This window comes from Vidua macroura, chromosome 25 (genome assembly GCF_024509145.1).
Source record: "Vidua macroura isolate BioBank_ID:100142 chromosome 25, ASM2450914v1, whole genome shotgun sequence".
Lineage (NCBI taxonomy): Eukaryota > Metazoa > Chordata > Aves > Passeriformes > Viduidae > Vidua > Vidua macroura.
In genome coordinates, this window is record NC_071595.1 from 6018567 (window position 1) to 6161488 (window position 142922).

General features: G+C 51.5%; 1 protein-coding gene and 1 long non-coding RNA gene across 2 annotated transcripts; one reads left to right on the forward strand and one right to left on the reverse strand.

Moving 5' to 3' along the window:
- Positions 1-19451: 19451 nt before the first annotated feature.
- HIVEP3 (HIVEP zinc finger 3) lies at positions 19452-94124 on the reverse strand. Its single transcript, XM_053998705.1, has 8 exons — positions 94002-94124; positions 93785-93849; positions 82713-88390; positions 78357-78502; positions 39776-39951; positions 30430-30528; positions 23374-24431; positions 19452-20657 (listed from the first exon to the last, which is right to left on the reverse strand). The coding sequence occupies exons 3-8, from the start codon at positions 87825-87827 to the stop codon at positions 19830-19832; spliced, it is 7422 nt and encodes a 2473-aa protein (XP_053854680.1). The 5' UTR covers positions 87828-88390; positions 93785-93849; positions 94002-94124; the 3' UTR covers positions 19452-19829.
- On the forward strand, positions 21532-22385 carry LOC128818919 (uncharacterized). Its single transcript, XR_008440594.1, has 3 exons — positions 21532-21790; positions 22154-22239; positions 22346-22385. It is a non-coding gene; the product is annotated as an uncharacterized LOC128818919 (long non-coding RNA).
- Positions 94125-142922: the final 48798 nt, after the last annotated feature.

Genomic DNA, 142922 nt, shown 5'->3' on the forward strand with positions numbered 1-142922 from the left:
TCACCCCACCTCAGGGACACCAGGCACCTTCTCTGGGCCGCTCAAAGCCACCCTGGGCTGAGTTTGGAGCCCCAGGTCCCTGTCCCACCCTGTTTCCAGCACTCCTTTGCACTCACAGGGTCCTGAGGATGCAAAAAGGCCGTGGAGGTTCTCACCCTCCTCTGCTGATGTTGTTCTGCTCTCTGTAGGTCTGGGAGCTTTGTCCAGCCAGTGATCCCAAGAGCGAAGGAAGGCTGTGTCACACCGAGGCAAAGCCAGGAGCCCTCTGCAGGTCCCCTCTGGGTGCTCTGCTGTCCCTCCAGGTCCCTCCTGGGTGCTCTGTGTGTCCCTGCATGTCCCCCTGGGTGCTCTGTGTGTCCCTCCAGGTCCCCCTGGGTGCTCTGTGTGTCCCTGCAGGTCCCTCCTGGGTGCTCTGTGTGTCCCTGCAGGTCCCCTGGACGCCCTGCTGTCCCTGCAGGCCCCCCCTGGATGCCCTGCTGTCCCTGCAGGTCCCCCCCAGGTGCTCTGTTGTCCCAGATGCCAGCAGCTGGTCCCAGGCAGGGCCCCTTCCCCACGTTGCCATGCCAGCCCCGGTTCCAGGCTCCGAGCTGGGCACCAGGAGGCTCCTGGGGGGAGGTTCCACAGCCCAGCCCCTCGCGGTGCTGCGGGGGGTTCTTGGCACAATCAGTCCCCATTCACGGACCAGCAGCAGCAGCTTTGCCTCTGCTTGGGCCCAATTCCCAAAAGGGCCCCTTTGCTGCTTCCACGCGGGCTGTGGCTGAGGTCTCTGGAGAACAGAGTGCTCCAGGCTGGAATCTGGTTCACATAAACAGCGCTGGGTCATGGCCCGTGCCCAACAGCCTGAGCCAGCCCCAGTGCAAACCCTACCCAGGAGCCCAGCCCCCCTGGGGGGACCACACATGGGCCCACCAGGGATGGAGGACACCAAGGAGTCCTTAAGTCCCAGAGAAACATCAACAGGGGGGTATTTTCCCTTGGATTGTGGCGTTGCACTGAGCTCCTGGTGTGATTTAGGAGCAGGCAGGACAATTTTGGATAGTGCTGACTCCCACGTGCAGGATGGGGCTGTGCTCCCCTGTCTCGTTATCACTGAGAAGGGGAACTCCTTTGGGATAAATGGAACAATTTCTCCTTTCTTACCCCACAAGAGGAACAGGAGGAGGAATTGCCCCTGTGGAGCCATGCGCTGATCCTGGGAATAAAAATTAAAAAATAATAAAAAAAATAACTAAATAAATAAAAATAAAATCCCTTTTCCCAGGGAGGCTCCTGCAGGCTCCAGGCCTATCTGAGGATTTAGGTGCTGTGATCTATAACACAGTCTTGGGCAAAACTCTAAGGTCCAAATCCAACTAAACCTTTATTTCTTAAAGCATATTTGGGCATCTCCTGTGGTACTGGTTTATCCCGAAATCTTAAAAATCAGGAGAAAAATCATCATCAGCTGATCAAATGTTACTGTTCAAAATGAAGCCTAAACTTGTATTTTCTTTCAGAATGAAATGAGAAAGGAGGAGAATGACAGAGCAGTGTCATTTCTGCTGCTTTTGTGGGCCCGGTGAGCCTGTCTGTCAGAGGCAGCCCTAGAGAGCATTAATCATATTTTACTCACTCCTTACTCAAATCACCACCCACAAACACCTCGTGTGAGCCCCGAGAAGGGAAAAGGATCGATACCCACCTCTCTCCCTGGGTTTATCTGCACACTCATCACCAGGAGACCCAAATAACACCAAATCTGCATCTGCAGCACCCCCAGGAGCCCCCCCTGCAGCACAGCCCTGCCTGTGCCAGGGGGATGCTCTGGGGGTGGATCCAGCTCTCCATGAGGAGAGGGAGGCACCCCTCCCTCACCCGGGGCATCTCCTGCATCCCTTTCCCCGGGGGAGCCTCCTCCAGCCTCTGTGCCCAGCCAGCAGAGAACAGCTGGCTCCAGAGCCAGCGGTGTCCCAGCACCCCAGTGGTGTCCCGAGCACCGCCAGCCTTGTCTTGGGTGGCACTGAAATGGTGTCCCCAGGGTCACACAGCATTGTCATAGCTGGCATGGCAGTGGCATCCCCATCACCCCACAGCTTCTCTTAGCTGGCACTGAGATGGTGTCCCCAGCACCGCCAGCCTTCTCTTGGGTGGCACTGAAATGGTGTCCCCAGGGTCACACAGCTTCTCTTGGGTGGCACTGAGATGGTGTCCCCAGCACCCCCCAGCCTTCTCTTGGGTGGCACTGAAATGGTGTCCCCAGAGTCCCACAACATTGTCATAGCTGGCATGGCAGTGGTGTCCCCAGCATCCCCCAACCTTGTCTTGGGTGGCATTGCAGAGATGTCCCCAGAGTCCCACAGCATTGTCATAGATGGCAGCGGTGTCCCCCTTACCCCACAGCTTCTCTTGGGTGACACTGAAATGGTGTCCCCAGAGTCCCACAACATTGTCATAGCTGGCATGGTAATGGTGTCCCCAGCACTCCCAGCCTTCTCTTATGTGACACTGAAATGGTGTCCCCATCACCCCACAGCTTCTCTTGGGTGGCACTGAAATGGTGTCCCCAGAGTCCCACAACATTGTCATAGCTGGCATGGCAGTGGCGTCCCCATCATCTCTCAGCTTTCTTTGGGTGTCACTGAAATGATGTCCCCATCACCCCACAGCTTCTCTTAGCTGGCATGGCAGTGGTGTCCCCAGCATCCCCCAGCCTTGTTTTGGGTGGCACTGAAATGGTGTCCCCAGCACCCCCCCGCCTCGTGTGGGGTGACAGAAATCTTGTTTTGACCCTTCCACGAGTGGCTCGTGCCAGGGAGCTGCGCTGTGGTGGAGCTCTAGGACAGGGACAGCAGAAAGGGGCATCTCCTTCAGGTGGTGGAGCTGGACCAGCTGCTGGTGGGCAGGGCTGGGAGGATGCAAATGGGAGGGGAAGGACAGAGCACCCCAGGAAAATCCTCCCCCCAGGCTGTGTGTCTGAAGGGCTGAGCCTTTGGCAGCTTTAAACCAGACCCTGAGCACAGGGCTGGCCCTTTCCAGCCCCAAATCCCTCACAGGACCCCACAGAAAGTATTCCATCTTTTCTAAAGCTGTTGGGCTGTGTGACAGAGGGACAGAGACTGAGGCAGTGTCACTGTTATTCCTGCTGAAGGGCACATTTGCATCTCTTTGAGGTCACAAAGTGCCACTGGGAGCACAGGGGCGTGTGGGCACCAGCCCAGGGCACATCCATGGGTTTTTCCAAGGGACAACCTGTGTTTCTCCCAGTTTCTCCCAGTTTTTTCCCAGTCCTGGTCCCCTCTTGTCCCTGCTGGTGGTGTTCCCCTCTCAGACCTGGCACTTCCAAGCAGGAGCTGTGGGTGCAGCCCCGTGTCCCCCACACCTTACAGGGACCCCACGGGCACAGCTGGGCCAGGAAAGCTCTGCAGAGACTTTCCCAGCCCCCTGCAATGGCTCCAGGCTGGAATAAGCAGGAGGTAGGATAATAAAAACAATAACAAGCATCAGGCTTTGCCCGCCGTTGGTCCCGAAGGAGGGACAGGCAGAGCAGAGCAGGGATGTGCTGCAAGGAGCCAGACCCTCCCCAGACGTCCTGTGGAGTGCCACCAACACTGAGGAACACACGGTGCTCCTGGAGAAACCCCCTCTGGACCTTACAAGGGAATTTAAATTTTACAGTGGGATCAAAATTTTACATTAGGATCAAAATTTTACATTAGGATCAAGGTTTTACAAGAGGATCAAGATTTTGCTGAAGTTCTCCACCCCGTGGCACCCCTGAATTGCAGGCCCTTAAAAAACCTGCAGTGTTTTTCTTCTCTAAATCAAGACTGAGCTGGAGCCAGGGAATCTCAGACACTGTGCAAGGAGGGGAGCTGCAAAAGCACCGCTGGGAAGGAGCTGCCGGGAGAGCGAGCGGGAGGGAGAATTTGCATTAATTAGTCCTTGCTCTCCTCTCGGACGTGCATCCAATCCGTGCACAGCGCTGGGGTTTTTAAGCAAATGTAGGGGTTTTTTGGGGTTTTTTTTTGGAAGGAAATATGGGCGGTAAGATAAAATCCCACTAGATGGCACTCGGTGGACACGCATAATTCACCTGGCAGCTCCTGTGGCAGAGGGAGCTGGGGGTGCTGCGGGGCTGGGAGCATCCCCGGGCCGGCCAGGGGGGATCTCCTTCCCCTGGTGGGGCTGAGGGTGCTGCTCTGGGGTGTCCTGCTGGGAACCGGGCCCCAAAGCCACAGAGGGATTTGCTGGGATGAAGCGGGGAAAGCACTGAAAATGCTGCTGCTGCTGCCCCTCTGCTCTGGTTCAGCCACACAGGGAGGGTGGCACTGAAATGGTGTCCCCAGCACCCCTCAGCTTTGTCTTGGGTGGCACTGCAGAGATGTCCCCATCATCCCACAGCAGTGTCATAGATGGCATGACAATGTTGTCCCCATCACCCCACAGCTTCCTTTGGGTGGCACTGAAATGGTGTCCCCAGCACGCCCCAGCCTCGTGTGGGGTGACCCTTCCATGAGTGCCGGGGAGCTGCCCTGTGGTGGAGCTCTAGGAAGGGACAGGGACAGCAGAAAGGGGAATCTTCTTGTTCTTCCTCCTCCTCCTCCTCCTCCCCCCATTGCCCACTGCCCCAGCAGGACCCCCTGGCTGAGGTGACACCCATGGGGGACCTGGGGGCATTGCTGGGCTAAAAGGAGCAGGGAAAAGAGTTCTGTTTTGCTTAGAGGAACGTAATTATCAAAGAGGGGAGGGTCTGGGGGCTTCCCAGCCCCACAGCACCGTGCCAGGGCTGGGGGCTGCTGGGAGGGGCAGAGCCCACCAGGGTAACCTGCTGTGTGCTCTGGGCTGGGGGAACAGCCAGCAAACCCCAAACCCCCCTGCTTTATTCCTCCTGGCCTCAAACCCTTCTCTGTGGTGTCCTCAGGGCTGTCTGTGGGACTAGCAGAGCCCACAAGGGTTTTCTCTTCCCCAGAATGATTCTCCTCCCCATCCTCCTGCTCCCAGCCCCACTCCCAGGGAACAGGGACACCTCCAGGCCATCCTGGTGCCACCCCGTGGGGGCCCACGGTGCCCTCCTGGCTCCTTGCCCAGCATCCCCAAATGCTCCCTGCCCAGGGGGCTGCTGGGCAGCAGGGCTGCAGTGCCTGGCGTGACCGACAGCTTCCCCAGGCAATTCATTAGAGCTCCAGAAAAATCATTAATTTCTCCTCAAGAGAAGCCTCTGCCCAGCACACCTGCCTGACAGGGGCTGTGAGGAGCTGGCACGAGCACCCCCAGCCCTGCTAAGCCAATCTTTTCCTGCCTCATCCCTGCAAGCTCATCTTAACTCCATCTGGCAGCAACAGCGTCCCCTCAAAGCCTCCCTTTAGAGATGGCTGGAGGGTGCACCAGACACCTCCACTGGGCTGGGAACCCCACAAAGCCATCAGGGAATCCTCATGCCTGGGACAGCCCCAGGAGATGCTGGGATTTGGGATGAGAATGGCCCCAAGGCCACCATCACTGCTCTGCAGGAACAGGGAGAGTGTGGCCAGTCCTTGGAGGGGTGGGTGGACACTGGGCAGGGAACAGAGCTGGGAAGGGGCTGGAGCCCCAGGAGAGGCTGAGGGAGCTGGGAAGGCTCAGCCTGGAGAAAAGGAGGCTCAGGGGGGACCTTGTGGCTCTGCACAGCTCCTGCCAGGAGGGGACAGCCGGGGGGGTCGGGCTCTGCTCCAGGGAACAGGGACAGGAGGAGAGGGAACGGCCTCAGGCTGGGCCAGGGCAGGCTCAGGGTGGAATCAGCAGGAATTTCCCCATGGAAAGGGTGCTCAGGCCTTGGAACTGCCCAGGGAGGTTTGGAGTGCCCATCCCTGCTCAGCAAACATCTCACTGAGGCACTCAGTGCCGTGGCTAAGTTGCTGCGGTGGTGCTCAGCCAAAGGTTGGACTCGATGGTCTTGGAACCTTTTCCAGCCTGAATGATTCTGTGATTCCGTGATTGTGGTGCCTGCAGACCCTGGTGAGGTGCACCATTCCCCACTCTGTCACCCTGCTGGGGCCTGGGAGACTGGGAGGGAGAATTCCAGGTGGCTCTGGCTCTGGCTCTGGCAGAGCCCGAGGCTGCCGTGGTGAGGCCAGAACCAGACGTGGTCCTGTGCACACCGAGCTCTTCTCCCTGTGAGTGGCTCAGCCCTGCAGAGCCCTCCGTGCTGACCACACCTGTGCTCTTCATCCCTGTGCAGGGGGGCTGAGGGGTTTCTGTGAGGATCTGGAGCCTCTGTGTGGATCTGGAACCCCTGTTTGGATCTGAAATCCTTGTTTGGATTTGGAGCCCCATTTGGATCTGGAGTTTCTATGTGGATCTGGAGCCCCTGTTTAGATCTGGAACCCATGTTTGGATCTGGAACCCTTGTTTGGACCTGGAACCCCTGTTTGGACCTGGAACCCCTTTTTGGATCTGGAGCCCCATTTGGATCTGGAACCCCCGTTTGGATCTGGATCCCCATTTGGATCTGGAACTCCTGTTTGGATCTGGAGCCCCTGTTTAGATCTGGAGCCCCTGGGTGGATCTGGAGCCCCTGAATGCACCCCCAGCCTGGAGGTGACTTGTGCTGCTCCCTGGCTGAGCCCAGCCCCATGGCCGGGAGCCCAGGCAGGTCCATGCCTGCCCACCCCCCAAATGTGGCTGCAATTTGTGCTGGCTCCGAGCAGCAGCAGTCCCAAAATGGGAAACACAGCCCCTTTTCCTCGTGCTCCACAGGCAGGAAAACCGAGCCGCGGTTTTGCCTTGGATGCTCCCAGGGCTGCCTGGCTGGGAACAGCTCATGGGCCAGGAATGTGGGATCGCTGCTGTTTTCCCACTTCAACCCAGAGGAAAATGGATCAGCTGCTAATTAGCAGCAGGGGAACTCGCTGCAGGTTTATTAGGATTTTCCCCTTCTCCATAAGTGCCTGATTAACAGAGAGGCTGCGAAACACCCGGAATTCTTTCAAACCTGCACAAAGAGCATGGCCGGTGCCCCGAGGATGAAAAAATCAGGGGGAAAGGATGGTGCAAGGGCAGGAAAGGAGGCTGTGAGTTTGCCTGAAGGGCTGATGAATGCCAAGCAGCATCCCTGGCTCTGCCGGGCTCTCCCAGCGAGATCCCAGCCTGGCCACATCCCTGCCTGGGTTTGATCTGCGGGGTGACCTAACCTCGGAGCGAGCCGAGGCTGTAATAAAAAGGCTGGCGGCTGCAGCGAGCTCCAGCCGGTATCACAGCAACAGCAGGAACGTTTCAGAGCAGGCTGGGCTCAGCCGCAGCCTCTGGGGTTCGGGAACAGCTCTTTAATGTCTGCAAAAGCGCTTTGAGAGCCGGCGATGGGAAATGGGGAAGGGGAAGGACGGGGGTTGTTGGGAACAGGGATGCGGCTTCAAGCAGCTCTGAACGCAGCAGCTCAGAGAAATCACACCCGAGGAGGAGCTCAGGGGCACAGCTCAGCTCGGGTTCCTCCCCAGGATACGGCTGGAAAATATCCAAGGAGATCCAGGGAGCTGAAGGACCTCCAGGATGCTCCCGGTGGGAAAAAGGTGAAGGGGAATTCCTGATGACCCAGCAGCACCCGAGCTGCCAGGGCAGTGCCAGGGCAGAGTGAGCTCTTGTTTATCCTGTGCTGGGCACATGGGGACTTTGGACACCCTCCCTCACCCCCAGAGCTGCCTGCACATCCCTGGAAGGATCCCAGAAACTTCTGTCCCCTCCAGAACAATTCCTCTAGACCCCTAAAAGTCCCCAGAGAGGGCACACTGGAGTTTGTGGCCATCACTGTGACCCCCAGGATGGAACTGGGCTGGGACAATGTCCCTGCTCCCTCATGCACATCCCTGGAAGGGGGAGGCAGAATGAGGGGAGCCCAAAAATGAGCCCCCTGCACAGAGGGGATGTGCTTTGCCACCCTCAGGTGCCCTCTGGCCCTATCCATGCCCTTAAACCTGGCCAGGCTGCAGGACGCAAATCCCCAGGAGATCCAGCGCTGCCATCCTCCCCTTGCAGCAGCTGCCGGCACACTTTGGGAATGGAGCTGTCTGGAGAGGCACAGAGCTCCACAGCTCTTCCTTGCCAATGCCATAAAGGATTTACAATGTCATAATGGGAGCTCTGGTGTCCAGCAGAGCAGAGACTGTTGGATTTCACAGCTTCTCCTCCTTACTGAAGCAGTACCCCTGGGTTATTGCACTTATTAAATTAGGAGCTGTAAAGCAACTGGGTAAATAATAAATTGCTAGGAGGAAATAAAAAAAAAAAAAAACAACAAAAAAAAAAAAAAACCCCAAAAACACACCACCCATTGCAGTTATTAGTCCTGATGAGTGAATTAGGTGTGGAAATAGCAGCTTTGAAGTTCGCCTCATTAAATCACACACCAATTCAGCACTTATTAGGTCTCCAGTCAGACATATAAAGCCCTGGAAGATGGGGTTGCTGTCAGCAAGAGCCATCACTGCTGCTGCTCCGGGCAGCTTGAGAGGCTCCTGCTGCTGCCTCGGCTGGGTGACAGGGATTTAAAGCCGCAGCTCCTGGTCTTCTGTGAGAGTTTGGGAGTTGTGGGGTTTGGCCCTGAAGGAAGAGCTCAGAAAGGGGGCGATAACTGCACAAACGTTCACAGAGAGTCAGGAAGGCATGGAAAATGGGATGGGAGGGGATTTTCACAGCAGGATCAGCTGGGATTTCACACAACCCCAGCCAGCACTGCAGTGTCTGCCTCAAGAGGTTGGGCTCTTCCACTGAGCAACAGAAACCCACATTTCAGAGGCTTCTCCCCATACCCTCATCCATCCATCCACCCATCCATCTATCCATGATTCCATCCATCCATCCATCCATCCATCCATCCATCATCCATCCATCCATCCATCCATCCATCATCCATCCATCCATCATCCATCCATCCATCATCCATCCATCATCCATCCATCCATCATCCATCCATCCATCCATCCATCCATCCATCATCCATCCATCCATCATCCATCCATCCATCATCCATCCATCATCCATCCATCCATCATCCATCCATCCATCCATCATCCATCATCCATCCATCCATCCATCCATCATCCATCCATCATCATCCATCCATCATCATCCATCCATCCATCCATCCATCCATCATCCATCCATCCATCCATCCATCCATCATCCATCCATCCATCATCCATCCATCCATCCATCCATCCATCCATCCATCATCCATCCATCCATCCATCCATCATCCATCCATCCATCATCCATCCATCATCCATCCATCCATCCATCCATCCATCCATCATCCATCCATCCATCCATCATCCATCCATCCATCATCCATCCATCCATCATCCATCCATCATCCATCCATCATCCATCATCCATCCATCATCCATCCATCCATCCATCCATCCATCCATCCATCCATCCATCCATCATCCATCCATCATCCATCCATCCATCATCCATCCATCCATCCATCCATCATCCATCCATCATCCATCCATCCATCCATCATCCATCCATCATCCATCCATCCATCATCCATCCATCCATCATCCATCCATCCATCCATCCATCATCCATCCATCCATCCATCCCTCATCCATCCATCCATCCATCCATCCATCCATCATCCATCCATCCATCCATCCATCATCCATCCATCCATCCAATCCATCCATCCATCATCCATCCATCATCCATCCATCCATCCATCCATCCATCCATCCATCCATCCATCATCCATCCATCATCCATCATCCATCCATCCATCCATCATCCATCATCCATCCATCCATCCATCCATCCATCCATCCATCCATCCATCCATCATCCATCCATTTATCATCCATCCATCCATCCATCCATCACTCCATCCATCATCCATCCATCCATCCATCCATCATCCATCCATCCATCATCCATCCATCCATCCATCCATCATCCATCATCCATCCATCCATCCCTCATCCATCCATCCATCCATCCATCCATCCATCATCCATCCATCCATCCATCCATCATCCATCCATCCATCCAATCCATCCATCCATCATCCATCCATCATCCATCCATCCATCCATCCATCCATCCATCCATCCATCCATCCATCATCCATCCATCATCCATCATCCATCCATCCATCCATCATCCATCATCCATCCATCCATCCATCCATCCATCCATCATCCATCCATCCATCCATCCATCCATCCATCCATCCATCCTGGCTTCCTTCCCCAGAACCCTCATCTCCTCATCTCCCCACACTTGTCCCCTGCCAGCTGGCACTGAGTGACAGCTCAGCAGCGCCCACATCGCAGGCCAAAAGCCACGGGCACAGAGCTCATAAAAGAATATGAAAATCCCTTCCTCGAGTGCAATACTCACCTTAAAACTCCACCTGGTTTTTATCCAGCCCGACTCCTTCTATAAATTTGCACCCTAATGGGTTACAGAGATCTTTAAACCAGAGATCTCTGCTGGAGCTCGGTGTCACACAGGGCCCTGTTGGCCTCGTGTCTCCAAAGTTGCAGGGTTAAAGGAATAACACATTTTACAGCCTTCATTTCCCCATGTGTTAGGAAAGATAAGATCACGGTTTCCAGCTCTTTTTGCAGCCACAATAGTTGGAAATCTGTTTTTATAGTGAAAATTTTGGATTCTCAGAGAATGAGCTGATTCCAGGGGCAGAACGCTGCGAGGGAAAAGCGCTGTGGGAGTGAACGATCCAGAGCCAGCAGTGCTGGGAATTCCCAGAGCTCACACGCTTCCAGGACCAAAGGTTTAACCAAATGCTGGGACCACAGAGCCAACCCTCCCTCTGGGAGTTTGGGATTTCATCTCCTAAACCAAATATTCCAGCTGGAATGCTGCATGTAGCCCCTTTAAAACTGAACAACTTGGGCAGAGCTGTGGCCTAAACTGCAATTTTCAGTGAAAATGGGGAAAGACCTGCTGAGATAAATAATACAATGGATGCGCCCTCACCCACTGCCATCTCCTGCTGAAACCACACCCTTTGTGCAGCTGAGCTGGAATTCCAGGAAGAAAAAAGCAAATTCATCACACAGGATGTTTTTAGGTTGGAAGTGGCTGCTGGTTACCTGGTTAAGGGGAGTCCCAAAGGCAGGGCACCGGGTCCTTTCAGTCTGGGATGGGTTTGACCCCCAGGCCCCCAGCTCCTGAACACAAAGTCTGGCTGGTGTTGAGCACCTGGGAGGCTTTAACCCATCCCTCACTCCCTGACTTGGGATCACAGGATAACCCAGGCTGGGAGAGCAGGGTCAGCCAGGCAGTCAGGCTCTGTTACTCCAGCCTTTATCTCATCTGGGCTTGAAAACTTTGCTTATTCTCCCTTTGGAAGGGTCAGGGCCACGTTCCTGAGCAATGTGAGCAGGTCCCCCGGGAAGGCAGTGGAGACTCCTGCATTTCCCAGGGGTGCTAATCCCTGCTGGCAGGCACACAGGGACACACTTCCAGGTTTTCCCCCATAAAACAGAGGATAGAGCTGCTTGCATCCTGCTAATGATGAAATCCAAGCTTTCCACTTCATCCTCTGGGCACAGGAGCTGTGGGTTTATGGAGGACAGTGTGGCTGGACAGTGTTCAGGCAGAAAGGGACCTGGGGGTGCTGTTGACAGCCGGCTGGACATGAGCCAGCAGTGTGCCTTGGTGGCCAAGAAGGCCAATGGCATCCTGGCCTGCATTAGGAACTGTGTGGCCAGCAGGAGCAGGGAGGTCATTCTGCCCCTGTGCTCAGCACTGGTGAGGGCACACCTCGAGTGCCATGTCCAGTTCTGGGCCCCTCAGTTTGGGAAGGACATTGAGATGCTTGGGCGTGTCCAGAGGAGGCAACGGGGCTGGAGAGGGGCTGGGAACACAAACCCTGTGAGGCACGTTTGAAGGAGCTGGGGTCATTCAGGCTGGAGAAGAGCAGGCTCAGAGGTGACCTCATTGCTCTCCACAACTCCCTGAAGGGAGGTGCAGACAGGTGGGGTCGGTCTCTTCCACCAGGCAGCACTGACAGAACAAGAGGACACAGCCTCAAGCTACGTCAGGGGAGGTACAGGTTGGATATTAGGAAAAAAAAAAATTCACTGAAAGAATATAAAGTTCTGGAATTGTCTTCCCAGGGAGGTGGTGGAATCACCATCTCTGGATGTGTTTAAAAAGACTGGACGTGGCACTTGGTGCTATAGTCTGGTTGAGGTGTTAGGGCATGGGTTGGGCTTGATGATCCTAGAGGTCTCTTCCAACCTCATTGTGATTCTGTGATTCTGAGAAGGACACGTTAGGAGACACCTAACACAGTTTGAAATGAAAAGCACAGGCTGAGACCCCGGGCATGCCCTGGCAACTCCTGCACCTCGCTTTTGTGCCCCTTTTGAGGCTGGCAGGGGGCACTGGCGACCCCAGCAGGACACAGGGTTTGTTGCCAGGTGAATTTTTGGTTTGTTTTGCTGCCTGTCTGAGCAGTGCCTGTTAGGAGGATGAGGTCACAGCTCGGCTGCCAGCTCTCCCCGGGAGGGATCAGCTGCAGTAACCCCCAGGCTGCTGCTTTGGGCATTGTTGTCCCAGGTTTTGCCCACACTGCACAGGTCCCACCCCTGGTGATGTTTGGGCTGCTGGGACTCAGCCCTGCAGGCATGGCCATGCCCTTCTTGTGCCCAGCAGTGTCACAGGCAAGGCACAGCCCAGTCCTGATGCCATCCCGCGGCTGCCCTCCCTCCCTGGGGCTGCTCTCCCTCCCTGGTGTTGCCCTCTACCCCCGGGGCTGCCTTCCCTCCGTGGGCTGCTCTCTGTCCCGGGGTGCTCTCCATCCCCGGGGTGCCCTCCGTCCCTGGGGCTGCCCTCTATCCCCGGGCTGCTCTCCATCCCCGGGGTGCTCTCCATCCCCGGGCTGCTCTCCATCCCCGGGGTGCTCTCCATCCCCGGGCTGCTCTCCATCCCCGGGCTGCTCTCCATCCCCGGGCTGCTCTCCATCCCCGGGGTGCCCTCCGTCCCTGGGGCTGCCCTCCCTCCCTGCCCCGTGCTCAGCCCACCCCTCAGCCTGCCCCTCACTGCCTTCCCCGACCCCTTCTGCCTCACAAAATCCTGCCCTTTGTGAGATGGCTCTCTGGGGATGGTGGGATTCGATCAAAGGTTTGACTTGATGCTCTTGGAGGTCTTTTCCAGCCTTAATTGATTCTACAGTTCTCTGATTCTTTGATTCTCTGTTCCCTTTTCCTTGCCTCCCTCCCTGTTCTCTGCTCTCAGCAGCCTCCTCCTGTTGTCATAACAACGAGCACCAGCCCGGGTGGCCGTGCCAGCCCTTCCAGCTCGAACAGCTCCTCCTGGGAGGGAGCAAAGCCCCAAACCATCTGGCCGAGGTGGGGCGGAGCCCCGGCAGCCCCGGGCAGAGGGACGGGGGCTGTGTCCCCTCTCTCACTGTCCCCAGCACGGCTGGGAACACGGGGCACAGGAGGAGCTGTCCCCGGCTGCTCTGTGCAGCGCATCCCAGCCATCCCTCCTCCTCCTCCTCCTCCTCCTCCTCCTCCACCCAGCTCCCTGGGGACCCAAAACCCTGTTCCTCTCAGCCCTCTTCTCACTGGAGGCCCAAATCCCTGGAGCCAATTCCCAATTCCTCTCAGCCCTCTCCTCAGTGGATCCCAAATCCCTGGAGCCAATTCCTGATTCATCTCAGCCCTCTCCTCAGTGGATCCCAAATCCCTGGAGCCAATTCCTGATTCCTCTCAGCCCTCTCCTCAGTGGATCCCAAATCCCTGGAGCCAATTCCCAATTCCTCTCAGCCTTCTCTTCAGTGGATCCCAAATCCCTGGGGCCAATTCCCAATTCCTCTCAGCCCTCTCCTCAGTGGATCCCAAATCCCTGGAGCCAATTCCTGATTCCTCTCAGCCCTCTCCTCAGCAGAGCCCCAAATCCCTGGGGCCAATTCCCAATTCCTCTCAGCCCTCTCCTCAGTGGATCCCAAATCCCTGGAGCCAATTCCTGATTCATCTCAGCCCTCTCCTCAGTGGATCCCAAATCCCTGGAGCCAATTCCTGATTCATCTCAGCCCTCTCCTCAGTGGATCCCAAATCCCTGGAGCCAGGTCCTCCCCTCCCCATGTGACACCCCCAGCATGCAGCACCCCCAGGCACAGGCAGGTTTTTGATGGGGCAAAGGGGAGCAGGGCAGGAGCTGCCCAGGAGGATTTCCAGGTGAATAAAGGGAATTGATGGGCAGAGTGCAGCTCAGTTCCTTGGGAGGAGCAAGTAGAAGGGGGAAATTCCAGACTTTTTTTATAATAATCCTATTTTTTTCCCCTTTGTGTCGAAGGCCAGGCTGGAGGAGGCTCTGAGCACCCTGCTCCAGTGGGATCTGTCCCTGCCCACAGCAGGGGTTGGAACTGGGTGATCTTTGAGATCCTTTCCAACCAAACCAGTCTGGGATTGTGGAAATTCAGCCTGGCCTCTGCAGAGCACCCATTGCTCACGGCCTCAGCTCTGTGAGGAGGAAAAACTGGGCAAAAAAAGGAGGAAAAACTGGAAAAAAATACAATTGTGGCATTTCCATGAGGGCAGCACTTCCCCTGCAGGGATGGGATGGCTGCAGCAGAACCAGGATTTATCCAGGTGTGCCTCCAGGGACCTGGGAAATAAAAGAGGAATTAAAGAGTGCCACTCATACACGTAGTGATATGTTGGGACTTTAAAATTTATTCCAACATGCTGTTTTTTTAAAAATAAGCCCAGACCGAGCAGACAATCTGAGCTGTAGTAAAGGCAATATTATACTTGTAAAAACTTCTCATTCACAGTACAGATGTCATTTACAATAAGGGTCACAAACATCAAATACTGAGTATTTTTCTCTTTTTTTTTTTTTTTTTTGTTTTTTTTGTTTTCTTGTTTTTTGTGTGTTTTTTGTTCAGTTTTTTTTTTGTTGTTTTTACATCAGACTGTGCTTTTTACCTGCATTTTTTTTTTTTGCACTGATATAACCATACAGACATTGCAAGATGCAAGTGTAGAAACTGGAGTTCAAATAAAATTACAGGCAAAACTACCAAATTCCATTGGACGCTGTACATATTTACAGTACCATTTTTTGGAATGTATTGCCATTTTAAGAACATATAGAAACTTTCTACAGACTATTCCACTTACAGAATACATACACCTTTTAGAAAAAAAGGCAAATATTTATCTTACATGAGACCATGTATATTAAATTTGCGTACACATTATTATTATTAATTATTATTATTAATTATTTTTTACATTACATTTACTAAAGTGATCGTAAGTGCCATCATATCTCAGTAATGAAAACAGATTGGTTTTATGCCATCAGGACTGATGTTTTTTAGTTTATTTTTTTCTTTTTTTTTCTTTTTTTTTTTTTTTTGTAAATAACTTACAATACGGTTTTATTTGTAAATACTGTGCAATAGACAGAAATGTTAAAAGGAGAGGAAGGAAAAAAAGCAGATGATGAAGAGAGGAAAAGCAAGGAGAGCAGGGAAGGGCTAGATCAAATCCTAGAGGATTTTGTGTGGAAATCGGGATAATCTGAATGACTTCTCCGAGGATATTGCTTGTTCAGGTCTGTCCCTGTGGATTTTGGACAAAACCCGGGGCAGGGAAAGCTGCAGATTCGTTGGGGAGGGGGAGGCAGAGCCCCAGCGCCGGCAGGAAGGATTTGGGATCTCTGGGTGAACACAGGTGGGAATTACCTGTCCTGCCCCAGGGCTGGGCTGGATTTGGGATCAGAGCAGGGCGTGGGACTGGTGGGACAATTGGGACACCAGGGCTGGGATGTCACCCCATAGGAGCAGGTGAGGAACTGCATTTCTCAGTGGAAAGCTGGGAATTCACAGCTGTTTCATGATGGATTTGTTCCCTGCTGCAGCTCCTGGGTGTCCAGCCAAGGAGCTGGCAATAATCCGAGCTCTGCCTCGAGGATGGGGTGGTTTTGGGGAGCCCTCTCCTCATCCCACGGTCTGCTTGGCCCTGCAAGACCCCGAGCTCAGTTTAGGAGCTAAATCCCTGCTGCAGCACAAAGGAGTTGCTGGAACTCCAGAGGTGCTCAAGATTAAGGTCCAAGAGCTTTCTGAGCTCTGGATGTCAGTCCTGGTGTAAGAACACTGTCAGGGAGTGATCCCAGAGCTTGGGCCAAGTCCTCTGCGTGCAGGAGGATTTCTGGCTGCCAGAGCATCCCTGTGTGATCCAGGAGCCAGCCAAACAGCTCAGCAGGGAGGGAAATATCAGTGAAAATAATCAGTGAAATATCCCCGTGGGACTGGGGCTGATGGAGCAGCCACACCACAGAGGAGCAGCCAGGCCGTGTGTCCTCATGGATTATAAATTGGAGAAGCTCTGCCATGAGAAAAGCAGGGGATTTTATTTCCACCTGCTGCTGAGTAGGGAGGACTGGGCTCTGCATTTTCATTTACATTATTAATACATTCTCTGGTAAATTATCCCACTAATTGCTCTGCAAAGCAACAGAGCCACCCTTGCAGCCCTTGTGGGAAGCAAAAAGGGATTTGCCGTCCCTGTTTTGCAGGCAGAACAGACATTCAGAGCGACACGAAAAGCTGTGACCAGCAATCAGCTTTCACCGAGGGTGACACAGGGAGACCAGAGGGGATCCGGCTGGGAACGGCAGCCACCGCTGAGGGCTGGGAACAACACCCAACCCTATGAAAATCCCGGGAGTGACATTCCTGTGTGCCCAGGGTCGCGGTGACTCCGCTGCCCGGAGCCGCCGTGCCCGCAGACAGAGATGCTGGTGCTGGTGCTGCGGGTCCCTCCCGCGGAGCTCTGAGCTGGCAGTGCGACCATTAGCCCTTAATTAGCAATTAGTTATTTTTGGGGGGAGCCTTCTCGCCCCTTGGGTACAGCGTGAAGCACCATTTCACCCCAGCCACAGAAGCCAAACTGGGTTGGGACTCAGTTTTTGTGCCCATCTCCTGAGTTTGCGGCCGTCCCTGCCTGCCCCGCTCCGTGGCTGCCGGGGGTGGGGAGGGGATCCGGGCAGGGAATGTCCCCGGGAGCACCTCAGTCCTTTCCCAAACTCCTTTTCCTGTTTTTTTTTTTTTTTTTGGCCTCGGGTGAAGGGATCTGGATGACTACACACAAACTGCCCGGATGCTCCGCAGCTGAGGTGAAGAAAGCTTCGAGCTGCTGGAAAAGCTTAAAAATCCTGATGATGACAATAATAAACCCCCACAACAACGACAACAAAATAATCAATAAACCAATGTAAAGACTTTGGGGTTTTCTTGGGCTTTTTCCCCCTTGCCTCTTTCCACAAATGACAGAGGGGAAAAAAAAAATCCACACAAAGTTTAAATAGATTAAAGATTGAAATGCAGTTACAGAAAGAAGCTGAGCAGATTTGATCTAGCCCAAAACTTACGGCAAATGCACCAAAAAACCAGACACAGCTGCTGCAGTATTTTATGTACCACACATATATATATATATTTATATATATATACACATATATTTTTATATATATATATATGTGTGTGTGTAAAGTTAAATAGAAAAAGGTACCTTGGATCAAGTTAAGAGTGTGACAAGGGGCAGAAAGTGGCAGAAATCAGGGAAATCGCTCGATTTCGTGGATGGTTTCCAGGGATGCTCACACCAGCCCCGGCCGAGCACTCCACTCCCACTCACCCTGGGATTAAGCGCGTATTAAGCACGCACTTAAATCCTGAGGAGGGTTTAAGCTGGTGCTTAAGAGCTCGAGTGAATGGAGCCGAGCTGCAGCCCCTGCTCCTGCCTCTGCGAACTGGAGCAGCTTCCAGGCTCGGGGCCAAAAAAGAGGGAGATGGGGAAAAGGGAAACCTGATAAAAGTGCTAATTAGGGGATAAATGGGTTCTGGACGTTGTTTTGGGTCAGTGTCACAGCCTTAATGGTATTTCCATGATATCTTTTTTTTTTTTTTTTTTTTTTTTTGTACTTAATTCCTTTTACAAGAAAAGAAAAAAAAAAAAAAAAAAAAGGAAAAAATGACAGAAGATAATTTAAAAATTTCTATTCTTTGCCTGTGAAATGGGAACAGTTCGTAGCTCATCAAGTCTGGCAAGGAAATATGTTCTCATTCAGGATTTTATTTGATTCCTTTTAATATTTTTTTTGTGTTTTTATTTTTTTTTAAAAAGTGTATTACGTACCCGATAAACTGGAACAGCTCTGAAAGAAGAAAGAACTGGTCCACTGGTTAAATATTTATATCTTTTTTTTTTTTTTTTTTTTTTTAATTAAAAAAAAAAAAAGAGTTTTGTACAGATTCCATCGGCCAGAAAACCCTCTGAAGTAGTAAAGAACCTGCTGGGGCAAGCGACTTGAAGCTTTGTGGTTTAAAAAGTTGTGACAGAGGAATGGCTCTGTCGGGGTCACTCTGGATTTGGTATCGGATTTATTGGCAGTTGAGGTCTTTGCTCTGCCAGGGACGCTCATCCCGAAAAATCTGCTCTGGAAAAAGCTGCTGCGCATGCATGACAAGCTGATTTTGCAAGCATTCACCATTCAGCATCAAAATTTTATCTCCCAAAACCAGCCAGAAACAGGGCCTGTGCGTGGCAGAGGGGCTGAGCTGGGGATGTCCCGCGTCAGTAAATAAATAAAGGTGACAGCAGGAGCCAGAGTCACCGAGAGCCCGGCAGAGGAGCAGAGCCCGGAGCCCTCCTGCATCCCTGGGGCTCCCAAAGCAGCCAGGAACGAGCCTGGGGGGAGATGGATGGGATGGGATGGGATGGGATGGGATGGGATGGGATGGGATGGGATGGGATGGGATGGGGGGAGCTTGTCCACAACTCAAACATGCCGGAGGGAGAAGGGGTTTCAAGGCTGAGTTCCTCCCCCTCTGACACCAAGGGAGGGTTTGCAGAGGCTCCCCCAGCCCAGGGAGGCTCAAGCACACGCAGGGCTTTGCCGGGCGCTGCGGGAGGATTAAAGCAAAGCAAGCAGGAGGCTCGTCCAGCGAGAGACCCTTCCAGGCACGGGCTCTACATTCCATACATTCCTACCTTCTCGCAGGTAAATCTTTGAAGAAGAATCTTTTTTTTTTTTTTTTTTTTTTTTTAGGTTTTTTTTTGTCCCTTTTCTTTTTTCTTTTTTTTAGAAAAGTGCTTTGCTGGGTTCTGCAGGAGGGAGGGGTGCTCGCGGTTCGTTTTCCTCTTTTTGAGGGACACTTTCTCTCCCTGCACACAACGAACCTCCCCTGCTCAAGGAAGTGCTACTTTCAGTCACAAGGTCAGGGTAAACACGTTTTTCAAATGTAAAGCAGTTTCAACTGTTTAAAGCACAACCATAGGGATGCGAGGAAAAAGAAAACCAAAAAACCAAGCACTTTGCAAGAATTAAATAAAGCATGTAATAAATACGATTCATAAACTTCTGTACACAGGAGCAAGGGTTTGGGTTTTTTTCCTTTTTTTTTTTTTTAATCATTTAATCAATATAAAAAAAAAGTTTTTTTTCTGTTTTGCTTTTGTTTTCAGTGCATCTTCTTCCTCTTTAAAATGCTTAACCCTTTCCTTTCTGCATCTCTCAGGCCCAGGATTACGCACACCTAAATGGCAAAAAAGACAAGGTCTAACAAACCCCCTTTCCAAAAAACTCTAAAAAAATATTCACAGCCTCAAACAGTTTTGTACATTTCAAGCAACAAAAGGTATAGAAAAAGGCACAAGTAACTGCATACATGTGGAGATAATACCAGACTGGGACAAAGAAAACCAGGAATTTTCCATGGGTTTGGTCATTCACTAGAGTGCTTCTTATGATTATACTAAAGGAAATAGTGTTGAAAATGTCTGTTGATTTTACAGAGGAAGCCTAAAGGTGGAACAGCTGGCGGAGGCTTAAGTACTTCCCGCGTTTTCATCCACCTTTTTGTGAGTTTGACCTAAATCGGAGTGCTCTGGGTGTGGGCTGCTCCCGCCGGGCTCTCCGGAGAGGTTCCTGGGGCGCAGGGCCTGGGGGTGGCCAGGGGGGGCTTCTGAGGGGCTGTCCCTGGCCAGCGAGGGGACGGCTGAGATGAAAGTGCAGGCTGGTTCCGAAGGGGTGCTCGAGCTGCCCGATTGCTGCTTGCCCGTGGCTTTGGAGGGTTCCTCCCCGCTGGCCGAGGGCTCCGGGCAGGGCTCCTGGCGGGTGCTGGGGCTGCCTGGGGACGCCGAGGGCCGCGGCTGCTCCGCCGGGCTGGGCTCGGCCTCCGCCGCGGGCCTGTGCTCCTCCTGCTCCCGCTGGAGCTCGCTAGTCCTCATCTTCTCCTGCGAGAAGCCACCACCCGCCGGCTCCGGGGACAGGGCGTACTTGGAGACCTTGGCCACGGGGGACACGGACGCCGATGACGGCTCTGGAGGGCTTTGGGGCTCCCCGTCCCTCGTGGCGGCCTGGCTGAGCCGGGCGAGGCCGCTGGCTGCGGAGAAGTGTCCGGCTTGGAGGGACAGCACGGGGCCGGGCACCAGGCCGGCGTGGGAGCTGGGCCTGGCCTGCACCATCTGGATGCCCCCGATGGGGATCATGGGGTACGGGGTCCTGGCGAGCTGCTGCGAGTGCAGCGGGAGGTGGCTGAAGACATTCTCCTCCCCTCGGCCGGGAGCGTGGAGGTCGTGAGGGGCCTGCAGGGGCCGGGGGCACGCGGGCGGCGGCGTGCCGGGGGAGCAGGGCGGGCTGCGGGGTTCCATCTTCTGTGCCAAGGGGGAAAAGAAGAGCTGGGTCAGTGTGACACACGGGGATGGCCTCAGCAGCAGCAAGGCTCGCTGCAAGGACCGGGGTTAGGGTTTTATTGTGATTTCAGGGAGGTCAGTCAGCGGAGGGAGATGTGGAGCCCCAGACCTTGAAGGTGAGGAGCAGCACAACCCACAGCGTTTCCCTTCTGGGACAAATATGCCCATGGTGTGTTGGGGCACAGATCCAGGGATCTGGCTTAGGCCTGGATCGGTATAAAATCAGAGAATTATTTGGTTGGAAGGAACCTTTAAAGGCCATCTTGTCCAACCTCCTGCTGTGGGCAGGGACATCTTTAACCAGACCAGATTGCTCCCAGCCCCATCCAACCTGGCCTTGGGCTCTTCCAGGGACCCCCCTGGACACCCCGTGCCAGAGCCTCCCCACCCTCTGCGTAAAGAATTTCCTCCTGAGCTCTAGTCTGGATCTCCCCTCTTTTAGTTTAAAACCATCACCCCCACTCTCAGAGCTGACTCTGGGACACTGGCAGAGCTGCCAGTGTTTGCTGCCAGCTGAGCTGCTTGGGATCCCTGTCAGTGCAGGGGGTTCCTGAGAGCCCAGAATGAGGTTATTTAATTTATTTATTCATTCATTAGTTCATTTTCACTGTGCTTTCCTAAAGCAGGATTGCATCCTTAGAGCTGCTGAGTGCAGGGATGCTTCCAGTGAGAGGTGGCATCACCTCCAGCACACCCAGCAGTGGGTCCCCACCACCACCCTCATGGGGTGCTCTGTGCAAATCAAGGGTTCAGACCCTACATTTTACCTTTTCCTCTTTCTCTCTCGGTGCTTCCCATAGTTTCCTAACGTACATCATGGAGAGATATGTGGCTAAACAGAAATGGATTAATTAGTGATGAGGTTATGACTAAATCCCTGCACAGGACTCCCAAGAAGAGGAAGCAACAGAAACTGAAATCAACTTTCAATTAAGATGGGGTTGGAGATGAAGTGTGAGGATCCACTGGAGGGCACATTTCTTTGTAGGATTATGGGGAATAATTCCCTGATCCTGTGAGCTGGATCTCTGAGGAGACAGCAGAGGAAAGCAGCAAAAGAGAACAGGAAAGAGAAAAAGGAAGAGCCGCCAAAGGTAGTGCGCGCTGGGTCAGCAGTGACAAGCCCCAACACCGCTAAATGTCACTTATCCACAGGAAGCCTTGGCTAAATCACTTCAGGGATGCTGGGAAAGCCCAAACAAATAATTCAGTGGTGCAACAATCACCACGAGGAGAGACTGCCCTAAGCAAGGGTCAGTGGGAAGGGAGATGGTTGTGGCGGGACTTGGCAGTGAGCCTGACACTGGAACTGAGCTAAGATCATCTTCAAGCTCTGTTTGGGACCCGATAAACCCTCCTCTGGTCTTTCTGTCTCCTGTGGCCTTACCAGGAATGTTAATTTTGCAATGAAAGCCCGGCTGTCCATCGTGCTGATAAAGGGGAATTTTTCCATTTAGGTTTTTGCTGTTGCTTTGGAGGCACACGGAGAAGTAACAGTGGTGGCTCTTGGTGCAGAAAAGGAGCAGGAAAACGAAGCCAAAAGGTAAATGTGAACAAAGGAGCTGAAAGGTGGGAATGTCAGACAAGCAGGGCTTAAAACATTGTCTCCTACTGTGGATTTGGGGGCTGAGGGGATTTGTTCCAAGCAGAGGCAGCGGGAAGTTATCCTGACAGAAGAGTTGAAGGATGAGGGTTTCCAGAGCCCTGGGATTCACCACAAGAAGCAAACTGACAAGAAAGGGAAGCAGCATTAAAGGAAGCCAAGGTTTGGTCCTAAAGTAAAGGAGAGTCTCTGAGAAGGTGAGACAAAGTCTCAGAGTGGAAGGGAGGAGGAAGGAGGCACCCACCACAGGACAGAAGGTTAGCATGGGCATGGGAGAAAGGTCTGGAGAAGCCCTGGCTCGGCATCTGGGCTGGCAGGGGTTCTGTAAAGGCCTCTCTCTCTTCCCAGTGCAGCCCCTGAGGGCTGGAGTCTCTCCCCACAGCGAGGAGATCTCATGTTCATCAGACAACTGACAGCAGAGCCAGGCACTCCAGCAGGAATGGGAAATATTCCCCACATCAATCTGCCTGCAGCTCTGGGAGGAACAGGCAATTTCCCTTTACCCACAGGATTTGATCTGTCTAGCAGAGAGATTAAATAATGTTCTGGACCCAGTGGGAAACCCCTCTCTGTGCTGAAGGGAGAAGTGAATGAAACGAGAGCTGTCCAAACAAACATTTCTCAGCAGCTCATCCAGCAGAGCTGGCTGTGGGTGGCTGTGGGCTCAGCCAGGGCTGCTGCAGAGCTGGCTCTGGTCACTGACCACTGGGAAATGGTCACAGCTCCACCCCAGCCGGGGAAACCTCGGGGATGGGAATAAAATTCCCAGGAACAAAAAGGCTCTTAGCGACAATTAGTCATTAAGAGGTTGTTCTTGGTGATCGTCCCAGCAGGACTGGCTGCCTCAGCAGTGGGAATAACCCCTTGGAGAAGGGATAACTTTATTTCTCTCCAACTGAGAAGGGCAGGACTCAAATGGGTGCAAAACCCACTGCTGTCCCCTGTCCCTGTTCTCTGGGTCACCTGTGACAGTAGTCACAGAGTCCCTGTGCACTTCTGCGTAACAGCCTTCACCAAAAACCGTGTCAGAGACCACCCTGTGGGGACCAGAGGGCAGCAGGGCACTGGACTTACCAGCTTGGACTCGTAGAGCTGTAAGTTTTTGCCAAAGAACCTGTGAGGTAGAGGCATCGAAGAGAATATCCCGGGCTGGGCTTGATATGAGCTTGGAACTTTGTCCTCTGCTGATTTGCTAGTGCCAGGCAAGTCCTCTTTGCCAGGGGGTGGACACCTGGACAGCTCCGAGCAGCCTGGAGACAAGACTTTCTTCAGGGAGAAGTACCTCAGGGATGCCATGTCTCTGCTGGGCGACGAGTGCCTGGCAGGGGCCGCTTCTCCATCTGGGGGGAGGGCTGTCCTCGGGGACAGCTCCCTCCGGGGGGACAGGTGCCTGCTGGGCGACAGCTCGAGCCTTGGGGACACACATCTCAGGGGAGAGGCCTCCCTCCGGGGAGAGAGGCGCTGGCAGGGGGACAGCCCCCTCCCTGGGGACAGGCACCTCAGGGAGGACAGCTCTGCCGTGGGGGAGAAGCGTTTGGGGGACGTTTCGTTTTTGGTCAGTAAGTGCTTCCTCGCTATCATTGGTCTGCTGCTGCCACCCCCTCTGCCACAGTCCTGGCTCGGGGACCACCTTTTCCTCGGGGAGGTGTCTTTGGAGGTCGACAGGTCCACGACCAAGGACATCTGTGGCCTTGTGACAGACTCTCTCTCAGCAGGAGCCAAGTGCTCGGTGGAGGTCAAAGCTGGTCTGTGGAGGCTCAAGAAGCTGTGGCACACAGCAATGTCGCTGCTGTCTGCTGACCACTTGGTCTCCAGCCCTGAGGAGGAGGAGGAGGCCTGCTGGCCTTCCCCTGCTTTTGGGGCGCTGGAAGCAGCTTCTTGAGCTGTGGATGTTTCGGTGCCTTCCTCTGGAGAAGACGGGGAGCCCCCCGAGGAGTGCAGCAGGAGGGTGCCGTGTTTGCCTTCCGGCAGCTTCAGCGCTGGCTCATCTTGGCTCTCCTCTTCCTCCTCGTCTTCCTCGTCCTCATTGTCGTCATCGTCGTCAGATTCCTCGAGGTCTGAAAACTGGTGCTCCTCGATGGGCTCAGATCCCTCCCGCCCCTCAGAGTCCTGGAAAAGGTCTTCACTGGTTCCTGGGGGCAAACACAGAACAGAGAGTATAAAACACACGTCCAGGGGCTGTTTCTGTGCTAAATCTGCTCACCAAACACATGTAAGGGGCTATTTTTGAGTTAAATCTGCACACCAAACACATGTAAGGGGCTATTTTTGAGTTAAATCTGCTCACCAAACACATGTAAGGGGATATTTTTGAGTTAAATCTGCTCACCAAACACATGTAAGGGGATATTTTTGAGTTAAATCTGCTCACCAAACACATGTAAGGGGCTATTTTTGTGTTAAATCTGATCACCAAACACACGCTCAGGGGCTATTTTTGAGTTAAATCTGCTCACCAAACACATGTTCAGGGGCTATTTCTGTGCTAAATCTGCTCACAAGCTCTTAGGGCACCAGAGGAAAGAGGATCTGGCTGCTCCTAGGTCTGATCATCTCCTGCTTTGAAGCTGCAGCCTTGCCCTCTCTGCCAGCTCCACTGCTGATGATCCCAGTAGATCCCAGTCAATCCCACTGTACCCCAGTTTCAGTTCCAGCTCTGCCAGCACACGCAGCCCTCGGTCCCTGCTGGGCACCTGCCACACACTTTATTTGCTCTAAAATGCCAAAAAAAAACCCCTTTAATAGATGAGAACAGCAGCACCTTCCCCCTTCAGTGGGGTTTGATGATTATTTGTTACAATGGTGACTCCAGAATATCCCCCGCTGCCACCAGCTCCATGTGTTGGGCCTTTTCCTGCCTAGATTTCGCGACAGATAATATTCAGCAAGGCAGGACTTCTGCTAAAAATCAAACAGGGTGGAAGGAACCTCTGTGGATTCTCCCTGGGTAGGACAAATTCCAGCTGTGGTTTGAGGACAGAGGGTTTGGGGCTCTGTAAATCAGAGCTTGTAGGCAGTGAGAAGGATAAAAAAGCAAATTCGACAGGCTTTTACATGTTTCTGCAGGTTAACATGCATTTCTCTGCTGCCTGAAGGGCCAGCAGGAGCTTTCTGAGCTGGGTACCGAGCTTTCAATGCTCAGAGAAAAACCTGCTTTTCCCCTGGCGGGCGTGCAGAGCCGCTGGCAGCAGGGACAGCCCAGCCCGGAGAGGTCCGTCGGGAACAGCCGCTGGATGTCACTGCAGCCCAGCAGAACGGCACTGCCGGGTCCCCTGTGCCGGAGGGGCTGGGAGATGTCCGGCTGTGCCCAGCGGGGCACCCGGAGCTGCTGGGACACACTGGGATCCCACACCCGGAGCTGCTGGGACACACTGGGATCCCACACCCGGAGCTGCTGGGACACACTGGGATCCCACACCCGGAGCTGCTGGGACACACTGGGATCCCACAGCCAGAACTGCTGGGACACGCTGGGATCCCACACCCGGAGCTGCTGGGACACACTGGGATCCCACACCCGGAGCTGCTGGGACACACTGGGATCCCACAGCCAGAGCTGCTGGGACACACTGGGATCCCGGTCTGGCAGCAGAGCCAGGACGCTGCTGGGACACCTGTGTGTGACACCTGTGACACCTGTGTGTGACACCTGTGTGTGACACCTGTGTGTGACTCTTGTGTGTGATATCTGTGTGTGACACCTGTGTGTGACATTGTGTGGCACCTGTGTGTGACAGCTATGTGACACCTCTGTGTGACATCTGTGTGTGACACTTGTGTGTGACACCTGTGTGACACCTGTGTGACACCTCTGTGTGACATCTGTGTGTGACACTTGTGTGTGACACCTGTGTGACACCTGTGTGACACCTCTGTGTGACATCTGTGTGTGACACTTGTGTGTGACACCTGTGACACCTGTGTGTGACCCCTCGCAGCCCTGCCCTCCCCAGACTCAGCCTGGCTCGCTGTGCCCAGCCCGGAGCTGTCCCCATTCTGAGCCTGCTGCCTGCAGGGACATTACCGGCTTTGGTTAATTTGGAATGCCAGGCCCTTTAGGAAGCATTTGGCATCCCCAGGCTCGTGGGTTTTCCCACAGCTGGCTATCCAGGAAGAGTCTGCCTGAACTGCAAGGGAAAGCAGCTGCTGTCCCAGGTGGAAATGTTCCTGCAACATCCTGGGGCAGAGCCTGGGTGGAAATGTCCCTGCACTGTCCTGGGTGGAAATGTCCCTGCACTGTCCTGGGGCAGAGCCTGGGTGGAAATGTCCCTGCACTGTCCCCAGGGCAGAGCCTGGGTGGAAATGTCCCTGCACTGTCCTGGGGCAGAGCCTGGGTGGAAATGTCCCTGCACAGTCCCCAGGGCAGAGCCTGGGTGGAAATGTCCCTGCACTGTCCCCAGGGCAGAGCCCAGGTGGAAATGTCCCTGCACTGTCCTGGCTGGAAATGTCCCTGCACAGTCCTGGGTGGAAATGTCCCTGCACTGTCCCCGGGGCAGAGCCTGGGTGGAAATGTCCCTGCACCATCCCTGGGGCAGAGCCCGGGTGGAAATGTCCCTGCCCCGTCCCCGGGGCAGAGCCTGGGTGGAAATGTCCCTGCACTGTCCTGGGTGGAAATGTCCCTGCACAGTCCTGGGTGGAAATGTCCCTGCACTGTCCTGGGGCAGAGCCTGGGTGGAAATGTCCCTGCACTGTCCCCAGGGCAGAGCCTGGGTGGAAATGTCCCTGCACTGTCCCTGGGGCAGAGCCCAGGTGGAAATGTCCCTGCACAGTCCCCAGGGCAGAGCCTGGGTGGAAATGTCCCTGCACTGTCCTGGGTGGAAATGTCCCTGCACTGTCCCTGGGGCAGAGCCTGGGTGGAAATGTCCCTGCACTGTCCTGGGTGGAAATGTCCCTGCACCATCCCTGGGGCAGAGCCCAGGTGGAAATGTCCCTGCACCGTCCTGGGTGGAAATGTCCCTGCACTGTCCCTGGGGCAGAGCCCTGGGTGGAAATGTCCCTGCACAGTCCCCGGGGCAGAGCCTGGGTGGAAATGTCCCAGCACTGTCCTGGGTGGAAATGTCCCTGCCCCGTCCCCGGGGCAGAGCCGCCCCAACAGCGCTCCCTGCAGAGGGATCCTGGCTCGCATTGTGAAATCCTCCACGGTGACGGGGCTGCTGCGCCCGGGCTGTTTGCAAACTCCCAGAGGAACTGAGCTCAGAACAAATATTATTCCAAACTCCCAGCTGTAGGCTGAGCCGTGCATATTTCCTGCTTGGAACAGGAATGCATTTCACTGGCAGAGCTGGGAGCCAGCCCCTGACTCTGGTTTTGGGGTTGGGGACAGGCAGGAGCTGTGCCTGGGCCTGGTGCTCTCCTTTCTCTCCTGGTTCCTCTCCTCAGGTGGGACAGAGGAATCCATGTGACCGTGAATGCCAAATTTGCCCCAGTCAGAGGTCAGGAGCAAAGGGAAAGTGAAGCCAGCCTCAAACTGAGGAGCTGTTTGCATTTGGCACCACAAATTCCAGCGAGGGAAGCATCCCAGAGAGTCCTGGGACAGCCCCAGGGAATTGCTTTGGCCTCCTGGCACGATCCCTGCAGGCAGGGACAGAGCTCAGACCTGACCCTGGCTTCCAAAATTCATCCTGCTGAGCTCACGGGGAGAGAGGGCAGGACAGGAGAGAGGGAGGGATGGAGGAAGGAAGGAGAGACGGAATTAGTGGGAATGTGTCCTGCTGACAGCTTTGTCTGAGGTTGCCTCTCATTCCATGTGTGTTATTTATTCTTCCCACTGGTACCACCCCACGGAGCCCAGCCCAGGCAGGAGTGAGGAATTATACTCCAATCTCCTTTTATAGTAACACCCCTTGCTTTCTGCTGCCCCTTAAATAGAAATACAAACAATCAAGTGAAATACAACTCCGGTTTAAAATAATCCAGGGAGTTTTAGGAACTGCTGCTCCCTCCCTGCCCGCCCCCAGAGGAAAGCACAGCAACCTTCCTGTGCTGCTTTGTGTCACGTGGAAATTGGAGCCTTTATTATTATTATTATTTAATTAAAACAGCCCATTTGGTTCTTGTTCTGAGCCTCTTTGCAAGAAAGAGAGAGGACACAGGGGAGGGCTCTTTGCAGCCCCTCACCCTGAGAGCAGGGGCTGTGATCACAGCTGGGATCTCGAATTTCTCATGCACCTTTCTGCCATTCCTGTGTTATTTTCTCATCCATCCAAACAGCCCCGACCATTAGAGGACAAAATCCCATTTTCTGCCGATCTCCTTGGCTGCTGTATTTAACCCTGACATTTGTGAGCAATGGGCCTCTCTGCTCATGGAGCAGAATGTTCCCATTCCCAGCAGAAGTCCAGTGTGGCTTTACCAGGTGGGAGAGAAGCTGGGAGGAAGGAAAGGAAAGCTCCCCTGGCCCCATCCCTGCCGAGGGCACCTCTGTGCACCCCTGAACAAACCCACAGGGCTCTGCAGCGACGGCAACGGGAAATGGGAACCGGGAAACTCCCCTGGGTGACACTCTGGGGACTTGCTGTGACTCCAGACTCCCCCGGAGTGCTGGCAGAGGTCCCGAGAGCCCAGCAGGCCCAGGGGCAGCGCTGCTCCTGAGAGAGCCTCCCAGAGCCGGGGGACAAGCAGCCTGCAGCCTCGGGCAGGGAGGGACAGGGGATTCACTGATGTCACACTGCCAGAGTGTCACTGCTGCTGTGGCACTGCCCCTGTGTGACACTGCTGCTGTGTGTCACTGCCCGTGTGTCACTGCTGCTGTGACACTGCTGCTGTGACACTGCCCGTGTGTGACACTGCCCGTGTGTCACTGCTGCGTGTGTCACTGCTGCTGTGACACCGCCCGTGTGTGACACTGCCCGTGTGTCACTGCTGCTGTGACACTGCTGCTGTGACACTGCCCGTGTGTGACACTGCCCGTGTGTCACTGCTGCTGTGTGTCACTGCTGCTGTGACACTGCCCGTGTGTGACACTGCCCGTGTGTCACTGCTGCTGTGTGTCACTGCTGCTGTGTCACTGCCCGTGTGTGACACTGTCCGTGTGTCACTGCTGCTGTGTGTCACTGCCCGTGTGTGACACTGCCCGTGTGTCACTGCTGCTGTGTCACTGCTGCTGTGACACTGCCTGTGTGTGACACTGCCTGTGTGTGACACTCCTGTGTGACACTGCCTGTGTGTGACACTGCCATGTGTGTGACACTGCCTGTGTGTGTCACTGCCCGTGTGTCACTGCTGCGTGTGTCACTGCTGCTGTGACACCGCCCGTGTGTGACACTGCCCGTGTGTCACTGCTGCGTGTGTCACTGCTGCTGTGACACCGCCCGTGTGTGACACTGCCCGTGTGTCACTGCTGCTGTGACACTGCTGCTGTGACACTGCCCGTGTGTGACACTGCCCGTGTGTCACTGCTGCTGTGTGTCACTGCTGCTGTGTCACTGCCCGTGTGTGACACTGTCCGTGTGTCACTGCTGCTGTGTGTCACTGCTGCTGTGTCACTGCCCGTGTGTGACACTGCCCATGTGTGTCACTGCTGCTGTGTCACTGCTGCTGTGTCACTGCCCGTGTGTGACACTGCCTGTGTGTGACACTGCCTGTGTGTGACACTGCCTGTGTGTGACACTCCTGTGTGACACTGCCTGTGTGTGACACTGCCTGTGTGTGACACTCCCTGTGTGTGACACTGCCATGTGTGTGACACTGCCTGTGTGTGACACTGCCATGTGTGTGACACTGCCTGTGTGTGACACTGCCTGTGTGTGACACTCCTGTGTGACACTGCCTGTGTGTGACACTGCCATGTGTGACACTGCCTGTGTGTGACACTGCCATGTGTGACATTCCCCGTGTGTGTGACATTGCCCTGTGTGTGACACTCCCTCTGTGTGACACTCCCTGTGTGTGACACTGCCACGTGTGACAGTCCCCGTGGAACATCCCCCGGTGTCACCAAGGCCACCCGCGGTGCCCCTCCCCTGGGCACAGCTCCCAGCACGGCCCCACGCCCACAGCAGCCCTGGAAGGAGCCTGGGGGCGCAGAGGTGCCCCCCGCGTGTGGCAGGATGGGCTCTGCCCTGGCTGCTCCTGCCCCTCTCTCAGCACCCACAGCAGCTCTGGACAGGGGAGGGCTGGGGCTGGCTTTACCTTCCTCGGCTTCCAGATCCACCAGTGAAGATACCAACACGCCCAGCTCCTGACATTTTTTGCTGTGGGCCTTTGACTTCATGTGTTTAGTCAGATTCCCTGGAAAGAAGCAGAAAATCCATTTTACTCAAATATGGCTCCTTTTTTCCCCTCTTTCATTTTCCCCCTCTTTTTTTTTTTTTTTTTCTCTTTTTCTTCATATTTTTTTTTTCCTTTTTGACCCTCAGCAGTCACAAGTCAAAACCCTCTCTGAACCAAAGGTCCCTGAGTGTCCCCAAGCCTCTGCCCATTGCAAATCCCCCATGAGACGGGGCCAGGTCCCCCCTTCCCTCCCTTTGCTGCTGCCCTGGGCTGCAGGGCGAGGTGCTGGCGGGGCTGTGGGACCTTTCAGGGGTTGTGCAGCCTGAAGAAACTGCTGGGGCACACGTTTGGGGCTGGGGGAAGAAAAGGCCTGGGCTGCTTTCAGCCGTGAGAATGCAGCTAACTAAAAATGGGAGGAAAGCAGGGATGGGAAACACACCCCAGTGTGGCATCATCATCATCCTCCAACCTCATCCCACCAGCCCCACCTGCCTGGAGGGGAGAAGATCCTCAGCACCACAGGGCAGAGCAGTTCTACCCTGGAAATGTTCCAAAAACACGTGGATGTGGCACTTGGGGACACGGGGCAGTGCTGGTGGCCTTGGCAGTGCTGGGGAAGGGCTGGGCTGGGTGATCCTGGAGGGCTTTTCCAGCTTTAATGATTTTATGAATTTACCATAAAATGAGGATTTGAGCTGCCAGCAAGAGGGGAAAACCACACATTGCCATTTTCCCCCCAAAAGAAGGGCTCAGGTGCTCTGGAAACGTTCCAAATATGTGTGGATGTGGCACTTGGGGACATGGGGCCGTGCTGGTGGCCTTGGCAGTGCTGGGGAAGGGTTGGGCTGGATGATCCTGGAGGGCTTTTCCAGCTTTAATGATTCTATAATTCTACGATAAAATGAGGATTTGAGGTGCCCTGTATTCCCATTTTCCCCCAAAAGAATGGCTCAGGTGCTCTGGAAACATTCCAAAACCAAGTGGATGTGGCACCTGGGGACGTGGGGCAGCGGTGGCCTGGGCAGTGCTGGGGAAGGGTTGGGCTGGATGATCCTGGAGGGCTTTTCCAGCTTTAATGATTCTATAATTTTATGATAAAATGAGGATTTGAGCTGCCAGCAAGAGGGGAAAACCCTACATTGCCATTTCCCACCCAAAAAGAAGGGCTCAGGTGCTCTGGAAACATTCCAAAACCAAACGGATGTGGCACCTGGGGACGTGGGGCTTTTCCAGCTTTAATGATTTTATAATTCTACAATAAAATGAGGGTTTGAGCTGCCAACAAGAGGGGAAAACCCTACATTGCCATTTCCCACCCAAAAGAATGGCTCAGGTGCTCTGGAATGCACCAAAGCCAACTCAGCTGCTCGAGCAGGAGGAGCCTTGGACACCCTCTGGAAGTCAGAAACCTCCTAATGAGGCTTCCTCAGGGCCAGGATGGATGTGGGGTCACTGGGGCTGCTCTGGGATAACTCCTGAGCATCAGAGGGCACCTCTCTAATTCTGCCTCTCAAATTACAGGGAGGTTAGTTAGACACTAATTAACCCCACTTACAGCCAGGGAAATGCTGAGCAAAGGGGAGGCTGGAGGAGGGAAAGCAGGCAGGTGGAGCAGGCAAGAAAATGAAGGGTAGGAGAATTAAAGCAAAAATGTCCCATTTTCCTTCCCTTTTCCTCTCCTACAGCTCTTCCTAAAATCCCAGACTGGGATTGGGAAGGATCTAAAAGTCCATCCAGTCCCACGGTCAGGGACACCTCCCACCATCCCAGGGTGCTCCAAGCTCCATCCAACCTGGCCTTGGGCACTTCCAGGGATTTATGGGCTGCGGGGATGAGGAGGAGAAACCTGGGCCCTGCTGAAGGAGTGTTTGAATTTCTCATCCCCTGCTGTGCCCTCAGCCTTGCTGTACTGACACCTGAGGGCACTGAGGAGCACCAGGCTTGGTTTTCTCACCAAACAATAAAAAAAAAAAAAAAAAAAAAAAAAAAAAAAGAGGAAAACCAGAATTCTCCCACTTTGTTACAACCTCCAGGCAGGACTGAGGTCCTGCAGTGCAAGGTGCCCAGTCCTTGAGCTGGGGGGAGCACAGGGGGCCTCTCTGAGCCTCTCCTCTGGAGATCAGGGATAAAAAAGCCACTATTCACTGGAGCAGAGCGTTACCCGTGGTGCCCTCGCCTCTCAGAGCGTGCCACAACCACCCAGCTGCCACCTTGATTTCTCCTTAGCCCATGAATTATTTATTTCAGCCCATTTCATACAAAATGGAGCAGCTCCAGCAGGAAACACCACGAGAGACAAAGGCTGACTCTATATTCCTGTGTATCTGGCACCCAACCTGGACGTGGATTCAGGGGATGTTTAATAACTTGAATGCTGCGAAACAGCTCCAAATAAGAGAGATTTATTCTTTTTAAGCCTCATGTTTAACTGCCCTTACCCCCTGGTCGGGACACTCAGGTGTGAGGATGAGTTCAGCCTGGCTCAGCTCCTGCTCCAAACCAGAGCCCCTTTCCCCAGCCCAAAGCAGGAGTTTTGTAGTGGCCCCAAACACACGCCGTGAGCCAGGAGCGTGTTCTCATGGACACCTCTGCTCCCAGTGAATCACCATGGCCCGAAAATGAAAAAAAAAACCCATCCACAGTCGCAGCTGTGGCCTCATGGAGCTGGAATTTCATTCTGGAAATGAGAAGCAGCGAGAGCACAGCCTGAGCCAGTGAGCTGCAACCCAGCCTGTGCTGCTGCCTGTGCAGCTCACACCTCCAGCACCCCCATCCCTGCTCAGCCACAATCCCTGCCTGGAGCCCCTCCAAGGGCAGCAAACACAACATCGGCGGCGCCTGCTGTGAGCAGGGGCTTTGTGGGCATCCAGCTGAGTGGGGAGGGGACATCCCCAGCATGCTGGTGCCCCAGAACCAGCCCATAAATCCTCTGTGCCACCAACAGCCAAGCCTGGAAAGGAGGGACCAGGAGGGAGCCCCAGAGCAGGAGGGAGCAGCAGGGAGTCCCAAGGAGAGGGAGCTGTGCAGTGCCAGCCTTTGCACACTCCTCAGTGGCACTCCAAGGCCACCGTGGCCACCTCAGGTGTCCAAAGGCCACCGTGGCCACCTCAGGTGTCCAAAGGCCAGCTGGCTGGACACACCAGTGTGTCCCTGTCCCTGTGCAGCTGCAGGAGCTCCCAGGGCCCTCCTGCCCCTCTGCTGGGGCTCAGCTGCTGCTGGGCTTGGCAAGATGTGCCAGGAGCCACCAGTGTCACCTCCTGTCCTGTTTCCTGTCCCTGGGCAGGGCAGTGTGTGGCTGCTGCCCTCCTTTCCCAGCCCCCAGTGCCAACAAATTCCCCCCAAACACCGAAGGACCAGCTCATCCCAAGCTTTGTTTCCTTCCTCTCCAACTCCTTTTCCCTCTGCTCTGTCTCTCCCTTCCTCCCCCTTGGTCAGACCAGGTAAAGCTGCTGGCCAAGATCCTCCTGCAAAGCTCTGGGTGCGAATTTTGTTGGAGAAATCTCAACAAAAAAAGGATGCTGCATCCTTGTAGGGAAGGGAGGCTCAGCAGGACAGATCCTCATCTGCCCCCTCTGCATCATTTTAAGGAAATTAAAAGCTGGAGGCTCCTTTCCACGGGCTGAGAAGCTGAGTGATCATCCTGGGAGCAATCTGCAGGACAAGGATATTTATCTGATCAGGGCTCTTCTTCCAGTTTGTGTTTTTTTAGACCCCTTAATTAACGCTGGCAGGATTAAAGGCTCGGCAGATTTCCAGTAAAATCAACACCACTTTGCCTAACTGGGAGCTGGATCTGAATTCTACAAGGGAAGACTCACAGCTACTTGTTGCCTTGCAGAGTTCTGGCTCCCAAGTTAAAAAAAAAAAAAAGGAAAAAAAAAATAAAAGAAAACCACACAGCATTGCTTCCTTGGAAACCGTGGAAAAACATCTTTGAGGGAGCAAGAGAGACCAGCAGGGAGGCTGGATTTAAATAGCAGAGGAATTTCACTGAACCCTAAGCAGGTAAGTGCTCCTTATTGGGGATTGTTTACCAAAAACCTCCCGGATTTGAAATCAACTGGCTATATTTAAAAAAATCCCTGAGGAATTCCTGGGAATGGTGAGGCCACAGGAGGAGCAGGGGCAGTGTGAGCACAGCTCCCATTACGCCTGCCCAGAACTATGTGCTACAGCTGCCTCAGCTCTGCCCATGCTGGGAGCTCTCAGTGGGACTCAGAGCAGCTTAGATGCCTGTGTAGTTTGGAGAAAGCTGTGACTCCAGCCTTCCAAAAGCACCTAAAGCAGCTTAATAGGGACTAAAAGCGATTTCCCAGTTAAATTTCATGAGGGAAATTAATTTTTATTTTTTTTTCTGGAAGAGCCATTATCATATTTTTAAGGAGTTAAAGCAGAACGTGGGGAGGTGAAGCATTGAGATTCCTGGGGAAATGATCCTGCCTGTGCTGGGGATGATCCCTTCTATTTCTGTTGTTAAATCTGATCAATTCAGCAACAACCAAAAAGAAAAAAAAAACCAAAAAAACTAAAAACCAACAAGTAAGAGCGTGCAGGAGGCAGCAACGTAACACAAACAGCCAGAGCTTCAGAGGACTAACAATTGTCACATTCCTCTTTGGAAAGCACTTGCAAGGAGAGCAGCAGCTCCTCTGGGAGGAGGAGATTGCCATGGAGCCAGGCTGGGAGAGCTGGGGGTGCTGCCCTGGAGAGGAGAAGGCTCCAGGGAGAGCTCAGAGCCCCTGCAGGGCCTGAAGGGGCTCCAGGAGAGCTGCAGAGGGACTGGGGACAAGGCCTGCAGGGACAGGAGCCAGGGAATGGCTCCCAGTGCCAGAGGGCAGGGCTGGATGGGATCTTGGGAATTGGGAATTGTTCCCTGGCAGGGTGGGGAGGGGCTGGGCTGGAATTGCCAGAGCAGCTGGGGCTGCCCCTGGATCCCTGGCAGTGCCCAAGGCCAGGCTGGAGCACCTGGGACAGTGGGAGGTGTCCCTGCCATGGCAGGGGCGGCACTGGATGGGATTTAACGTCCCTCCCAACCCAAACCATTCTGGGATTCTGTGATTTTGCTGGGGGATGCCCTCACACAGAGAACCAGCCATAACTGATGCTCTGTGTTCCAAATAAATCCTTGAAACGGGTTTGATGTGGGATTTAAATAATGCACAGGCCTTGATTTAGGTCTCGGTGTGGAGCTGATGTCCCCAGGTGAGACTTTGTGAGGAGGAAAGCTTTCATTTACAGAATTCACTGGGCAGAGGAGTTCCATTTTTTAAAAAAAAATCAATTATTATCTTTTATCCCTATTGACATATGGATTAAAGAAGTGAATTTGCACATGCAGCCTGCCTGTATCGACACAGGCCAGAAAATATCAGCCACCTCCTGGATCAAACCTATCCCTTTCATCAGCCAAGAGCTGATATTCCAGAAAGGCACCCAGGATTTGCAGATTTCTACACGAGCAGAATCCCCAGTGAGGCTGAGACTTCAATGGCTGCACTGGCTGCACAAAACACCAGTGAATATTTCCCTGGAGGTCACCATCCTTTGCTTCCAGCCCTGATTCCTGGATTTTCTTCCCTTTGCCTGGAGAGTTGCAGAGCCCTTTTGCTCAGTGTTTCATCTCCTGGCTGCACCACTGGGACATTTTCTGTTCCTGCCTCACATCCCATGTGATGTCCAGGCAGGAAATCCCTGAGGGTAACTCTGTCCCCATCCCAGGGGACGTTTGTGACGTCCCCAGGAGCACAGGGACAACTCCCAGCGGCTCCCCAGGGATGCTCAGCCCCTCCAAGGGCCCTTGGGGTATTTTGGGGATGTGCCCATCCCTGTGCCCTGCTCTCCCAGCAGGGAATTCTGCCAGCTGTGCTTTCCAGAGGAGACTCAGGCTGCTGGAGCTGCACTGTGCAGCCCTTTAAGGGCTGGGGGGGAATGCATTTAATACATTTAATTTAATATATTTAATATAGTCACATGTGCAGTACCCTCAGTGCTGTCAGGGGCTGATTTAAGGAACTGAAAATGAATTTATTGAAGGCTCTGGCTGAGCAGTCTGGAGTCTGGGAAGTGTGAGTGGCACAGACTGTGAAATGGGTGTCTCCAGCCAGCAGGACCGTGTCCTTTCACAGCTCCCTTCAAATTGAAGTGGAGCTCCTCATCCCTTCTGACCTCCAGGCAGCGGCAGCCACCCAGAGCCATTCCCAACATTTTGTCCAGAATTTCTGAGGAAACTGGAGGCAATCAGGACCCCGTGAGAGGGTGATGTGGGTCTGAAGGAGGACAGGAAAGAGCTGGAAAAGGGGAATTAATGTGCCAGCACTGCCCCTCATCCCAGCTCAGCCCGAGCAGCGGTGAGAGAGGGGAAGGGAAAAGCTCTCCCGACCTTCCTGAAAGGGAAAACAGCTTTTTCTTCATTTCCTTCCTGCCCAGAAAACAGTGCAGGAGCTGCTGAACCTCCTTTAAAGACCCTCTTGGAGGCCACAGTCACAAAGCTCCACCGCAGTGGAGGGAGAGACACCTCATTAAAGAGGCACCTTTAGATCTGCTCCAGAAACACCAAATCAAACAAAGCTCTACAAACCAAATTTCCAAGGCTGTTGTTCCCATCAGCTAAGTGAGCACACACAAAAAAAAAAAAAAAAAAATAAAAAAAAAAAAAAAAATTAATCTCATGGATTTGCTTTAAAATAATAAAAAAATAAACTTTCCCCGTGGTTCTGTAAGCCAAAGGAACAGCTTTGCTTCCAGTGACAGAAAGGCACAAAAAGCAGAAAATCAGTGAATAAGGGGAAATATTTATAGCATTTTCTGTTGTAAAAGTTTTCCCAGTTCTTGGAACGCGGACATGGATTTTCTAGAGTGGGAGGGGCGGGGGGTGAGGTACATTTTAACCAGATAAAGCTCCTCATTAAAAATAATAATAATAATAAAATCCCATTTAACTGCTTCCAGCCTACTCGAGAGTTTAGAGGATTAGATCATGCTGGAGAGATCTACCCCAGCCAAAACGAAGCCAGCTCCACAGACCTCCCCCTGGAGCTGATGCTGAAGGCTAAAATTAACTCTGGAAAGCCGATTTCTAAAAAAGCTCCGTGTTTGTGCAAGCGCAGCCCGGCAGGAGGGAGAGCTGCAGCTTCTGCATTCTGCGTGCCCGGGGCTGCCAACCCCACCCAGCCCAGGGAGGAGCCCGGGCCCTCCAAACGAGCTGGGAAACACCGGCTCTGCGAAGCCCCCGCTCCTCCGGGTCACTTGTGATGAACAAGGGTTTGAAATTGCTTTTTAAAAAATCACCGGCAGGGGCATGAGCAAAAAAAAAACAAACAAAAAGGATTTTCTTCCTGCCCTTGCTGGTGATTTTTTAAGCGATCTCAAACTCTGGTTTTAATGGCTCTCCATCACCAGCTGATGCTTTTATTAATGCACACCGAGCTTTTTCCCACTTTTCCAGAGCTCCCAACCAGCTTTTGTCCCGTTTTTGGGCAGTCTGAGCACACCCCAGGGCTCTGCCCTTCACCCCTCCCAACTCTTCCAGAGCTCCTTGTGCCCCCCAACCAGCTTTTGTCCCATTTTTGGGAGGTCTGAGCACAACCCAGGGCTCTGCCCGTCACCCCCTCCCAGCAAAGAACCATTCTCATGCAATTCCAGGTCACTGTCATGCAAGCATTTATCCATAAATCCCCGATCCAGGGGAGCTCTGCCCGTTCCATGCCCCCACAGGCAAACGGGTACTTTGCCACTCAAATCCCAACGGAGTGTTGATGATGTTTGCTGTGTGGAAGGAAGCATTTCCATGCTCCCTTGCCCATGCCAAGCAGAAGAAGGGAAGTGTCTGTTTGCCATGTGCAGCCAGAGCTGGCAGATCGTGGCCTTCAAGGGAGCAGAGATGAAGAGCAAAGCAGCCAGAGAGGTGGTGCAGAGGATGGTTTGATGCCATCATCCTGGGCAAAGCCCTACAGAAGCATGGTGGGAGTGAGGTGAGGTGATGGGAGAGGCTGAGCGGGCTCAGCTCTCCAAGGGAAACCTCGGAACAAAGTCAAAGCAAGAGGGGACGAGAAAGGAAATGAATCAGAAACAGCTCCAGGATGGGAGGGAGAGGAAGAACCGTCGCTGGGATGTGCAGCATGAGAATCTGGCCTCAAACCCGGTATCACTTCCCGTTCTGCCCCAGTCCCAGTGACCCCCAGCACGTTGGCACCCAGAAATCCCCGCCAGCCTTCCCAGCAAAGCCACCGGCTCCAGGCACTGGCCACTTCCCTTGTTCTGCTCTGTCCCCTCTGGGCCAGCACAGGTGCCACAGAGCACGCAGCACGCCGTGCCCCTCCCCACAGCCACGCTGTGCCACTGCCTGGGTGGCACCGGCTCCTCCTGGGGTGCTGAGCCCTCCCAGCTGTGTCACCCTCTGAGACTGATGGAGCTACAGACAACGGGCGTTTGAGAACATCCTGACCTGGAAGGGACCCACAAGGATCCCCCCGTGCAGCTCCTGCATGGGGCAACCCCCAACACCCCCCAACGTGCCCAAAGGCATTGTCCAAAGGCTCCCTGAGCTCACGTTTCTCTGTCAAGCTGTAACCAAGAATCCGAGCCCCACACTTGCTGCTGCCTTCTCCCACGACTTGCCGCCACCAGAGATTTGCCCAACCCACGGTGCCAGACCCCTACAAGAAGTTAAAGGCACCCGGGCACCTCTGGCCCATTTGGAATGCCCCATTTCTCTTGGAAGAGACTTTTTTGTTTTGCAGGCTCCTGCCAGCGCTCACTCACACCCTCGCTGAGGCCATGGCAGAGCACACCTGGTGGCATTGATGGCTCGATGTCTTGGGATGAAGGCCTTTAGGGAAAAGGTCCATTGATGTGATACAGAGAATGTGGAAGCCACATGCAACTGCAGAGGATGAGAATGGGCAGATCTGGAGAGCACCAGCAGGAAAAGCCCCCCAGAGCCTGGATCCAGGGGCTCAGCCAGGAGCCTGGAGCTCCTGCTCTCGCTCTGGGGTGGTTTTGTTCAGAAAGCCCTGCCAGAGAAGCTGCATTTCAGGACTTTTCCCTTGGAGAAGCACAAGGAGGATGTCAGGGATGCTCTGCTGCAGCCTGGCTTAAGGCAGAGCTGCTCCTCTTCTGGAAACACCAACCAATTTCCAACTCCCTCATCCCCCTCCCTCCAACTCCGGGGCTTTGGCAGCCCCTGGGAATGCCTTCCCTCGCCCTTTGCCGATGCCCCCAGCAGGCTGGCCCTGAGCAGAGGAGCTGGGAGCTGGCTGTGGCTTACCTTTGGTTTTAAAAGCAAAGTTACAGTACTTGCAGACGTACGGCCTGACGTCTGTGTGCGTGCGAATGTGTTTCTTCAGCATGCTGGGTTTCTTGCAGCGAATTCCACACTCCTCACAAACATACTTCCCTCTTCCACGGCCTCGCACATACACATACTCTTCGTTTGATTTGTACCTATGAGCAACAGGTGGCGTGATAAAGGGGAAAAAAAAAAAAAAAGAAAAAAAAAAAAAGATTCCCACCTCAACAGAAGAAGTCACAACTTTGCTGGGTTAGTTCAGAGCGTTATTGACACCACAGGTCTTGGTTGCTGTTTGGTAGCTCTGGGTGATTAGGCTAAATGTGAGTTATCACCCAAAGCTCGTGCCCAGGTGCCTCCAGACGTGTCCAGGGTGTTCTCATGTCCTGCATCTGCTGCTCTGTGCACACCAAGAGCCCAAAGCTGAGCTGAGTCACGGGGACACCCCACTGTGCTGGTGTCCCCCATCCTCAAGCACAAACTGAGGCACTCAGGCCGGGCTGGACAGGGTTTGGCCCAGCCCAGCCCAGCTGCCCCTCACTCCCTGCCATTTAAAACATGCCCAGTCTGCCTCTGCAGGGTGCTGGGAAAACTCATCCCAGCCAAAGCTCCTGGGACACAGCTCCCACCCGCCAGGCTGCAGCGAGAGCCACCTGAGATGTCACTGATGCCACGAGCCCCCCTGTGATCCCTGCACAGCCTGGATGAGACACCCAGAATGGACACAAAGAGAATGAAACATCCTTTTTTTTTAATAAATAAATTGTGCTACCACTAAATGTAAACGCTGCAGACTCCAGGCTCTTTTATCTTTGGCACAGGATTGCCATTTAGGTTTACCCAAGAGAACGAGATTGGTCATCCTTCCTTCCCATTATATATTTGATTTTCTGTCCAGGCATTAGTGCATGGGGAAGGCTGCAGGATGGGGGGGGGTTTAAAAACCTTTATAAGACTGAGACAAATCTTTCAGCCTCCTGCTGCTCAGTAAATGAAGTCTGCAATTTCCTGTACTTGCAGCACAAGAAGAATAAGGTAACGTGAAATTGCTCCCCTCAGATCTTAAAGAGGCCAAATTTTTGAAGCATGGCACTTCTTGCAAGTCATTTTTCTACCCAGGAGGAATTAAGTCTGGTCTTCAGAAATCTCCAAACATCCACCCTGGAAAAATCAGGCTGCCTAAAGCCTCTTAATAGGAGATCCAAAGGCATCCAACACCATCAGTCAGGTTTTAGTGTCTTCCCAGTGAAGCCTATTCCAAACCAGAAGGGTGAGAAAACAGCAGCCAGACTGAGGAGAAACTTGAACAGAAACAACTGCACTGGAATAGATTGAGCACTTCAGTAAGTGAATATATAATAAATACTAAAACTTATGTATTTATAATGTACAAAAACAAGGGTCATTTCAAACTGAGTAAAAAAAAACACACAAAGACCAGCCCAGAGCTGAGAGGATGGGAATGGCCTGCCCGGGATGCACCCATGGAAACCCCTCTCAGCTGCCTGTAGGGTGGGGTTAGAAGTGGGTGAGCCCCACTGCAGGGACCCCTGGATCTCCCCCACACTTTCCTGCTTTCCCTCAGGAAGAGTCCAGGCAGTTCCAGCTCCGTGGGGGTGTCTGGGGGAGCTGCAGCTGAAATTCAGGCTGATCCTCCTGGCTGCAGGAAGCGAGCTGGGACTAAACCCTTCCCAGTCCTGGCTGAGCCCCTTGGCTCTGTTCAGAGCTGTGGGAGATGCTCAGCAGGGGATGAGCTGCTCCTGAGTTCAGGGCTGAGCTCACGGGTTCAGCTTTGGACACGGATTAGAGAAAAGAGAGGAAAACTCGGTGTTCAGACGGCCCCAGTCCAGGCCTTGGTGTCCAACAGCTCCCTGTGGGAGCACAGTTTGTGTTTCTGTCCTTCAGCATCAGCAGGAGCTCCCTAGATCATCACCAGGGTCACCTGGTGGCCCAAATTCTTCATTTAATCTGCTGTGACTGAAGTCACATCAATGCCACCCCATTGTGCCGTTCCCAACCATCAAAACCCCCCAAAAACCCTAAAAAGAACCCCATCAAAACCCATCATCACAAGGTCCTCATTGTCTGGCCAGAGGGGACTGAGCTGGTGTCTGGAGAGCTCACACAGTGCCCCAGTCTCCATCCCAGTATGCCCAGTTTTCTCCATTTAACCCTAAAGGATTCCAGGGCACGTGTTTGTTAGGGGTGCTTCATGTCCCTTCTCTGTTCAGTCCACGTTAAGTATCAGAAGGAGCAAAAGGAATCAGGAATCCTGATTTTTTTTTTTTTGTTCAGATTTGTACTGCAGGCTTCCTTCTCTGCCTCCTTCCTGCCTGTCAGTGTGCTGGGAACCACCTGGCCATTTAAAACCTGGAACTGCTCCTTTATCAGCCTTGTACTTGCACTGCCCTTAATTACACCCTCCCATGGAAATGTTTGTGCGTCCCTTCCTCAGCCTCATTAAAGCCATCGGGGCTGCATTAAAGCAGACATGTGATTTAATCTGGAATTAGGCATTGCACTTTATCTGACACTCTGCCAGGCTTCAGCACAGATATTTCCCCACAGCTCCCCAGGACCACGTGGAAAACAGGCAGGGAGAGGGGAGAGAGAGGAAAAACAAGTTCATCTCAAGGAACACCAAACCAAAGAGGAAAACAGCAGGAGGTGACAGTGCCATAACCCAGAGAAGGCTCTGCAGATGCCATCTGCCTGCTCTGAGGGCTGCAATAGATTTATGGACATAATTCCTTCAATGTGATCCCGTTTCCCCTGCTCTTGTGCCCATATGATTTGCATCAGAAAGATAAATCAGGCACAGCTCACTCCGTGTGAGGATTTACCCCGGGCACGGGACCTTCCCTGCTGCACAAGGTTTGCTGCAAGCAGAGCTGGGGATAGCCACAGTGGGATTTGTGGCAGCAATCTGGGCTTCTCTGCCAGAGCCCTGAGGAATTCCTAATCCCATCCTTAGCAGCAATCTGGGCTTCTCTGCCAGAGCCCTGAGGAATTCCTAATCCCATCCTTAACAGCAATCTGGGCTTCTTTGCCAGAGCCCTGAGGAATTCCTAATCCCATCCTTAACAGCAATCTGGGCATCTCTTCCAGAGCTCTGAGGAATTCCTAATCCCGTCCTTAGCAGCAATCTGGGCTTCTCTGCCAGAGCCCTGAGGAATTCCTAATCCCATCCTTAGCAGCTCCCAGCCCTGCAGTGCCGTGCTCCTTTCCAAGCTGGAATGATTGGGAACGCGGGGGTTAATGGTCATCACGAGCCCAGACACTGATTTAGGGAACAATCCTTTCAAACACACACAGAGAAATCAAAATTCAGCTCTTTGATGCATTTTTGAAAGGTTCTTCGGTGTGTTCTGCTGGCAGATTTGGGGCCAGCACTGCAAACCCTCCTCAGAGCAGGAGGAGCTGGCACAGCCTCGGTGGTGCTGCTGTCACCCCCGGCAGCACCAGAGACCTGGCAGCCCCAGAATGGGCTCGGAATCCCTGTCAGGAGGCACAGGAAACCCAACAATGGGAAAACACAAACCTGGAGGAGGCTTTGTCTCAGCTCCTTCCCTCCAGCTGAAACCCAAACCCGTGAGGCATTCATTCCCTCGCAGCCTGTAGGAGGTTCAGTTCTCGGGATCGGCTGTTACAAATTCCCGACCATCATTTTTAGCCACAAACACTTCTTTTTTCTTCCCCTCAGTGCTGTGAGCCATATCCAAAATCTCCATGTGGCTGGAAACCACAGGATAAACCCTTGGACAGCCAGGAGGGAAGGAAGTTTGGTGCTTGGCAGGCAGGGAGGCAGAGCAGGTTTCTGGGGGACTCATTGCTCACGGCTGGGCTGAATCACCCCTTCCCTCCTTGCTTCCTTTTTCAAGTTTTTTTTTGTTTTTTTTTAATTTTTTTAAAATTCCACCAGGATTTTACCTTGTCTTGCAAAGGCTTTGCTGATGTGACCTTGCTTGTCACAGCCTGGGCACAGTGGTTACATTTTAATTATTAAAGTTTTAAAAATTAGTCTTAATTCTGTGAATTTTCATGATTTGAAGCTCGATGCTGTATCAAAGAACAGCCCTGGAGGCTTTCACAGCAACTGAAGAAGTATTTCCTCGACTGGTTTTGACATTTGATAAAATCCCTTGTTTGCTTTTTGGATTTTGGGTGCACAGGAACAGGAATGGGATATTTGATCCCTGTCCTGAGCTGCTGGGTTTGGTTCCCTGGCAAGTGAACCGAGTCAAACTCCGGAGTTTTTGCCTTCGGTGTCAGATTTTGGGTTTGTTGATGGCACATTTCATCTGTCACCAGGCTGCCCACTCATCTGGCTTGGCTAAATCCTTGGGAAATTCCTGACAGGCTGCTCTGGGATTAACTGATCTCATTTCTGCTTTATGTCTCCTGCAAAATCTGCCAGATCAGGGATAAATGTGTAACTCCCACAGTGCCGCTAATTACTGATCGTTAATTGCCTTCCTCACAGCTCCCTGGTACAAGATGACCACTCTGAAGCGGAGTGTGCAGCAGAATTCCTCAGCCTTTCCCGAGGAATCCCTGGGACTGAGGGTGACACACACACAGGTGTGTCCTCAAGGCCAGACACTCACCCTGAGATGTCCCTTCGCTCGTGCCAAGTTCCAGCAGGGCAAACAGAGGGATTGTTTACAAACCCCACACCAGACAATGTCATTTCCAGTCTCTAAAAGCATCATCAACCACTCCAGCATCCCAATTTTCCAGACAGGGATATTGCACCCAGACAAACAAGGCGCTTCCAGAGCAGCACGACAAAGCTGGGTATGGAGCTGGGAGGAGCTGGCACAAAATCTGCTTTTCCCTGGCTGGAACAAAGGATCCTTCCAGCCAGAGCCTGCTGACCTCCAGTGAAACTGCAGGGGACGGTGGGAGCTGGGGGAGCCCCAGCACCAGGGACACCCCACGGGGTGACTGTCACCATCAGGGACACCCCACGGGGTGCAGGGGTGACTTTCACCATTGGGGACACCCCACGGGTGCAGGGGTGACTGTGACAATCAGGGACACCCCACGGGGTGACTGTCACCATCAGGGACACCCCACGGGGTGCAGGGGTGACTGTCACCATCAGGGACACTCCACGGGGTGCAGGGGTGACTGTCACCATCAGGGACACCCCACGGGTGCAGGGGTGACTGTCACCATCAGGAGCTGGCACAATCTGGACATGGTGACATCAGGAGCTGTCACCATCAGGAGCTGACACTCCATGGGGTGACTGTCACCACTGGGGACACCCCACGGGGTGCAGGGGTGACTGTCACCATTGGGGACAACCACAGAGTGCAGGGGTGACTGTCACCATTGGGGACACCCCACGGGGTGCAGGGGTGACTGTCACCATCAGGGTCACATCCACGGGGTGACTGTCACCATCAGGGACACCCCAAGGAGTGCTGGGGTGACTGTCACAATCAGGGACACCCCACGGGGTGACTGTCACCATCAGGGACACCCCACGGGGTGCAGGGGTGACTGTCACCATTGGGGACACACCACTGGGTGCAGGGGTGACTGTCACCATCAGGAACACACCCACAAGGTGACTCTCACCATCAGGGACACCCCACGGGGTGACTGTCACCATCAGGGACACCCCAAGGAGTGCAGGGGTGAGTGTCACCATTGGGGACACACCCATGGGGTGACTGTCACCATCAGGGTCACTCCACGGGTTGCAGGGGTGACTGTCACCATCGGGGACACCCCACAGGTGCAGGGGTGACTGTGACAATCAGGGACACCCCACGGGGTGCAGGGGTGACTGTCACCATCAGGGACACCCCAAGGAGTGCTGGGGTGACTGTGACAATCAGAGACACCCCACGGGGTGACTGTCACCATCAGGGACACCCCAAGGAGTGCAGGGCTGACTGTCACCATCAGGGACACCCCACGGGTGCAGGGGTGACTGTCACCATTGGGGACACCCCACGGGTGCAGGGGTGACTGTCACCATTGGGGACACCCCACGGGTGCAGGGGTGACTGTCACCATCAGCATGCCCTCAATCAGGATTTCCCTCCTGAAGGGTGTCCAGCCTTCCCGACTCCTGTGCCCTTCAGGATGGCTCCCCAAGGGATTCTGACAACCTAAAATCTGCTTTTGGGGTGCCCAAGGTGGCAGCTCTGTTGTCCCCTCTCCTTCTGCACCACGACTGCAGAATCCAGGAAGAAACCCTAAATCCATGAATGAATGGGATAAATGCATCCTGCTCACTTCCTCTCTGTGGGAATTCAAGCACAGATAGGAGGAGGAGGGAGAATTTTATGGCATTGCAAAAAAAAAAAAAAAAAAAAAAAAAAAAAAAAAATCAAACCCCCCGAAAAAAGCTCACCAAGAAAACCCAAAAAAATCCCCCTCCCAAAAAAAAAAAAAAAAAAAAACCCAAAAACCCCAACAAGCAAAACACCCAAACCAAGAATTATCACCCAAGTGACCCCTTCTGCTTTTTATCCTGTCCCTGGTGGGTCCCCACAGCTCAGACTCTACCAAAGGTGATTTTCCACATTTCTCTGAGTGGGAAACAATGAAGTGGGAGTGTCCCCACAGCGCTCTCCTTGTGCCCACAGCACAACTCGGTGGCACTGGGGGTCAGTGGGACATGCCAGCTCCTCTGAACCATGGCCAGGGGTGGCCAAGGCACTGGCCAGAAGCACATCAGTGATTTTCCAGCTTCCCTACAAAACGTGGGCACTGGCAGAGTCCATCATTCACAGGGAAACCCCACAGGAATTGCTGCCTGTAGCACTGCCCTGGGAGCAGGCAGAACACCAGGACAGGGTGGGGCAGTGCCACCAAACCCAAGGAGATCTCTGCTGATGTGGTCCCATCACTGTGTTCAGGGTTGATTTGCTTTTTTTTTTTTTTCCCCATTTCGAAATCCAAATGGTGCCAGCAAACCAGAAAAACTGGGAGAGAACCAAGCTCTGGTGAAGGGGGTGGATGGAGAGGTGAATTTGGGAGGAAAGCACACAAAAAGTGAATGATTGCCCTGAAGGACAGACAGGAGAAGGTCCAGGGATGGAAAAGGGCATGGCATGGTCAGGATGGGGAGAGGTTTTTTATGGACAGTTATCCTGAGAGCTGCAGAGTGAAGGAGATGGACAATGTCCTCAAGGAGGTGTCCCCTGCACAAATGTGAGAATTTTATGAGTGTTCAGCCTCTAAAGCACCTCCCTGGACACTGCCTGCAGCTGTAAACCCACCACAAAGCACTGACACCTCTGTCACACGCAGAACTGCCTCCAGAGGGGTGAAATCACAGAAACCATCCACCAACAACCCAAATCCGCACAAGGAGCTTTTCCTGGGGTAAAAACACAACAAGAGAAGGACTTTTAATGGCATTTCTCCAGTTTGGTTTGGAGGAGCACTGTGGTGGGAGGATCTGTGAGTGCAGGAGCTGCTCCGGAGCAGCTGTGCCTGATCCCTCACCCTGTGCCTGATCCCTGATCCTGTTCCTGATCCCTCACCCTGTTCCTGATCCCTGATCCTGTTCCTGATCCCTGATCCCGTGCTTGATCCCTGATCCTGTGCCTGATCCCCGATCCTGTGCCTGATCCCTCACCCTGTGCCTGATCCCTGATCCTGTTCCTGATCCCTGATCCCTGATCCTGTTCCTGATCCCTCACCCTGTGCCTGATCCCTGATCCTGATCCCTGATCCTGTTCCTGATCCCTCACCCTGTTCCTGATCCCTGATCCTGTGCCTGATCCCCGATCCTGTGCCTGATCCCCGATCCTGTGCCTGATCCCTGATCCTGTTCCTGATCCCTGATCCTGATCCTGTTCCTGATCCCTCACTCTGTGCCTGATCCCTGATCCTGTTCCTGATCCCTGATCCTGTTCCTGATCCCCGATCCTGTGCCTGATCCCTCACCCTGTTCCTGATCCCTCACTCTCTGCCTGATCCCTCACTCTGTTCCTGATCCCTCACTCTGTGCCTGATCCCTGATCCTGTTCCTGATCCCTCACTCTGTGCCTGATCCCTGAAGCTGTCCCTGATCCCTCATCCTGTGCCTGATCCCTGATCCTGATTCCGTTCCTGATCCCTCACTCTGTGCCTGATCCCTGATCCTGTTCCTGATCTCTGATCCTGTGCCTGATCCCTCACCCTGTTCCTGATCCCTCACTCTGTGCCTGGTCCCTGATCCTGTTCCAGATCCCTGATCCCATTCCTGATCCCTCACCCTGTGCCTGGTCCCTGATCCCGTGCCTGATCCCTGATCCCATTCCTGATCCCTCACCCTGTGCCTGGTCCCTGATCCTGGAGCTGCCCCTGCAGGGGTGTGGGGTGTCCAGGAGGGACCCTGAGTGCAGAGAGCCCAGACAGAGCCAGCAAGGGCTGGGTGTGGATGGAAAGCTGCAAAAGCAGGAAAAAAAGCGGCAGGAACAGCTCCATGTTCCTCCTGGCAGCGCCAGGCCCGACTGGTTCCGTCTGGGGCCGTGGCACTTTCTGCTCTAACAGAGGTGGAATTACAGCTCTGCTCATTAGGGCTGCTCCATCCTCTGTGCTGAAATCATTTAATTGTCATATCCATGCTGAAATCATTTAATTGTCACTGCAAACCTCTGCACGGGCACAAAACCCCACAAAACACAGGCAGCCCCACAGTGCCCCAGACTGCAAACCGTGGCTCAAATGCAATCAGAGAGGGGAGCAGGAGGGAAAAATGGAAGTGCAGAGCGAGGTGAGAGGATTTCAGTGCAACGTGAGCGTGCTGTCCCTGCCAGGTGCTCAGCTTCAGCCACCAGAGCGTGAAGTGCAGGGCTGCACTGATTGTGTGCACGCACTAATTAGTCCCTGCTGGGCTTCCCCCATTACATCCAATTTTAGGAGCAGACAGGCAAAGCAGGAGCTTCCCCAGCCTCTGCCTGAGGACAGGGCTGAGTGTCCCTGTCCCCAGATGATGTCACACAATGACCAGAGAGCTCCTGCAGAGCCCCGAAACTCAAATTAACCCAAACTCCTCAGGAACCCCAAAACCCAAATTAACCCAAACTCCTGTAGAACCCCAAAACCCAAATTAACCCAAACTCCTGAGGAACCCTAAAACCCAAATTTACCCAAACTCCTGCAGAGCCCCAAAACCCAAATTAACCCAAACTCCTGCAGAACCCCAAAACTCAAATTAATCCAAACTCCTGTAGAACCCCAAAACCCAAATTAGCACAAACTCCTCCCCCAGTCCCTGCAGAGCTCTAAAACTCAAACTCCTGCAGAACCCCAAATCCCAAATTAACCCAAACTCCAGCAGAACCCAAAACCCAAATTAGCACAAACTCCTGCAGAGCCCCAAAACCCAAATTAACCCAAACTCCAGCAGAACCCCAAATCCCAAATTAACACAAACTCCTGCAGAGCCCCAAAACCCAAATTAACCCAAACTCCAGCAGAACCCAAAACCCAAATTAACACAAACTCCTGCAGAGCCTCGAAAGCCAAATTAACCCAAAGTCTTACCCCAGCCCCTGCAGAGCCCCAAATCCCAAACTAAACCCAAACTCCTGCAGAACCCCAAATCCCAAATTAACCCAAACTCCTGCAGAACCCCAAAACCCAAATTAACCCAAACTCCCCATCCAGCCCCTGCAGAGCCCCAAAACCCAAACTAAACTGAAAATCCTGCAGAACCCCAAAACCTAAATTAACTCGAAGTCCTGCAGTGCCCCAAAACCCAAACTAAACCCAAACTCTTCATCCAGCCCCTGCAGAGCCCCAAATCCCAAACTAACCCAAACTCCAGCAGAACCCCAAATCCCAAATTAACCCAAACTCCTGCAGAAACCCAAAACCCAAATTAACCCAAACTCCTGCAGAGCCCCAAAACCCAAATTAATCCAAACTCCAGCAGAACCCCAAATCCAAAATTAACACAAACTCCTGCAGAGCCCCAAAACCCAAATTAACCCAAACTCTTGCAGAACCCCAAAACTCAAATTAATCCAAACTCCTGTAGAACCCCAAAACCCAAATTAGCACAAACTCCTCCCCCAGTCCCTGCAGAGCCCCAAAACCCAAACTCCTGCAGAACCCCAAAACCCAAATTAACCCAAACTCCCCATCCAGCCCCTGCAGAGCCCCAAAACCCAAACTAAACTGAAAATCCTGCAGAACCCCAAAACCTAAATTAACTCGAAGTCCTGCAGTGCCCCAAAACCCAAACTAAACCCAAACTCTTCATCCAGCCCCTGCAGAGCCCCGAAACCCAAATTAACCCAAACTCCTGCAGAACCCCAAATCCCAAATTAACCCAAACTCCCACAGAACGCCAAAACCCAAATTAACCCAAACTCCAGCAAAACCCCAAATGCCAAATTAACCCAAACTCCTGCAGAGCCCCAAAACCCAAATTAACCCAAACTCCAGCAGAACCCAAAACCCAAATTAACACAAACTCCTCAGAGCCTCGAAAGCCAAATTAACCCAAAGTCTTACCCCAGCCCCTGCAGAGCCCCAAAACCCAAACTAAACCCAAACTCCTGCAGAGCCCCAAATCCCAAATTAACCCAAACTCCTGCAGAGCCCCAAATCCCAAATTAACCCAAACTCCTGCAGAACCCAAAACCCAAATTAACCCAAACTCTTACCCCAGCCTCTGCAGAGCCCCAAAATCCAAACTAAACTCAAACTCTTGCAGAACCCCAAAGCTCAAATTAACCAAAACTCCTGCAGAACCCCAAATCCCAAATTAACCCAAACTCCTGCAGAACCCCAAAACATAAATTAACTCAAAGTCCTGCAGAACCCCGAATCCCAAATTACCCCAAACTCCAACACCACAGGGACAGGAGGAGGGAAGAAGAAATGCAGCAAGGAGCTGCTGCAGGCTTTGCACTGCTGATGGTCGCTGCCTCCACCCCTGCAGGCCCATTGCTGATGGGTTTTGGTTGTTCTGAGGATAAATCAAAGCTGCAGCACTGCTGATGCAAAATTGTACATTATCAGACTAAGCTGATAATAACTCTGGACTAATGCAATTTTGAAATTAATCACAGCTACACAGAGCTATGATTAATTGCTGTGGCAATCAATAGCTATAGCATCATAGCTGTATTTGAAAATATATATTATTATATTTTATATTATAAATAAATATATTAAATTTTATAATAAATATATAAATATATCTTTACTATATATTAATTTATATATGTTATATATGATTATATTTTAATAAATATATTATTGTTTATAATAAATCTATGGTATAGTATATTTTTATATTTTATATCTTTTTATATATTATATATTTTTTATTTTATAATAGCTGCATCATAGCTCTATTAGAAAATATATATTACTATATATTTATATTATACATAAATATATTATTGTTTATAATAAATACATAAATATTTATTATTAGAAAATATGTTTATATATTTTATATATTTTATATATTATTATAATATCTATTTTATTTTATAATAGCTGCATCATAGCTCTATTGGAAAATATATATTACTATATATATTATACATAAATATATTATTGTTTATAATAAATACATAAATATTTATTATTAGAAAATATGTTTATATATTTTATATATTTTATATATTATTATAATACATATTTTATTTTATAACAGCTGCATCATAGCTCTATTGGAAAATATATATTAATATATTTATATTATACATAAATATATTATTGTTTATAATAAATATATAGATATTTATTATTAGAAAATATGTTTATATATTTATATATTATTATAATATATATTTTATTTTATAATAGCTGCATCATAGCTGTAATTTTGAAATTAATCCTTTAGCTACGCATAGCTGCACCTACACCGCAATGTCATAAAACTGTCTTATGTGAATGAAACATGCTTCCACATGCTACGGAAGCCCAACAAACGCACTTTGTTTGAAAATATTCAGATTTGGTAGCAGGTCTTTAATTTGTGATTGCATTGTGTGTCTGTGTATTGTCCTTATGCTCTGCCAACACGTACTCTGTTCACTGGTAAGGATAATTTCCCAGTGTAACCCCGTTCCTCCAAGACAGACTTCTTCAACAATTGTCCCAGATTACATTCCCAGCGCATTTAATTCTATTTTTTTCTGTTTCACTGGGGCGGGTTTTGCCTCCCCAGCAGCAGTCAGACAGGTTGGACCACGGCACAAAAGTTCATATTGGTGAGCACTCACCCTCAGCCCTGGGCACTGCTCCAGCAGCTCCCTTGGAAGATCAAACAGAAACAGAACAAAACATGAGAGGAAAAAAGGAAAAAACAACCAGCGACTCATCCAGCTGATTCATAAAATATTCACAGGGGAAGTCTAGCACAGAAATCCCCACAGATAACCGGCCTCGCCCCCAGTTCTGTGCGCCCCCAGGATGGACTGAGCACCTTCCAGAGGGGTGACATCAAGGACTGGGGGTGACATCAAGGACTGGGGGTGACACGGCCACCCCTGGCTCTCCAGACAGCTCCTCCTGTAGCCCTCGCCCCCGGTGCTCTGCCTGCTGCTGCTTGCTTAATTCCAGGCTGCTCGTGTCCCTCTGTCACTCATCCTGCCTCTGGCTCCTGGCCTTACTCCAGGGATTTATCCCCAGCACTCTGCCCTCCCTGCAGGGTCTCACTTCACGCTCTCTGTGGCACTTGTTACGCTGAAGAGATCCTAAATTTCCTGAATAAATTGTTCCGGATTGAGGTCAGTTGTGGAAACAAATCCACAGGTGGTCCCAGGGCTGCTCCAGGGCTGGAGCCCCTCTGGAGCTCTGGGAGAGCTGGGGGTGCTCCCCTGGAGAGGAGAAGGCTCCAGGGAGAGCTCAGAGCCCCTGCAGGGCCTGAAGGGGCTCCAGGAGAGCTGCAGAGGGACTGGGGACAAGGCAGGGAGGGACAGGAGCCAGGGAATGGCTCCCAGTGCCAGAGGGCAGGGCTGGATGGGATCTTGGGAATTGGGAATTGTTCCCTGGCAGGGTGGGCAGGGGCTGGGCTGGAATTGCCAGAGCAGCTGGGGCTGCCCCTGGATCCCTGGCAGTGCCCAAGGCCAGGCTGGACACTGGGGCTGGGAGCACCTGGGACAGTGGGAGGTGTCCCTGCCAGGGCAGGGGTGGCACTGGATGGGATTTAAGGTCCTATCCAACCCACACCATTCCCTGATTCCATAATTCTAAGTGATGTGATATTTCCAAATTTCTATTATTTTTTTAGCATCAGCAAATGCATTTTATGATGAAATGCCGGGAAGGGGAAATGAGGAGCCTTTTGGCACTCACTGGAGTGGGTGAGACATGAACTGCAGTCAGAGCTACAGAACATGGCATTGGAATAGAATTTATTTGAATCCGAGCTTGTTTTAATAAAATTAGGGACTTGAAGACCTTTCCCCTGACCAAGTGCCCCTGTTCACTGGTGCTGGTGGCCACGGATCCTCCAGGTCCTTGTGTTTCCTCACTGTCTGGCCAGGGATCCCCTTAAATACCCCAAGTACTCTCAGTGACTGAAGGGAATTTCCAGCCCTAATTTGTGTCCAATTTGTAAAGTATTTCCTGTGACCCAAAAGATTTCCCTGGTGCCGCTGCCTCACTCAAGCAAACTTCAAAAGCTGCAATTCCTTTCTCCCAGGGGAGTAATCCAGGGATTTGTGGTCACTTCCAGCTTCCCCTCAGCCTCAGCCAGCTCCAGCAATGCTGACCCTGTTGTTATTAAGGGATGGATTAGGAAACACTGATTTTTCTGTACAAATGAGCACAAAACTGGCTCAGACCAGACCCCTCCTCTGGGCTCTGTCTGCTTTGTCACATCCTTTTGCTTCCCTCCTGTCCCACGGGGGCTCAGCTCCTCTTCCTGGAAGTTTTGCTGGAAGATTTGGCCGGGATGCTCTGGCAGTGACCTCCTGCGTCTCCCCTCCCACTGCTCCCTCAGCTCTGGGAGCTCCACGGGAGCTCATTTAGAGATGATGAAAGGAAAGAGAACTTCCTCTCCACCAGCACAGGCTGGAGAAGCTCTCCCTGGGGATTGTCCCTCTCTGAGAAGGGGCTGAACCCACCCTGGAGGGGCCCAGGGCTTGGCAAGGGGTGCTGGTCAGGATCTGTGTTTATCCCCAGCCTTTGTTCCGTAGCAACAGAGACCCAAACATTTCCCCTTCCAGCAACTCCGGCCCCGCAGGGAATGTAGGATTTCTCCTTCTCTACCAGTGCCAGGAACACCCATCCATGGCCTGAACATCCCAAACCCTGCCTGTTATTCCCAATACCCCAATCCCCATCCGAGGGCCGGCCCCGTGACACTGCAATAACAGGAAGGGCCTGGATTTCGGAGGATTTGCGATGTGAACTTGGCATCCTGCACATGATTGAACAACTCCCTCAACACAAACACTGGATTCCCAAACACCTTCACCAGCCAGCCCGGACAACCCCGCTGCCAGTGCCAGGAGAAGCTCCAGGAAATGTTCCAGGAGAAGCTCCAGGAAATGTTCCAGGAGAAGCTCCAGTAGAACCTGGTGGGGAGCAGCAGGATGATTTTCCAGCAGAAATGGCCCCCTTTGGGATCTCAAGTCCTTCCCAGGGTGGGACTGGCAGCAGCAGCCGAGCCCTCTGAGGTTTCTGGGGCTGTGCAGTTCCCAAGGTGCTGGAGCACATCCCTGCCCTCGCTGGCACCATCCTGGGAGTTTCCCACCAGCTGATCCTTCTGGGATCCATCCTTGGCTCTGCTGGAATTCAGAGGGGAATCAAATGGTTCCACGAGTCTGACACCTCCCCAGGCAAGGCCCAATTCCCCAGGGAAAGCTCCTAATACGTAATTATGATAATTAATAATGATAGGCCGGGTTTATTTCCAAAGCACGGGAGCCAAACAGCCTCTGGCTCTATTGAAACGTGGCAAACAAAACCAAGCCCAGCTGCCCCATCCCTCTTTTCCTGAGGTAACAAAAATCTACAACAGCACAGGAGAGACAACCTGAGAGCAAGCAGCAAAAAAAATCCTCAGAAAGTACCAAAAAAATATCAATTTCTGCTCTGTTCCTGCCCTCATCACCACTGGGCATTGATGGCTGATGAATTTCTGATCTCCAGATATAAATACCAGTGACAGAATTCCCAAAGCCACTCAGGTTATTACAAGCCCTCGACACCCCAGAGGATCTGATGGATTGTGCTGGGATTATCACCTCCGAGCAGCCCATCCCATCAACCTTCCTCCTGCTCCCCAGCACCCGGGGCTGTAATTATTAATGAAATTCTGAACCTTGCTCTGGTGGAGACAGAAATGCTCTGAGCCTCAGACACAGCCCAGGCCCTTCCCCATCCCTCAGACTGGATCCAAGACAAACCAATTTGTAGGAACTGATTCAATTATTTCTCGTTTCCTGCCTCCTGTCAGAGGCGGGCGAGGAAATGAGGCCTGATCCCAGGGAGGCCTGAGATACCATCAGTCCCTCCGGACAGCAGGAGCTGGAGGATGGAAAGTTTTGTCCTCCAAAATCCCAGAGCAGCTCCAGACAGGTGAGAGACTCCAGGTGAGCTGGGGGGGCTTTGCCCCTCAGGCCGTCACCTGGACTAAGGGAATGAGGGGGATGAAGCCCTACTCATCCTCACTGGTACAGAGGAAGGCCCTGGGTTGTGGAACACCTGGAAGGAGGCCCTAAATCATCAATCCTGCTGAATCCACGAGCACCAGGATGGTCTTTTAGCGCTCCTGCAGTCACAAAGTGGGTCTCAATCCAGGCCTGCACACAGAGGCTGCGGGCAGGGCTGGGCGCAAGCTGGGCTCCCCCATCCCACAGGAATCCTTGCCTGAATTCCTGCCAGGCTGGCACCTGGCTCCCCACCCCGAGAGCCCCTGGGCGACCCTTCCCAATCCGGCCAGAATCCTGCATCCCTAAGGAGCATCCCCCATCAGCCGTGGGGTCTCCAGCCGAGTTCCAACCCCCCGAGCTTTTCCAGGGGCTCAGCTCTGGGGGTGCCCCTTTCTCTGGGACTGGAGTCACAACTTCCATCTCCAGCTGGAATTAGGCTGGGATTTCCTTGATTTCCCTCGATTTCCTGGGGCAGCCCAGGCAAGGGGAGCTGGATCCGGCTGTTCCCTGCACATCATCCATCAGGGATTGGGGCAGCTCCAATCCCGCAGGAAAAGCCACGGGGGACGTGGGGCTGGAGCTCCTGGAGCTCAATTCCCCAGGAGGATGATGATGATGATGATGATGATGATGATGACGTGTGAGGAGCTGAGCAGAGCCAAAGCTCTGGAAAGGACCTGCACTTCAACCCCCTCAGCTTCTCAGTGGGAACTGAGGAATGCTGGATGCCACAATTGGGGAGGGAAAACCTGGAAAACCCTTAATGCCATCTTGCCAGGCATTTCCCTGCAGCTGAACCTAAAAAAAACCCGGCCCAACTCTGTCCTAGGACAGAGTTTGAGCTGGGTTTTAGCTGGTCCATTAACTGATTGCTGTGCAGAAGGTTCTGTGTATATAATAATATTAATAAAATTAGTAGTAGTAGTAGTATGCCACTAATTATATGAATATTATAATATATAATATATAATATATAATATATAATATAGAATATAGAATATAGAATAAAATACATATTATATATTATATATTATATATTATATATTATATATTATATATTATATATTATATATTATATATTATATATTATATAATGTATTATATGATATAAGATATATGGTATATGATATATGATATCTGATATCTAATATCTAATATCTAATATATAATATATAATATCTAATATATAATATATAATATTAATAATAGCATATCTAGTTATATAACTAGCTATATATAGCAATATATAGTTATATATAAGTTATAATTATATAGTTAAAACTATATAATTATATAGTTTTATATTATATTATATAGTTAAAATTATATAATTAAAACTAGCTAATTGTATAGTAATATATACCAAAATATTATATATTAATATATTTTAATGTATCTACTATATATATAATATATATAATATGAATCTATTATATATATACAGCTTTTCATATTATATATGATAGTTAATAATAGTAAAATAATATAGAATCAAATAATAATAAAATATAAAATAATTATAATGGTGATAATAGCGACAACCATATAACTAGGTAGTTGTATATGGTACAATAAAAATATAAATAAAACTTAACATAGAAATAGAAATAAAAGTAAAAAGAAATTAAAATAGAAATAAAAATAAAAATATAAAAAAGAAAAATAAATGAAAAAGAAAAATAAAAAAGAGAAAGAAAGAGAAAGAGAAAGAGGAAGAGAAAGAGAAAGAGAAAGAGAAAGAGAAAGAGAAAGAGAAAGAGAGAAAAATAAAAATAAAATAAAAATAAGAATAAAAATAAGAATAAAAATTAAAATTAAAATTAAATTAAAAATAAAAGTAAAAATAAAAATTAAAGCTAAAAATTAAAATAATAAAATTAAAATAAAAATAATAATAATATTCTGCCAAGAGCACACTCCTCTGCAGTTCAAGCAGCAGCCAGGCACCCCCTGAGTGATTCCTTTGGGAAGTCCCTGAGCCATGGGAGGTCTCAGTCGGGTCCTGCTCTTTTCCCAAACCCTTCCCGAGGCTTTCAGCAAGGCCGGTGCTGGAACCCTGGGAATTTGAACTTTCTGTGCTGCCAGGCACCGCCCCCAGGAGAACTCTGCACTGACCTGAGGGCCTGGAGAAGCCTCCAAATTGGGATGGCACAACCGGGATTATAAATACGTTGTTTCAATAAAAGCGTGCAATATCACATAGTGAAAACCTTAAACTTCGGAATATAGTAATATACGTAAAACAAAATAAAAGCTTTAGAGGAGAAACTAATCCTTCTTCACCTTCTTCTTCACAAGTTTAAGTGGTATTGTATACTTAGATGGAAAAGTCCACATTGTGAACCACAAGTAGTTAGCTACTAAGTGAAAAATAAAAATAATTTAAGTGTCATTTCTTAATTAGACAGTTCATCCTTAAAAACTCTTATTAAAAAAATACAACTCCATTTTTAATTTATTATAAAAATACTACAGAACTCACAGTTGGTAAAACTATAATATAGATAAAAACTAATAAACATCTAGGTCCAACCAAAAAATAACATTTAATCCCAGCCCTAACAAAAAATTATAATTATAATGAAAATAATAATAATACTTATAATAAAAATATAATAAATTAGAATTTTAAAAGTAAAATAAAAATTATAAAATAATATTTAAATTTAATTGATAATTTTAGAAATAATTATTAATTATTTAATAATTTGTTTATTATTTATTCATTTTTTTATTATTAGATTTTATTATTAAATAAAATGAAATGAAAATGAATATAAAAGCCCAAAACTCCACCCAGCAGGGATGCAAACACACCGGGCAGCACAGAATTCTCTCCCAGGAATGCAGAGCTGCTGGGAGGAGGAAGAGGAGGAGGAGGAGGAGGAGGAGGAAGAGCAGCTCCCAGGGCAGCGATGGAAAATGCCCCGCTCCGGCCACCTCCCCTGTGGGCTGAAACGTTCCCTGCCTGGAAAGTTTCCCGTGGAAAGCTCGCAGAGGGAACACACAGCGAGCAGAGCTCGCCTGTGTTTGTGCAGGAGGGGTTTGGAGGAGGGGCACAGCAAAACAGGATGAAAAATAAATATCTGATAAAGAAAAAAATAAAAATGGAAGTCCCCCGCGGGGCTGCTGCTGGCACCGAGGGGCTGTCCTGGGAACCTCTGGGTCCGTGCTGCCTGAGAGCTGTCCCAGGGAAACAGAGATTCTTGGAGTTCACTTAAGGTAACAAAATGAATTCAGCATTTCTATTTTAGCTTGTAGGGTTATGTGTTGAATTTTAACCTTTTACCTAAGACACCTCTGCCATGGTACAAAGGGCAAAGGAAAATGCAAATTTCTGGAGCTTCTTGCATAAAGAGCAATACCAGAGGAGGCAAAGAACCCAGATAAAGAAGCTCCTCTGTCTCCAAGCCTATCAAGACTTACAGACCTACTCAGATCAGCACCAAAGGACCGAAAATGCGCAGAGAGGAAAAGTTCAAAATTTAAACCATGAGGAAGACCACGATCTTCAGCCTCAGGACCACCAAAAACCCCCGTGCGACCACCACAGCAAACCAGGCGTGCCCAGAAGGGCGGGGACTCATTTAGCGTGAGAGGTGAGGACAGGCGGGGCCAGGGGTTGAATGTGCATGGAAAGGTTGTGCAATGTGTTCCATATGGAACACCTTTGGGAATGAAGGTGTGGGTCAGACCGAGGCTGGGGACACAAGTTTTTGGAGAGCAATCTCACTTGTGCCCACTTCATAACTACGCCAGGGTGTGGGGTCTATTTATTTATTCCGCGTATCGCCTCACCAGCGGTTTGTGGGGATTGCATCCCTGCTGCCTCAGCTTCCCTTGCCGGGGCAGAACGGGGCTGGCAGCCAGAATAACCCCCAGGAACGGGCAGATCCTGGTCCCCCCTTCAAGGGGAGAGGCCACCTGGATGTGGGTTTGGGCAAGTTTGGCTTACAGAGAAAACTCAGAGTGACAGGAAGAGAGGAAACAGCCTCAAGTTGTGCCAGGGGAGGTTCAGGTTGGATATTAGAAGTAAATTATTCATGGGAACAGCTGCCCCGGGCACTGGTGGAGTCCCCTGTCCCCTAAAAGCCCCCAGTGGTGGCCTTGGCAGTGCCAGGTGGACTCAATGAGCTCAGAGGGATTTTCCAACCTGACATTTCTGTGATTCTGCAATCAGGGGAGCAAAGGCCATTCCCCCTGGACTTCAGGAAACTCCTTCCTGCATTAACACTTCAGGACATTCCCCTTAAAAAGAAAGAAACTGGGACATCTCCCGGCCCCAAACGCTTGCTCTCTATTTCGTGTGTGCAGGGGAGTCTGTCAGATGTGCCAGGATCCCATGGTCAGTTCTGCTGGGATTAAAACAGATCCATTTTTAGCTCCACAAAGTTACAAAACCAGCACCCTTGGCCACCCTAAAATTGCAGCACCTCTCTCAAGGCAGGGAGGGACACACAGGTGGCCCCTCAATGTCCCCATTTGGGACAGGTGGCTTTGATTCAGACCAACACGGAGCTGCCAACAACCAGCAGCTCCTGGGGTCACCAACCCAGCTGGGAATTCCCTGCACGGAGCCAGAGGGACTTGGAGCCATCTGATCCCAGGCACAGCTCTCAGAGCCCTGCTCCAGGGGTGACCTCAGCTGCTGGAGGCCCCGGTGGCTCTGGTGACACGAGTCACCCTCCCTCAGGGAAGGCAGGAAGGCCATGCAGACAAAAATATGCAGAAATGAGCGGCTGCTGTTCCTGCTGCCACGTCCTGTGCTCTCCAGCATTCCTGGCAGGGTGGGAGTGGGAGGATCAGGGGCTCCTGAAGGAGTTGGGGCAGAGTTAGGAGCTGTTTTAGGCCGATGCTCTTCACTGAAAGGAATAAAACCTCCCTGGGCTTCAACAGACACAGCCAAGGGTGTTTCATGCTGGCATTCTCTGGAGAGTTGGGCTGACAACAGCACCAGGGCCAGGAGCTCTCTGCTGGAGAGCCCAGCTGAAGATCCAGCACCCACAGAACCTCCCAGAGATCAGGAATTCTCTCCTGGAGAAGTCCAGCTGCAGATCCAGCACCCACAGAACCTCCCAGAGATCAGGAATTCTCTCCTGGAGAAGTCCAGCTGCAGATCCAACACCCACAGAACCTCCCAGAGCTTGGGAATTGTCTCCTGGGAAAGCCCAGCTGCAGATCTAATACTCACAGAACCTCCCAGAGATCAGGAATTCTCTCCTGGGAAAGCCCAGCTGCAGATCTAATACTCACAGAACCTCCCAGAGCTTGGGAATTCTCTGCTAAGAAAATCCAGCTGCAGATCCAGCACCCACAGAACCTCCCAGAGCTTGGGAATTCTCTGCTAGGAAAGTCCAGCTGCAGATCCAACACCCACAGAACCTCCCAGAGATCAGGAATTCTCTCCTGGGAAAGCCCAGCTGCAGATCCAACACCCACAGAACCTCCCAGAGATCAGGAATTCTCTCCTGGGAAAGCCCAGCTGCAGATCCAGCACCCACAGAACCTCCCAGAGCCTGGGAATTCTCCCCTAGGAAAGTCCAGCTGCAGATCCAACACCCACAGAACCTCCCAGAGCTTGGGAATTCTCTGCTGGGAAAGCCCAGCTCAACAAATTTAGCTCAAGATCCAACAGGAGAGGAGCTGAATTCATAATAAATTATTGTAATTAGGAATACTCTGCAGCCAGACTGGCACGGGGCAGCTCTAAATCTCCCAGCCTGGGTCAATAATTCTCCTTTATTGTGTCCCTCTGCTCTCACACACACCTCACTGTAATCCTCAGTGCTGAGGGGAAAAGGAAAATACCCACAAACCAACAACAGAGCCACGGAAAAAAACATCACCCCCTGTACATGGTGCACATCAAAATACACAGTGCTTGGCCTTAGTGAATTCCTGGGAAAGAGAAAAACCTGCTCAGCCTCCAGCCTGAGCTCCCCAAGGCTCCTTTCTCTGCTGGATTTCTCCACTTCACCCCACCTGGGAGCTCCCCAGTGACCAGCCCCAGTCCCAGCTCTCCCACCCCGCAGCAGCATTCCTGCCAAACACAGGGCTGTGGTTTTAGGTCCTTGCTGGGTTCTTATTCAAAAAAAAATTCCTATTTTATCAGTCCCAGCTGGCTGGCACACCCCAGGCCAAGGCTCTGCAGATAACCCCACGCTTGGAACGGCTCCTGGGGTTTTGTGAGGGGACTGAGCCACTCACGAGAGCCCTGTGAGTGCTCAGGCTCTTGCAGCCTTCAAGCCACCATAATTCTGCCATCAAATTGTTTAAATAAGAATGTCAAGACACCCACAGACGTTGAAAAGCACTGATTTAAGTGCTGATCTGAAACATATGGGAGAAGAATTTGAGCTCTGAAAGCGTCGCTACTGTGCTGCTCCCACAAGAGCAGCCACACGAACCAGGTTGGTCTGGGGGCTACGAGGAGCCAGAGCACCCAAAACCCAGAAAAATGTATAAAATTTGGCTACATCCATCTGATTATTCCCTTAGATCAAATACACCATGTTAGGAACAGAAACAAGGGCACCCAAGCATTCAGAAACACCCGAATTTCCAAAAAACCAGACGCCAGGTGAGCATCCCCAGGAGAGTTTGCCAAGACCCTGCCCTTACTCTGCTCCTCTTCCTGTTTAAAAACCTTGGGATTCTTCAGTCATATCTCAACAGCAGCAAGAGCAGCTTATCATCTTATTATTATTTTATTTTTTTTAATCTTTTTTTTTTTTTTTTTTTTTTTTTTTCCGAGGCTCTACAGAGCAAGAAACCCTCGGTTCCAGCTGGGCTGGATTCATATTTTCAACACAAACACAGGAATTCCTCCCTAAAGAAGGAGCCTGCACCCCCTCGGTACTGTGGGACTCCCTGAGCAGCAGCAGCTCCTGCAGGGCTGGGAAATGCCTCTAAACACCTGCAGTGAGAGATCACAGCTCTCCCACTGCTCCAGCCTGGAGAAACCGAGCTGGGCTGGCGGCTGATCCCAAAATCTGGGACTGAGGCTGGCTGCAGGTTTGGGGGGAATCTGCCTGCAGGTCATCCCTGGGGAGCTCCTCCTCAAAAAAAGGACTGAAACTAAAAAGTAGGTAGAAAATCTTCACCATAAAAAAAAAAAAAAACCAAAAAAAAACCCCAAAATAAAACCCCAAACAACAACAACAACAAAAAAAAACCCAAACAGAACCAAAAAAAAACCCCAAAAACAAAACAAACCGAAAAAAAACCTGAACAGTTTTTAAATAGTGAAAAGCAACTTGGGATATTAAAAAAAAAAAAATGATCTGCAGTCCTGCGTCCAAATTGGATCCTTGCCTCCAGCTATTCCCTGGATTTCTGGAGCAGCAGCAGCAGCCTCTGCCCAGCTCCCTCTGCCCCTGTTGTTCTTCACTCCGTGTGCTCCTGGCACATCCCAGAGCCTCTGGAACCTCTCCAAGGCCAGCAGTGTCCCAGGAGGAGCAGTGATCCTTCCTTCCTTCCTGGAGTCCGTCCTTCTTTGTTTCCTTCCCTTCCCTTCCCTTCCCTTCCCTTCCCTTCCCTTCCCTTCCCTTCCCTTCCCTTCCCTTCCCTTCCCTTCCCTTCCCTTCCCTTCCCTTCCCTTCCCTTCCCTTCCCTTCCCTTCCCTTCCCTTCCCTTCCCTTCCCTTCCCTTCCCTTCCCTTCCCTTCCCTTCCCTTCCCTTCCCTTCCCTTCCCTTCCCTTCCCTTCCCTTCCCTTCCCTTCCCTTCCCTTCCCTTCCCTTCCCTTCCCTTCCCTTCCCTTCCTTTCCCTTCCCTTTCCTTCCTGTTCCTGGAATTTTCCTTTCCCTCCTTCCTTCCATCCGGCGCCTCCCTGGGCCGGGCAGCCCAAGGATGAAATCCTCAACCTGCAGAGCTCCAGTTCCACCAGGACAGAGCTCACAGCTGCTTCCCCTTCCAGCTACAACCTGGGAGCGAGTGGAAGATCCTCCTGTCCCAGTGCTCCCAGTGCCACTGCTGGGTTCTGTGCCAGTCCCCACAGCAGCGTGGGCTGTGTGCTCCCTGCCAAACTCTGCAGAACAGGAAAACTTCTCCAGCAGGGAAATCTCAAACTGGGATGGGGGATGGCCGTGACATTCCCATTCTCTGGACACAGAGACACAATTCTGTCTCTCAGGAGAAGCACGGAGAGAAGAAGAGAAAACAATCTTTATCTCTGCCCCTTTGTTTCCCCCATGTGGAATGTGGTGTGGAGATTGTTCACCTGCAGGGATTGCTGGGCTGGATTCTGGTGAAGGCTGTTTGGGCTCAGTGCCCAGTGGGATCCAGCTGTGCTGGGCTCTCAGCAGAGTCACAGTTTGAGTTAGTTAGAGAGGTGAGTAAGAAGTGAGTATGTAGAATGGGATAGTATCTCTTTAAATAGTATATTAATGGAATATAGTATAGTTTTAATAAAGCTGTCCTTCAGCCTCCTGATCTGGAGCCAGACATCAGCATTTCTTCCCTGAGTCTGCTGCATTTTTTACTATAGATGGCTTTATTCCCACTCTCAGGAGTCCCTCTCTAGGTGGATCCCTGGTCAGTGGGTGGATTTTATAGGAAATACACACCCAAATTAATTTTTAAAAACATAATTTAGCCACATTTTACTCTCAGACCTTTATCATTTCCATCATTCCCAAGAATTCCACATCCCATCTGCCATTCCCAGGACTCTCTGGTAGTCGATACTAAACAGAACTGAAAACCAACTACATTGGGAATATTAAAAGAAAAAAAAAAAAAAACAACAAAACAAAAACAACGACAACAACAAAAATCAAAATCCCAAAAAAAACAAAGAGAAAGAAACCACACACACAAAAAAAACCCAAACTCAAAACTAAAAAGACACCAAACAGGAATCAGATCAACATCAGCCTTGCACAGAGAGCTGTCTCCCCAAAACAATGCTTTCATCATTAGAAAGTGACAGAAAAGGCAGTCCCAGCAGGCAGCTCAGAATGACATTCCCAGAGTCATCTTCCTGCCCCATTCCCAGGGGAGCACGGATGGAGTGTCAGGCGCTGGGCCCTGGCTCTGCCTGTTTGCACATCAGGTTCCTAAGGGATTGCACAGGGCTTGGAATCCACCAGAGGCCTCCCAGAAATCCCATCCTGTGGGAAATTTGTAGAAAGCTCTCAACGTTTTAAAAAAAAAAAATGTTTTTAAAACGCCTCTCAGTTGCCCCATCCCTGGGTCAGAAAAGGGATTAATCCAACAGCATCCCTGCCCAGGAGAGGCTGCCTGGCTGTGCAGATGTTAAGAACTGCCTAATCCTGAGTCAATCTGATAAAAAACCTTTGCCTGCTCTGATTTTGCACGGATGAAGTGCAAGCCCCGGAGGCTGGAGCTCTGCCAGCAGCCCATGAATGCTCTGCTCACAGGCACAGCTCATTATTGCAGACATTTGGCCCCTGTCACCCCGCGGCTCCGAGTCAGGCGTTGTGTCATGCCTGGGAATCCGGGATGAGGAAGGACAGCCTAGGTGATCAGGGATTTGCTGCAGGACTTCACACAGATTCTCCTACGTTTTCATTTTCAACCCCCTGACAAAGGAAAGCATCTAAAACCGCAGGGAAGTGTTGATTCCTAGGGAAATGTTGATTCCTAGGGAACTGAGGGCAGGTGCTCCCGTGGAAATGCAAACAAAAAACCACCAGGAGTGTTTTAAGCTGGTACCTGCATCCAGCCATTCCTGGGAGTTTGGCATTTCCCCATCCCAAGGTCAGCTCTGACCCTCAGCCTTTTTTCCCTCCTCTGCTGGCAGCAACTTGAGCCATTTTTCTCTCATTTCTGAGCCATTTTCCTCTCCATTCCATTCCCCCCTCTTTGTTGTGAGAGCTCAGAGCTTCCAGCCTGTCCCTCACCTGCTGGATAATTGCAGCTCTTCCCTTCTGACCAATTTCTGCCTCTCTCCATCCCTGTCCAGCGGCCAAAATTGTCTGTCACATCAAATCCTGCTCCTTTCCACCCAAATCCCCTCACCTGTGGGCCCAAGGCTCTGTGAAATGCTCCTGCCTGTTCCTTCAGCTGCTCTTGAACAGCTGAATTTGCTCACATTTGCTCCCAGCTCATGACATTTCCTCCCTGCCCACAGCCCTGCAGACCTGGAACACCCACGGGCATTTCCCAGCCTGAATGTTCTCTGTTCATGTGGGTTTCTAATTCACTTACATTGAAACTAAATTCATTTGGTTTATATCTTGTATTTTAAAATGGTATAAAAGTCATATCAGCACAGAGGTTCCATCCTCAGACTCTACCCCAAGTTGCCCTTCTCCCCCTCCCAGACCCCAAAAACCTCAGCCTCACTACAGGGAATGACCCTGAGTTGTGCACTCAGGGTTTCATAGCAAACCCCCGATCCCAAAACGAGATGAAATTACACAAAAGTTCAGGAAAGAGGCAGCACCTGCAGCGCTGTGTCCAGTTCTGGCCCCTCAGTTTGGGAAGGAGGGGTCCAGAGGGGGTAACAAGGCTGGAGAGGGGCTGGGAACACAAACCCTGTGAGGAAGGGCTGAGGGAGCTGGGGGTGCTCAGCCTGGAGAAAAGGAGACTCAGGGCTGACCTCAGCACTCTCTGCAGCTCCTGAAAGGTGCCTGTGGCCAGCTGGGGTTGGGCTCTTTCTCCAGGAGCTGACAGAACCAGAGCACACAGCCTCAGCTGCCCCAAGGGAAATACAGGTTGGGTAGCAGGAAAAAGCTTTTCATGGCAAGAGTGATAAAGTTCTGGAATGGCTGCCCGGGGAGGTGGTGGAGTCACCCTCCCTGGGTGTGTTTAAAACAAGCCTGGATGTGGCACTGGGGGCCAAGGTTTAGCTGAGGGGTTGGGGCTGGGCTGGACTCGATGGTCTGGAAGGTCTCTTCCAACCCAGGGATTCTGTGAATTCCATGAATTCTGTGAATTCCATGAAAGCTCCAGACTTGGGCATGGTCTAACCAGCCCCAAGGAGAGCCAGGAAGTCTAAAAATGCAGCACCACACCTGCCATCCTTGATTTGCCCCCATTTTTGCCAAGGAATGACTGAGACAGGGTGGGCTGCAGGACCACAGGTCTCTGGCAAGGCATGGAGGAGATTCCCAAGCAGGGCAGTGCTCCCTTTCTCCCTCGCTGCTCCCTGAATTCACCTTTTCCCTGCAGAAGAAAGGGAAATCCTGCTTTGAACACCCCAGTTTTGTGCCCACCTCAGAGCAGGAGCTGCTCCTCTTTACCCACCTGGGCTGATCCTTGCATCTACCACGTCTTACAGGCAAATAAATTGCTTGGAAAAATGCAATAATGAGTAGATTTTGATTCCTTTAGTGCTCAGTGTGGCACTGGGGCACCCTTCACTCCCCACAGGTGTACCCAGCCAGGTACCCCAGGCACCTGTGAGAGGCAGCAGAGGCATTTTCCTGCTTGATTCCATTTATTAAGTCTTGATTGGAGCTGGGAACAAACAGGAATTCTTGTCAGAGAGAAAATAAAACCCGTGGTGAGTGGAGTAAGATGCTGGGAAAACCCCTGGGGATGCTGGGCTCACAGGAAGAGCATCCTCCTCTTCCTTCTCCTCCTCCTCCTCCCCCACCAGGGACCACGGGGGAATCCCAGGGCTTGGATGCTCACAGGCTTCTTAGGGGGAAGGAAATCCGTGCAGAAACTTGAGCATCCCACACGAGGTCAGGCAGGAAGCTGCAGACAACAGTTTTGAATAATTGGCTGTGGGAAATGAGCACCCACGAGGACGGGTCAGGGAACGGGGCTGGCTGCGCCGGCAGAAAAAAATGGGGAAAAATAACGAAGGAAACCAGACAACAACCTGGGCTGAATCACAGAATCACAGGATAATGAGGTTGGAAGAGACCTCTAAGATCATCAAGTCCAACCCATGCCCTGACACCTCAACCAGACTATAGCACCAAGTGCCATGTCCAGTCTTTTTTAAACACATCCAGAGATGGTGATTCCACCACCTCCCTGGGAAGACAATTCCAGAACTTTATTATTCTTTCAGTGAATTTTTTTTTTCCTAATATCCAACCTGTACCTTCCCTGATGCAGCTTGAGGCTGTGTCCTCTTGTTCTGTCAGTGCTGCCCAGTGGAAGAGACTGACCCCACCTGTCTGCAGCCTCCCTTCAGGGAGTTGTGGAGAGCAATGAGGTCACCTCTGAGCCTGCTCTTCTCCAGGCTGAACAACCCCAGCTCCTTCAAACGTTCGTCACAGGGTTTGTGTTCCCAGCCCCTCTCCAGCCTCGTTGCCTCCTCTGGACACGCTCAAGCATCTCAATCCTCTGAGTTTGTTGGATTTCCTGGGAAAACAGGAATAAACTGCAGAAGGAACCCACTTTGTCAAGTGAGGTGTCCAGGTCAGGAAACATCACCAATTCCCAGCGAGGAATATTCCGATATTTTAAAGCTGAGGAGTTTGTGCGTCCCCTCACACACCAGGGAACGGGAGGATGGGGAGGAGAAGGGTTTATCCAAGAGTCCTGGTGAGTCAGGAGCCCCAGTCCCAGTTCCAGCACTCCGGGAGCTGCTGCCGAGGCCGGGGAACAGCTTGTGCAGGAACTCTGGGCACAAACCCAGCTGCTGTGCCAGGAGAGGCAGGGGGGGACATCCTGAAATCCCAAAGCTTGGCCAGGCCCCGGCACCCAAAGCAGGAACAGCCCAAGCCTGGAAAATCCTTTCTCATCCAGCCAAGGGCTGGGATGGAGCTGGGAAGGGGGACTGTGCTTATGTGTCGCACTACGACACGAAATGACTCACGTATTCACTCGAGATGCAAAAGAAGGAAAAGGAAGCAAAAGGAGGGAACTTTATTTCTGACTTTGCAATATATAGAATTCTAAAAGTGCCAGTGGATTGGGGGATGAAATTGCCACCTCTCCAACACTGGTCAAACCAACAGCCCATCAACTCTCTCCTCCCGCGAAGAAGAATGCAAACCAATCATTATTGACGTGAACATGCGCGAGAACTCCAGTGGAAATATGTAAACATCAGAAGGCATGGAAAACGTTTAAAAGAACTTTAAAACTTTCAAAAGAACAGGGCGACACTTGTGGACTCAAACGTGCAGGGTTTAATGGGGTTTGGGGGGTTTAGTGGGGTTTTGAAGGGGTTTAATGGGGTTTTGGGGAGGTTTAATGGGGTTTTGGGGAGTTTAGTGGGGTTTTGGGGAGTTTAATGGGGGTTCGGGGGGTTTAACGGGGTTTTGGGGGGTTTAGTGGGGTTTTGGGGGGTTTAATGGAGTTTGGAGGGGTTTAATGGGGGTTCGAGGGGTTTAATGGGGTTTTGGGGGGTTTAATGGGGGTTCGAGGGGTTTAATGGGGTTTGGAGGGGTTTAATGGTGTTTTGGGGGGTTTAATGGGGTTTGGAGGGGTTTAATGGGGTTTTGGGGGGTTTAATGGGGTTTTGGGGGGTTTAGTGGGGTTTTGGGGAGTTTAATGAGGTTTGAAGGGGTTTAATGGGGGTTTGGGGTGTTTAATGGGGTCTTGGGGGGTTTAGTGGGGTTTGGAGGGGTTTAATGGGGTTTTGGGGGGTTTAATGGGGTTTTGGGGGGTTTAGTGGGGTTTTGGGGAGTTTAATGGGGTTTGAAGGGGTTTAATGGGGGTTTGGGGGGTTTAATGGGGTTTTGGGGGGTTTAATGGGGGTTCGAGGGGTTTAATGGGGTTTTGGGGGATTTAGTGGGGGTTTGGGGGCTTTTATGGGGTTTGGAGGGGTTTAGTGGGGGTTTGGGGGGCTTTTATGGGGTTTGGGGGGTTTGGTGGGGTTATGTCTCTAAGGAGACACCAAAGGAAGAAGGTTGGATGTGGGTGATGCTGAGTTGCTCTGCACAGACCCTTCAGGTCCGTTCCCAAAGGTACCAACCCAGAGGTTATTGCCCTAAAAGCAAGGAAAACACCAAGCTCCAAGCCCGGAGCTCTGACAGCATTCCCTGCCCCAGGCATGGGGATGAGATGACCTTTAGGGCTCCTCCCACCCCAAACCAGTCTGGGACTCCGTGTTTGTAACATCTGGGGTCGTGCCTGAAGCTCCAGCTGTGGTTCCACAACCCAGAGCTGCTCCCGACAGAAATTAACCCCCTGATTTAAAGTGAATAACCTGAGGTTGTTTCTGCATTATAGAAAATTTCTTCAGTAAAAAAAATAACTATGTATATATATAATTATATATCATATATCATATATTATATATTTTATACTATATATAATATAGTATATATTATATATAATATTATATATGATATATTAAATATTATATATAATATAAAATATATTCTATATTTTATATTATATATTATATATCATATATTATATATCATATATATCATATATCATATATTATGTATTTTATATTATATATTACATATTATACAATAATATTTGTTAACAACATATAAGTGTATAATATATATTCATTATCATATCTATAATAATTAAAATATAATAGAATGTAATATGATCGAATATAAATAATATAATATAAATAATATAATATAATATAAATAATATAATATAATATAATATAATATAAATTTATAATGATATAGTAATAGTATATATAATATATAGTGAATTTATCATAAATATAATAATACTTATAATATTATAATAAAATAATGATATACTATGATATATAATTATATAATTATATAATAATTAGAATGGATACTAATTATAATATTATATTATATCTTTTATCTTATTTTTCTTCTAATATGATTTTTTTTTGTCCTTATAGAAAATTTCTTCTCCAGGATCTCCTGGCAGGCAGGCCTGGCTGCTGAGGGGCGGCTCTGGCAGGGATGGTGCTGCAGCCACCCCACAGCTTCCCTCTGCCCGCTCTGGCACACAGCCCCAGGCCAGGCCGGGCTGGATGGGGCTTGGAGCACCCTGGGGGATGGGAGGAGGTGGGATTTCAGTCCCTTCGATCCCAAACCAGGCTGGGATCCCATAAGAGCACCCTGGGGGATGGGATGAGATGGGATTTCAGTCCTATCCACCCCACACCAGGCTGGGATCCCATAAGAACACCCTGGGCTATGGGATGAGATGGGATTTCAATCCCTTCGATCCCAAACCAGGCTGGGATCCCATTGAGAGCACCCTGAGGGATGGGATAAGATGGGATTCCCAACCCTCCCACCCCACACCAGGCTGGGGTCCCATGAGAACATCCTGGGGGCTGGGATGAGATGGAATTTCAGTCCCTTCAATCCCAAACCAGGCTGGGGATGGATGAGAACATCCTGAGGGATGGGATAAGATGGGATTTCAGTCCTATCCACACCACACCAGGCTGGGATCCCATAAGAACATCCTGGGCTATGGGATGAGATGGGATTTCAGTCCTATCCACCCCACACCAGGCTGGGATCCCATGAGAACATCCTGAGGGATGGGATGAGATGGGATTTCAGTCCTATCCACCCCACACCAGGCTGGGATCCCATGAGAGCACCCTGGGCTATGGGATGAGATGGGATTTCTGACCCTCCCGCCCCACACCAGGCTGGGGATGGATGAGAACATCCTGAGCTATGGGATGAGATGGGATTTCCGACCCTCCCACCCCACACCAGGCTGGGGTCCCATGAGAGCACGCTGCACCCAGCTGAGTGGCCAAGCTCAGGGCCCAGCAAGCGACACCTTTGCTTTGCTGCTCCTGCTCTGACTCTACAGTTAAATTTCTGCCTTTCCTCCTCTTCCCAGTGCTGTTCCCACCCTCTCTCTCCATCCAAGAAAAGATTTCCTGAACAAACCAGTGGAAAAAATTGATTTTTCGCTTTGACTGTTCCCCAAGTTACCAGGGAAAATATTTTCTTTTTAACTAAACCAAAAATTAACAAGAAAAATCCAAATTTTCATGAAGACGCTTTATGGGAAGAAAGAAAAAAAAAAACATTTTCTTTCTGTGGAATTGAAGTTTTTTGTCATATTGGCTTTTAAGTATATTTTAATGCAAGAATATAATTATTTCCAACGCAAAAAGCACAGATTCCTTTCATTTTCCAAATATTTTTCTCTCCTTGCTGTTTTTCTCTCTTCTTATTAAGGAATGCATTTTTCAAGCAGCTGAGCTGCATCTTAAACAATTCCTCCTTTCATCTTGCCAGCATTGGGAAAATTTAAAAATCCCTCCTTCCTTAAATTGCCACGCTGTGTTTTGTCTCCTTTGGATTAGGTTTTTAAGTCGAAAAAGTGGGAGTTTTGTGCTATTCAAGAAAAAAAAAAAAAAAAGTGTAAAGATGCTGAACCTTGGGTTCTTTTAGGAGAATCGTGGAATATCCAGAGTGGGGAGGGATCCAGAGGGATCATTGATGCAGCTCCTGGACCCCGACAACCCCACCCTGGGCACCCCTGGAGCGCTGTCCAAGTTTCTCACCCATCCTTTATGTCCCCCATCCCTCATTCTCAGAGAATCATGGAATGTGCTGAGCTGGAAGGGACCCACAGGGATCATCAATCCCAAATCCAAACCCCGCCCAGACCCCACAACAATCCCACTGTGGGCATCCTGAGCTGGAATATCCACAGGGATCATTGATGCAGCTCCTGGACCCCCAACAGCCCCACCCTGGGCATCCCTGGAGCTCTGGCAGCCTCGGGGCCGTGCCCATTCCCTGGGGAGCCTGGGCAGTGCCAGCACCCTCTGGGGGAAGAACCTTTCCCTGAGTTCCAGCCTGAGCTGCCCTGGCCCAGCTCCAGAAGCTTTCCTTGGCACCCAGGATAGATCCTGGTGAGTGGGAGCATCACAACCCTTCAGGCTACACCCAAACCCCATGGAAAACCCAGCAGAGAACCAAATTCTGGGAGGGAGATGGGGCCTGGTGCCTCTGGAGGGGATTTTGGAGAGCTGCCAGCAGCTTTTGCTCAGCAGAGCTCAGCCCAGTCCAGGGTTTGCTCTCCCTTCTTCCCAGCGTCCCACCACGAGGGGGTTAATGGTGTTTGGGGCTGATGGGTAACAGGGCTGTCCCTGGGGGGCTCAGAGGGATATGAACCCCCCCTCTGCACTGCTGGTGAAGTCCTGGCTGAAAAACAACCAACAATTCCACACATAAACCCCACTTTTTAATTAAAATATCCTTTATGAAGGCAGCATAAACTCCAGTGCACAGGATGATGCTTGAGGCTTTAAATTGGCGTTGCAGGGAGAGCTTGGCACACCCGGGATGGGATTTCATGGGGGGCAGCCCTGCCCGCGGAGGGGGTTGGGATGAGATGGGCTTTAAGGTCCCTTCCAAACCAACCCAAAGCACGCCGTGATCCCGTGATTCTGAGACTGCCAGGAGGGCTCAGCAGTGCCTGCTCAGCACTTCCCAGCACAGGGGAAATCCAGCAGCCAGAACCCCAGGAGATGCTCCAGTGGACGCTGAGTGGTCAGTCTGGCACCAGCAGCCTCGTGGAAAAGTCTGAGCACCAATTTCTCCTGGCCATGCAAAGTAAACAGACTCAGGAAAACCCCTTTCACTCAAAAATGTAAATTACAGGAATTGTTTGCTTATATCTAGGAATGGAGCAAAATATTCAGGCTGGGAGAGCTGGGGGTGCTCCCCTGGAGAGGAGAAGCTCCAGGGAGAGCTCAGAGCCCCTGCAGGGCCTGAAGGGGCTCCAGGAGAGCTGCAGAGGGACTGGGGACAAGGCCTGCAGGGACAGGAGCCAGGGAATGGCTCCCAGTGCCAGAGGGCAGGGCTGGATGGGATCTTGGGAATTGGGAATTGTTCCCTGGCAGGGTGGGGAGGGGCTGGGCTGGAATTGCCAGAGCAGCTGGGGCTGCCCCTGGATCCCTGGCAGTGCCCAAGGCCAGGCTGGACACTGGGGCTGGGAGCACCTGGGACAGTGGGAGGTGTCCCTACCAGGGCAGGGGTGGTTGGGATTTAAGTTCCCTCCCAAACAAACCGTTCCAGGATCCCGTGATTCCTGGTTAAGCCCAGCCCTGCTCCACAGAGGTGTGTTCCCATTTCAGGCACTGCCCTGGGGCTCTGCCAGGTTTGCAGGTAAATCTGGGGCCTTTGTGCAGGGCTAGGACTCCAGAATCCTTGCGGTCCCTTCCTACCCTGGATAATCCCCGATTCCACATTTTATGTTAAATAAAGGAGCTGCCCTTGGCTGTCCCTGGTGCTCAGGGCAGCTGGAAGTGCCTCGGATTCCTCCTTCCCTGGTCCCCTCAAACCCTGCCTTTGGGACGAGCGACTCCTTCCAAAACAAACACGGAGAATTCTCAGAACTCATCTCAGCCGAGGAAATCCCCTCGCAGGGCTTGGGGTCACAGCTGGGGAACTCTGCTCGTTCAACACAGAGCCTTTGTCCGGGGAGCAGAGCCCGGCCGGGCTGTGCCAGGGGATTTCCACAGGTGCGCCCCGAGGGAGCTGCACTTCCCGGGCTGGCCAGGGGAGTGGGGTGACATCAGCCCCGAGAAGCCACCCCAGCTCCCACAGCAAAGAACTGGGAGGAGAGGGGGGCAGGGAGGCTCAGAGCAGCTCGTGGGTAAGCCCAGGTGGGGATTTTCTCCTTATTCATCCACTGATTAGGGGTCATGTTCAAATCTGATAAATCAGCACCATTTTCTCCGTTTTCCTTCAACCAGAAGAAAATCTTTTGCTGTTGAGGCTGAGGGAGGCAGATTTAGGGTTCTGTGGTGTTCCTGGGTGCCTAAAACCCCAAAAGAGGGAAGGGAAGGGAAGGGAAGGGAAGGGAAGGGAAGGGAAGGGAAGGGAAGGGAAGGGAAGGGAAGGGAAGGGAAGGGAAGGGAAGGGAAGGGAAGGGAAGGGAAGGGAAGGGAAGGGAAGGGAAGGGAAGGGAAGGGAAGGGAAGGGAAGGGAAGGGAAGGGAAGGGAAGGGAAGGGAAGGGAAGGGAAGGGAAGGGAAGGGAAGGGAAGGGAAGGGAAGGGAAGGGAAGGGAAGGGAAGGGAAGGGAAGGGAAGGGAAGGGAAGGGAAGGGAAGGGAAGGGAAGGGAAGGGAAGGGAAGGGAAGGGAAGGGAAGGGAAGGGAAGGGAAGGGCTCCATGGCAGCTCCAGCCCTCAGCCGTGGGGCTCAACAGGGAAGGTGAAGTCCAGCCTCAGGCACACCCCCAGTCATTCAGGAAGGGGCTTCACCCAGGCTCGAGGGAGATGAGGGTTCAGGACCCCAGTTCAGGAGATCCCATGGCCGGGCACCTCCACCTCTGTCACATTTTGGTGACGACAAAGAGGGAAGAGTTTGGATTCCTCCGAACTGCAAAGCGGAGCAGCCTTTGGGGCACAGCTCCACTCTGAGCATCCCTCTGAAGTGAAAAACAAGAGCCCTTCGTGTGGATGTGTGGGTTTTTTCCATGGGGTGGTGTAAAGGGAAGGTGCTTTTTAAGGTGGGAATGCCAGGATACTCAGATGTTTGTGCCTCCGATCATAATGTTACAGCCATAAGTGTTTTATTCCCTAAAGCAGTAAAGAAGGACCAGTTTTCCAAAGAGAAAATGTAGTTTTCACTGTACATGGCACTGCTTTGGGGATGTCAGTTAAGGTTTTTAGCTTTATATATCTTGGTACTGTTTTTCCCACTGGTTGTAAATAACTAATTAACTAAACCAACTAATTGTCCCCGTAACAGCACAGAGGGCTGGGCTGTGGATGGAGCATCCCCACCCCTCTGCTCTCAGGTTCCATCGTGGGAATGGCAGCAAGCAGGGAGCACGTCCCTGAGCAGACCCTGAGAGCAGCACAGACCCCACTCCCACACCAGGTCGATACCAGTCTCTGGTTCCATGATGTCAGATTGCAGAATGGGCACCCCAGGGGGGTGGTGAAGGTGACACCGAGCCACCAAGGAACCACAGCACTTCTCCTGCGGCGCTGCTGGCCAGCCTGACCTTCAGAGATCATGTTCCCTGCTCCAGACCACCACAGCATCCCTCAGGACGAGCCCAGTGGATCTTTTGATTGGCTCCTTGAGGAGCTCAGGCATTGACCTGGCTGTTTAATGGTTCTCCCAAACACAACCCCAGGAGCCTGTGCAGCCTCCAGCCCGTCCTTGGGGTGTCAAATGACTCCAACCTCCCAGCCAAGGGCTGGGGCCATCTGCTCACGATGGGGATTGATCCAGCCTGACAGAATTCCACGATTACAAGTAAAAAGCTGCGGCTGAAGTTACACGTGGAGTGACCTCAAGGCACTCAATTCCTCTCCAAGAGGAATTTGTTCTTCCAACAGAAAACTCCATGGACCCCAGCCCCAGTTTAATGTGGAGAGGTTAAGGCAGGACCATGCACGTCCCTCCTGAGGCTTCCAGGCACCAGAGAGGCTGCGAGGGTCTGCAGAGCCCCTTCCCATCAGGAGCCTGTGCTGGAAGGGCTGGGAACTCACCAGGAGCTGGAAACCTCCACAGCCAGCTCCTCCCGGGACCCCAGGGCCACATCCTGAGCTGGCACCACAAATCCTTCACGCGGAGAGCGGGGAGGGAAGGACTGAGCCCCATACCCGGCACTACTGAGCCCCGATCCCAAAGCCAGGCTCAAGGAACCCCCAGGCTCAAGGAACCTGCAAGTGCTGGATCCAAACCCTTTCCCAGGGGGAAACAAAAGGAGGCATCCACTCCCAGAGCTGTGGAGGAGAAACTCCAAGGGAGAGCAGGGGAGCCAAGCTGCCCCCAGCGCTCATGAGTTCCTTCCTGACAAGTGGGAATGGTGAAAAGAAGAAATTTGGCTTTTTCTGGTCTTCCCTGAAAGCCAAGGAATAAAATTCCAGCCAGGAGGCTGGAGAGCAGCAGGAGAAATCTCAGAGATGGTCCTGGAAGTGCTCTGAGGGGGAAAGTGATGGGACTGGGGAAGCCAGATGACTCTACAGAAGGAAAAGTGCTGAAGATGGCAGAGAGAAAGGCAAGAGCTCCAAGGAAATAAAAAATGAGGGGAAGAAGGAGCTAAAAGAGTTGACCTTTTGTGAATTTCTTATAATCTCACTCCTTGGTTGAGACAAAAAAGCATGGGATGGATCCAAAAGCTTTGAAGCCAACTGCATCCCCTAGAAGGATGGGCCTGGCCAGCAGCATTCACTGTGAAACCAATAAATAAGGGGCAAAATGAGTCAAGGAAGAAATTTTTATAGGGAAAAAGAGCAAAATAAGAGAGTGAAATAATGTCTTGAAAATGGCTGCACTCGGTGTAAAACATTTTCAAGAGATGGCCAGGAAAGGGAGTCTGATCCATTTGGGAGCTTGCAGAAGAGACCAGGCACCCTGTGGATTTATCTGCAGGAAAAGGTCCTGGCAGACACCTGGGAAGGAGCAGCAGGAAAAGGTCCTGGCTGCTGTGACACCAAAACCTTGTGGGAATGAGTCAGGGAGCACACGGAGCAGCCTGGGAGCACAGCCTGTCCTGCTGGCCCTGGGCACTGCCCTGACATCCAGACACGGAATTCAGGCATGGAATTCATTGCTGGGACCTCCTGGTGTGTCCCAGCCGGAGGGACACGGGCAGAGCCACAGGGAGTTTAAAATCAAACGCAGCACAGGTTCAGGATGGCTGGCACACTGCCTGGTGCTGGATGGCACAGAGCTTTGGTTTGTGTCTGCCATGCAGAAGGACACGGCCTGAGTGTGCCCAGCCCTCTGCTCTCAGAGAATGGCAGCAAACAGGAAGAGCAATTAAATTTTTTTAAGAAATAAACAGCAGCATTAGACCCTGACAGCGGCACAGACCCCGCTGTCCCTTGGCTGTGCTGGGACTGGGGACAAAGCCACCCCTGTGTGAGCACAGCACGAGGGGTGCAGCACTGAGGGCCCCCCGAGCTGCTCTGAGAGGGGCAGGGGGATTTTCAGTCATGGTAATGCTGAGCTGCTTTAATCAGGGCCAGGAAGGAATGCAAGAGTCCCCCTGAGCAGCCACAGGGAGCACCCAGTCCAGGGGAACTGAGGTTCCCATGGGACTGAAGGGAACAAAACCCATCCCAGTGGGTCCCAGGGGTCCCATCTGCTGCGGGAGGGTGACAGAGATTTACTGAGCCCATCAAATTTCTCATTCTGCTGCTCCTGAGTCGTGTCAGGCCACAGCCACGGCAGCGTTGGCCCTGTTTGGCTCTTTGCACCCCCCACTCCCTGCCCAGACCCGAGCTGGGCGCACAGAGCCCACAGCTGGGGCAGAGCTGAGTTCTCCTGACCAACAAGCAGCTCTCCTGTCCCAAAGCACTGATTTTCCCTCTTGCTTTGCTAGTTTGACCATCTGCTAGAAAGGTATTTTAAAATAAAAGCAAATTTCATCTGGTAACAGCAGAAAAACCACAAGCACAGCCTAATGAAAGCCTTTTTCTAACACACAGAAACCAAGACCACCCAACAGCAAGGGCAGAACTGATAAATCCTGCTGGAAATTGCTTGCACCAATTTGGCCTCCTCTGCAACACCCAGGAAGGATGGTCTTTAATTGCAACCCACACATTGCTTGTGAGATATTTTTTTTAAATTTTTAAGAAATAAACAGCAGCATTAGACCAGTGCTGAATTCCTGAGGCGCCTCTGGATTACCTGGAGCCGAGGTTTAGGATACACATCAAATTAAGGCCTTGCATCCATTCTGGTTTGAGCTATTTCAGTTGGGTGGGATGGAAATCACATGAACAAAACACTTCTTTTGTTCCCCACCCAAACCCCAGGCATCAGGAAAGACCTGCCCAGATCCTCCTCGGAATGGGAACAACCATCAGGAACATCATTTCCAGGAGAAGGCTCTGGAAAGATTGAGGAGATGCAGAGTGCACCTCTGTCACCTCAGAGACAGCTGCGAGATGGATTTGTGCTCTTCACTCAAACACCCGCTCAGAAAAGAGATCCAGGTGACTGCTGACTTCAAGACAGCTCAAAAATAGGAAATTTATGCACTCCAGATCTGGAGGGCTGAGTTTCATAACAGTGGCTGTGGAAAATAAACTGAAATCCAGCTCCATTTGCTCACCTCCAGTGGCACCTTGCCATCATTGTAACAACTCGACACGAGTGTGAGACACAAGAAGAGAAATAAAACGAGACACTCACCCTCCTTCAAAGATCTTGATCCTCACCGGCTCCCCTCGCTTGGTCACAAGAGCCTCTTCTTCTGATTTTCCCCTTTTCTCCTCTTCCTTCTCAGCTCTAGTTATATCTTTTCGACCTTCATTAGAAAGGAGCGAAGGCAAATGAACCTATCTCCCCAAAAGAGCAAAACAATCCATGATTACAGACAGAATCACTGGCAGGCACACACAGAGCAAACAGCCCCAGCAGAGCCAGCGGCGTCCCCAGCGCCGCTCCTGACACCAGGGGCTGGAACTGGGGCACCCCCCTAACAAATGGGGCCCTGCTGCTGGATTTGGGGCCCTGCGGGTTGTGGTGTTATTTACTGTGACCCCTGACAAGTTTTTTAATTGCTCCCTCCAGGTTATCCAGCCTTTGCCAACTGGAAAAATGAAGGATGAAGAGAAGTGTGGTGGCTGGGGTGACTCTGAGCATGTGGGGTCTCTGTTCCCAAATCTCCGTCCCTGGATAATCCTCTCTCTGCAATGCACATCTGAAAGGTCTGGAGAGGAGGCATCCGCAGAATTTGTGCACTGAACCTCCGGGTTTCCCCCACATTCGCACACATTCACACAAATTTGGATTTCAGCCACCCTAGCCTGACATAAATCAGCGCTCCTGGGTGATTTCCTTTCACTGCAACCCCGCTGCCAAGGGCGCAGCCCAGAGAAAGCCACAAAACCCACGGGAGAAAAGAATCCTCAACCTCCCCACATGTTCCCAGGGCCAAATCTGCTTTTTCACTGTTAAATTGCCACTCGTTGAGGGGGTTTTGTGTCTAAACCTTGTCTAGCCCAAGGTTTAAGTCATGCCCTGACACCTCACCTACACGATGCACACTGTTTGTTATAGGATGGACCTAAACATCAAAGCTGCCTCTGTGGGTGGGATGAGGGAGAGCTCCCCACACCTGGAATGAAATGTTGGGATGTTGCCCCTTAAATCCTAACTGGACAAACCCAGGGAGAGCTCCCCACACCTGGAATGAAATGTTGGGATGTCCTAAATCATGGGACAAACCCAGGGAGAGCTCCCCACACCTAAGGAATGAAATAATGGGATGTTGCCCTCTAAATCCTAACAAAACAAATGTAGGTGAGCTCTCCAACCTGGAATGAAATGTTGGGATGTTGCCCCCTAAATCCTAACAGGACAAAGCCAGGGAGAGCTCTCCACACCTGGAATGAAATGTTGGGATGTTGATCCCCTACAGCCCAACAGGACAAACCCAGGGATCTCCAGGGAAAGGAAAGCAGATGCCTTTCCCCCAGGTCACTTCTCACACAATCACTCTGACATTCAGCTGAATCCGTGTCCTGGATGAGGATCCTGGATCCATATCCTCACAGTATCTGTAATTGATGGAAACAGGCTGCAGGCAGCTGAGAGCAGTTTTTGGAGGGGTTTTGGCCTGCAGGCAGCCCCTGAAGCCTGAAGCAGAGCTGGTCACCCTTGGCTCTGGCTGGCAGGAGTGGCAGCTGCCCAGGTGACTCACCTGCCTCACCTCAGCCTTGTCTGTAGGGGGATGAATCACCCCAGTGGAGCCTCTTTGTCTCCCCTGGGTTTGGGGGAAGCCGCAGAGTGAGCAGCTCCAACAGAGTCCTACAGAATCCAGTGGGATATAACCCAGCCCCCCCAGCTGCTGGAACTGCCACGGGATGCTCAGCAGGAGGAGGGATGGACTCGCTCAAAAGTTGCTTTGCAGAACTGGGGTCAAGCATTTCAAATTTGCCCAGGAATTTCAGGAGCTCAGCTCAGAGCGTTAAATGCACCCAGGGCTGCTCTCTGTCCTTGGGGCCAGATCAGCCCCATGTCCACACCATCCACACACCCATCCTAGAAGCCTCCTGGGAATGGTCCCTGTGCTGTCCCATGTCCCTAAAAGTGCCAGGAATTTCATGACAAAAGGCCCAGAGCAAAACACTGCCAGGAACCATTTGAACCATTTAACAGCAGGAATGGTCTTGAGCTGGTGGCTGTGGGCATGGAGATGACAGTGAGGAAATCAGCAGCAGGAGACACTCAGAACCCTCAAAAATTAAACTTTTAGGGTTGTGACTTCACCTCCTGATAGGAGCTATGGGCTCAGAACACTGCTAGGGACAACCTTCCCAGGTTCACTGAGGAATACAAAACAATTGACTTGCTAGATGTAGCACGAGGTTTATTTATTGCAACTTTCGAAAGCACAAAAACATTGACAGATGAAAGGCACCAGAGAGCCAAAATCATACAGTCACTACTATCCCCTTTTACAATCTTGTTGGAATTTACAGAGAGTGCAAGCCCCAGTACAGTGTCACCAGCCATCCCTACATGCACGCTGGAGCCCGCAGCCACTCCGGAATTCCGGAATTATCTGCTCGGCAAATCCCACTGGAAATTTAAACCCCAAGCCAAGGACGGAGACAGCACGTACAGAACTACTGTTTGCTGCATGCAGAACTGTACAAAACACCAGAGCTTTTTTACATCTCCTGGGAGGCCGACTGACAACCTGGGGTTACATAAAGGAGGGAATCTCGAAGGGAAGGAGCCAGAGCAGGGTTAGCTGAGGGTTGGACTCCAACCCTGGAGTGATGCTACTGCTGCTGCACGTCCTGGCAGCCGCTGCTTCCCCACCCGTGTTTTAAACCCTGCACGGAGGATTTCACTCCCACTGATCACAAATTAGTGCTGTGCTTGGCAAGAATTCGATTTATCTCGGCTGCAGCTCTCAGGGGTTCTGCCAGCCACGCGGGGAGGAGGGCTGGGTTTAGGATCCGCTCTTTCCCAGGTGAACCGGGCAGGGTGAACTCTTCCTAACCCTAACCTGAACCTGCACCACCAGGCAGCTTGGAGGGGTTGGTTGAGGGAGTTTAGGAGGCTTTGGGGGAAATGCATGCAGTGAAATGTGGGTTTGGATGAGTGAGGGCTGAACCATTCCCGTTTAACCTCTCCCCTCAGGGCGGGAGGGTCTGGTACCTCTGGACACACACTGGGTGTGGGTTTTAGCACCATGGCAAAGAGCAGGGCCCAGGGCAGCACAGGCACTTCCTTTAGGGATTGAAATTGAGGATGCTATGGCACCACTCAGATAAAACCCTTGGAAAAAATAGTGCATAAATCTCAGCGTGGTTATTGCACTGCTCAGGCAATTATCTGCCCCTGTGTCCATAGAAATCTGTCTCTTGGATTTCTGCAGGAGAGTGATGGAAATGCTGAATAGAAATAAAGATTTATTGAATCAAAGCGATTCTACTGTGTATTTAAGACATATTTATAAGCAGCAGCTGCAGCAGCGATTATGATAAATTTAATATTCAGAGTTCATTTCATGACACAGAAATAAAATGAATAATCCATCAATATAAATTGACTTGAGATGAATATCAAATTGCAAAATCTTTAGAGCGATTCTGTTTGCTAATCTACATGAACATGATCTGGATTAAAGGGATCTGTTTGGTTCAGCACTAAGCAGGAAGGGTAAAGTCTGGCTTTAAAATGAGATACATAAAATTAGGCAGCTCACAGGAGGGTCTTAAAGACTTCTGTGCCCTTGTGGGCAATGCCTTGGGGGAGCTCTGCCCCTGGGAAGCCACTGTGAGATCCTAACTGTAAAACCAGGCATAAAATATCCTTAAGTACCTGGAAAAGCAGGTGGACAGCTATGGACCAAACGGACCAAACCACAGGGGTGTTAAACACAACGTGTCTGACCCACTGAGGCACTTTTATAAATGCCACTGTCATCCTTTGTGCTTCTTCAGGGGCCTAAATACACTTGCAAATCTCCCTTTAATATTTTTTAAATACTTTTAAGCATGCCTCTCCATGTTCATTAATGTGAGCTGAGCAGATGCACAACCAGACAGAATCCCATTTCCCCAAGGTAATTCTTTTTTTTTTTTTTTCATTTCTAACATGCAAAATGTAGGGAATAATAACAGCGTTTAAACAAAAAAGCCAAAAAAAAAAACCCAAACCAAACCAAAAAGCTGTAAAGCTGTTTGAAATATCAAGACAAATGCAAATGAAGTCTAATCCTTTGTGCTGGAGCAGTGATGGTTCGTGGGGTGGTGGTGGTGGTGGAGATTCCTACTTTTTGGGTTACAAAGCAAGTAGGAACTAGAGAACATAAACCTGGCCTCGGAGCAGGCTCTCCTGCCTCCTGGGATGGGGTTTCAGTGGCGTTTGGGTTCTTCACTCTAAGAGCTTCACCGAGAACAGGCGCTTCCCAAAGCGCCAGCGGGACGAGTAAACCCCAACCAAGCTCAGCACAGCCACGCCCCGGCCCTCAGCCCCCTCTACCCACGCATCCAAATGGATCAGGAGAAAGAGATAGGATTGCATTACCTCGGTCATTTTGGGCTTCCTGGAGCTGGCCGGGACCAGCCTGCCCGCCTCAGGCCGCGGAGCGGTGGCCATGGTGTAGGTCTCCTTGCTCACCTTCTGCTTGGACCTCAGCAGGGCCAGGGCTGCCTTGGTGGACACCCCGGGCAGGTTGGGGTTGTAGAGGCTGATGCACCAGCTGGCGTACACCGAGGAGCGGCCGTCCGCTTGCTGGGTGTGATTTGGCTTTATGTAGTTTAAATAGCACCAACTGACATTAGTGGTTGTGTGGAGACTGGGGAACTGCAGGACCTTCTTGGTGTCTGTGCCTTCCTGAGCCTTCCCCGCGCTGGCGGCGCCCTCGGGCACGGGGGCAGTGCTGGCAGGGGTTGGTGGAGGCTGCTCCACCGGTTCTTTGGAGTCTTCCTTCTTCACGGGCTGCAGAGGCTCCTGGCTGGGGAACTGTTTGCCAGCTGGCTGCTCGTACTCCTGCAGTGCCTCAAAGCTCGGGGAAGCCGACCGGGACACTGCCTGCTGGGAACTGCTCGGGGTTTCCTTTGGCTCTGACTGCTCCACGGACACGCTGGATGGTGTCTCAACCTCCACCCTGTCTTGGCTTTCTGCAAGGAAGTGAGATTTATCCTGCTTTTTCCCTTCCTCTATTGCACTGGGTGGCTTCACCACTTCCAGCTTATCTTCTGCTTCAGACACTTCCTCCTCCTTCACTCTCTTCTGCTGCTGTGTCTCCATCGTCAGCTCCAGGCTGCCAGCTGGGGACAGCATCCTTTTGCTCCCCCCAACTGTGGAGGGGCCCCCTTCCAGGCCGAGGACGCTGTCTGAGGGGCAGGTGAGGGGCATGTAGCCCTTTCTCTCTGGTAAAGGCAGGGGCACTCTCAGGTATGGGCTCTGGAAAAGGCTTCTCTGCTCCTCTGTGATCATCTGGGCCAGGTCAAAACCCAGCCCGTGGACATCAGCGCTGCACACCAGGGCGCCCTTGGGCTGGCGGTCATCGAATTTGGGGAGGACGATGGTGGAGGAGCTGCACTGGGACTGCGTGACCAGGATCTGGGAGAGCGTGGTGTACATGGCGCTGCCGTAGGAGGGCATGTTGGTCTGGATGCGAACGGGGACAACCAGGGACACCATGGGCTCTGTCCGGGTGGGGACAACGAGCTGGGTCACGGTGACAGACAGCGCGGGACTCGCTGTGCAGGTCAGAGGGTGCAACCTGCTGTCCGAGTCGTAATCCGTGCACGGGGACAGGCTGGAGCTTCCTGCTGCCGAGAACAAACTGGATTTGATCTGTGGCAAATGTCCACCAGCATCACCTGGCAAGTGGAGGGCAAACTGAGACTGGAGAGGCAGGAAAAAGGCTGAGGGGATCGGGGAGGAGCCAGGGTAGTGCACGGGCAGGAATGAAGGGTGCCTGAAGGACACCTCGGCGGGGTGAGACATCAAGGGAGGAGCGATGTGGAGCGGGCCCGGGTGGATCAGCGTTTGCGGGAGGGGCAGCGGCGGGGTCTGGAATATGGAGGGAGGGATCTGAGGCATGGAGAACTGGGCAGAGAGGATGTCGGACATGGTGTGCGCAGTGAAGAGCTCTGCAGACTGCCCCGGCTGCGGCAGGAGGTGCTGGTAGGGGAATATGGAAACCTGAGGGGCCATGAAGTGCTTCTCGTGCAGCGTCAGCTGTGGCACGGGGTGGTGGAACACCTGCAGAGCCTCTGTGTATGGCGGGCTGTAGGATGGCTCGGGGCTGTCCTTTGGCTGGCTCTTGTCACTCGGGTAGGTGCCGTGAGAGGGCAAAGGGGAGGACGTGGTCGGCTGATGGGGCAAACTCGTGGCAGGAGATTTACTTGAAGAAGGAGCTGGATCCTCCGTGTCCGGCCAGCCCAGCGGGGCCGGGTCTGGCTCGTGCTCGGGGTGCCTGGTGAGGGACGCCTGCCGCACCAGAAAGCATTTCCTCCTCTCCTGGGAGGCCGAGGAGGTGGAGGGGCCGGGGGTGGAGGCAGGGGTGGACGACAAGCTCCCGTAGTCGAAGGATTTGCTGCGAGTCTCTGACATCTGGGAAGGGTGGGACACGTTGGGCGTCTGCTCGGAAGCGGATCTCCGCATTTCCCTGGAATGGTGATGGTGGCTGGGGACCATCAGCATATGGGAGCCAACGCTGGGAGGTTTTGGGTGGGATTCGGAGGGCTGGCTACTCGACTCTGGCTTGGTGTGGTCATCCCGGTCAAAGGAGACGGAGTGGCTGGAGCCGTGGGATAGGCTGCTCTCCTGACTGGGGCTCCGGGTGAGAGAGACGGACTCAAAGCTGGACTCCCCGGAGGACTGGGCCATTTCTGCCAGCCGGAGCCGCTTCTTCTTGGGTGGGAGTTTCTCCGCAGGGAGCTGCGAAAGAGTCTGGCTCCTCTGCGGCCACTGGAATTCCTCGGTTTTCTCTGGCTCCTTCGGAGGAGGTTCTGGCTCTGTTTCTGGTCTGTCCGGCTCTTCCGTGACCAGAATCTCAGGGACCTGGATGTTGGGCTGGCGGACCAGCCTGGGCTGCAGGGAATGAGGGGGGCGGCTGTGCTGGGGCGTGGGCTGAGATGGGAACTGGGACAGGGGCTTGTCCTCTTCCAAGCTGCTGGGCTGCTCGATGGAATCTGACTTCTCAAAGGAGCTCGTGTGCTGGATGACAGAGATCTCCTTGGAGGTTGTTCTCCTCTCCTTGCCCTCCGCGCTCGAAGCTGGTTTGGTGTTCCTGGAATGGAAGCTGGCACTGGCCTCGGAAGGTGCGGATTTTCCCGAGTCTGCTGGTGACTTCATGGATTCACGGGTCAGGTTTAGAGCCACCTCAGACGAGGCCAGGTTTGCAAACTGAGTGCCTGGGCCGGTGCTGGAGGAGGGGGTGTCAGACACTTCGAAAGCTGGAGGTTCCTCGTCGTCCCCGAGGCTCTTCTCCTTCCGCCTCTTCCGCAGCGGGGTGAGCTCCAAGGTGCTGCCCAGCTTGTAATGCATCATCTGGGGCCACACGTCGGGATCCGCCGCGCTCTTCTCCGCCTCTGAGGAGGTGTGGGACGTGGCAGAGCGGGGCTTGGAGAGCTGCAGTTCTGAGCAGTAGTACTTCTTGTGGGCCTCGTAGTTGTCCCTTTTCTTGTAGCGAGCGCCGCACACGTTACACTCGTACATGAACCCTTTTGCCTTCGGGCCCTTGCGGGACTTTTTGGTAAGATCGCTTTCCTTGGTTTCAGGCTCCTCGGGAGGTTTGGGAACACTTTCTTTGCTGGCAGAGCCGACCTCCTCCGAGGCGTATTCCACTCCCAAGGGTAGCTCGATAGCTGGTTGGCGTTTTAGCATTCGAGGGTGGGAGGAAAACGCTTGGCTGCGGCTTAAGACTTCCGGCTCCATGATGTGATCATCGAATGAGTAACTACCTCTAAAGGTGTGTGGGGAGCTTATAGTGCATGCAGCAGAAGGCATTGAGTGGCTTCTTAGGAGAGGCACTGTCTCTGTGGCACTGTGGGATTGCTGAAGTGACAACAATGATTGTTCGGGCTTCATTTTTTCACCGTGGGACGCCAACACTTTCGCTGCATCCAGCTGGCTGCTGGAACCAGACTTGATATCGAACTGAAACGGTTCTCTGTACGCACCGGACTTTGGGGATTCAATGCTGCTACGCCTTGATAGGGAGCTTCTTCTGGGCTTCACGCTGTCGATTTCACTGGTATCCACGACAGCTTCGTTAATGGTAATTAGCTTAGTGATGTGTTCGATCACCTGTGTTCTAGGCACAGACAGTGGGACCATGCTGGGCTTCTCGTCGCCGGACAGGTGTGGGAACCCCTGGGTTGTGTTTGCAGCCAGCGCCGCCGTCCTCTGCCCAATCCTCCCACACTTCCCGAAGATGATCTCGGCGTAAGATTTGGCGTTGGTGTTGGGAGGGCTGATCTGCTGCTCCGCGCTCTCGGATCTGGAGAAGTACCCGGACTCCGTGCTGCCTTTGCTGCCGGGGCTCAGGAACGCCTGCTCGTCGATCACCTTCTTGCGCTCGCTCAGGCGCAGCGCCAGCTTCTGCTTGATGGTGTGGGTGTCCTCGGACTTATGGCTCAGGGCGTGCTCTGATGATGGCTCCACGAACTGGGAGCTGTCCTCGAGGGACTGGGACATGCTGGAATGGGACAACGAGCAGCGGTCGTGGCTGGAGCCTTGGCTCCCTGTGCTCAGCAGGCTGCTGGAGAGCAGGGTGTGCTTCTGCCTGGGCGACAGCTCCACGGCGTGACCCGACATCGCTGCCGTCTCCTCCTCCGAGTCCGTGCTTTCCCCTTCTGTCGGCTCCTCGAAGTCCTCCCCACCGATCCGCTCCATCTCCAGGCTCGATGGGTACATCTCTGCTCCGATCCCTGAGGCCAGCCCAGCTTTAATCCGGTGAGCATGGGACTTCCTGTGTTTGTACAAATTGCTCTTCGTCTTGAAGGAGAAGCCACATGGAATGCAAGGGTAGGGCCTCTCCCCGGTGTGGGACCTGATATGTTTCTGGAGCACGCTGGGCTTGGCGCAGGGCCTGCTGCAGTACTGGCAGATGTACTTGCCCGGCTTCTGGGGCTTCTTCTCCTTCTTGTGCACCTCCTCAGCTTGCTTCAGGGACACCTGGGCGGGGCGGGGGATGAAGACCTTCTGCACGGCCGGCATGTCCTCTGCGGGAATGATGGGCGGCTGGGACGGGAGGAGCTGGCCGTGGTGGGCGTGCAGCCCGGGGGACGGGAAGGAGCCAGAGGGCCCTGGCCTGACTGGATCAACTAGCTGCCATGTGGGACCTTCCAGGACATGCTCCGGCTTCCCCGGGGACATAAATGCTGGTGCCAGTGCGTGCTGCTGAAGCTGCGGGACGTGGGCGGGGTGGTCAAAGGAGGAGGGCTTGGGTTGTTTCTGGTGGCCGGGCTTCTCCTGAGGCTCCTCTCGCGGAACGGGCAAAGAGCCGGAAAAGTGCTGCTGCGAGATGATATCTCGGAGAGGGGTTCCTTGGGAAGGAGCAGAGCTGCCCTGGTACGTAGCTGGGGATGAAATACTGCCTTGGAAAGCCTCTCCTTTGGGAAGCCTCTTTCTTGGACTTTCCTCAGCCTTTTTTGTGCTCTTCTGGCTTTGTTCAGGATCCATGACCTTAAAAGGGTCTTTGAATGCTATTTCGGGAAGGTTTTGGCAGGCTTCATTTATGAATAATAAAGGTCTCCTCTGTAGATTCCCTGTTTTGCCTGCATTTGCTACGAAGCTGGAGCCACCAGGAGATGGTTGTTGATTTAAGATTTTACTAAAGTGTCACTAGTTGCTATTTGATTCAAAAAAAAAAACGTTTCAAGGTCAATAAAGTTCACATTGGTAACACATGACAAACTACTTCAAAGAGAGAAAACTTTCCAAAACTTTCAGTCCAAATATTTTCCTTGTGAACTTGGTTAAGGCTTTAAACCTTGCCATTTTATTTCAGTTGACAGTGGCAAGCCTTCAAAGTCAAGATGCAACCCACAATGTGTCTCTTGTTTGTTATGCAAACCTTTGAAAACTTGAGACTTTAGTGCTCATCTCAGAAAGATCCTTTTTATTTTTTTTTTCTCTCTCTCTCCTGTGCAAGGAAAATAACACTGAACGGTGGATGTCCCCCTGTGTCTTCCTTCTGTTCCACTTTGGAGTTCAAAAGCCTTGGAAAAGTATTTCCCACATTTCTGTAATTACATCCAAAAGAAAAACAGACAAAAAAAAACTACTTTAGCTTTTGTGTGTAAGTAATTAACCGCTGCTCATTCTTGGGGGGGGGGTAACAGTAAATATTTTGTACACAAATAATTCAGAGCAACTCATTGAATGTCTGCCTAAACCTAAACATAATTTGCACTCAGGCAAACCTCAGGGACTCGGTTTAATGCTCACAAAACCTGGCTCTGAGGCAGCAAACAAAGACAGGAACTTGAAACAGAGACAGTTTGGAAAAATGAATTAAAACGCTTTCAAACTCGAGTTCCTCTTAATCTCCTGCAAACATTTAGGGGTTTAAAGTTTTTATAATTGTATTTCCCTTCCAAACTGACTGACTCCAAAGCTCTGCCTCACACCTCTTACATCCCTGACAAATAACAAGGCGTCTTCTCTGGAAAAGAGCTGCTCTTGAGCTGTGCTAATCTTCAGTGCCACCTACAACAAAGGCAGGTAAAGAGGAGCTTTTATTGAACTGTTGCCTCTTCAATTTCCTGCCTTTTGTCACCAAACAAAGGTGCAAATCCAATTTCTGTGGCACACCTGTGGGGTGTCATCGTGAGCTGTTTCTAAAGGGAAACTCCCTTGAAATGAGTGTGGACGGAACCTCTCAAACCCTATTAACCACCCTGGTCAGCAAACACAGCTCCTGATGGGACATTCCGAGAGGGAATTGCACTGGAATTGCACCCTGACCTCAGTGGAATCAGCCAGTGTCCCCAGGAGATGGAGTGGAAATGGGTGGGATGCTCTGAAGGAAAAGCAGGGAGGTGCTTTCTAAATGAAATTAATTGATAGGTGTGATTTATAATGACAAATAAATGATTATCCTTCTTTCTGAAGGTACTGCCTGCCTTGCGGTGCAGTGCCTTGCTAGGACAGGATCCCACTGGATTAATCAGAGGAAATCACTCCAAGCCCTGTGCTCCCTGGGGATGGGGCTAAAGTGCCAGTCCAGCAGAGGAGGAAGGAGCAGGGGACTGAGATTTGAGCCCAACTTCCTCTAGAAGGGTGAAGAGCCAGCAGGAGAAACCACAAAGTCCTCCAGGGATTCCTCGCTCCTCATGCACTCCTACAGCCCTGTGGACTCAGTGAGAAAAGGGACCTGGGGTTTGAGGGGATTGAGCTGAATTTAGCAGTCTAATGATGCTGGGACACCCTGGGACACATCGTGACCAGCCAGACTTCACAAACTCCCTGAAAACTGTCTCCTCAGATGGCCCAAAGTAGGGTGCAAGTCCTTGGACACAACCCCCTCATGGAGAGAGGCAGGGACGCAGTGGGGACAATGGATCCCCCCATGAGGGCTCAGTTCAGGGACATGGGTTCTCCTGAGATGTCATTTTTTACAGGCTGGGTAAGTGGCTTCTCCTTCTGCCCACCTGTGACACCACACCTCAGGGAAATGACACTAAATCAGTCCTAGCCTTGAACTTCACCTTCCCTTTCCTCAAATCCAGGTCCTGCTCCCTTCCAGCACCACCTTCAAACCATCCCAGCACCTGCAGAGCACCTGCTCTTGCCCCGACTTGCTGAGGAAGTCAGGCTCATTGCTGTGAGAAGGATTTAATTACAGTTTGAAACCCCTTTTCAGAGAGCCCTCAATGCTGACTAACCCTGGCCGTGGTCTGGGCTAGACTTTGAGCCCAGCTTTTATTCAAGATCAAAGAAACTCGTGGAGCTGATTTATCACCTTGATTTCTGCTGGGCTTTGCCCCACTCGTGACACACTGAGCTTTTTAACTTGGGAGAATTGGATTTAAGAAGAGAACATTAACTGGGTAGAAGTGGATTTAAGCAGGGATTTTTTCTGCAAGAGCAGAGTGAGCTGTCACAAACTCAAATATTCACATTTAAGAACTCCCAACTGATCAACATTATAATACTGAATTTTCTCCTATAGGCCACATATCAATTCCTAAGTGTTTAATAATTAGGCTTGCAAAGAAAATTCTTGAGTTAATTCAATATCACCCCAAATGTTCAGACCATCCTCATTCTCCTCTGCCGAACACATGGGCCCCAGCTGATTTTTATTTTTTAGGAATTCTGCACAATTCAAGAACAGGCCAACAAACAACCACACCTGGCTGCCTACAGCAGCAAGCAGGGCCATTCCAGGCCAGTTCAGGCTACTCTGGACATCTTTATTCCATTACTGGGAATGAGGCTCCTGGAGTACCAGTGGCAAAGGATAATTCTCCTGGCTGGATGCAGTTAATCCAGGCTGAGACTTCTCCAAGGAAAATTTAACAGTGCAACAAAAAAAAAAAAAATGGGAGAAAAAAAATGAAGCCTGGGAGGGTTTCTCCACTAAGGATCCAGAGAGAAGGAAGAAGAAAAGGGGAAATTCATGAGGAGCAGCTCGGATCCCTGCTCTGGGACAGGGACAGCAGCCAGGGCACGGCTGGAGCTGGGCCAGGGCAGCTCAGGCTGGAGCTCAGGGAAAGGTTCTTCCCCCAGAGGGTGCTGGCACTGCCCAGGCTCCCCAGGGAATGGGCACGGCCCCGAGGCTGCCAGAGCTCCAGGGATGCCCAGGGTGGGGCTGCTGGGGGGTCTGGGCAGGTTGATCATCCTTGGTCCCTTCCAGCTCAGGATATTCCACGATTCTACAAGCCCACACTATTTCTATTCTCACTTCCCCTCAGCATCCTGAGTGTGGCACTGGAGCAATGGCAGCAAATCCTAAAGGAAAAAGCCCCATGGATTACAGGGCACACGGATCCCAGCTGCTGCCATGGCACGTCTGCAGCCCAGTCCAGGGCACAGGCACTAAAAGTGAGGATTCCAGCTTTTATTTCTATTCAAACAGGATTTCTCAAGGTCTCACTTGAAATGCAGTGGAGTGAACATGGCCAGAAACTCTCATTCCATTCCCAGTGCCAGGAACAAAGGCTGCCCCCCTGATGGAAGAAATCAGTGACAGAATTCCCTCTGACTTTAATGGGATCAGATTTTTACCCTAAAGCCTGGGAGAAAATGCTCAGAAAGATGTTCTTCCAGAAATTCGCAGTTGTGGGGATTCTGAATTACCTTATTATGGCTGAAATGGATTTGTGCAGAGGCCCAGGCACACATTTTCCCCCAGTCCTAAACCTCCCCCAATCCTAAACATCTCCCATTCCTAAACCACACCCAGTCCTAAACCTTATCCGGTCCTAAACCTCACTCAATCCTAAACCTCACTCAATCCTAAACCTCAGCCAATCCTAAACCTCAGCCAGTTCTAAACATCTCCCAGTCCTAAACTGCTCCCAGTCCTAAACTTCTCTCAATCCTAAACTTCTCCTAATCCTAAACTTCTCCCACTCCTAGACTTCACTCAATCCTAAACTTCTCTCAATCCTAAACTTCACCCAGTTCTAAATCTCTCCTAAACTTCACCCAATCCTAAACTTCTCAGAATCCTAAACTTCACCCAATCCTAAACCTCACCTAATCCTAAACATCTCCCAATCCTAACCCTCTCCCAGTTCTCCTGGAGGGTTTGAGGAAGAGCTGACTGGTTCCAAGCCTCTGGGACCATCACGCCACCCACACAAGCTCTTCCCCACCAGATTTGGGGTTGAAACCCCTCCTGAACGGGATGAGAAATGCTGGGCCTGACACCTGAGCTCCAGCTCTTCCATCACTGATCAGACACCAGGATTTTCCAATGACATTTGTGGGAAGTTGTCCCAGCCCTGCTTTTTCCATACTCTTCCAACCACAACAGCATTTTCCTCTCTGCTTACACCCAATTTTAGCCTGTTTATAGGGATGCCAGGCTTATGGAGAATGTCTGGTGGGCTGCTAGAAAATCTACCTGTTCATCGGTCATGATAATTGTGAAGCCAAATTTTAGACAGATTTCATGACCAACAATATCAAATATTAAAAATATACTTATTATATTAAAAATATACTTTAAATCTTGCAAATTTTGTGCAAGTGAGGGAAATAAGCACAGCAAAAGCTCCTTTTTCTATTCCACTGAGGGAACTGGCAGCCACTAAAATGCCATGTGGAAGGATCCAGCATTTACCCCTTTATAATTAGGGATTAATCAATCTGGAGATGCACATCTGATGAAAACAAATACTTCATTTTTTTTTTTTGTAGTAGCTGATGCCATCATGCCATCACAATCAGAAGCTAACTATTTCTTAATTACATTATAGGCATTTCTTGCCCTATCAGCTTTAGCCACACCATGCTGTAAATGCCTTAAAGCAAATAATCTAAAACTACCCCTTGTGGGTCCCACTACAGTGCATTTTTCACAGTTCTATTTCTCTAAATTTCTAGCCTTATTTACAAGGCCATCCTTTAAAGCTTGTTTCTAGTTCCATTTCTCTTCCAATGTCTGTCCTATTCTGTGGCATTTCTTATCTCAAGGTTTGCATACAGATGCACACTGTGTGAGCCTTCTATCAAACTTTTAGAATTCTCTACAAATTCATTTCCCACCGTCTTCCTCAGTCCTTACAAAAAACCTTGAGCCCATGTACAAAAACAGCTGAGAAGCACAGGGTGGAGAAACTGGAGCTGCTTGGAGGTCATGGAGATCCCAAATTAGCTTTGAACAAATGAAGTGATTGATGAAGAGAGGGATTTAATGCAAACAGCAGCAGGGGCAGATCCCCTGCAATCACCTCTTGTAACTCGACTCAGAGTTCACAGAATTCACAGAATCACAGAATTCACAGAATCACAGAATTCATGGAATTCACAGAATTCACAGAATCCCTGGGTTGGAAGAGACCTTCCAGACCATCGAGTCCAGCCCAGCCCCAACCCCTCAGCTAAACCTTGGCCCCCAGTGCCACATCCAGGCTTGTTTTAAACACACCCAGGGATGGGGACTCCACCACCTCCCCGGGCAGCCATTCCAGAACTTTATCACTCTTGCCATGAAAAGCTTTTTCCTGCTACCCAACCTGTATTTCCCTTGGGGCAGCTGAGGCTGTGTGCTCTGGTTCTGTCAGCTCCTGGAGAAAGAGCCCAACCCCAGCTGGCCACAGGCACCTTTCAGGAGCTGCAGAGAGTGCTGAGGCCACCCCTGAGTCTCCTTTTCTCCAGGCTGAGCACCCCCAGCTCCCTCAGCCGTTCCTCACAGGGTTTGTGTTCCAAGTTCTCATCAGCCTCGTTGCCTCCTCTGGATGCTCTCAAGCATCTCAACGTCCTTCCCAAACTGAGGGGCCAGAACTGGACACAGAAATATAAAAATGCAGCATTTGGGAGGACTCACAAGGCAGAAGTTTCTCAAATGAATTAAAGTGAAAGCAAAATAAACTGGACAAAGAAAGGCAGGTCCTGCTGCCAGGTGGAGCCCACTGCAAAGGGCAGGGAAGGCAGCGAGCGTGGAAGAAGCAGAGGTTACTCACATTGGGATGGGGAGTGTGGAATTTTGGTGCTGTCCCTCTCTTGTTTGCCCACGGCTGAGCTCAGTCTGTGGAAGGAAGAGCAGGCAGGGCTCAGAGTGAGCAGATCTTGTAATTCCACCTCAGCAGGAGCAGCCGGGGCCCTGCTGGAGACAGGCCCAGGTAACCACAGCAGGGCACACACAGTGCCAGAGCTGGGGAGCCCCTGGGGTGCACCCACCTCCCTGGGGTGCCACCATGCTCAGAGAAAACAGCACTGCGGGCTGTTCTCCTGCAGCCCAGGTGTTCTGCTGGAGCCCTGCTCAGTGAGAATTGGAGCCTTTCTGTGCTGCCAGGCACCGACCCCCAGGAGAACTCTGCACTGACCTGAGGCCGTGGAGAAGCTTCCAAAATGGAATGGCAGAACTGGGATTGTGGGGGTGGAGTTTGAACAGAAGTGTGTGATGTCACAGGGTGGGAAACTGAGAGTTTGGGGTTTAGAATACAGTAATAGATATGGGGCAAGATGGAGGTTTTGGGGTGGAGGCTGGGCCTCCTTCTCCTTCTCCTTCTCCTTCTCCTTCTCCTTCTCCTTCTCCTTCTCCTCCTCCTTCTCCTTCTCCTTCTCCTTCTCCTTCTCCTTCTCCTTCTCCTTCTCCTTCTCCTTCTCCTTCTCCTTCTCCTTCTCCTTCTCCTTCTCCTTCTCCTCCTCCTCCTTCTCCTTCTCCTTCTCCTTCTCCTTCTCCTTCTCCTTCTCCTTCTCCTTCTCCTTCTCCTTCTCCTTCTCCTTCTCCTTCTCCTTCTCCTTCTCCTTCTCCTTCTCCTTCTCCTTCTCCTCCTCCTCCTTCTCCTTCTCCTTCTCCTTCTCCTTCTCCTTCTCCTTCTCCTTCTCCTTCTCCTTCTCCTTCTCCTTCTCCTTCTCCTCCATGGGTTTGGGTGGTTTTGTGTCATTGGATGAAAAGCCCGCATTGCAGGTACGGGTGGTTGGTTATTGGGTTAAAAGTGAAAATAATTTAGGTGTCATTTCTTAATTGGACACTTTATCCCTAAAAGGCCTTGTAGAGAGAGATGGGGCTCCATTTCAGTGTGTTGGAGTGAAGTGCTGCAGAACTCAGGGTTTGTGGGACTGTGACAGAGATAAGAACTGACAAACACCTGAGTCCCAACAAGAAATACATCTCATGCATTTAATCCCGAGCCTGGTAAAAAAAGAAGATAAAACTCAACAGAGTTCCTCCTCTTGGATCAGGTATTTCTCCTGCTGGCCCAAGTATTCCCCCTCCTGGCCCAGTTATTCCTTCTCTTGGAGCAGTTATTCCCCCTCCTGGACCAGGTGTTTCTCCTCCTTCTAGGTGCATTCCACCTTCTAGACCAGTTATTCCCACTCCTGGCCTAGGTATTTCTATATTCCTCCTCTGGACCAGGTTTTCCTCATTTGACCCAGCTATTCCTTCTCCTGGCCCAGCTGTTTTCCCTCATGGATCAGTTATTTCTTTTCCTGACCCAGCCCTTCCACCAAAGCTCTTATTTAGGCTCAAGTTTTGCATTTACACCACTTCAGTTGCAAGGAAATCTTTCAGTTGCTCCACAGACCTCCCAGCACCTCCCAACACCTTTCCTGTGAGGAAAAGCTGGGAGAATTGGGGGTGTTCAGCTGAATAAAAGGTTCTGGGGAGATCCGAGATCCCCTTCCAGGGCCTGAAGGGGCTCCAGGAGAGCTGCAGAGGGACTGGGGACAAGGCCTGCAGGGACAGGAGCCAGGGAATGGCTCCCAGTGCCAGAGGGCAGGGCTGGATGGGATCTTGGGAATTGGGAATTGTTCCCTGGCAGGGTGGGGAGGGGCTGGGCTGGAATTGCCAGAGCAGCTGGGGCTGCCCCTGGATCCCTGGAGAGCCCAAGACCAGGCTGGACACTGGGGCTGGGAGCACCTGGGGCAGTGGGAGGTGTCCCTGCCATGGCAGGGGTAGCACTGGGTGGGATTTAAGGTCCCTTCCAACCCAAACCATTCGAGGATTCTGGAATTCACATGTTTGGATCCTCAGACTTGAGCAACATCTGCTGAGCTGCCATGGATCACTGAGGGGAGAAGAAAACCCAGGGCTAAACCGGAGAGATTTGGGTTCAGTTCCCACTTTGGTTACACATTTCCGGTGTGAAACTGGGCAAGTTCATCTCTGCTAGGCCTGAGTGAGTCCCCATTTCCAGATGGGGACACTTCCCTGTTCCACAGCTGGGCTGTGACTCAGCACTGAGTGTCTGAGGGGCCTGCACCCTCCGGGAAGGGAGAGAGAGACCCACCGAGATAAAGAGGGATCCTCTTAACTGGAAACAGATGGGGAGACAGCCAGGAGACTTTCTCTGCTCATTAAAAAAAAAATCCAGGATTAAAAGGCTGTGCTTATTCACTTTTATTTTTATCCCACAGGGTTTCTGCAGTTTTCCCTCCCACCTTTCCAGGCAAAGAAGGGCCCTGAGGAAAATACGAACAAACCCAACTCTGCATTTATTCAAGGCAAAGGGTTAATCTAGAGAATTTCATCACTTCAAAGAGGCTTTCCAGAAAAGCATTTGAGTCACAACAGAGAAATTATTGCAAAATCTGCATATTTGAGAGCTAAATATTCCCAGAAATATCACCATCAAAACTAGAAGGGGGGGAAGAAAAAAAACCATCAAGCCCTGTGCAGCCTGAGGAGCAGCAGCCACAGAAGGGCAGGGATGGAGCAAAGCATCAGCACTTCCATGAATTCCTTGGAGCCAGCACTCAGCTCTGCCCAGGGCCAGGGCCCTGGCTCAGCCTCCAGGCAGCCCCAGCTCCCTCCCAGCCCCAGCCCAGCTCCTGCTGCTCCGTTTCCATCACTAAAAGTGGGATTTGCAGCCTGGCTCCCAGTCCTGCAGGCACTGCCAGCCCACTCCCTTATTCCAGAGGGCTTCCCAGGGGTTTCTTGCATTTATAAGGACACGAATACTGTTTTCTTGCAACCAAAATTCAAGAAAATCAAGTCTCTTTAGAGACATTCAAGATGACCCTTGAGGTCCAGTGCCTGTGACTGTGAGGAATTCTGAGCATTCCCAGCTCATCCCCTCCATGGGATTGTGCAAATCCCTGCTGCTCTCCCTTCTCACAATTTAAAAGTCACTATTTAATAGTTTTGAACTACTCCTGCCTAATGATTCCTTCAGAATTCCTCAGGACTCCCAATCCCGGGATGGGGAGGCAGCTCGTGGTGAGCAGTGATTCCATCCAAGGCAACGTTCCTTGAGCACAGGGAAGGCAGGAATGGCCTTTCCCTGGGAATCTGTCCCCTGCAGAGACTCCAGGTTGAACCCGGGGATTGAGAAACCTCCCAGAATGTTTCTGCATCCTTTCAAACCACAGGAGTGGGGAGAAAAAAAAAAAAAGGAAGGGACAACGGCAGTTCAGAGGGAGTTGGAGATTCCTGCTCAACCTCAGGATTGCAGTGGGAAGGAGTGGATCCCACATCCCTGGATCCATGGCCAGGAGCTATGGGGGGGTCAGTGGGAACGGCTCTCCCTGATCTTCCCTGGATGAGCCTCTCCTCGGATACTGCCCTGATTTTCTTCCATGGATACCCAGAAATCCATGGATTCACACACACCAATCCATGGATTCACACACACCAATCCATGGCTTCACACACACCAATCCATGGATGCACACACCAATCCATGGATGCACACACATTAATCCATGGATTCACAAGCATTAATCTATGGATTCACACACACCAATCCATGGATTCACACACCAATCCATGGATGAAAAGACATTAATCCATGGATTCACACACCAGTCCATGGATGCACACACCAACCATGGATGCACACACATTAATCCATGGATTCACACACACCAATCCATGGATTCACACACACCAATCCATGGATTCACACACACCAATCCATGGATTCACACACATTAATCCAGGGATTCACACACCAATCCATGGATTCACACACACCAATCCATGGATGCACACACATTAATCCATGGATTCACACACACCAATCCATGGATTCACACACCAGTCCATGGATGCACACACCAATCCATGGATGCACACACCAATCCATGGATTCACACACCAGTCCATGGATGCACACACATTAATCCATGGATTCACACACACCAATCCATGGATTCACACACACCAATCCATGGATTCACACACCAATCCATGGATTCGCACACCAATCCATGGATTCACACACCAATCTATGGATCCACACACATTAATCCATGGATTCACACACCAATCCATGGATTCACACACCAATCCATGGATGCACACACCAGTCCATGGATGCACACACCAATCCATGGATTCACACACCAATCCATGGATTCACACACCAATCTATGGATCCACACACATTACTCCATGGGTTCACACACCAATCCATGGGTTCACACACCAATCCATGGATGCACACACATTAATCCATGGATGCACACACCAATCCATGGATGCACACACCAGTCCATGGATGCACTCACCAAATCTGGCCATCCCCATGGGTTCAGGACTGGCTCCACACTCCCTGCTCCCTTCTCCATGCGCCTCTTCCGAAATCCAACATCCCATGGATGCCCACACAGCCCATGGAGCATCTCCAACACCCCACATGAAGGCAGGTACAGGAAGGGTCTTTTCTAAGATTATTTCCCAGTTTGAGAAGCTGGATCTTGCTCCAGGGTGAATCCCACCCTTCTGCAGAGGACACACCCAAACTCCAGCCCCCGAGATGGAGGGAGCTCCTTCCATTCAGGAATTCCGTTCAGGAAAGTGATCCTGCCTCCTTCCGTTTCCCGGAACTGGAGCAGCCCCAGCAGCTCTGAAGCTGAGGGTGGAGGATGACCCCACACCAGGCACTGCCCTGCTGCTCCTGCTGCAGCTGAGCTCCAGCATTGCCATGGAGCAGAGGGAAAAGCTCCAAGAGAAGCTGAGCCAGGACAGATGAAGCCCAGCGGGGCTCAGGCTGCCCAACTGTTCAGAGAGAGACCAGAGGGCAGCCTGCAGACACCCACTCTGTGCTCTGAAAGCACTGCTGGGATGAGCAGGGCTCCCAGACAAGCCCATTTTCCCCTGGAGCCAGCCTGGTTTGGGAGCTGCAGCAGGTCAGGGAGAGCCCAGCTCCTGGAGCTGGCACTGGGATGTGCCAGAGCCTGGCTCATCCTTCAAGCCCAGCACAAATCTTGGCTCCAGCAGGAGCTGAGATCCCAAACTCCCAGCACAGGAGCCCAGCAGTGATTCCAGCACTCAGGGAGAGAAGCAGAGCTCAAGCAGCCCCCCGGCTTTGTCCCAGCCCTTCTCTGATCTCCTCTCCCCTGAATGAAGGCCAGCCAGCCCCAGGTGCTGGCTGCTGCTCACACACCTGGGCTGAGCTGTCCGTGAGGGACCAATTTGGAACCTCCTCTCCCCTGGAATCCAGGAGAACAACTCCTGGAGCAGCAGGAGGGCTGCAGCCTCAGCGGTGGGATGGCCAGTGAATGACCACCCAAAGCAGAGCTGAGGACAGCCAGGAGGCAGCAGCAGGGACCTCGTGGCTGTGGCAATAACGAGCTAATCCCCATTCCCAGAATATTCCCCAGCGCTTTATCCACACGGATTTGACCACCCAGGATCCAGACCCCGCGCCAGCCCACCTAACTCCTGCAGGATTTCCACAGAAACAACGAATCATTAAAGCTGGAAAAGCTCTCCAGGACAAGTCCAGCCTTCCCCCCAGTCCCACCATGTTCCCAAAGCACATCGCCACTCGTTTTCTGAGCACTTCCAGGGATGAGATTCCACCGCTTCCCTGGGAAGTTCGTTCCAAAAAGGACACGGGGAGAGCTCTGCAATAAAGTTGCAAATGTGTCCTTTTCAGCTGGTAGTAACTCAGCCTTTGCTGGCTCTCCACAGCGGGGGAACACCAGGGAGGAGCAGCTTTTCCCAAGTTTCCTCCAGCTGAATTAATGCCATTTCCTTCCCAGCTTATTTGGCATTCCAGGGCTTCCTGAGAGTAGCATTCCCCTCAGTATTCACTAAAAAAAAAAATTGGGAAAAGGAAAAAAAAAAAAAAAAAAAAAAAAAAAAAAAAAAAAAAAAGCCAAAAGCCCCCAAGAATTGCCCTGGGTTGCTGGCTGCATTGTTTGGCTCAGTCCCTGATTTCCTGACCGTTGGTTGCTGTGGGAGCTGGAGCACATCCATAACGGGAAAAATGAGGAATTTTGGTGTGTTTTGCAAATATCATGAGAGAGGGACACTTTTGGCAGCTTGCAGAAGTGCCCAGGCTGCTGGAGGGCTGGGCCAGGGAGGCTCTGCCCATCCATGTGTGAGCAGGGCTGCTCCTGCCCATGCAGAACCTTCCTGGGCCATGATCCAGAGGAGTTTTCCCTAAGGATGCACTGGCAGGACACAGCCAGGCCGGTGATGTCACCTGCAAGGCACAGCAGCTTTGTAGGACTGAACAAAACCAAATGAGGGCTTGGAAGGCAATGAAAACAATAAAAAGGAAACTTTTAACATGCAAATTCCAGCTCTGCTCCTCGACAATTTTTCTCTTGCACAAACTGCTCTTTGTCTCGTTAACGACAAAGCAGAAGCAATTAAGCAAAGTGCAATAAGACTTAAACTGAATGGAATTAAAACCGACTCTGAGATTATTGTTCAGCCCCGCTGAAGGGATCCTTCCAGCTGATATCACAAAAAGCTGCCAGTTTGCTTTGGATACAGGAGGGAGGAGCAGGAATTTTTCTTTTCCCTGCTGCCTGCAGTACCACACAAGGCTGCCCTCTCTTCATGGACACAATTCCAGCTTTGGAATTCCAGCTTTGTGTTAGCCAAGTTCCTAGGTGCTCTAAAGAATAGAAGGTACTGTAAAAATACAAATCTATTATAAATTCCCTCCATTAGGATGGTGCAAAATCATTTTTGCTTGGGAATTTTTTGTTTGGGAATTCCTGCACCTGTGAAAGTGTGAAAATCAAAATAAATGAGATTTTCCACTTTCTGGACACAGCAAGAACATGCAGTGCTGTATTGTGCCAGTCTGTATCTTATTTAATTAAATATACAGAGGAGATGCTGAAAGATTTCTGTTTAAATGAAAAAATAATCGGAATCTGAAAAGAAATTCAACAAGGATACTTTCCTAAATGATTAAGGACCAAAGGCAATGGGGCTTTTACCTGCCCTCAATGAAAGGCAAAAATAGAAATAAATAATCCTTTTATTTCCTACAGGCAAACCCAGAGTTTTTGATCCTTTCTCCAGGCTGGAAATCTCCTTTTTCCAGAGCCTCGTGGGGAGCATATCCTGACACTCATTTACATTTTTTCACATAACAGAAATGGCGACAAACCCAGAAATATGAATTAGACGCTGTGAGCAAGTCCCTGCCTGTCGCCAGTGCCACCCTCAGCCCCTTCGCTGTGTTCCCGTTCTGTGGCAGGGGAGCTGGGGGGGGAGTTGGATTAATTAACACACCTTTTCTCCAGGTAAATATTTTCCCAGGCAAGGTGGAGCTGCTGGAATGGGATTCACCAGGGAACACAGAGCCAGCTGCACCAGGTGGAGTTTTCCCTTTCCAAACCCCTCATTTCCAAAGGATAGTGCGGCCACTTATTTCTTGTATCTATTTATTTCTATATCTATATTTTTATCCTTCAATTGCCTGTGCACACACAGACACACCTCCATGTGCAATTCTGGTTAAAAATTCCAAGCCAAATCCCAGTTCTAGGCAATTCTAGACAGATCCCAATTTCAGGCAGCTGGGAAGGGTGTGAAGAACTGTCCCCCCTGGAAGATCCTGATGTTCCCCACAGCAGATCCAGGGGGGGAAACCTCCCATTTTGGAGCTCTGGAATGCACACAGAGAGCACAAATAACTCGAAATCAAGATATGCATTTGTTTAACAGGAAAGGGAGAGAAAGCATGACTGAGTTTGGAGGGAATGTCAGGAGCTGTGCAGGGAGAGCAGAGTCAAGTCTGGGCAGTGTTTGCTCCCTTGTCATCACAAGCTCCACAGAACTGCCTTGTCTGCTCATACAAAAATACACCTTGTGCCAGGGAAACAGGCAGGGCTTAACGAGCACCAGAACGTGTTTTGGGTCATTTCCAGGTTACTGGCCTCTTCTTAACAGATCCTTCTTGTAGATGAAGGCAAATATTTATGTAGGGACCCCATTGGCTGCGTGTCCCTCTCCTGGTTTTTCCTCTCATAAACCTGTTCCTCAGGAATCCACAGCACCAGCACTGGCTGGGGGCAGGGGACAAAACCCAGAGCGGGATTTTCCACGTGCTCAGAACCCCAGACAGGATCTCCTCCACACCAGGGAGTCTCCACCCTTTCAATCCCATTGCATCCCTCAGAAATTCCCCATCCCTGACTCCCACACAGGGATGCAGCCTGGCCAAATATTTCTTCCAGCATCTTCTGCTTCCAGTGGATTGGGGTGGCTCTTTGGGACACCTGAGGTGGATTTGGATGGGGAAGAGCTCTGTGCTTTGGTGGGACCAATCTGAGCGTCCAGCAAAGCTGCAGGACAAAGAACAATCATTAACTGAACAATTCTATATCAAAGTAAGAACCTGGAGGCTCCTGCCTGGGGTGGGACAGCCATTCCAAGATTTAAATGCACCAAGAATCCTGGTGCTGCCTTTTCCTTGCTCCATTTCTTCAGACAGTGCCACCTCCTGACATTTTCCTTCCCTTTATCCCTTAAGGGTTTGAGGGCTCCAAACGGGAACAGAGCTGAGGATGCAGCCAGGAGGACAAAGCCACGCAAGGGAGATCACCCCAGCAGCTCACAGGGGATTGGGGTGAAGGATGAGCAGGAGGATCTGCCCCAGCCTCACCCCATTCCCACCCTATGGGAATGGTGATCTTCCTCTGGGGCCACTGGAACACACCAAGGGAAGAGCTCATGTGAGAGATTTGTGTTTGCTGCATCCACCTGCCTGATTTTTACTTGGGCGTGGATTCATGGAACCATGGAATGGTTTGGGCTGGGGGGACCTTAAAGCTCATCCACCTTCCACTCCCCCAGCTTCCTTCCAAACTGGTCTGGGACTTTCCAGGGATGGGGCAGCCACAGGATTCAAGAGAAACAACTCAATTTTGGGGCCTTTTGTTGTTCATATTTACTGGTGAAGGCACCTGCAGATGGCAAATTGAGAGGTGACCCCGAGAGTCACCACTGAGGTCAAAAGTTCTATTCCAAAACTTCCCCTGAATCAAAAGGAAACCAGTCCTGGGTGCACTCTGTGCCTCCTGGGAATATTCCACCTGTACCTGCTGCGCCACATCCAGGGATTGGTTAAATCATCCCAACAAATCCAAACCAGGAGCAAAGAACGAGACCATTCAGGGACACAAAGCCCCTTTTCTAACCCTGCCACACTCAGGGAATTCATTCCCAATGATCAGCCAGTGCTGTGCACGTTTGTTATCATGTCTCTAATGAGATAAGGTGTGAGCTTCTGTTTAATTAGAAACCAGCTCTGCTGGCAAAGTGGATCCTCAGCCCCCTCTGACTGTGCTGGGTCAGTGTGAGAAATGCCACCAGGAGTTTTTGGATTTTTGTGCAGATTCCTTGATTAAATCCAGGAACCCTCACAGCTGGATTCCCAATTCTTTTCCTGGTGTATCCCAGAGCAGAACAATATTTTTTTTTTCCCCCAAATACCATTTACCAAGCACAGCCCTGAACCTTTAACAGGGACTCCTTCTTCCAGGGGCTGCTGCAAACCATCCCTGAGCACAGAGACCCCTCAATAATCCCAAAGAAGCTGGGTTTGGGTCCAGGGAGGGACAATTCCCTGTTAAATCCACCCTGTGGACAAGCAGCCAGTGCTGGAACAAGACCTCTGCCTCTCCCTCCATGGGCAAAGCAATGCTTGGACACGAGGCAAGTCTGAAATTGCCTCCAGCCTCTTCAGGAAAGGTTAAAAAAAAATTAAAAGCACAAAAAACAAAAAAAAAAAAAAAAACAAAAAAACAAAAAACTCTCTCCAGGGGCCAGCATTCCTGCTTGATGCCTGAGCATCAAATAAAGGAGGGCTGCAGGCCCTGACAGGCACGGAGCAGAGCTCAGGTCTGGGTTTTTGCACGGAGCTGAGGGTTCTGAGGGTTCTGGTGTCTGCAGAGCAGCTGAGCAGGACCTTTCTGTCACAGCGGGGACACAGCAGTGGGGACAGGCTGAGGGAGGTGTGGGAACACCTGAGTGCCCCCGAGCAGGCGGCTCCGAGGGAGGGGAACGAGATCTCAGGGCAGGGCAGCGGGGCTGGAGGGAGAGCTCAGGGCGTCACACAGAGCAGCGGCAACAGCGAGAGCAGCTCCAGCCCTGGGCAGGGCAAGAAAACGGGGATTGTGCCCAGGGCTGGTCACTGAACCCACCACTGAACCCACCACTGACCAGCCAGTGACCAACAGGTGACCAGCCAGTGACCAATCACTGACCAACCAGTCACCAGCCAGTGACCAACCAATGCCCGACCACTGACCAACCACTGACCAACCAGTGACCAACCACTGACCAACCAGTGACCAGCCAGTGACCAACCACTGACCAACCAGTGACCAACCACTGATCTACAGGTGACCAACCACTGACCAACCAGTGACCAGCCACTGATCTACAGGTGACCAACCAGTGACCAACCAGTGACCAGCCACTGACCAACCAGTGACCAACCACTGACCAACCAGTCACCAGCCAGTGACCAACCAATGCCCAACCACTGACCAACCACTGACCAACCAGTGACCAACCAGTGACCAACCACTGATCTACAGGTGACCAACCACTGACCAACCAGTGACCAACAGGTGACCAGCCAGTGGCCAGCCAGTGACCAACCAATGCCCAACCACTGACCAACCACTGACCAACCACTGACCAGCCAGTGACCAACCAGTGACCAGCCAGTGACCAAACACTGACCAGCCAGTGACCAACCAGTGATCAGCCAGTGACCAACAGGTGACCAACCAGTGACCAACCAGTGACCAATCACTGACCAACCAGTGACCAACCACTGACCAACCACTGACCAACCACTGACCAACCACTGACCAGCCAGTGACCAACCAGTGACCAGCCAGTGACCAGCCAGTGACCAACCACTGACCAACCACTGACCAGCCAGTGACCAACCAGTGACCAACCTGTGACCAGCCAGTGACCAACCACTGACCAGCCACTGATCTACAGGTGACCAACCAGTGACCAACCACTGACCAGCCACTGATCTACAGGTGACCAACCAGTGACCAACCACTGACCAGGCACTGATCTACAGGTGACCAACCACTGACCAGCCAGTGACCAACAGGTGACCATCCAATAACCAACAGGTGACCAACCACTGACCAGCTGGTGACCAACCAGTGACCAACCACTGACCAACAGGTGACCAAGCAGTGGCCAGCCAGTGGCAGGGTGGGAAAAGGAGGGGCAGCAGGACCAAAGCTCCTGTGGGATGGCGAGAAAGGGCAGGAGGCTCCTGGGCCTCCTCTGAGCTCTGCCAGCTCAGAAATTCTCTCCTCTCACAAAGGGCAGGAGACGCTCCGAGCTGTGGGCAGGATGTGGTTCCACACCTCCGGCAGCACCCCAGGGCTCGGAAACCCTGCACAAAGCACAGCTTGAGGGTGGCTCAGATCCCCCCGGGAGCGCTCCAGCCCTCGGGATCTCCACCCAGAGGTTTCCCTGATGGAAACCTGCTGCAGGCGGCAGCAGCTCCCTGGGCTGCTCCATCACCCGGGCAGGGGCGTGGGGCTGAGCTCCAGGAGGGGCTGCTGCACCCCAAAACAGCCCGACCTGAGCTGGCTGCAAGGTGCTGAATCATCCCCGGGGCTGCAGGAAACCCCAGAGCCCTCCTGAGCTGCTCACCCCACACCCACAGGGGCAAGGCCTGGGGAACCCGAGCGTTGGGTCACCGCGGAGGAGCTCACTGAAATTACAGCCTTGGGTTTCCAAAAGCTTTGTAGGATTTTCCTCTCTGAGCCTTTTGAGCTCATCCACGGGCAAAGAGAGCTGCAAGTATGGCTCTGCTCTGGTGGCACCAGGAGGATGCTTGGGAAGATGAGCAGAACCCAGATCTCACACCCAAAAAGAGAGAAATGTCCAACATGAGCAGGCTGGTCTCGTGGAAGGTGTCCCTGCCCATGGTCTTTAAGTCCCGTCCAGCCCAAACCATTCTGTGAGCCTATAATGTCTTTATTTTTTATGGGTTTTTGGTCCCTTTTGGGTTTGTTTTTTATTTTCTCTCCTAAAAGTCAGTTTGGAAGAGCTCATTCCTTCCCCCAGCAAATGTGTCAGTCTTACACCCACATCTGGAGTTTAAGGGAAGGGGCTCAGAACTGTAAAATGAATCCCCCAAAATGCATTAAATGAAAAAGGATCATGGCACAAGAGGTTCTTTGTTTGCCCAGGGGCAGAATAACCCATGGAGCCCCTGCAGGTCTCAGCTTTTGCTTTGTGAGCTGTGCAGGAGCCTCCTTAAGCTCCTCAGAGTCACCACCAGCGATGAACTGGAGTGAAATTAGCCCAGCATTTATCTTGGGAAGGCCTCTCTTAGCCCCAGACTAAGAGATAACACTGGTTTTATCTAGATAACACTCATGCTCCTATTTATGGGGCACTGCAGACAGGGAATTTCAGCCAAACAACTCTGCTGCAGGCAAGGCCCTTGATTTTTTTGCAATCAGCATTTCCAGGAGCATGAAAAGATTGGTGGTTCAAAAAGTGGTGCCACAACCCCACGGGGTCCTCAGAGATGCTGAGGAGACTGAGCCCAGGACCCAGCACAGGACTAAGCCTGACCTGCTAAACCCAGGCTGCAGAACTCCCCAGCCATTTCTGCATCTGGCTCAGGACTCATCCTCAAGCTTCACTTTCTCGCATGAAAATAGAAAATAGTCTCGGTTTAAAGACTGCAAAGGGTGGCAGAAGCAGCAGCTCTCGCTGAGGATGTTCCGGTGCTCAATTTCTTCTCTGCTAAGATTCTGTTCCCTTTTTTTCTAAGCTTTTTTTTTTTTTGTCTGGTTTCACTGCCCAGACCTCTAAAATTCAATCCCAGATGTTTTTATTGTTGTCTTTGGTTTTGCTCTTCGAGGAGAAATACCCCAACTCCCAAACCCCAAAGCTCTGTGGGCCCTCCCCAAACCCAGCAATTCTCGTTGTAATTCACCTACAATTGCTGCTGGAGATGTGCTTGGGGTAAGAGAAACACATCCTGCATTTTAGGCCTTGCACAAACCAAGCCATGGGGAATTCTTGGAAACCTGCTCATTTTCTTTGAGATTTCCCTGCATTTCACACAAAGCCTCAGGCTGCAGCTGGGGCTGTGGTCTGCACGGGCCAACTGTGACACTCCAGAATGGGTTTGGATAAGCAGCAATGGTCAGAAACCAGAAACCATCACAATTTTCTATGGTCATGGAGAGCCCACAGTGCTGAAGGTCAAACAAAAAAACAAAAAACAAAACAAAAAAAACACCCAAAGAAATATTTCTATTATTTGCAAAGCACTTGATATTCCTGTAGCCACATCTGGCTGTCTGCCAATGGCAAAATTTGTGTTTTTTGTTCTGGAGCACCAAGACTTTTAAAATTATGTTCTTAAAAGGTGGATGATCCATTCCAGCTCCTGGACCCCAGCAACCCCACCCTGGGCATCCCTGGAGCTCTGGCAGCCTCGGGGCCGTGCCCATTCCCTGGGCAGCCTGGGCAGTGCCAGCACCTCTGGGGGAAGAACCTTTCCCTGAGCTGCAGCCTGAGCTGCCCTGGCCCAGCTCCAGCCGTGCCCTGGCTGCTGTCCCTGTCCCAGAGCAGAGCTGGGAGCTGCCCCTCGGGAGGAGCTGCAGATCCCTGAGCTCTGCCCTCAGTGTGCCCTGCTCCAGCTGCGCACACCAAGAGCCCTCAGCTCCTCCAGACCCTTCCCCACCCCCTTGTCCCACCTTTGGACACTTTCTAAACACCTTTAGGTCTTTCTTCCACCCCAAAGTTCCCCCAGCACTGGAGAGAGGCCGCCCCAGCCCAGAGCAGAGCAGGACAATCCCTCCCTTGAGCAGCCCTGGACAAAGCTGAGCCCCAGAGCACCCCCAGCCCCACTGGGAGCTTCCCAGGTGTCGGAATATAAAAAATTAAAAGACACTTTCTAAAGCTGAGAAATCTGGGAAATTTCTCAACCTCATGAGAAGCTAGGAAGTTAAGAACCAAGTGAATACATTTATATTTATCACAAGGAACAAGAAAGAACAAGAACTTATTGATAGCTCAAGATGTGAAAAGTCCTAGATATATCCTTTGCAAAGACAGAAGAAGTTTACATCTTAAATAATGAATTACTGTGTATTGTTTGAGGTTCATAGAAGTCCTTTTGTTAATGTTAAACCCAGTTGAGTCCTTTTCTTATTAGTTAGAGTATAATGACTTTACACCTTTTCTTCTATGCTATTATTTCAAAGAATATGTAGAAAAAAGTTTTACATAAATTACCATCTTGTCTCTAATCTGTGAGATGAGATGGAAAAAAAAAAACTGTAGGAATATAAAAAAGTAAAAGATATTTTTTAAAGTTGAGAAAGGTTGGGAAATTTTTAAACTTTATGACCCAGGGACACTCAGTGGCCATGAACCGATCTCCTGGAGGGAGGATTGGCTGTGGGAGAGAGAAAGAAAACTGCCCAGAGAACAGCAGAGAGCTGCCCCAGCTCTGACAGGTGGGGACAGAATAAAATACACAAATTCCACCCTAAACACTTCCCTGCCGCACCTTGCCCTGGCTGTTTCGCATCCCTGGAAACGCTGCTGGGATTTCCAGCCAGGGCCCGCCGGGGCTGGCGGGGCGGGCTGCCCTTTGCGCAGCCCCGCGCCGCTTCCCTGCGGCTCTGCAGGGCTGTGCCGGCGCTTCGGGAAGCCCGGAGGGAGCAGGGCTGGTGGCGGCTCCGTCTGCCCGGCAGATCGAGCAGAGATCGGTGTTTTGGGAGGCCGGGGCAGACACCAGGAGCAGCTGAGGGAAGCCTCCCTGGAAGCCCGTGGGTACCGCAGAGGTTCTGCTGAGCTGCAGCAGGAGGAAGCTCCGAGCCCCGGCAGGATGAGCTCCCAGCACAATGCTCAATGGGCGCCTTTCTCCCTGGCAGGGTGTTTATTCCCATTTATTCCCATTTATTCCCATTTATTCCTGCACAGCCCCGGCTCTCCCCCCAGGAAAGCTCCTCTCCCAGGAGAATGGGGCGATTATGCGGGATTTACGCCCTGCCAGCGGGGCTTCCCCCGGTCCCAACCCCAGCCAAGCAGCGCCGGGGGCACAAATGTCACCATTGATGTCCCCAGCGTCCTGCTGAGCTAAACAGAACTCATTATTCCTGCACAAACAGGTGACAACGGGGTTTTTCCCAACTCTCCTCAGGTCTCAATCTCTTGCCTGCTCTGCAAGATTATAGAATCGTGGAGATATAGAGTCATGGAATCATGAAATAATGGAATCACCGAATTATGGAATCATTGAACAATTGAGTTATTGTTATATTCAATATTCAATACATTTACTATTCAATTGAATAGTGAATATTGAATTATTGAATCACAGAATCACAGAATTATAGAATCACAGAATCATGGAATCACGGAGTTTTTGAATCATTGAATAATTGAGTTATTATTATATTCAGTATTCAATTTAATATTATAGATTATAGAATCGTGGAGATATAGAGTCATGGAATCATGAAATAATGGAATCACCGAGTTATGGAATCATTGAACAATTGAGTTATTGTTATATTCAATATTCAATACATTTACTATTCAATTGAATAGTGAATATTGAATTATTGAATCACAAAATCACAGAATGATAGAATCACAGAATCATGGAATTTTTGAATCATTGAATAATTGAGTTATTATTATATTCAGTATTCAATTTAATATAACATTCAATATTATATTATTAATTATGAGCTGTTATTATTATAGTCAATATTCAGTTGAATATTAAATATATTCAATATTCAGTTATTCATTGAATACTGAATTATTGAATCATAGAATCACAGAATTATAGACTCACAGAATCATGGAATCATGGAATATTTGAATCATTGAATAATTGAGTTGTTATTATTTTATTCAATATTCAATTGAATATAATATTCAATATTCAATTATTAATTATGAACTGTTATTATTTTATTCAATATTCAATTGAATATTTTCAATATTCAGTTATTCATTGAATATTGAATGACTGAATCACAGAATTATAGAATCACGGAATCATGGAATCACTGAATTATTCAATCATTGAATAACTGAATAATTGAGTTGTCATTATTATATTCAATATTCAATTATTAGATATGAGCTGTTGTTATTACATTCAATATTCAACTGAATATTGAATATATTCAATATTCAATTATTCATTGCATATTGAATCATGGAATCACAGAATCACAGAATCACGGAATCATGGAATCACTGAATTATCAAATCAGGGAACAATGGAATCACTGAATTATTGAATCACTGAATTATTGAATCACAGAACCATGGAGTCATTGCATCACTGAATTATTGAATCCCAGGATCCTGGAATGGTTTGGGGTCAAAGGGACCTCCAGCCCCACCCCTGCCATGGCAGGGACAGCCTCCACTGTCCCAGGTGCTGCCAGTCCTGTCCAGCCTGGCCTGGGACACCTCCAGAGATGGGGATGGTCTCGTTCCCTTCCCCCCGGGGCAATGCAATGAAGAAACTCATCCTAAAGGGCTGCACTGCAGCTCCGGGCAGATCTCCTCCCCACTTGGAGGAGTTTTATTTCCCTGGGGTGTTTCATTTTCGCTCTGAGTGTCATTTCCTTAATGAAGATGAATGAAGGAAACACCGTTTTAAAGAGCCTGAGCCCTTGCAAACAAAACCTCTGCTCAGCCTAAGCCTCTGGCACCCTTTTGCCTTGGTAACAATTCTCTTTTTCTCAGCTGTTTTTGCTGCCTTTGAGGCAGCAGTTCCTGAAATGCACAGCGAATCAGGTCTGAATTAGCCCAAAACTGGCCCTCTGCTCCTTTCCCTGCTGCCAGTTCAGAGCTAAACAAATTTACTGAGCAGCTCTTGCCATCCCAGGCTCCCACAGCCAACGCCAGCGGATCCTGGGCAGCCTGACAAACCCAAAAATGCCCCATCCCCTGAAACCCAGGAGCCTGGAGCAGCAGTGCCTGACAGAGCTCAGCCCTGACGTCCTGTTTTGCCTGCTCTGATCACGATAAGCCTGTCTTTTTTTTTTTCCATTCACGGAGTAAACAGGCAGTGACGGTTTCCTCCCACCTCCTCTCGCTCCAGCTGGGCGGTGCAGCCTCCTCACCTCTCCAGGAGCATCTCTGCCCACCTGCTGCAGGCTGGGGCACCCCAGGAGGCTCAGAGGACAGGTCCTGAGGGTGCTGTCACCCCTGAAAGGCTCCTTCACCCCAGGAGGCTCAGAGGACAGGCCCTGAGGGTGCTGTCACCCCGGAAAGGCTCCTTCACCCCAGGAGGGGAGGAGGTGGCAGCATCCAGACCAACACCCTCTGACACCCCGAGGATCCTGCCAGGGGTTTGTGAGCATCACCACAAGAATTTCCAGCCCTTTGATGGTTTTCCTGTTGTTCTGTGTTGAGTTTTAACCTTTTTTTTTTTTTTTTGGTTAGGGTTGGGATTAAATGCATGAGATGTATTTCTTGTTGGGACTCGGGTGTTTATCAGTTCTTATCTCTGTCACAGTCTCACAAACCCTGAGTTCTGCAGCACTTCACTCCAACACACTGAAAATGGAGCCCCATCTCTCTCTCAAGGCCTTTTAAGGCTAAACTGTCCAATTAAGAAATGATACCTAAATTATTTTCACTTTTAACCCAATAACCAACCACCCATGCCCTGCAATGCGGGCTTTTTATCCAATGACACAAAACCACCCAAACCCATGGAGGAGAAGGAGAAGGAGAAGGAGAAGGAGAAGGAGAAGGAGAAGGAGAAGGAGAAGGAGAAGGAGAAGGAGAAGGAGAAGGAGAAGGAGAAGGAGAAGGAGAAGGAGAAGGAGAAGGAGAAGGAGGAGAAGGAGGAGAAGGAGAAGGAGGAGAAGGAGAAGAAGGCCCAGCCTCCACCCCAAAACCTCCATCTTGCCCCATATCTATTACTGTATTCTAAACCCCAAACTCTCAGTTTCCCACCCTGTGACATCACACACTTCTGTTCAAACTCCACCCCCACAATCCCAGTTCTGCCATTCCATTTTGGAAGCTTCTCCATGGCCTCAGGTCAGTGCAGAGTTCTCCTGGGGGTCGGTGCCTGGCAGCACAGAAAGGCTCCAATTCTCACTGAGCAGGGTTCCAGCAGTTCTGCAGTGAGGTGGGCACATCTCCACAGTGCCAGGGCTTGTGGCCATCTCTGGTGTGCTCAGGGTGGGCTTGTTGGGGTGTCCTGGGTGGGGACAGGAGTCGGGCTGGGTGGTCCTGGGGGTCCCTCCCTGCTCAGGACGTGCTGTGGGTGTCTGAGCTGGGGCACACAGTGTGGCACTACTGCCTCCGCTCTGCGCTGCCTCCTCGTGAAGAACAAAATCTGTGCCCCAAATCTGCCCCCCAGCAGCTTCAGAGGAGGAGAAAAGCCCTGGGTTCCCACAAAAAACCTCATGGGCAACTTCAGAGTTTGGTACAACATCCCCTGGACACTGTCTGGGCCACAGCTGTGGCTCAGCTTCTGGTTCCCTTTGCTCAGGGCACCAGTGAGGGCACAGGACAGGTTCCCTTTGCCCAGGTGAGGGCACAGGTTCCCCCAGTGAGGGCACAGGACACCCTGGACGGTTCCTGGAAGAGGAAGGAGCCAAGCACAACCTGTTTGGGCAGCACTGGACCCACCACTGGCAGCACATGAGAACCTTTTGTGGGTGCAGTAATGGGGACCTGGGAGGAGTAAAGGTGACCTGGGTGGACCACCATTTCCATGGGGAAATTTCCCCCCAATATGCAAGAATGGGATTTTAAGGACTTTCAGGGCTCCTTTTCTGCTGTTGGGGTGAGGGGTTTGGAGCTGGGGGGGAACAGGAAATGTTCCCTGCCAGACAGGGCTGGGTAGGGACACCTCTGCTGCTGGGGCTTGGCTTGGATGGATATTCCCTTCTGGGAAAAGCCTTTGGGATTCTGGTGTTCAGCATCCCAGAAATGAGGTGGGAAAAGAGCTCCAAGGACATCGAGTCCCAGCTGATCCCCACCTTGTCCCCAGCCCAGAGCTCTCAGTGCCACCTCCAGGAATTCCTTGGGCACCTCCAGGGATGGGCACTCCAAACCCCCCCTGGGCAGTTCCAAGGCCTGAGCCCCCTTTCCATGGGGAAATTCCTGCTGATTGCACCCTGAGCCTGCCCTGGCCCAGCCTGAGGCCGTTCCCTCTCCTCCTGTCCCTGTTCCCTGGAGCAGAGCCCGACCCCCCCGGCTGTCCCCTCCTGGCAGGAGCTGTGCAGAGCCACAAGGTCCCCCCTGAGCCTCCTTTTCTCCAGGCTGAGCCCCTTCCCAGCTCCCCCAGCCTCTCCTGGGGCTCCAGCCCCTTCCCAGCTCTGTTCCCTTCCCTGGACACGCTCCAGCCCCTCCAGATCCTGTTTGCAGTGGGGGGCCCAGGACTGGACATGGCTCAGGAGGAATTAGGTGACAGTGTGGGAAGGCTGAGTCATCTCCTGCTCCTTAGATACCCATGAAATGCCTTCCCCCACCTCTGGCTCTTCTTCCCCACAGCTCTGAGCACACACCAGTTTTATATCTCCACTTGAATTCCCAGAGGAATTCCTCATTCCTTCCCTCAGCCATTAGCTCTCATTCGATGTGACATCCAGAGCTCTGTGGGTCGCTGTCCCCGCACTGAATGTGTTCTGCCACCTCCCACACACCTCCAGGAGAAAGAGCTTGTCCAGTGTTTAATGTGACGCTTCAGCCTTAGGGGAAAAGCAAAAAAAAACCGTGGAGAAAATCCAAAAACTCCTCCTGGCTGCGCAGGCCTCAGTTACAATCAGCAAATCACCTCGGCTGTTTCACCTCAGGCTACAACTTGGAAAGCTCAGTTCCTTTCTATGAATCACCCTGAGCAAACAGCCCCAATTAAGAGATAAAACATTGCCACCACAACAGCAGCTTGGGCAGGCGTTTATTTTTAGAAGCTGCTTGAAATAGTGCGTGGTACCTCGTTCAAAAACATCCCCTGTGTGCTGGAACGGGGCGATGCCAGAGCAGTGAGACACTCCTGAGGGACACACACTTCACACCCTCCCCAGGACTCCTGCACAGCGCCAAGCTGAGAGAAAACACTGAAAAAAACACAGGGGAGGAAGCACACAATTGGTCTTAACACCTCCCTGCCAGCGTAGTAAGACACCAGGGTTTGGAGAGAGGGGTGTAAAGGGATGATTCAAAGCAGATTTTGGAAGTGACAGCATTTCCCACTCAAAAGTGAGCAGAAAAGGCTCTTTGTGACTTTGGGGAAGGGTTTTGGGTTCTGAGAGCCAACCCTGGGGCTGAAACGGGCTCTGGTGCAAAGTCTTGATTTGAGAAGCCACTGACAAGGAGATGCCACTGTCCCTGTGGGACCAGCAGGGATCTGGGGACAGCTTCTGATCTGGCACAGCCAGCACAACCTTCTGCACCTGGGGAGTGGTGGCAAAGCAAAGCCACAGGATCACAGAATATCCAGAGCTGAAGGGACCCCCAGGATGACCCAGTCCAACCCTGGCCCTGCCCAGTCCCCCCAACAGCCCCACCCTGGGCATCCCTGGAGCTCTGGCAGCCTTGGGGCCGTGCCCATTCCCTGGGGAGCCTGGGCAGTGCCAGCACCTCTGGGGGAAGAACCTTTCCCTGAGCTCCAGCCTGAGCTGCCCTGGCTGTGCCCAGCCTGCACCTCCTTGTGCCCTTTTGGGGTGGGCAGCTGTGGGTGAGGACAGGGCTGAAGGTCAGATGTGAAGGGTACAGAACACCAGAGCTTCGTGGTGTTGAAATCAAACATGACAAGAAAAGCTGAATCAAAACCTGAACTCCCCCTGGGCTGGGCACTGGGGAGGCCCCACTTTGAGTGCTGAGACCTGTCCTGGGCCCCTCAGGACAAGGACCTGGAGGGGCTGGAGCGTGTCCAGGGCAGGGAACAAAGCTGGGAAGGGGCTGGAGCCCCAGGAGAGGCTGAGGGAGCTGGGAAGGGGCTCAGCCTGGAGAAAAGGAGGCTCAGGGGGGACCTTGTGGCTCTGCACAGCTCCTGCCAGGAGGGGACAGCCGGGGGGGTCGGGCTCTGCTCCAGGGAACAGGGACAGGAGGAGAGGGAACGGCCTCAGGCTGGGCCAGGGCAGGCTCAGGGTGCAATCAGCAGGAATTTCCCCATGGAAAGGGGGCTCAGGCCTTGGAACTGCCCAGGGAGGTTTGGAGTGCACCTGGAGGTGCTCAAATAACAAGGGGATGTTCCTCCCAACATGGTTCACTGGGATCTGGCAAAAAGTTTGAATTCAATGATTTGGAGGAGTTTTCCAAAATTTGGGATCTTGTGACCACAAAAACCAAAGGGCAAAGAGCAGCCTGTGAGTTTGGAAGGTGAGGAGGTCCAGGCTCTGTCAGCACCCCGGCCCCTCATCCCCAGCCCTTCCCCAGGCAAAACCCCCTGCTCCTTCAGCCTGGCCGAACCAAAGCCACTTCCATGATCTGACTGAAGCCCTGCAAGGAATTAAATCCAAAACGGGAATGGAGGGGCTGGGGCTGATGGAAAATTCCCTCCTGTGGCAGCTCCTGCTGCACAGCCCTCGCTCTGCACGGATCCATCTGGGCAGGGACATGTGCAAGGATCTGTTTGGTGAAAATCCCAGCAGCGTTTCCTGGGATGGGAAACAGCCAGGGCAAGGTGCAGCAGAGAAGTGTCTTAGGGTGGAAGATGTGCTGGGCTGTGTATTTTATTCTGTCCCAGCTGTCAGTGCTGGGGCAGCTCTCTGCTGTTCTCTGGGCAGTTTTCTTTATCTCTCCCACAGCCAATCCTCCCTCCAGGAGATCTCTTCTGTCCATGGCCACTGAGTGTCCCTGCATGGCTGAGAAAATTCCAGCATCCCATGGGCAGAGGCTGCGCCCAGGGGGAGCAGCCAAGCATTCCTACCTGGATCCAATCTGAGCTCTGCAACACCACAGCAGCTTTATCCACTGCATTCCCAAAGGACAAGAGCTCCATAACCACCCCTGGAGCTCCAGAGGAAAACTCCAGCCTTGTGCAGGATCCTGCTCCAGCAGAAGCACAGCTGGCACTGCAGGAGGGCTGAGCCCCCATGGAATGGGACTGCTGCCAGCACCCTGCCCCACAGCCTGCCAGGGCCTGCTCTGACTCTGCACTGCTTTCTTTGTGCTCTTGCATTTGTAGTTTTCATTTCCCTAGAAAAGAACTGTTATTGCAATTCCCTATCTTTGCCTGAGAGCCCCTCAATTTCAAAATGACAATAATTCAGAGAGAGGGGGTTTGCATTTCCCATTTCTGGGGAGGCTCCTGCCCTCCTCAGCAGACCCCTGTCTGTCCAAACCAAGTCAAGAAGTGAGGAGAAAAGCCAGGGACATAAGCAAATGAGGAAGGAGGCAGCTCTGGGTGAAGCACAGGGGTGGAAAATCCCAGGAGGATTGGGACTGAGGGGAAATGCCTCATGTGGGATGGGGCTTCAGAGCAGGAGCAGAACCAGGCTGCTGCCAGAGGGGAGATTGGTACAATTCTCAAAAAAAAAAAAAACAAACCCAAAAAACTGCATTTGAAGACACCCAGGGAGAGCTGGGTCACCTCCACATGGGAATGGGGACAGGAGATGGATTTACTGACAAGGAAAGATGCAAGAGAAGATGGAGAATTAATGGCTCTAAATGCTGGGTGGGTGCAGCATAATTCTCCCTAAAAGCCCAACCAGGCAGAGATTTTTACACTGCCCAGGTGAAAGAACTCGAAAATATCCCTAAAACTCACAGAGGCTTTCAACAAAACGCCTTAGATCTGTTTTTATTCCACACAAATAAAAGCCAGGCTGCCAAATTAATCCTAATTAACCTGATTAGGTTTATTGCAGGGCTAAGAATCATTCATTGGTGCCACAAGGGTGTTTTTTTTTTTCCTCTCTCTCTCTAGAATTCCCTTTGTGCACCTGATTTTAACACCACCCTGATGAGAGCACATCCCAGTATAATTCCATTATGGCTGGGAGAGGTTTCATCCACCGAAATTCAGGGAATGAATACAAAACCATGCACATTATGTACTCTCTGCAGGGATATTTAAAGCTTTTCCCCTCAAAGTAAATCAGTTTTATGTCGTTAAAGCCCTTGAAAATATCAAGCTGCAAGGCTTTGCTCCCAGAACTTTGTTTCCTCTCAGTTTCTTGTGACTTTGGGGAAGGCAGGTCACGGGGAATTGGCATTTCCCACTCGAGCTCACCCCTGGAGCCAAATTCTGGTGCCTCAGTTTCCCCCAGAATATGGGCATTTTCAGAGGTGCTGAAAATCCTAATCCATGATCATTTCTAGGAAGTGTGAGGTGAAAAACAAGCAGGATTTTTTTTTGTTTGTTTAAATTTAAACTTCCTGAACCAGTGGATGGCACAGGGAAAGCCCAAAACCAAAAACGCTCTGACAAACACAAGAACAAAGCCTGGATTTAGACTCCTCCTGAGGGAAAAACAAATTAATTCATTTTATTTGCACCTGATCACCTTTGGGGCCCTGGGTTTGTTTTTATTTCTTATTTGCTAAGCCCTGACAGTCACAGGGACACCAGCAGTGGCTGCCCGCTGGATTTTGTCCCTGTGGGCAGCCTGTGGCTCTGCCCCTTTACATTATAAATATAAATCTGGTCTATAATACAGCTTTTATTCCTCAGAAAGTCACAAATCCTGGAATTCTTGCCATCTCCACCAAAATGAACCTGTACAGATACAGGTACAATCATGCAGTGTTGGAAAGAAGGCAAAATTCCAAGGATTTGGAGCATCCACTGGACACCCAGAGCTGCTTTAAATCCGTGAACTAAACCCTGTTTGCATTTCTTCCCTGGGGGTCTCGGCCCCAAACTCTCCTTGAGGAATGAGGGGTCGGCAAAGGGCAGCTCCGAGGGCTCCGTGGCAAGTGGGGAGCGAAGAAAAAGCCAAAAACTCCCCAAATCCATGGGGAAAAGCTGAATTGCTGATTCTCCGAGAATGGTTTGGGTTGGAAGGGAAATCAAACCCATCCACTTCCAGCCCAGGGACACCTTCAGGCTGCTCCAGCCTGGTCTTGGGCACTGCCAGGATCCAGGGGCAGCCCCAGCTGCTCTGGGAATTCCAGCCCAGCCCCTCCTCACCCTCCCAGGGAACAATTCCTCCCCTCAACTCACAGTTTCTTCCCTGTCCCACTCCAAACCCTGCACAGAACCAGGCCCTGACACCACAAATAAACTGATTTTTCAGCACAAACGTTCCAAGCTGATGAAATCCCCTCTGTGGGACACAAATCCCAGCAGCCTGAGGAGCTGTGCTCCATTTTGCACCTTCTGGACCTTTTGCAAGGAAAATGAAGCATTTTCAGAGTGCCCCCAGGATATCCTGAGATGGAAGGGACCCACCAGGATCATCAAATCCAATTCCACAATGCCAGAGGGAAAATGAGAGCTCCAGCACAGGTTGGTACCTTTAAGATGCATTTGGAGGATGGAAAATAAGATTTTTTTCTTACTAAAATTGCTGCAGATACCAGGCTGGGACAGGCTGCAGGTGCTTCAGAGGCCAGGATTAGGAGTCAAAATGGTCTTGATAAATTGTAGAAATGGTCTGGAAGAAACAAGAAAAAAAAGAAAAAGACATTTCAGGAATGATGGGGGAATTGGTGAGGCAGGAAGAATCAATGGCATGGCCACCAGGGAGATAAATGCAGGCTTGAAAGGGTGAGTTTTGGGAAATGTCAGGATTTCCATGGGTCACAAAGTGACCAGGAGCTGAGCATGAAATAGTACAATAAAATAAAACCCAACATTTGCTGTGATGCAGAGACAAAATGTCCAACAAATAAACAAAGGGAACTTTCCATCTCTTTGGCCCCACTGAGGTTCTGGTGTTGGACATTTCAGTCAAATCACAGATAAATTCCCAATGAGGACAAGGAGAATGGTCTGAGATGGGAGGAGAGAGCACAGAGTGGAAATCCAGAGAGGAAAATCAGATTTATGGCACCATTATGGTTGGACATTTCAGTTGATTTATTAAAGAAATACGGATATTGATCTAGCACCAATACCCAACTGTGACGGACAAAAGCTCTCTAACAGTTTAAAGTTAGGAAGTGTATGTTCATTGCGGCGCCGGGCAGTGTGCGGGACAGCTCCCAAATACCCACCGCACCTTTCAGATGATTACAGAGTCCTTTTATCCACACAGGAATTGAATACCCAAAACACAAACACATATTCATCACCTTGGTCCATCCCATTCCTCGCTCCGTATGCTAATCATTCCAAAAGCTATTAAGCATGCAGAGTTTGTTCCTTGAAATGGGTCGGTGGTCCCTTTCATGGGGAGGGGTCCCAAAGTGAGGAAGTAAATGAAGTCTTCCTCATTCTGACCTTTCTGCCTTTTCAATGCAAATATGACAAATGAACCTTGGTAGAACTCCCATTCCTTGTCTTCAATTGGTTTCAGAACAGAGGAGGCCCACAATTGTCTCATGTTCCTAAAAGCTGTTTGTCAGTTTCTATATTCCTCATTACAAACCCAGCTAACTAAACATGGTGTTGACAAGCAATCAATTCTTAGTTAACTACTAACTCTTAACTTCATCAAGGCCTACTTACAGAATCTTTTTATTTTAATTAACTCTAGTAAGACTTGTCTCTAACTAAAATCTTAGCTCCTCCAAAATCTCTAAATCTCTTAAAGTTTATGTTTCACAGTCAAATCACAGCTAAATTCCCAAGGAGAATGATCCGAGATGGATGGAGCGAGCAAGGACTGGAAATCCAGAGAGGAAAATCAGATTTGTGGCATCATTGTGGTTGGAAAAGCCCTCCAGGACCATCCAGCCCAACCACAAGCCAGCACCACCATGGCCACCACCAAACCACGTCCCCAAGTGTCACCCCCAGGTGTTTGTTGGACATTCCCAGGGATGGGGACTTGTGGATATTCTCAGTTCAGCCAGAGAGAAAAGGAGAGAAGTTTCTGCCAGGCTACGCCTGGGAAAAAGTCCAAGAGGAATGTAAACAATTAATTATCTCTCTTTCTGTTCACGTTGTTTATAGATCTGTTCTGCCACCGTGTGCGACCCACAGTGCACCAATGGTGTGACAGGTTTTTACTTTGAGACCAATGAAATCGGTCTTCACGACGTTCTCTGTAAAAGAGAGACGTACTTTGAATAAACAGTTCATTCTTTGCCTTCTGAACATGGAGTCATTCCATTCCCGTCCCTGCCTCAACAGCAGGCACTCACATTCCCAGCACGGGGATTCATTTTGAGTGAAGAACACAGGCAGGAATCGCCCTGGCCTTCCAACCCACCCCGAGGGACACACAGAAAGGGATAAATCCCCGTTAGGGTTTGTCAGGGCTGTCACAGCCCTAAATTGCAGCAGGGATCCCAGGCTGGACACCAGGAGGTGTTTCCTGAGTGGGAATTCAAGGAATTCAAGGGCTCTCCAACTCCTGGATCAGGGAATTTAAGGCACAGCCCACCAGGAGGTGGCTTTGCCTTGGACTCACAATTTTATTTCTTTCCAAGGGTAGAAAAACCCCTTAGGAAGCAACTCAGTGGCTCAATTACCCAAGTTAATTAAGCAAATTAACAGCTGGGGCCGTGGCCCCTCCAGCACATCATCCACACAGGCAGAGGGATCTGTCTGCACAGGGGAAAGAAGTAAAATTCCATCAATTTTGTGGAGACGAAAAACAGGGATTGAAGAGACCAAGATGTGCCAACATCACCCAGAGGGCGAGGATCAGTGGAGGGGGAGCCCTGTCCAGTGGAATAATCCCCAAATGACCCTTTTAATTAGAGAAAAATTAAAAATATTCAACTGAAATATTTGCAGGCGCCCTGCACGCAGGGCAGGATCTCAAACCAGTTTTATTTTTGCACCAATCTGCCTTCCCACGGAGCAGGCAAAATCTTCCTTTGCAGGTGGGAGGCTCAGCAGAGCTGCTCTGATTCCTCAGCAGGGATCTGGCTGGGGCCAGGGCGCTCCTGAGTGCCTGCCAGGATTTTTAACATTTCCACAGAGCCCCAAAAGAGATCCAGAGCAGGCTCTGCTCCCCCAGGTGCAGCAGAGGCTGCCGCAGGTCCCTCCCTGGGCTGGCAGAGGGGTCCCAGCTCCGTTTGGGGACACTTTAAGCCGGGCTTGTCACCAACAAAATCTTCCTTGGGCACAGCCGGGAACAGGGAGGTTCTGGGATTTTCCCAGGGATCTCAAGAGGTCAAGAGGAACCTCCCAGCATCACCGGGGGCACAGAGCAGCTGCCCCTGGATCCCTGACAGTGGGGCTTGGAGCACCTGGGACAGTGGGAGATGTCCCTGCCATGGACACCGGATGGGATTTAAGGTCCCTTCCAGCCATAATTCCATAATTCTGTGCTTCCCAACCCTATGGTTTGAGTTTTGCCTCACTTCCAGAGATGGAGCAGCCCCAGCTGCTCTGGGAATTCCATCCCAGCTTCTCCCCAGCCTCCCAGGGAACAATTCCTGCCCAAAACCCAACCAACCCCCAACTCACAGTTTCTTCCCTGTCCCACTCCAAACCCTGCACAGAACCAGGCCCTGACACCACAAATAAACTGATTTTTCAGCACAAACGTTCCAAGTGGATGAAATCCCCTCTTTGGGGCACAAATCCCAGCAGCCTGAGGAGCTGTGCTCCATTTTGCACCTTCTAGACCTTTTGCAAGAAAAATGAAGCATTTTCAGAGTGCCCCCAGGATTTGCTGCCCCCAGAGCCCTGTGACCTCGCCAGGCCTCCCCAGCCACAGCAGGATCTGGAATATCTATGTTTTTCCCAGAAAATATTTTCCAGGAAAAATATCGATAATGTTTTCTGAAAATATCGATGTTTTCCTGGAAATCTGGAAGAGAATCCAGGACTGGGCTGCCCTGCCCACCAGAGCAGCCACATCAGGGCTCCCAGCCTGGGAGAGGATGGAAGTTTGGGGCTGAAATCTGTGGACAGACCACTGAAGATGCCAAAAACTCCTCTGGGCAACCCCATCCCGGTGAGCAGGAGGATTTCCTTCCCCTGCTGCCCTCTGTCCATGCCCGGGATGGGATGGGATGGGATGGGATGGGATGGGATGGGATGGGATTGGATGGGATGGGAAGATCCTGAACCATTCCATGATCACCAAGCCCTCGCTGCCACCTGGCTGTGGAGAGCCTGGGAGAGCTCAGTGCCACAAGAGGCTTTTATCACAAGGGAATTTTCATTTTAAGAGCAAATTTTTTAAAAAATAAAACAAAAACAGGATCACACTTCAGAAGCACACGGTGGGAGCTGCCCTGGCTGCAGCAGGAATTTCTGTCCCGTCCCTCCCTGGCTGCCGAGGCTTCTCCAGCCACACAACACATGGAAATGACTGCTGGCCTTGCTGATGGACAAACATCCCAACATTTCCTTCTGCATTTCTGTGGCAAGTGAAGCTCCAGCCTGGTTCAGCAGCATCCTGAGAAGCCACAGCCAGGCTCCTGCTGCTGAGCTCCAGCTTAACTGGGAGGCATCGGCCCCCCCGGGCTTGGAACAAAGAATTTTAGGTTAAAAGGGAAAAAAATAACAAAAAGAGAGCAGTGCAGGCACTGGAGATGAAGCAGCTTTGGAACCTCTTTGATCAGGGCGGCTTCCACCTCTAGGCTGGAGTTAAAAATTCATATCCCAGCCACAGATATGAATTCCCAAAAATTCCTCTCTCCTTCCCTGAGCCAGGGCAGGGTGGCAACTCCTGGGGGCTGGTGGCACTGCCAGCCCCAGTGTCCAGCCTGGCCTGGGACAGTCCCAGGGACCCAGGGGCAGCCACAGCTGCTGCTGTCCCCTGCAGGGAGGTGACAACTGGGGACAACCTTCACCCCAGCTTTTCACAGACACAGGACCTTGTGCTCTCCTTCCCTTACAAAACCTGCCTGGCACCTCCTCATTTCCACGGCACTGAGCGACCCCGTGAGGATCTGCAGCCTGACGAGGTCAGAGGTGGAGATTTGGAGGAGAATCCAGAGAAATTCCCTTTTCCCAGCGGCTCAGCCCTGATCCCAGAGCGGCACAAAGCGCTGCAACCGCTTCTCCCTTCTCATACTTGCAGCACCTTCAGCTCAAGGCGTGCCTTGCTCCCCTCAGAGCACAGCTCCAGGCTTCTCCACGGCCCCCTGAAACCTGGGAATGTGGAAACAACGGGAATGCCGGGCTTGGGAAGGCTGCACGGGAAATAAAAACCAAGAGAGGGTTCCCCAGGAGGAAAGGCTGGGACTGGGCCCACCCTCATGGTCAGCCCAGCGTGACAAGGCCTTGGTTTAATTCCCTGGAAGATGACAGCAAAGTGCTGCTTAGGCGTGATCCTAATCTGGCCACTGATGTTAATTCATCCTGATTCATTGCTCAGAGCAGAAGAGGCCGGGCAGGAAATGAGCAAAAAGCATTACTGAGAAAGAAAGAAAAAAAAAAAAAAAAAAAATCTCTGATTTCACTCTCGGTGGTGTGGGGAGTGGAGCTTTGAGGCTTTGAGGATGCTGCGCTTGCTGCACCAGAATATATTCACTTTTTGTTTTGGTTTTGGCTCATGAAGAGCTCTTTCCCCTCAGCCTCAGGAGCACTGGATGCAGTTAAGCTCAGCAGCAATGGCCCTTTGCAGCTCCTTCCTGTCAGCAGGGGAAATCACACAGAAATGGAGTTCTGGGGTTTTTTTCTCCATCTTAGTGGGTGAACGGCCACTGCAGAGATTCAGCTCCTCAGTGCTGTTACCTCCTGAGGATTTCACCTTGGCTGGGCCTGGTTTTAGCTCTGAATCAGGAGCCTGGATGGTTGAGCTGCTCATTTCTGCCCATCTCTTGTGCTGGGAGGACGTTTGGGGTGCAGCAGTGCTGGGGAGATCCCGAGCTGCTGCCCTGCTCAGAGCCACTGCCCCAGCTCCAAGCTGTGCTTTACAGAGCTGCTTTCAGCCCCAAACAGAGATTTTTCATCCAAATGGCTTTGGAAGCTTTTATCCCCCAAGAAAGGAGGAGCAGAAGGCCCAGTCCCAGCCTCTCCTCCTGGGGAACCCTCTCTTAGTTTTTATTTCCCGTGCAGCCTTCCCAAGCCCGGCATTCCCGTTGTTTCCACATTCCCAGGTTTCAGGGGGCCGTGGAGAAGCCTGGAGCTGTGCTCTGAGGGGAGCAAGGCACGCCTTGAGCTGAAGGTGCTGCAAGTATGAGAAGGGAGAAGCGGTTGCAGCGCTTTGTGCCGCTCTGGGATCAGGGCTGAGCCGCTGGGAAAAGGGAATTTCTCTGGGTTCTCCTCCAAATCTCCACCTCTGACCTTGTCAGGCTACAGATCCTCACGGGGCCGCTCAGTGCCGTGGAAATGAGGAGGTGCCAGGCAGGTTTTGTAAGGGAAGGAGAGCACAAGGTCCTGTGTCTGTGAAAAGCTGGGGTGAAGGTTGTCCCCAGTTGTCACCTCCCTGCAGGGGACAGCAGCAGCTGTGGCTGCCCCTGGGTCCCTGGGACTGTCCCAGGCCAGGCTGGACACTGGGGTTTGGAGCCACCAGGGAAGGTGTCTCTGCCCATGGAACAACATGAGTTTTAAAGTCCCTTCCTTTAAAAACCCAAACAATCCCAGGATTCTGTGATGCGGCTCCTCAGAGCAGCAGCTCCAACCTCTCCATGAAATCGGCAACTCCAGGGATGTCCTGACTTCAAGACCCTCAGGGGATCCTCATCCCCCCTTTCCCAGGGTTTGAGAGCACAATCCAAACACGAGGCCCTGGAAATAAATCCGCTCTGGAGCACCTGAGTGCCCGTGGCAGCTGCTGTTCATTCATTCCCCCACAGCCACGCCAAGAGAGCACCAAAACCAAGGGAAAAACGAGTCCTGTGGCCCACTCCTGTTGCTCCTTGGGTTTATTTTACCCAAAAATATTTATTTAACATATTATATGATAGTATCACATTTATTTTGGGTTGTTCAGGCTGACCTCTGCCTTTAGCAATCACTCAGAGCAGCAAGGAGAGTCGCAGGCATGGGGAAGCGCGAGGCGCTTTGAGGTTTTGGCACTTCTGCAGAGGAAAAGCTTTCTGCTGCTCTAAAGGAAGTGGAGAGAGGCTGTGAACTGAGATTGAACCAGCAGCTCTTGAGGATGCAATCAGCCAGAGAGAAGAAGGGAAAAAAAAAAAACCAAACCCAAATGTCTTTGCAGAACATTGGCCATTAGCTCCATCTGTGAGCAGAAAATGGCACCGGGGCGCAGAGTCCAGCAGGAAATCAGATGCTCAAACCTGTGCCCTAACGACTCATTCAGGTAAAAATCCTTCACTTCATCTTCCCCAGGGGTGAAAAATGAAAAGTTTCACTCCGCAGCCCCCAGAATGGGAATATCCAGGCTCCTCCCAAGAGCTCAGAGCCAGGAAGGGCCCAGCACCCTCCCACCCCACCAGGGGCACGGGGACAGGGGACACCTCCTGCACTGCTCTGTGCTGTCACCAGGGCCAAACTGGGACTCTTGGGGGTTTTTAAGGCTTTATGAGCTGGATAAACACAGGGAAGGTGTGGAACTGCTGAAAGGCATCAGGGGAGATCCAGGGCTGGAGCCAGGCTGGGAGAGCTGGGGGTGCTGCCCTGGAGAGGAGAAGGCTCCAGGGAGAGCTCAGAGCCCCTGCAGGGCCTGAAGGGGCTCCAGGAGAGCTGCAGAGGGACTGGGGACAAGGCCTGCAGGGACAGGAGCCAGGGAATGGCTCCCAGTGCCAGAGGGCAGGGCTGGATGGGATCTTGGGAATTGGGAATTGTTCCCTGGCAGGGTGGGCAGGGGCTGGGCTGGAATTGCCAGAGCAGCTGGGGCTGCCCCTGGATCCCTGGCAGTGCCCAAGGCCAGGCTGGAGCACCTGGGACAGTGGGAGGTGTCCCTGGGGTGGCACTGGATGGGATTTAAGGTCCTTCCAACCCAAAGCATCCCATGGTTTGGGATGGTTTCACATTTGGCTCTGTGACAAAGCCTCCCTCCCACGAGCTGAGCTCTCCCAGCCTGGGCAGCAGCAGCTCAGCCCCCATGGCTGAACCCCTCAGCATTCCCCTCTCCCTGCTGGAGCAGCTCCCACATTTTGCCCATTTCTGTCCCACCACTCCTTTTCTTGTCTCCTTTTCCTCCATCCTCCTCATCTGGAGCATCTCCTTGAGCAAATCTAATTTTAACTCCACTCATGCCACCAACTCCATTTATATGAAGCGCAGCTGAATTTTTTTTTTTTTGGAGTGTTTTTTTTTCCCCTTATCAGAGAGATTTCAAAACCCAAAAAGCATCGAATTCTCCTGGGTGCACAGAGGTTGTGCTGCACTTTTGCTGGATGACAGCAAAGAACCACAAGTGCAGAGCCCCGGGGAGGCCAGGGGCTGATGCAAACGGAAAACAAGGCAGCCAAAGGAAGTCGTTCTGTCGGGCTTTGTTCTTTCAGGGGCTTTTTGGGGTGGCTTCTTTCCATAGAAAGTTTCCACTGCAGTTTTTGAAATGAAACCTGGGTGTATTTTTGCCCTCAGAGCCGTGAGGTTGAACAGGAGGAGCGGGGCTGAGAGTCAGAGAAGCAGCACAGAGCTGAGCCCAGGGGGTGCAGAGCAGAGTGAGGACACAAGGAGTGCCCCAAAACCATCCCTGGGGCGTTCTCTGAAATGAAAACCTGGGAAAAAGTCAAGGTAGCATCCAGGAAAGCCACTGGAGAGGCTTTAGTGGGGACAGGACTTTCAGGGTGCAATGAGAGCCAGACCTGCACAGGCAGAATTCCTTGGTGGGATGGAGAAAAGTGGAGTGAACACCAGGAAAAGTGGAGGGAGCGCCAGGAAGAGTGGAGTGAGCACCAGGAAAAGTGGAGTGAACACCAGGAAGAGTGGAGGGAACACCAGGAAAAGTGGAATTAACACCAGGAAAAGTGGAGTGAACACCAGGAAAAGTGGAGGGAGCGCCAGGAAAAGTGGAATGGTTACCAGGAAATGTGGAGGGAACACCAGGAAAAGTGGAATTAACACCAGGAAAAGTGGAGGGAACACCAGGAAAAGTGGAGGGAACACCAGGAAGAGTGGAGGGAACACCAGGAAAAGTGGAATTAACACCAGGAAAAGTGGAATTAACACCAGGAAAAGTGGAGGGAGCACCAGGAAAAGTGGAATTAACACCAGGAAAAGTGGAGGGAACACCAGGAAAAGTGAACTCCAGGAAAATTGGGATGAGTACAAGGAAAAGTGGAATTAACACCAGGAAAAGTGGGAAGAACACCAGGGGGTGGGATGAAAGTGGGATGAACACTAGGAAGAGTGGAGGGAATACCAGGAAAAGTGGAATTAACACCAGGAAAATGTAGGGAACACCAGGAAAAGTTGGCTGAGCACCAGGAAAAGTGGAGGGAACACCAGGAAAAGTGGAGTGAACATCAGGAAAAGTCAGATGAGCACCAGGAAAAGTGGAAAGAACACCAGGAAGAGTGGAATGAATACAAGGAAAAGTGAACCCCAGGAAAATTGGGATGAATACAAGGAAAAGTGAACCCCAGGAAAATTGGGATGAATACAAGGAAAAGTGGAATGAACACCAGGAAAAGGGGAGTGAGCACCAGAACAAGTGGAGGGAACCCCAGGAAAAGGGGAGGGAACCCCAGGAAATCCCTCCAAGGGCTCATCCCATCCCTTGGAGGCTGCACTCACTTCCCCACGCTGTCAGCTCCAAACCCTCCTTTCCAGGATGCAGAATTTCATGGAATCCCCTCAATTTTGAGCTCTGGGAGGGGGGGCTCAGCCATGGGGGAAAAACAACAGCCGGCAAAATTCACCCTCTGCCGGAGCTTCCAACCCCTCAGCCAGAGAATCCAGGGCAGCTGGGGATGCTCCAGAGGATTTGGAGATGCCTCCATGTGTTTTGGGGATGCTGCAGGGGTTTTGGGGATGCTCCTGGGGCTCTGGGGATGCTCCAGAGGATTTGGGGATGCTCCAGGGGTTCTGGGGATGCTCCAGGGGATTTGGGGATGCTCCTGGGGTTCTGGGGATGCTCCAGGGGATTTGGGGATGCTCCAGGGGTTCTGGGAATGCTCCAGAGGATTTGGGGATGCTCCAGAGGATTTGGGGATACCTCCATGTGTTTTGGGGATGCTCCAGAGGATTTAGGGATGCTTCAGGGGATTTGGGGGATGCCTCTGGAGCATTTGGGGATGCTCCAGAGGATTTGGGGATACCTCCAGGGGATTTGGGGATGCTCCTGGGGCTCTGGGGATGCTCCAGAGGACTTGGGGATGCTCCAGGGGTTTTGGGGATGCTCCAGGGGATTTGGGGAAGCTCCAGTGGATTTGGGGATGCTCCAGGGGATTTGGGGATGCTCCAGAGGATTTGGGGAAGCTCCAGTGGATTTGGGGATGCTCCTGGGGCTCTGGGGATGCTCCAGGGGATTTGGGGATGCTCCAGGGGATTTGGGGGATGCCTCTGGAGCATTTGGTGATGCTCCTGGGGATTTGGGGATACCTCCATGTGTTTTGGGGATGCTCCAGAGGATTTGGGGATACCTCCATGTGTTTTGGGGATGCTCCAGAGGATTTGGGGAAACTCCTGGGGCTCTGGGGATGCTCCTGGGGCTCTGGGGATGCTCCAGGGGATTTGGGGATGCACTTCCACCTTCCCCTGGGCAGGCTGAGCACGGGAGCAGCTCCTGCTCCCCGGCACTTTGCAGCAAAGCAGCAGCACCAAGCCAGGACATAAAATCCCCTTCCAACAGCAGATTCCCAGCCCACCCTGGAATCCTCCAAAGGGGCTAAATAAAAAAAAAAATAAAAATTAAAATTAAAAAAAAAGGTAAATTTAAAAAGGGGTTAAATAAAAAAAAGGGGGCTTAAATTTAAAAAATGGGTTAAATTTAAAAAAGGGGTTAAATAAAAAATGAGTTAAATTAAAAAGGGGTTAAATTAAAAAAAAAAGGAGTTAAATTTAAACACGGGGTTAAATTAAAAAATGAGTTAAATTTTGAAAAGGGGTTAAAATAAAAAAGGAGTTAAATTTAAAAACTGAGTTAAATAAAAAAGGGGTTAAATTAAAAAACGGGGTTAAATAAAAAAGGGGTTAAATAAAAAAGGGGGGGTTTAAATTTAAAAAAAAAAAAAAGGGGTCAAATAACGCGGCCAGCACGGGGTTCTGCTGGAAAAATGACTCACAGGAAGGATGGCAACAAAGCAGCGCCATAAAATATTCAAGAGCCTCGGTCTGCCCGGGGCTGGAGAATAAAACCCGGCCTAAGCGGACCCGAGCCGGGTCCCGGGGGCGCTGCGGGGCCGGGAGCAGCTGGCAGCGCCCGCCGCGGCTCGTTCGCTGCAAATTACGGCCCCGCATTTAATTAAAATTTCATCGCGGCCATTCCCGGCAGCTCCTCCCGGGACGGGCCGGGCTGGAGCAGCGGAGCTGCGTCCAGAAAGGGCTCGGTGGGAGGAAGGGAACCGCGGGGAGAGGGTTTGGGGTGGGATGTGGCTCTGGGGTTCTGCTGGCACTCCTGATACGTCGTAGAATATCAACATTTCTAAGCATAAATCATAAAATCCCAGGCGGGTTTGGGATGGAAGGGAGCCTCAAGTCATCGCAGTCCATGGCAGGGACACCTCCCAATGTCCCAGGTGCTCCCAGCCCCAGTGTCCAGCCTGGCCTTGGGCTCTCCAGGGATCCAGGGGCAGCCCCAGCTGCTCTGGCAATTCCAGCCCAGCCCCTCCCCACCCTGCCAGGGAACAATTCCCAATTCCCAATCTCCCATCCAGCCCTGCCCTCTGGCACTGGGAGCCATTCCCTGGCTCCTGTCCCTGCAGGCCTTGTCCCCAGTCCCTCTGCAGCTCTCCTGGAGCCCCTTCAGGCCCTGCAGGGGCTCTGAGCTCTCCCTGGAGCCTTCTCCTCTCCAGGGCAGCACCCCCAGCTCTCCCAGCTTGTCCCTTGAGGAGCAGAGGACCCAAGAACTGGATTCAAGAGTTCCCCTGGCCACTTTCACTCCCAAAAGCCCCAAATTCACCCTTTCATTTCCCCTGGCAGAGACCCTTTAGGAGCAACCCCAGCCCCACAGGAGGATCTGGACACCCAATGGAGAATCTTTAATGATCTCTGCTGGTTTTGCCCTAAAGTGATGAATGAGCTTTCCTGCTCCCTTTTTGGCACTGGGAAGCCCCAGGGTGCTGCAGGGACAGGCCCTGGTGCTTGCAGGGGTGGAGCAGAGTCCTCCAGAGCTGCTCTGAGCACTCCATCCCACCCAGGTCCTGCAGAGCTCCAGCTGGAGGCTGGACAGGAGCACAGAATCATCTTTTCCCCTGCCCTGCACCGTTGTTTTTTCTTTGTTTTTTTTTTTTTTTTTTGGTTTTTTTTTTTGGGTTTTTTTTTTGGTTTTTTTTTTTTTTTTTTTTTTCTGGTGCCTTCTATAAACCAAATGTAAAAACAACCACGAGTGTGAGAGACTCAGCAGCTCTGGGGCTTGCACACAAATCCCATCCATCCCAGAAGCTCTGGAAGTGATCAGAGGTGCCCTAAGTGCCCCTGGCTGCAAGGGAAGAAGAAAATCCCACAAATATCTCTGAGGTGTCTCCTTCTGGGTCACAGCAATCTCGAAGCCAGGAGCCAAACCACACAGGCGGGGAAGGAAACAGCCACATCCATGACAACTAACGCTGGATCACACCAGATTATCCTAAATGTCAGTGCCCTGCTGCCAGGCCACCCTTAATCCTTAAAAAAAAAAGGAAGAAAAGCTGAAAAACAAGAGCAAACATGCTCAGCTTCTGCCCTTAGGGAAGCTCCCTGCAGGAAGCCCTGGAGCAGAAGGTCCACGGAAAGCAGAATTTTCCTGCTGGGCTACAAATGAGCTGAGATGCTGAGGAGAAGAATCCAACACATCCCTGGCCACAGCTGGAGGAAAAAGAGAGCCAGGAGGGATTCACAGCATCCTCTGCCCTACCCAGATCTCTGGGGAAAGCAGCAATTTGGGCTGAAAGCTGAGGGTCCTGGAAAAGCTGGAGGAGCCAGGGGCAGAGGAGGTGTCTGGAGCCTCGGGGGTTAAGGCAGGCACAGCCCCGAGCAGAGCTCCAAACCCCGCTGGAGCAGAGCCCCAGACCTCCCTCCCGAGGTGTCCGGGGAGGCTTCACCCCCGAGCAGCTCCCGGGGCAGTCAGGGCAGGCAGAGCTGGAGAGCGATGGATGCAGAATTAAAAGCTGGATAAATAATTCATTGCTGAGCTCGTCAGATTGGAGGAATGTGTCCGTGGCTCTCCGGGCCAGCGGGGCGGGCTCTGCTCCACGGGGCGAGGTGAATTCCTGCCCTGGGTGCCAGATCCCTCAGTGGCCATAAACCACCTGGGTGCCACATCCCCCAGTGCCAGCAGTCCCCTGGGTGCCACATCCCTCAGTGGCCATCAGTCCCCTCGGTGCCACATCCCTCAGTGGCCATCAGTCCCCTGGGTGCCACATCCCCCAGTGGCCATAAACCACCTGGGTGCCACATCCCTCAGTGCCAGCAGTCCCCTGGGTGCCACATCCCCCAGTGCCAGCAGTCCCCTGGGTGCCACATCCCTCAGTGGCCATCAGTCCCCTGGGTGCCACATCCCTCAGTGCCAGCAGTCCCCTGAGTGCCACATCCCTCAGTGGCCATAAACCACCTGGGTGCCACATCCCCCAGTGGCCAGCAGTCCCCTGAGTGCCACATCCCTCAGTGGCCATAAACCACCTGGGTGCCACATCCCCCAGTGGCCATGAACCACCTGGGTGCCACATCCCTCAGTGCCATCAGTCCCCTGGGTGCCACATCCCTCAGTGCCATCAGTTCCCTGGGTGCCACATCCCTCAGTGCCATCAGTCCCCTGGGTGCCACATCCCTCAGTGGCCAGCAGTCCCCTGGGTGCCACATCCCCCAGTGCCATCAGTCCCCTGGGTGCCACATCCCTCAGTGCCAGCAGTCCCCTGGGTGCCACATCCCTCAGTGGCCATCAGTCCCCTGGGTGCCAAATCCCCCAGTGGCCATCAAACCACTGGGTGCCACATCCTTCAATGACCATCAATCCCCTGGGTGCCACATCCCTCAGTGGCCATCAAACCACTGGGTGCCACATCCCTCAGTGGCCATCAATCCCCTGGGTGCCACATCCCTCAGTGGCCATCAAACCACTGGGTGCCACATCCTTCAATGACCATCAATCCCCTGGGTGCCACATCCCTCAGTGGCCATCAGTCCCCTGGGTGCCACATCCCCCAGTGGCCATAAACCACCTGGGTGCCACATCCCCCAGTGCCATCAGTCCCCTGGGTGCCACATCCCTCAGTGCCATCAGTCCCCTGGGTGCCACATCCCTCAGTGCCAGCAGTCCCCGGGGTGCCACATCCCCCAGTGGCCATAAACCACCTGGGTGCCACATCCCTCAGTGCCATCAGTCCCCTGGGTGCCACATCCCTCAGTGGCCATCAATCCCCTGGGTGCCACATCCCTCAGTGCCATCAATCCCCTGGGTGCCACATCCCTCAGTGCCAGCAGTCCCCTGGGTGCCACATCCCCCAGTGCCAGCAGTCCCCTGGGTGCCACATCCCTCAGTGCCAGCAGTCCCCTGGGTGCCACATCCCTCAGTGGCCATCAGTCCCCTGGGTGCCACATCCCCCAGTGCCAGCAGTCCCCTGGGTGCCACATCCCTCAGTGGCCATAAACCACCTGGGTGCCACATCCTTCCATGGCCAGCAGTCCCCTGGGTGCCAGATCCCTCAGTGGCCATCAATCCCCTGGGTGCCACATCCCTCAGTGGCCATAAACCACCTGGGTGCCACATCCCTCAGTGGCCATAAACCACCTGGGTGCCACATCCCCCAGTGGCCATCAGTCCCCTCGGTGCCACATCCCTCAGTGCCATCAGTCCCATGGGTGCCACATCCCCCAGTGGCCATAAACCACCTGGGTGCCACATCCCTCAGTGCCAGCAGTCCCCTGGGTGCCACATCCCTCAGTGCCAGCAGTCCCCTGGGTCCACATCCCCCAGTGCCATCAGTCCCCTGGGTGCCACATCCCCCAGTGCCATCAAATCCCTGGGTGCCACATCCCCAGTGCCATCAGTCCCCTCGGTGCCACATCCCTCAGTGCCATCAGTCCCATGGGTGCCACATCCCCCAGTGGCCATAAACCACCTGGGTGCCACATCCCTCAGTGCCAGCAGTCCCCTGGGTGCCACATCCCTCAGTGCCAGCAGTCCCCTGGGTGCCACATCCCCCAGTGCCATCAGTCCCCTGGGTGCCACATCCCTCAGTGGCCATCAGTCCCCTGGGTGCCACATCCCTCAGTGGCCAGCAGTCCCCTGGGTGCCACATCCCTCAGTGGCCATCAATCCCCTGGGTGCCACATCCCTCAGTGGCCATCAGTCCCCTGGGTGCCACATCCCCCAGTGGCCATAAACCACCCCCGGAGGGCTGGCACGGCCTGAGCAGCGTTAAACAAACTGAGAGCCCCCAGAGAGCCCAAAGTAAAGTGAGAGGCGACTCTACCTTCACGTATGAAGGTAATTATCGAAGGTAATTATTAAAATTAAATGCTGAAGGTAATTACTGAAATGCAAACCGCACGGACAAAGCCTTTCCTGTGTCCGCGGTGACAAAGATCCCTCCAAAGTGGCACAAGGGAACCGCCCCAGGAAAGGCTCCAAACGCACCTGGGGTAACCCTTCCCTTCCCTCTGCCTGCCAGGGTGAGCCCCGGAGCGGGGAGCGCGCGGTTTCCTGGGAATGCGGGATTCCAGGGTTTCCTGGGAATGCAGGGTTCCAGGGTTTCCTGGGAATGTGGGATTCCAGGGTTTCCTGGGAATGCGGGATTCCAGCGTTTCCTGGGAATGCAGGGTTCCAGGGTTTCCTGGGAATGTGGGATTCCAGGATTTCCTGGGAATGCGGGATTCCAGCGTTTCCTGGGAATGCAGGGTTCCAGGGTTTCCTGGGAATGCAGGATTCCAGGTTTTCCTGGGAATGCAGGATTTCAGGGTTTCCTGGGACTGTGGGATTCCAGGGTTTCCTGGGAATGCAGGATTCCAGGGTTTCCTGGGAATGCGGGATTCCAGGGTTTCCTGGGACTGTGGGATTCCAGGGTTTCCTGGGAAATGCAGGATTCCAGGGTTTCCAGGGACTGTGGGATTCCAGGGTTTCCTGGGAATGAGGGATTACAGGGTTTCCTGGGAATGTGGGATTCCAGGATTTCCTGGGAATGTGGGATTACAGGGTTTCCTGGGAATGCGGGATTCCAGAGTTTCCTGGGAATGCGGGATTCCAGGGTTTCCTGGGAATGCAGGATTCCAGGGTTTCCTGGGAAATGCAGGATTGCAGGGTTTCCTGGGAATGTGGGATTCCAGGGTTTCCTGGGAATGTGGGATTCCAGCCAGGGATGTGGGGGCTGGTTCTCAATCAGTGCTGAACAACAGTGAACGTGAATTAAAGTTTATCCCACGTTGCAGGGCTCTGGAGCATCCTCCCAGCTGGGAGCTGGGAAACCCATGGGATCCACTGATCCACAGCTCAGCTCTGAGCTGGGAACTGATGGGATCCAGTGATCCACAGCTCAGCTGGGAGCTGGGAACTGATGGGATCCAGTGATCCACAGCTCAGCTGGGAGCTGGGAAACCCATGGGATCCAGTGATCCACAGCTCAGCTCTGAGCTGGGAACTGATGGGATCCAGTGATCCACAGCTCCCTGGGAGCAGGATGGGTTCCAGTGATCCACAGCTCATCTGGGAGCAGGAAACCCAATGGGATCCAGTGATCCACAGCTTATCTTTGAGCAGAATGGGATCCAGTGATCCACAGCTCATCTGGGAGCTGGGAACTGATGGGACCCAGTGATCCACAGCTCCTCTGCGTGTAGGATGGGATCCAGTGATCCACAGCTCATCTGGGAGCTGGGAACTGATGGGATCCAGTGATCCACATCTCCTCTGTGTGTAGCATGGGATCCAGTGATGTGATCCACAGCTAATCTTTGAGCTGGGAAACCAGTGGGATCCAGTGATCCACAGGTTATCTTTGAGCAGAATGGGATCCAGTGATCAACAGCTCATCTGGGAGCAGGATGGAATCCGGTGATCCACAGATCCCTGTGAGGGGATGAGATCCAGTGATCCACAGCTCATCTGGGAGCTGGGAAACCCATGGGATCCAGTGATGCACAGCTCATCTGGGAGCAGGATGGGATCCAGTGATCCACAGCTCCCTGTGAGAGGATGGGATCCAGTGATCCACAGCTCATCTGGGAGCTGGGAAACCCATGGGATCCAGTGATCCACAGCTCATCTGGGAGCTGGGAAACCCATGGGATCCAGTGATCCACAGCTCCCTGTGAGAGGATGGGATCCAGTGATCCACAGCTCCCTGTGAGGGGATGGGATCCAGTGATCCACAGCTCATCTGGGAGCAGGATGGGATCCAGTGATCCACAGCTCCCAGCCTCAGGGCTGGGGCAGATCAGCAGGGATGACCCCCCCAGTGTGGGAAGCTCAAGCAGAGCAGAAATTTGGGGTTCATTTTCCACTCATGGTGCAACTGAGCAGCCCCAGGCTGCAGCGTGGTGAGGGTTAACAACGAGTGCACGCCCACGTGCTCAGGTGGGACCTCTCTGCTTCGAGCTGTGGGTTTGGTGATGGGTTTGGTGCTCTCCGGAGACCCTTCCCCAATTTCTGAGCACTGTTTGACCCCGTTATGCAGAAATTCCACGGTTTCTGGGAGGAATTCCTGACACCTGGCCGAGCATAGCCAGCTGCACCCGAGAGCAGCTCCACCCCACAGCCAGCCCCACGGGGACACGGGGATGCTCCCCTTGGTGCCCGGGCTGGTGCCACCTCCCAGCCCTGGTCAGTTCCCAGCTCTGATGGATGCAAACAGGAGCACAAAGCGTTTTCTGCCAGCTGGGGCCACATTCAGACCCCGCAGGCAGCAGAGCGTGGCCACGGTGCTGAATTCCATCCAGAATCCCAAAGCTCCGGCCCAGGGAGGCTGCAAAGCAACCAACACCTCAGCTGGCACTTCCCCTTCGCTTCCTTAAAGCCCTAAAAGCTGAAAAATGCATCCCAAACCTGCAAAATGCATCCTAAATCCTGCAAAATACATCCTAAACCAGCAAAATGCCTCCTAAAAGCTGCAAAATTCATCCCAAAACCAGCAAAATACCTCCTAAACCTTCAAAATGCATCCTAAACCAGCAAAATGCATCCCAAATCCTGCAAAATACATCCTAAACCAGTAAAATGCATCCTAAACCCGCAAAATGCATCCCAAATCCTGCAAAAATTAATCCTAAACCAGTAAAATATACCCTAAACCAGCAAAATTCATCCTAAACCAGTAAAATACATCCTAAACCAGCAAAATATACCCTAAACCAGCAAAATTCATTCTAAACCAGCCAAATGCATCCTAAAACCATCAAAGTTCATCCCAACTCCTGCAAAATTCATCCTAAACCACCAAAATGCATCCTAAACCAGCAGAATTCATCCCAAAACCTGTAAAATGCATCCTAGAGCAGCAAAATGTATCCTAAAAGCTGCAAAATACATCCTAAACCAGCAAAATGCATCCCAAACCTGCAGAGTTAATCCGAAAACCTGCAAAAAGCATTCTAAAACCTGCAAAACGCACCCTAAGCCAGCAAAATTCATCCTAAAACTTGCAAAATTCCTCCCAAGACCTGCATTATGCATCCCAAGTGTGACCCTGCAGGGTTTTGCTCCAGCACAAACCCTTGGGGTGAGGGAAAACCTCTCCAGGCTGGCAGTGCTGCTTTCACCCCTGCTGCTGTTCCTGCCCCAGAACCACCCCAGCTCCATCCCCAGCAGCTTTCCTGAGGATTTGGGGTTCATAACCACGGTGTCCCAAACGCAGCCTCACCACGGGAAGCCACCTCAGGCCACTCCACCAGAGCCAGCTGGCCATAGCTCAGCTGTGGGACCATTAAGGGACACCCATTAATGGATCCACCACAAATCCCATCCATCTCCAACTTCTCACATTCCCCCAACAACACCCCCTGTCTCTTCCAGCTTTTTCCCCCCCCTCTTCAAAACAAAAGCTGGTTTATTTATATTTTTTTTTTTTAGTCCCAACACCAACCCCTCCTTTCCCAGCGTGCCGGGGGCTCTTCTCTGCCGCTTCCCTTCAGCTGTTCCTCGCCTCCATGGGAAACAGAGCCAGCAAAACCCTCCTGGAAACGCTGTTCCCAATTAAATCCAGCCCTTATGAAACCACTATCGCAGCCACTTGCTGCAGACATTTCTCCCTAGAAGAGCTCGCAGCCTTTCCTTGATGAACCCCCAAGCATAACAGTTTCCACAGCGATTACAGAGCAGGCAGCCGAGCCAGAAATAACACGGAGAAATGGAAAACATCCCCTGCTCTGCCTCTCTCACACACCCAGCGGGAGGAGAGGCTGTCCCAGCGCTGGGGACGGGGACAAAGGCAGCCCTGAGCAGCAGATGATGGACACCGAGCCAAAGCAGCGCTTTCGGAGTAAATTCCGCCGTGGTGGATGGAGGAACGAGCCGTGCCCACGGCCTGAAGCAGCTGAATTTAAAATATTCAGGATATTTTCTCCACCTGAGCCTCAGGTGGTGTGGCCTGCTTTGGGAAAGGTGATTTGAGCTCTGGGGCAGCAGCAGGAAGGGGAGGTGCCAGGTCTGGGGGCTCCCCTGAGGCACCCCCTGAATTGATTCGGTGATTTGGGGTCTGTGCTGGGCAGAGCTGCGGGTCCCATCCCTGTGGAGCTCTCGGTGCATTCCCAGGACGTTCCCGTGCTCCTGTTCCATCCCCACCATGCTGTGCCCCTGACTTCCCACATTTCTTGACCAGAACCCTGGGTTTGTTCCAGCAAACACCTCTCCAAGGCTATTTCCTGCACCAAGTGCCCTCCCCAGTTCAAACTCTTTACTCTCAAGGAAAGAACAAATTCAGTGCCTTTTTTTTTTTTTAATAAAACCTGAACTTTTTGCTCCCCAGAACCCTCCTCCATTTCTCTTGTCCCCATGTCCCCCCAGAGCCCACCTGAGCTTTGGAAGAGCCCAACGCATTTATTTGTGTGACAAAGGACCAGGTTTTATCACCTGGATTGGAATCTGGGATTATTAAAGCACACGACCCAAACCACTACTCCCTTTGCTCTGGTTTGGCAAAAAAATGGGCTCAAAAAATCAAAAAAGCGCCCTGAACAGGCAATTTCTGGTGTGAGGTTTTGTGCTTGACACAACTCCTTCCCAATTCCTGCCACAACCACACCCAGAGGCCTCCCAGATCCATCCCTGGGTGCCAGCAGAGCCTCATTTCCAGTGCCAAGGAACAGCATCGGGGCATTCCTGCCAGTTTAATTCACAGATTTCTCTCTCTTCACCTGTTCACCTAAACCATCCAACTGCAGGGCTCACGTTTCGGCTGCCACCTCCCAGCCCTGCTCAGTTCCCAGCTCTGATGGATGCAAACAGGAGCACAAAGCGTTTTCTGCCAGCTGGGGCCACATTCAGACCCCGCAGGCAGCAGAGCGTGGCCACGGCGCTGAATTCCATCCAGAATCCCAAAGCTCCGGCCCAGGGAGGCTGCAAAGCAACCAACACCTCAGCTGGCACTTCCCCTTCGCTTCCTAAAAGCCCTAAAAGCTGCAAAATGCATCCTAAAACCTGAAAAATTCATCCCAAAAGCTGCAAAATTCATCCCAAAACCAGCAAAATACATCCTAAACCAGCAAAATGCATCCTAAACCAGCAAAATGCCTCCTAAAAGCTGCAAAATTCATCCCAAAACCAGCAAAATACATCCTAAACCAGCAAAATGCCTCCTAAAACCTGTGAAATTCATCCCAAAACCAGCAAAATACATCCTAAACCAGCAAAATGCCTCCTAAAACCTGCGAAATTCATCCCAAAACCAGCAAAATGCATCCTAAACCAGAAAAATGCATCCTAAAACCTGTGAAATTTGTCCCAAAACCAGCAAAATGCATCCTAAACCAGCAAAACGCATCCCAAAACCTGCAAAATTCATCCTAAAATCGGCAAAATGCATCCTAATAGCTATAAAATGCATCCTAAACTGGCAAAATGCATCCCAAAACCTTCAAAATGCCTCCTAAAAGCAGCAAACTGCATCCTAAACCAGCAGAATTCATCCCAAAACCAGCAAAATGCATCCTAAACCAGAAAAATGCATCCTAAAACCTGTGAAATTCATCCTAAAACCGGCAAAATACATCCTAAAACAGCAAAATGCCTCATAAAAGCTGCAAAATTCATCCTAAAACCAGCAAAACGCATCCTAAACCAGCAAAACACATCCTAAAAGCTTCAAAACGCATCCTAAAAGGTGCAAAGTGCATCCTAAAAGCTATAAAATGCATCCTAAACCAGCAAAATGCATCCCAAGACCTGCAAAATATCTTCTAAAAGCTGCAAACTGCATCCTAAACCAGTAGAATTCATTCCAAACCAGCAAAACGCATCCCAGAACCTTCAAAATGCCTCATAAACTGCATCCTAAACCAGCAGAATTCATCCCAAACCAGCAAAATGCAACCTAAAAGCTACAAAATACTTCCTAAACCAGGAAAATGCATTCAAAAACCTGAATAATGATAACAAATAATAATAAATAAAATAATATATAATAAATAATGGTAAAGAATAAAGAAAGAATAATAGATTAACCTCTTTAATAATAATAATAATAATAATAATAATAATAATAATAATAATAATTTGCTCCAGCACAAACCCAGCCCTGCCTTGGCGTGAGGGAAAACCTCTCCAGGCTGGCAGTGCTGCTCTCAGCCCTGCTGCTGCTCCTGCCCCTGAACCACCCCAGCTCCATCCCCAGCAGCTTTCCTGAGGCTTTGGGGTTCATATCCAGCCCTGGAATTCACCAGGATTGCCTTGGAGTGGCACAGAGCAGAGCTCCTCAGGCACTGAGGATGCTGCAAAGGTGAGGGCTGAGGAGCCCTAAAATCTTCAATGATCCTTGGGTGTCTTTTTGCCTTTCCAGCCGTTTTTGGGGGGGCTGCTGGGCCCTCAGAAATGTCCGAGTAATGAGTGGTGAACAGAGCTGGGAATCTTTAATTAATGAGGCTGAGGCAGGCTGGGAGAGCTGGGGGTGCTGCCCTGGAGAGGAGAAGTTCCAGGGAGAGCTCAGAGCCCCTGCAGGGCCTGAAGGGGCTCCAGGAGAGCTGCAGAGGGACTGGGGACAAGGCCTGCAGGGACAGGAGCCAGGGAATGGCTCCCAGTGCCAGAGGGCAGGGCTGGGTGGGATCTTGGGAATTGGGAATTGTTCCCTGGCAGGGTGGGGAGGGGCTGGGCTGGAATTGCCAGAGCAGCTGGGGCTGCCCCTGGATCCCAAGGCCAGGTTTGGAGCACCTGGGATGGTGGAACTGTCCCTGCCCATTGGGATTTAAGTTCCCTTCCCACCTAAGCCAGTTTGGGATCCTGTGGCAGGTCCCAGTTATTTACAGGCACTCCCTGTGCCCGAAGCACTTCCACCACCATTTACTGGGAATACCATTTAAAATAGCAGCCATTTATTTTTATTTAGTGTTTTTTTCACCCTGCTGGAAAAAAAACCTCTGTGGTCTTTTGCAAACTGCTGTGGGGGGAGTGTGGCAACGCTCCTGGGAGCGAGGGAGAATATTTTTAACCCCATTTTACAGAAGTGGGAACTGAGGCACGCACTTTTCCACAGGAGGAGATTGGCCCCAAACCCTTTGGAATCCTTGCAGGACGACTTCCAGCAGAGATCCTCGCTCCCAGAAGAAGCACACACTTATTCCAGACTACAGTGGTCACTCTGTTGTGCCCCAGCCAATTTTCTCACGTAAACAGAGCGGTGAAGAGTGGTTTCTCTTCAGGTTTTGTTAATTTTAGCCTGAGAAAGTCACGAAGGAAATTCCTCAGCACCACGGGCAAGATGGTGGGAGGTAATTAAACACCCAGCTCCGCTTTCCTTCCAGCTCAGAGCAGCCTCACGTTTGCTGGAGGCATCTCCAGCTCTATTTTTGCCCCTGGTTCCAGCCTGACCTTCCCCTGCACCGTTTTGTTCCCCAGACAAACACTCCCCACCTCCAGGGCGAAAGCATCTTCCTGTCAAACACAGCCCCAACTTTATCTGCCTCTCCAAAACCCAGCAGATTTTCAGTGGGTTCTCAAATACACCCCCAAAAAAAAAGCTCCGTCCTGCCCCTCCATGCCCCTCCTCGCAGTTCAGACCTGCCAAGAGCCTCAAATCCGACTCATTTGCTGCACAAGGAATTAAAGAATCACTGAACTCGGTGTGGCTGAAGCGTCCCAGGGGTGTTGGTCAGATTTGCAGCCCTGGGGCAAAAGGGACAAGTCCAATTTCCAGCCCAGCTCCTGATTTACAGGTGATGGGACCATTCCAGGGCTTTCCAAAAGCATCCCTGGGAATCCATCCACGTGGACTTCAGGAATATTTCTTCTTTTTCATTTCTACTCGACTCATTTCGGCCTCATCTTTTTCCCATAGCTTTAATTTAGAACGCTATCACTTTAATTTATAAATTCATTCAGTAAATAAATATATATGTATATGTATATGTATATCTATATCTATATCTATATCTATATCTATATCTATATCTATATATCTATATATCTATATATCTATATATCTATATAAAATTTATTTGGTAAATATACAAATATTTATATATAACAGATATAAATTTATTCGGTAAATATACAAATATTTATATATAAATATATATATATAAATTATTTTGTAAATATACAAATATTTCTATATATTAGATATAAATTTAGTCAGTAGAAATACAAATATTTATATATATATATAATTTTTGTGTAAATACACGAATATTTATAAATAATAGATATAAATTTATTCAGTTTGTCCCCAGAAAGGGAACAAACCCCAAAACCCTTGAAGAAAGGGAACACAGGAAACCCGTGGGCAGCCGTTTGAAGAGTCAGCGGTGCCTCGTGGAAAGCTCTGAGGCACATCCCTGTCAGTGCCAAACCCTCAGCTCTGTCCCGGCCTCACTCCGTGCATCCCTTGGCATCCAGCAGGGAACGGGGAGAGCCCTCCGATCCCATCCTTTTCCCTGGGAATCTCCCATTGCTTGAGGCAGGAGGAACCAGGCACAAATCCAGGCTCGGGGGGTTCTTCCTGAACCCCTTGAAAGCTCCTAAAACCCCTCAGAGCTTCCTGATTTCCAATCACTTGACAACCACCCCGTCACCTGCAGCAGGTGGATCCCACAGCCGAGGGTGGAGGAGGCGGGTCCTGCAACTCCTGGGGCAGAAATCTCTTCCTAATTCCCCTGAAAAGTGACAATAAAAATCACAGACCTGCTGCCTGTGTGGCTCTGAGCCTTTGGGGTGAGGGAACCCTTCAGGAGAAAAGATTCAGACCCTTCAGAACCCTTGCTTGAGCAAGGCGAAGTTGGGGTTCAGCCCTGGAAAGATTTCAGGGAATCACTGAAATTCCTTCAGCCCGAGCTTGCTGGGAAAAGGGCCAGGCTCAGTTTTATGGGATTCTCCTGGGGTTTCCCCTCTGAACTGCAGCACCAAGTGAGGGCTCTGCAAAGCCCTGAATGTCTGGGTGCATCGGATCTGGGAGAGCCCCAAATCCCAGCTCTGAACTCAGCTGGATCCTGCTGCTTTCTGCCAGAACTCTGCCTGAAATCCGTAGGATTACTGGAGAATCAGAGCAAAGTAACTGAAACCCCAAAGGCTGATAACACTCTAACAAGCAGGTGACCCTCCAAAGTCCAGGAAAGGAATGATGGGTGGGCTGAAAGACAATTTAGGATCTGGAGACTGAGGAGCTGCTGAAGCTGAAAGCCTCATTAGCACAAGGGAGGGTTTAATGAGGTTTCCCCCAGTGCTGAAGATGCTCTGCTCTGATTTTGGGCCCAAAACACTCCTAAAAAGCACCTGGGGTGGAGCCTGGCTTCA

Bases quoted from the DNA above. Each gene is read 5' to 3' on its own strand.
- HIVEP3 (XM_053998705.1), bottom strand. From the start codon at position 87,827: ATGGATCCTGAACAAAGCCAGAAGAGCACAAAAAAGGCTGAGGAAAGT. The intron at 30,529-39,775 runs GTAAGCCACAGC...GCTTCTTTCCAG, and splicing joins CTTTGCTTTTAAAACCAAAG to GGAATCTGACTAAACACATG. The intron at 20,658-23,373 runs GTAAGTCCAGTG...CCCTTGGCACAG, and splicing joins AGCTCTACGAGTCCAAGCTG to AAGATGGAACCCCGCAGCCC.